The following is a 144,179-nucleotide window of genomic DNA, read 5'->3' on the forward strand; positions in this document are numbered from 1 at the left end:
TTTTTGTGCAAAATGGAATATAACAATCGCTAGTTTGCTAGTGATCTTTTGTAGTCTGATAAAATGATGTTGCTGTTACACGGTGTGTAATTCCTTATTGTAAAATTCACAAATTATTTTGAAGGCTCTGATGACCTTTCTGCCAAACTGTGGGACGTACGCACCGGGCAGTGCATCTACGGCATTCAGACGCACACCTGTGCCACGGTGAAGTTTGATGAGCAGAAGCTGGTGACTGGTTCCTTTGACAACACCATCGCCTGTTGGGAGTGGAGCACGGGGGCCAAGATCCAGCAGTTCCGTGGGCACACGGGTGCAGGTCAGGGGACCCCTGGGTCGTCTCGAACCTTCCCATTTGCTGACTTGAGGTGTTTTGCAGATCATGCGTACTGTCCAATTCCTGACATGAAGGGATGTTCCACAATAGTGGCGTAATGAACAAGCTTTGGGTTTTTACAAAATGTGTCCATATGAACCAACTTGTGAAGAAATATTTAATTCTGAAGTTTTCTGATAAAAGTTATGTTTTGTGGGCGTTGTAGTATTGCAGTCTTTCTCCCTCACTCTTATATTGTGCCTGGTGGTTCCTAGAGACAGCTGACGTCTGCTGATCTGTGGGGTTTTGATTGACAGGCAAATATAAACTGATTTTATGCATGAGCTGCCACTCCAAGTAGCCTCTGTTGCAGAGAAATTGTCAGTCTATTTTCAGTATTCTAGTATCAAATGTCTCTTCACATATCAATCCTTATATTTCTTATGTTACATGGAGAAAATAACTTCTAAGTGTACGAATTATGTGTTGCATAGCCCTTTGGATTGGTGTAGTAACGCCAGGTCTCTCCTTGGCTCGTTCAGTGTTTAGTGTGGACTACAATGATGATCTGGACACACTGGTGAGCGGCTCGGCCGACTTCTCTGTGAAGGTGTGGGCGCTGTCGGCAGGCGCTTGCCTCAACACCCTGACGGGACACACCGAGTGGGTCACCAAGGTAAACCCTACCAATATGTCCCTGAATTACATTCAGGATCGCTACTCAGCTGCAGATGGTTTTGAATCAGAAAATTATATCTGCATGTTTGTGGGGGATCCGTTGAGGTCCTGGGGCAGAATAGTGCAGAATTGCAAATCTTGATCACATAATAAGTAGCAATTTTTGGATGCAAGGTGATTTGTTGATCACTGATTGGGAACGTTGTGCGTAATCCTGATTGCAATCTCAAACATGCACATTGTCTTGTGCAAATATCTGCAAAATGGATGAAAGGACAAGTTTTCACAGTGTTTCATTCCTGAGCAAAGCCCTGTCTAGCACACACTGCTTTTTCTGCTGGTAAATTGTCTAAAAACGGCAAGCTGCCCAGTGTTCAATAGGAATACTAGATGAAGGATCCATACTAAGCTGCCCAGTGTTCAATAGAAATACTAGATGAAGGATCCATACTAAGCTGCCCAGTGTTCAATAGAAATACTAGATGAAGGATCCATACTAAGCTGCCCAGTGTTCAATAGAAATACTAGATGAAGGATCCATACTAAGCTGCCCAGTGTTCAATAGGAATACTAGATGAAGGATCCATACTAAGCTGCCCAGTGTTCAATAGAAATACTAGATGAAGGATCCATACTAAGCTGCCCAGTGTTCAATAGAAATACTAGATGAAGGATCCATACTAAGCTGCCCAGTGTTCAATAGGAATACTAGATGAAGGATCCATACTAAGCTGCCCAGTGTTCAATAGAAATACTAGATGAAGGATCCATACTAAGCTGCCCAGTGTTCAATAGGAATACTAGATGAAGGATCCATACTAAGCTGCCCAGTGTTCAATAGAAATACTAGATGAAGGATCCATACTAAGCTGCCCAGTGTTCAATAGGAATACTAGATGAAGGATCCATACTAAGCTGCCCAGTGTTCAATAGGAATACTAGATGAAGGATCCATACTAAGCTGCCCAGTGTTCAATAGAAATACTAGATGAAGGATCCATACTAAGCTGCCCAGTGTTCAATAGGAATACTAGATGAAGGATCCATACTAAGCTGCCCAGTGTTCAATAGAAATACTAGATGAAGGATCCATACTAAGCTGCCCAGTGTTCAATAGAAATACTAGATGAAGGATCCATACTAAGCTGCCCAGTGTTCAATAGAAATACTAGATGAAGGATCCATACTAAGCTGCCCAGTGTTCAATAGAAATACTAAACACAGCAACAACAAAAACTTCCTCTCACTGTCAACTGTTTATTTTCAGTGAACTTGTGTAAATATTTCTATGAACATAAGATTCAACAACTGATTAAGTACTGCAGTGCATTTCCTCCTCATGGACTGCACCAGATTTGCCAGGTCTTGCTGTGAGATGTTACCCCACTCTTCCACCAAGGCACCTGCAAGTTCCCTGACATTTCTGGGGGGAATGGCCCTAGCCCTCATCCTCCGATCCTACAGGTCCCAGACGTGCTCAATGGGATTGAGATCTGGGCTCTCGCTGGCCATGGCAGAACACTAACATTCCTGTCTTGCAGGAAATCACGCACAGAACGAGCAGTATGGCAGGTGGCATTGTCATGCTGGAGGGTCATGTCAGGATGAGCATCACATGAGGGAGGAGGATGTCTTCCCTGTAAAGCACAGCGTTGATTGAGATTGTCTGCAATGACAACAAGCTCAGTACGATGATGCTGTGACACACCACCCCAGACCATGATGTACCCTCCACCTCCAAATCGATCCCGCTCCAGAGTACAGGCCTCAGTGTAACGCTCATTCCTTCAACGATCACCACGAATCCGACTATCACCCCTGGTGAGACAAAACCGCGACTCATCAGTGAAGATCACTTTGACAGTCCTGTCTGGTCCAGCGACGGTGGGTTTGTGCCCATAGGCGACGTTGTTGCCGGTGATGTCTGGTGAGGACCTGCCTTACAACAGGCCTACAAGCCCTCAGTCCAGCCTCTCTCAGCCTATTGTGGACAGTCTGAGCACTGATGGAGGGATTGTGCGTTCCTGGTGTAACTCGGGCAGTTGTTGTTGCATCCTGTACCTGTCCCGCAGGTGTGATGTTCAGATGTACCAATCCTTTGCAGGTGTTATTACACGTGGTCTGCTACTGTGAGGACGATCAGCTGTCCATCCTGTCTCCCTGTAGCGCTATCTTAGGCGTCTCACAGTACGGACATTGCGATTTATTGCCATGGCCACATCTGCAGTCCCCATGCCTCCTTGTAGCATACCTAAGGCACGTTCACGCAGATGAGCAGGGACCCTGGGCATCTTTCTTTTGGTGTTTTTCAAAGTCAGTAGAAAGCGGGGACATTTCTTTTTTTTTGTTGCTTAGTTTAGATGAAAGAGCCCAACTTGAGTCTTAAGACTCAAACCTTTTCCCCTGTGTAGGTGATTCTCCAGAAGAGTGAAGTAGAGTCCATGGTCCACTGTCCTGGCGACTACATCCTGTTGAGTGCTGATAAATTTGAAATAAAGGTAATGTGGTTCAATCATTTCTGCTTCTTTGTATCCAACGCCTCGTCAACTTTCACGCAACAATTGACGCTGTGCTCTGTCTTGTCACTGTAATACTTAAGATGCCCACACAGTGTCCCCCCTCAGCTCCATTTGACCACAGCACTGCGTTATGTCTGCAGACTTGTGTGTGTATATATTTATTCATTTCTATGTATTTCACAGGTTTGGCCTATAGGCAGGGAAATCAACTGCAAGTGTTTGAAGACCCTGTCCGTGTCAGAGGACCGCGGTGTGTGTCTGCAGCCTCGCCTGCAGTTTGATGGCCGCTACATTGTCTGTAGCTCGGATCTGGGGGTCTACCAGTGGGACTTTGCCAGCTTCGATATCCTCAGGTAAAAACTGTCCGGGGCCTTGTTTCCTGATAAACAGAACTTAGCGCTTCATCTTCTATGCTCAGACAGGCCAGGTATGATCGGAAACGCTTACGTGGTCGGCTATTTTTACTGTCTCAAATAGCCAATTAATCAGCCAGTTACCAACCCTTAGTAAACTTATGGAAAAAATTGTGTTTGACCAGATACAAGGCTATTTTACAGTAAATAAATTGATGACAGACTATGAGCACGCTTATAGGCAAGGACATTAAACAAGCACAGTACTTAAACAAATGATTGGCTGAAAGAAATTGATGATAAAAAGATTGGGGTGGGGGGGCTGTTTTGTTAAACTTCAGTGTGGCTTTTGACATTGTTGATCATAGTCTGCTGCTGGCTTTACACCCCCTGCTATATTGTGGATAAAGAGTTACCTGTCTAACAGAACACAGAGGGTGTTCTTTAATGGAAGCCTCTCCAACATAATCCAGGTAGAATCAGGAATTCCCCAGGACAGCAGTCTAGGCCCCTTACTTTTTTCAATCTACTAACAACATGCCACTGGCTCTGAGTAAAGCCTGTGTCTATGTATGCAGATGACTCAACACTATACACGTCAGCTACTACAGCGACTGAAATGACCAACACTTAAAGAGATGCAGTTTCAGAATGGGTGGCAAGGAATACATTGGTCCTAAATATTTCCAAAACTTAAAGCATTGTATTTGGAACAAATCATACACTAAACCTTAACTAAATCTTTTAATAAATCATGTGGAAATTGTGCAAGTTGATGTTGCTAAAACTGCTTGGTGTAACCCTGGATTGTAAACTGTCATGGTCCAAAAAACATATTGATAAAGCGCTGCTCTACCTTAACTATCAACAAGGCAGGTCCTACAGGCCCTAGTTTGTCGCACCTGGACTACTGTTTTCGTACTGTGGTCAGGTGTCACAATTGGCTCAGAACCGGGCAGCACGGCTGGCCCTGAAATGTACATGGAGGGCTAACATTAATGACATGCATGTCAATCCCTCATGGCTCAAAGTGGAAGAGATTAACGTTATCACTACTTGTTTTTGTCAGTGTTAACAAGCGGAATGCACCGAGCTCTGTTTTAAACTATTTACACACAGCTCAGACACCCATACATACCCCACAAGACATTCACAATCCCCAAGTCCAGAACAGATCATGGGAGGTGCAAAGTACCACATTGAGCCATGACTACATGGAACTCTATTCCACATCAAGCAACTGATGCAAGTAGTAAAATCATATATATTTTTAAAAGAGGTAAAAATACACCTTATGGAACAGCGGGGACTGTAAAGACACACAAAGGTACATGTGCACACAAGCGCTAGCACATGCACTCTACACACACACACACGCACGTATGGTGGTATTATACATTTTGTAGTGTGTGTAGTTATTCAAATGTAGCAATTATTCTGGTGGTAAAAAAGGCCTCTTAAGGGTTTGACATAATGATTTTGATTCCCTCTTGTTTAAATGCCATTCATGGAGCAGTAGATACATTTAAAATATGACCAATAGATGTCAATCTTTACATGATGAGAAGCTGACGGCCTCCGCAGGTCTGTGCAAGTCGCCACTAACCAGGAACAAGTTTTATTAAGGCAAAGAACTAGAGACCGCTGCAATCAGAATAAGTATATCAATGACAATATCCGTGGTTGCAAACAAAATTACTTATGTGGGTGTTCATACATAGAATGTAACGGAACTTTACCTGCCAACAATAGAATGTAACGGAACTTTACCTGCCAACAATCAGTTACTGAATCTCCTTGTGCTTCTTTCCAGGGTCATCAAAACGCAGGAACCTACCAACCTCTCCCTGCTCAGCTTTGGTGAGGTGTTCTCGCTCCTCTTTGACACCGACTTCCTGTATGTCATGGATCTGAGGACAGAAAAAATAACTGGCCGCTGGCCCCTGCCCGCCTACAGGAAGTCCAAACGAGGCTCCAGCTTCCTGCCGGGAGTCACCTCCTGGCTCAATGGGCTGGATGGGAGAAATGACTCTGGTCTCGTGTTCGCCACCAGCATGCCCGATCATAGCATTCACTTGGTTCTGTGGAAGGAAAACACCACTAGAGGTGAAACCTACGATGGCTAGGTTGTCAACTGCCATGTAAACGGGCTGCTCCGACTTGAAACCCATAGCCAAGTTAGATAATGCATGGACCAAAGTCTTAATGTTTTTTCTACCTTTTCTTTCTCGACACATGCTCTCATAATCAAACATCATGCCACGTGCTTTCAGAAAGACTATTGGAGGTGGTTTCACCAACTGAAACGCTGCTATGAATACAAGGGTGTGAAAGGCCCAGTTCAGAGGGCAAAGGCAGCGGTTGGTGTTAGTTCCAACCCTGCCATGGGTTCTCTCTTGAAGGAAATACGACGACGGGGAGGGTGGCTGAATGAAGACAGAACTCTCGAAAAACTGCGTGGTCATGTCAGGCTCTACAGCTGTAGATATTTCCCCTGTATTACTATGTATCTGGACCTTTACACTTCGGACAGGGTTCTTCAAGCAGCTCAGAGACGGGGAGTTGCCTTAACACAGTACTACTTTACAATGAAATGCATTATGACTGTGTCCTAGGTTTTTCATAGACTGTGACCAACTATCCCCATGAGAGTTCCATGTTGACATTTTCAAAGTGGTTTAGTGCATTTTGTACAATGTGAAGCATTTGTTGGATATTCAGTGTAACTCCATTGTTTGATAATGCTTTTCTTAGTGGTGCTTGTTTTAAAAGTCAACTTGAGAAATTTAGTCGTGCCTTTTTCGTTTGATTTAAATATCCATCTGTGTGATAAGAATTCCATTACCCAGGCACACTGCAATAACATGACTGCGTTGTACATTATCTTTCATACTATAACAAACTGCATACAATGTATTTCTAATACCACTATTTACCCTACATGATTCACTTGAATATATTTTGTGAATTACAGTATTGAAGTATAGACCAAGTTCAGTTCCAGGTTATTTTTCTAAAAGGCTTTGAGGTTGGAAGTTTTCACAATGTAGTTATTTGAAAGTGGACAATTCCACTTCGTTACAGCCTGAATTTTAAATGGATTCAATTGACATTTTGTCACCGGCCTACATAATTTCACTTTTACATTATGGGGTATTTTATGTTTACACCACGAAGACCAGGGACCTAGTGGTAGACGTGTTTAAAAAAACAAGACATTACATTTCTCTAAGAGCATGGTGTAGTTATTATTGACACTTTAGATGGTGTCTCAATACACCCAGTTACTACAAAAGATACAGGTGTCCTTCTTGACTCAGTTGTTGGAGAGGAAGGAAACCGCTCAGGGATTTCACCATGAGGCCAATGGTGACTTTTAAAACAGTTACACAGTTGATTGACTGTGATAGAACACTGAGGATGGATCACCATTGTAGTTACTACACCATACTAACCTAATTAACAGAAGGGAAAATAAGGAAGCCTGTACAGAATAAAAATACTCTAAAAACATGCAACATGTTTGCAACAAGGCACTAAATGAATTGGTAAGCAATTCACTTTTTCTCCCAAATACGAAGTTTTGTTTGGGACAAATCCAATACAACACATTACTGAGTAGCACCATCCATATTTTCAAGCATAGTGGTGGCTGCATCATGTTATGGGTATGCTTGAAATTGTTAAGGACTGGGGAGTTTCTCAGGATAAAAAATTAACTGAATAGAGCTAAGCACAGGCAAAATCCTAAGGGAAAACTTATTCAGTCTGCTTTCCACCAGATACTGGGAGATTAATTCACCTTTCAGCAACACAATAACCTAAAACACAAGGCCAAATATACACTTGAGTTGCTTACCAAGAAGACAGTGAATGTTCCTGAGTAGCCGAGATACAGTTTTGACAAATCTACTTGGAATTCTATGGGAAGACAAGAAAATATTTGTTTAGCAATGATCAACAACCAATTTGACAGAGCTTGAATAATTTTGAATAGAATAATGGGTAAATGTTGCATATTCCAGGTGTGGAAAGCTCTTAGAGACTTACCCAGAAAGACTTACAGCTGTATTCACTGCCAAAGGTGCTTCTACAAAGTATTGACTCAGGGGTGTGAATACTTATTTAAATGAGATTTCAGGATATCATTTTCAATAAATTTGCAAACAATTCAAAAAACATGTTCATGTTTTCACATTATAGGGTACTGTGTGTAGATATATATTTAATCAATTTAGAATTCTGGCTGTAACAGGAAAATAGGGAATAAGTGAAGGGGTATGAATACTTTCTGAAAGCACTGCATTTCTTATTGTGACATTAGGTTCAGCAGTGTACTTGGAGGAACTGAGTCACACATTTCAGAGTTAATCCCAATCCATGCAGTTTTTAAATACAAAAAAAGAAACGTCCTCTCACTGTGAACTGCATTTATTTTAGCAAAGTTAACGTGTAAATATTTGTATGAACATAAGATTCAAAAACGGAGACATAAAATGAACAAGTTCCACAGAAATGTGACTAACAGAAATGGAATAATGTCTCCCTGAACAAAGGGGGGTCAAAATCAAAAGTATCAGTCAGTATCTGGTGTGGCCACCAGCTGCATTAAGTACTGCAGTGGATCTCCTTTTCATGGACTGCACCAGATTTGCCAGTTTTTGCTGTGAGATGTTACCCCACTCTTCCACCAAGGCACCTGCAGACATTTCTGGGGGGAATGGCCCAAGCCCTCACCCTCCGATCCAACAGGTCCCAGACATGCTCAATGAGATTGAGATCCGGGCTCTTCGCTGGCCATGGCAGAACACTGACATTCCTGTCTTGCAGGAAATCACACACAGAACGAGCAGTATGGCTGGTGGCATTGTCATGCTGGAGGGTCATGTCAGGATGAGCCTGCAGGAAGGGTACCACATGAGGGAGGAGGATGTCCTCCCTGTAAGGCACAGCATTGAGATTGCCTGCAATGACAAGCTCAGTCTGATGATGCTGTGATACACCGCCCCAGACCATGATGGAACCTCCACCTCTAAATCGATCCCGCTCCAGAGCACAGGCCTCGGTGTAACGCTCATTCCTTCAACAATAAACACGAATCCGACCATCACCACTGGTGAGACAAAACCGCGACTCATCAGTGAAGAGCACTTTTTGCCAGTCCTGTGGTCCAGCGACGGTGGGTTTGTGCCCATCGGCGACGTTGTTGCCGGTGATGTCTGGTGAGGACCTGCCTTACAACAGGCCTACAAGCCCTCAGTCCAGCCTCTTTCAGCCTATTGTGGACAGTCTGAGCACTGATGGAGGGATTGTGCGTTCTTGGTGTAACTCGGGCAGTTTGTTGCCATCCTGTACCTGTCCCGCAGGTGTGATGTTCAGATGTACCGTCTGTAAGCTGTTAGTGTCTTAATGAACATGCACCTGTGGAACGGTCGTTAATTGTTTATGTTTCATTGAACAAGCATGGGAAACAGTGTTTAAACCCTTTACAATGAAGATCTGTGAAGTTATTTGGATTTTTACTAATTATCTTTGAAAGACAGGGTCCTGAAAAAGGGACGTTTTTTTTTGTTGCTGAGTTTATTTACATATGTGATTTTCTCTAAAGATCACATTTGTTGCTCTGAGTTGAATTTTGCCCAAAGATTGTGTTTCCATACTCTGAAAGAGACTTAAGTATCAGGACAGTCTTCCCAGTTTCCATGATGTGACAGGACAGCAGCTCATGAGAGGAAAGATGGCATAGATTTTTCACCATGGCTGTTTCTGCCATTTCATGCTTCCTCTGACCTTGTTTTCTCATTTTCTTGCCCTCCCTCAAATCTCAGAGAGGGACCTAGGATCTTCTCCTGCAATACACTTTGAGAGGTAGGGCAAAGAGTGGAGGAAACAAGGACAGAGGGAGCAAGTATTGAAAGCTAGTAACATTTTCAGACATGGCTTATCCTTCCCTTCTCCCAAGGATTCCCACACTGAAATTCTGTACCAACGGGTAGGTCTCCTGCCATTCTGTTGATACCTTACTAAGGAGATGGTAAATTGTCTTGTAAAACTAGACATTTTTGTGGATAAATCTGTTTCTGAAATAATATATTTCATTGAGTTTGGTTCAAACAATCGTAAGCACTGTACATGCATCGCCTCACTAAACTGTAGTCACACATCCATCCACAATCATGTTCCTTCACAAGCATACATCAATCAGCTTAATTCAGGTCTGTTGGTTGTATAACACTATTGCAGTCTTTAAAATAAATGAAAGTAGCTAACCTTAATGATAGTTACTCTTTTCTTCCCTAAGTGTTTAATGGATAGTTCAGCAAAGTTATATATTTGTTTCCTTACCTTGAAAGTAGTCTATGGACAAGGAGAGACTGCAATCCACAGTTCTTAAATTCCCTAATGGATTGTGTTGCATCTATCCCCAAATATTGGTTAGCTGTCAGCTTGGCTAATCGTGCACTGTTGTCTGGTTAAACGGACTAAGATTTGACATGTTGAATATTGGAAACTGAATAAGCTAACATGAGACGTTCTAAAACGAGACCGTTCAGATCAAGCAAACTAAGGGCTCTATTCAATCCGTAGCGCCGAAAAGCCGCTTTATAGCGCGATTGACCATTAAAGGCCACGTTTCCCGCGGCCTCGGAGACTGCGTTCATGGTAAACGCTGCATACTGCATGTCGGCTCAATCTGAAATTACCTTTAGATTTTAAACACGGAAGATCTGAGATACGGATTGAAACCAGCACTTAGTTCTAAAACTCGATAAAACTGTCTCGTCTTTTCTCAGCTGTTAGATCTGCTTATAAAAGTTTACCTCTTAGATATTTTTGAAAAACTGAAAGTGCAGATTCTGTCATATGTAAAGCACGCTAAAGCCTCATTTATACCTGGGGCTAACATGCATCCTTTGTCCTGATCTTATCCACATTCTGATTGTAGCCGTTGCATTTACACATGGTAGTAAAATGTCTCTATCCCTCCACTGTGTCCGCATTATGACAAAATATCCTGGTCCCTCCCTGTATGTACATTTTTTATTTAACTAGGCAAGTCAGTTAAGAAACAAATTCTTATTTATAATGACGGCCTACCCCCAAAATTATTTGACATATTTTATTTTAAGACACATATTGATGCCGTAAGTCAATGGTGTCACCGGTCAACGGTTTTAGAGGGCAGGATAATGACGGTTTAAATGGTTTCACTGTCCAGATCTGTCACTTGTAACATATCCAGCCACAATCAGGAAGATTTGATCATGATCAGATCATGTGTCTTTTAATCATCTACAGCTGTCTAGAAATGTGGCACAATCAGAATGTGGACAAGATCAGGACAAAGACACATGTTAGTATAAACAGGGCTTAATAAGAGAAGATTCCATAGAACTTCATAAGTTCTTTCTGACATGAGGGTAAGGCGCTAGGAAATGGGGGTAGGTTTAACCAATTACTGTAGCATTTCTAGTGTAGTCAACGTGATTTGTTTCTTGTACTTAAAAACAACTGCATTGGATCTTTATCTCAATATCAAATCATTTCTGGCTAACAATTAAGTACTTTAATGTGATTGTTTTAAATTAAAATGGTAAAAAATTATCAAATAGCTTCTTAGCAAAGATGCATTTTTCAAGCAAGAATTTTACTTGGACTGTTTGAATGGGGAGGGGAAAACTGAAAACTTGCTGTTATTGGCAGAGGTTTGGAACTCTTTCTTATTTGTCTAACTAATTTACTGGTGATATCACCAGGCAGGCCTAAACTCCATCCAACCAAAACAGGCTGAAATTTTGGGAAAATACAGTGTACAAAACATTAGGAATACTACCTCTTTCAATGACAGACTGACCAGGTAAAAGCTATGATCCCTTGATGTCACCTGTTAAATCCACTTCAATCGGTGTAGATGAAGGGGAGGAGACAGGTTAAAGGATGAGTTTTAAGCCTTGAGACAATTGAGACATGGATTGTATACAGTGCATTCAGTATTCATACCACTTCCCTTTTTCCACATTAAGTTACAGCCTTATTCTAAAATGGATAAAATTATTTTTTCCACCTCATCATTCTACACACAATACCCCATAATGACAAAGCGAAAAACATGTTTATTTTTTTGTGTGCAAATTTATTAAAAATAAAAACAAATACGTTATTTACTTAAGTATTCAGACCCTTTGATATGAGACTCGAAATTGAGCTCAGGTGCATCCTGTTTCCATTGATCATCATTGAGATGTTTCTACAACTTGATTGCTTTGCTTTGCTTTATCTTGGACAGGTCGCAGTTGTATATGAGAACTTGTTCTCAACTAGCCTACCTGATTAAATAAAGGTGAAATTGAAGTTCACCTGTGGTAAATTCAATTGATTGGACATGATTTGTAAAGGCACACATCTGTCTATATAAGGTCCCACAGTTGACAGTGCATGTCAGAGCAAAAACCAAGCCATGAGGTCGAAGGAATTGTCCGTAGAGCTCAGAGACAGGATTGTGTCGAGGCACAGATCTGGGGAAGGGTACCAAAAAAATGTATGCAGCATTGAAGGTCCCCAAGAACACAGAGGCCTCCATCATTCTTAAATGGAACAAGGTTGGAACCACCAAGACTCTTCCTAGAGCTGGCCGCCCGGCCAAACTGAGCAATCAGGGGATAAGGGCCTTTGTTAGGATGGTGACCAAGAACCGGATGATCACTTTGACAGAGCTCCAGAGTTCCTCTGTGGAGATGGGAGAACCTTCCAGAAGGACAACCATCTCTGCAGCACTCCACCAGCTCTGCAGCACTCCACCAATCAGTGGTAGTGATCAGACAGAAGCCAAAACGCACCTAAAGGACTCTCAGAACATCAAACCCGATTCTCAGTTTGGATGAAACCAAGATTGAACTCTTTGGCTTGAATGCTAAGTGTCACGTCTGGAGGAAACCTGGCACCATCCCTAAGTCGAAGCATGGTGGTGGCAGCATCATGCTGTGTGGATGGTTTTCAGCAGCAGGGACTGGGAGACTAGTCAGGATTGAGGGAAAGATGAATGGAGCAAAGTACAGAGATCCTTGATGAAAACCTGCTCCAGATTGCTCTGAACCTCAGACTGGGGCGAAGGTTCACCTTCCAACAGCACAACAACCTTAAGCATGTCTCTGAATGTCCTTGAGTGTCCCAGCCAGAGCCCGAACTTGAACCCAATCAAACATCTCTGGAGAAACCTGAAAATAGCTGTGCAGCAATGCTCCCCAGCCAACCTGACAGAGCTTGAGGATCTGCAGAGCAGAATGGGTGCCAAGCTTGTAGCGTCATACCCAAGAAGACTCAAGGGTGTAATTGCTGCCAAAGGTTCTTCAACAAAGTACTGAGTAAAGGGTCTGAATACTTACGTAAATGTAATCCGTTTTATTTTTTAATACATTTACAAAAATGTGTTTTTGCGTTATCATTATGGGGTATTGTGTGTAGATTGAGGAGGGGGAAAAAACTTGAATCAATTTTAGAATAAGGCTGTAACGTAACAAAACTTTTTCCACATTAAGGGGTCTGAATACTTTCCGAATGCACTGTATGTGCCATTCAGAGGCTGAATGGGCAAGACAAACGATTTAAGTGCCTTTGAACAGGGTATGGTAGTAGGTGCCAGGCGCACACCGGGTATGAGTGTTTCAAGAACTGCAACGCTACTAGGTATTTCACGCTCATATGTTGTACACTCAATATAAGGCACTGGGCCTTTGTCACCTAGAAATATTAGATAAAAACAGCTGCATTGGACCTTTAATCAAATTTCTAATCAATGAACATTCTAAATGACAAACTTACTGAAAGCTTTTTATAGGTGAAAAAACATGAATGGTGCCCTACCACTTGCTAACATAGTGGAGTAGGCACTGGATTAGGGACCAGGTCACAGGTTAAAATCTTGATGATGCCGTTTCTCAATAAGAAGTATAGCCCTGGTTACACCTTGCATTAACCTGTGGTTTTGTTTTCTAATTCTTAAATCATTAGCCTACTACACAATCACTCAGGGTGGTTTAAAGGTATCGCCAGTTATAGGCTGTCAACTTGGTCTTGAGATCTGCCAGCGGAACTGTTAGTTAGCTGTTGCGTGCTAATCGCTGTGGCTTGGTCAGAGAAACAATAGCCATTTAATGAGAGGGATAACACACACAGGCAGCTCGTGACAGAGAGAGGCTTCCCAAGGGACAGGGAGCTCAATGGCCAGCTTATACACCATCTTGACAGGCTAGCAAAAGCTACCAGTAATTATCTGTATTAAAGAGTAGGACAAAGCAATTTTTTGACTAAGTGTGGGGAGGGTTACAACTGTTGTCGGACTGTTTGGCAATGTGTTTACACCACAGCACAGTTCAGGCAGGCTGCACAAGTGGAGCTATCGTGCTTGATAAGCTGGTAAATATTCCCATTTTCCTAGAGAAATTGGCAAATTTTATTGCCTGTAAATAGTTGTTCACAAGTAGCCTATATGAAAGCAAATAAGATTAAGAATGTGTGTGTAATTGATTGCTTGAATGGTGGGTGTATTGTACCTAGTAATAGTTTGGAATGTGCTGCTGGTATGTCTTCAAAGTACATTTATCTATTAAGCAATTAAGTATATATTAAGTATCCATTTAGCATAAACTGGGTGGTTCGAGCCCTGAATGCTGATTGGCTGATACCTGTGGTATATGGTTTGATATACCGCGGCTATGACAAAACATTTTCTACTGCACTAATCACATTGGTAACCAGTTTATAATAGTAATAAGCACCTCTGGGGTTTGTGGTATGTGGCCAATTTACCACGGCTATAGGCTGTATCCAGGCACTCTACGTTGCAGCCGTGGTATATTGGCCATATACCACACCCCCTCGTGCCTTATTGCTTAAATAATCCACAAATGTTTTGGGATTGTAAATGTACAGTATTCAACAAGATGGCTTCAACGCGTGTCTTGATAACTGACCACTAGATGGTGGTAGAGAGGTGGATTTTCATCAGCTGTACTTCTGCTGTTCAATGACAAATGAACTGAGGACGGCATTCAATCAGTTCTAGATAGTGGATTTCCAAATAGTGATTGCATTTGACTTGCACAGCAGCATCTCCTGAAAGGAGGGAGTTAGACACTTAGTACAGAAATGTTCAGTCTGGCTGCATGCACTGGATTATTTATCAGACAGGTTTTCAAACTGAACAGGTCTCACCCTGGGACTTCTAGTTTCTAACTCCCTCTATTCCAGGAGATATGCTGCTTTGCATATCAAGCCTTTCTGCAAGTGCTACCTTGTTTAAAAACAACCTATAACGGATGAATCCCAGTCAGACCAACTAGCAAATCAATTTCATGCTAGTTATAGGTGGAGAAAGAACCAGAACAAACTTCAGTCCAAGAGACATGAAAAAAAAAAACACCCAGGTACTCTAATAATGATTGATTCATTTCATTTATTTATTGCAATAGATGTACAAAGTATTGGTAACCTTAAATGTTAAAATGTTAGAAAAAAACCCACGTCTGTGACAGTTAACAGTACAGTATATCAAACATTACTGTTTCAACCAGCTAGGTAGATCTCATCTACCCAGATGGAAGAGCAGGAGAAAACATCTTTAAACTGCTTTGTCAACACAACTTTTCATTAAAAGGCATATAAAAGATAGAAATGTCCAGACTGAAAAAGAGAAACTGATTTTTTGTTGTTGTTGATCAAAACGCAAAAATGAACATGCAAATTAATTTAAAACAAGAAAAAAAAAAAAAACTTGGAGAATTCTAAACTAAAATAAATATATATCTTTCTCCATATTAACTTGCCATTAATATTCTACTCCCTTAATTTACCTAGTTAGACTACTTTATTTACATGTTAGTTTTTCTTCGAGTTACAGTGTGAACTAAGGGTTCTGAGTCATGAGAATTTTTTACCAATGCTTTTCTTCATCCATTGTCATGGATCACAACAACTCAAGACAGATGGGAGGGAGTGAGGAAGAAGAGGGAGGGGGGGGGCTTTGGCTACAAATACAAAGAGGATGAAGACGTCTCAACATGGTGTGGATACCAGTTGCAGGCGACATGTTTTGGTCTCTTGGATAGAGCACAGTAGTGTCAAGTTTCTGCTAAATAATGACATTGAGAGGATGTTACAGTATTACACTCCTCACACATTCTACATTAAGTATACATCAATAAAAAGAAAAGAACGCACCTTATTTGGTTGTGACATATCGATAGCAAGTTTTTTTGTATTTTTACGTGACGTCAACGACAAAGAGCCCCGCCTGGTTGGATTGATACATCTTTTCTTATTCATATATTTAAATATAAAATGTAGAGTAACCCGTGTTTTTGTTTGTAACATTGTCACTTTGTAACAGTAACTGAGGGTTGAGTGCTTTACACACCAGTACACAGAACAGATCTTGGTTAGTAAGATTGTTTCATCTGGTTTCTAAAAAGATTTTACAATCCCCCACCCATTAAAAAAAAAGAATGACATGCTTTGCACATTTGAGAGATATTTTTATACAGTAGTGTATGATTGTATGTAATATATATATATATATATATATATATATATATATATATATATATATATATATATATATATATATATATATATATATATATATTATACACACACACACATATACGAGAGAGATTATATATATATATATATTCATTCATAATCACATGGCGTAGTCATGGTCTAGATAAAGAACACAGAATGGGGAGATGCAGTCGTGTGGGTGGTAATAGTACAATGAACCTGAAATGCAAAGCACACTGCATGTGGATTTCCATGTGGGACTGAAATCTAAAAAACCTATAGCTTGTAGCAAAAACTCAACATGGCAGTAGTTGAAAATAAAAGCAAGAGACCATCCCTTCATCAACTCCCACTTTAGTGTTAATCAGATTTACATTCAACTGACCCAAGCCTCCTGCCCCAAATTATTTTTTTTTAAATTGCATAAAAGGATGAGATCTAGGTAAGAGCGGGGCATATGACCACAATTTGTACTCTCCCGGAACAATGGCAAAGTGGGCTGACAATAGGTTTAAGGACCAGCCTAAATGGTCCAAAAATGAACTGAGGGACAGTGGAACCTTTCAAATAAACCACATATGGGCTTTAAAACAAGTAATGATTACAGCTCACCTGCATAGAGGCATGTATCAGTTCCCTCTTGAAACATGCTAATCCATAGCTTCTACCTACAATTTCCCCCTCTTTTCAACATGGAACTAACTCAAACTCTGAACAAAGACACTCAGCAAAGTTAAGGCAAAGTCTTAATTCGGTTGTAAGGGCTAGACTGGTTCCTTTGTAGTCACTCCAATGTGGGGGACCTGAGGGGCAGTGTCCTAACTTGAGATATGAATGACCAACTCAGACTTTCAAGACTCCTTTAGACAGCAATACACAAATTCCGCAAAAAGTTTGAGTAAAATTGGAGCGTCTCAAATTAGGATTCAGCCCATAGATTCCACTATGAGGGGAACCTCAATGAGGGGAACCTACTCAAATCCAACGGGGACGTGGACGTGGACTAAGAACTCAGCCGAGGGTTTTGCTGCTTTTGGTTGAAACACTTGTTCGCGTTAGCAGCTTTTGAGAGACAACTGGCATGACGAGGCTAATCCGAAGCTAAACCCACTTCTAGTAATTTCTGACAGAGTGGTAGTAAGACCGCTGGACCTTCCAAGTGTAGACCTGCAGATATCTTCCTGGTAAGAGACCATTCTTAGGCACCAACCAAATCAATTTTCAGAGTTGAAGTTGATTGCATCTACTATAAAGTAAGTAGAGGGTACTGCACTAAGAACAGTGTTTAATTTCCACAGCTTAAAGGAAGACAAATACAAAATGTGGAGCAAAATGAAATCAGAGGTCAGAAAACAATAGGAAACCGTTTAGCGAGGAGAAATAAACACCAGAAAGCTTTTTGTTCCATCAAGTGGAGACTCTTTGCTAACCTCCTACAATCCACTCGCATAAAAACATTCCTCAAAAAAACATTTAAAACCCAATAACAAAATAACTTATCCATCCATATTGTTCATACCATTCAATCTGGGTAGAGCGATTCATAATTTAATTCCTTTGATTTCAACCGGAAGGCACATCCATAAGGCTGTAAAAGGAGTAGCAAAGCATTCGGTATGGTTCTCTCCCAACACAAGAAAAGGAAAAATTAGAGGGTGATTATTGCTGCTTTGAGAAAAGCAAAAATGATCCAACTTAAAAACGTGACATCAAGAAGAATCTGAATAATAACAATAATGATAATAATGTTGTGTGAATCGCATGAACAGATGCTTTCAAGCCAGAGAGGAAATCAACTTTGAGTAAATTAAAATTGTTCACTTCTTTCATGTGCTGTGTACAATTTCAAAAGAGTAGTGTGGACTTCCCCCCCTTTCACATAAGAGGCTGGACCTCCGGAGCAACACCATATCCTTTATTATCATCATCATTATCATCATCATCAATGGCTACGGTTTCTACCTTCATTGGAGTGTGTATGTGTCTCTTAGGGCTGGCACTGGGATAGGAGGTGTGGGCGGTCCCAGAGGCAGTGTGTAAGTGTGTGTGTGTGTGTGATTTTAAGAGTAGAAGGTGAGGACGCTCTGGTGGTTGCCTCGTACCAGGAGGAGGGGAGGCAGGTCCTTGGACAGAGTCTCCAGCCAGGACATGTAGAGAGCACTGGATACTGCTCCCTTTCTGGCCAGGGGCATGCTCCTGGAAGAGAGATATTAAGAAGTCATACAGTGTCCTTGGCAAAAGGCAAAAGAGAAAGTATAACCTATTGAGAAAAATACCCGGGGGGGGGGATTTGGGATTGGGTGTATGTCCACGAAAGCGTAGTTCAAATTCACCCTAGGAGTGATGGACCATCACACTACTGTTACCTCACAGATATGGTCCCACTCCCTGGGCAGTTACATAGAGACATCTTCACATAGGCTGACTGTCAATCATGTGACCAGCCGCACCATCCAGTCCCACTTGGATTTTATTGCATTAGTCTGGGTTTCTCTTCAGATCGCACTATCCATTTCAGACCCTTTCAAAATCTCAACCTCGTGCCCCATCCGTGTATCAGCACAAACTCAATCCCACACGCCTACTTCAATAAAGTGCATTATGACTAACAGACAGCATTGACACATCCTATTCCAAACATCCATTAATGAGACACAAAATGGAGGTCCAGTGACACTGAGGACAATGGGCTCCTTCATTATAGTGGTATCGGTACAGTATCAGTGGTGCTGTGAATAGGATAGCAGGGACTAGAGCAAAACCTAGACAGTTGTGGAGAGAGAATGCAAAGGCAATTAACCCACAGCCCTACTGAAAGAGTGTGCGGACTATCGTCTGTGCGCGCGCGCCAGCGGACTATCGTCTGTGCGCGCGCGCCAGCGGACTATCGTCTGTGCGCGCGCGCCAGCGGACTATCGTCTGTGCGCGCGCGCCAGCGGACTATCGTCTGTGCGCGCGCGCCAGCGGACTATCGTCTGTGCGCGCGCGCGTGCGCCAGCGGACTATCGTCTGTGCGCGTGCGCCAGCGGACTATCGTCTGTGCGCGTGCGCCAGCGGACTATCGTCTGTGCGCGCGCGCGTGCGCCAGCGGACTATCGTCTGTGCGCGCGCGCGTGCGCCAGCGGACTATCGTCTGTGCGCGCGCGCGTGCGCCAGCGGACTATCGTCTGTGCGCGCGCGCGTGCGCCAGCGGACTATCGTCTGTGCGTGCGCGCGGACTATCGTCTGTGCGTGCGCGCGCGCCGACTATCGTCTGTGCGCGCGCCGACTATCGTCTGTGCGCGCGCCGACTATCGTCTGTGCGCGCGCCGACTATCGTCTGTGCGCGCGGGTGCGCCGACTGTGCGTGCGCCGTCTGTGCGTGCGCGTGCGCCGACTATCGTCTGTGCGTGGACTATCATCTGTGTGCGTGCGTGTGTGTACTCTCGTCTGTGTATGTGTGGACTTATTGTCTGTGCGTGTGGCGTGCGGACTATCGTCTGTGTGTGGACTATCATCTGTGTGTGTGCGTGTGTGTACTATCGTCTGTGTATGTGTGGACTTATTGTCTGTGTGTCCATAGGAGAGGGAAGGATTAGTGAGGAAGCAGTGGGAGAATGAAATGAGAGGAAAATGGAGAGGGTAAATATAGCAGAGAGAGAAGAGGATGAAGAGTGGATTGAGAAAGAGAGGAGTGTGAGCAACAGGTGGAAGTTAAGTGGCAGAGAAGTGGGAAAAATGGAGGTAAGGAGAGAAGGTAAGACCTGGGGGTGAATGACAGGGGAGAATGTTTATGGGAGGGCTGCTGGCGTCTCAGTTTACAGGACAGCCAGCTGATTCATTTAGCGCCCATTATTGACAGACACGAGGCCTCCTCCACATCTTCACACAGTGGTGGTTGCCAGAGGTCAAAGCCATAATGCCCGCACACAGGCAAGTTGCAACACACATTAATAAATGCGCTTACATGACAATGAGGTTGGCTGTGCTCGAGTGCTCCTTCAGCAGTTCATTCAGTCTGATCTGACGATTAGTCTGAGAAGAATCAAAACAAAAATACAGGTTAAGTTGCATACACAGGCATTGGGTTACGAGATTACCATCTAAGACTGCAGCCACACTTGGCTGTAAGATAGGCAGATACAGGAGCACATTCCTCCCCATATAACTCGTAAAATACATTGGGCACAATACAAAACTCATCATCGGCTTGGTTCCATTTCATCTCCTAGCATCCTACAGTTAGCCCCTACCACTCCATGTTCACAGATCTGAAAGGACTGGATAGGAATAAGTGATATGGTGATGGCTAGTGGTTAGACTCACCTTGGCCCTGTAGAGCTCCAGCTCGTTGTCTGTGATCCTCCAGGGCTCGCTGGCCTTCAGTGCCTCTGCTGTATCCTGCTCCATGTCGTCCTCCTTCAGCCGGTACGGCTCGATCATCTCCTCAAAGGCAGTCACACTTCAACACCACAGGGGATCAAAGGTTGTTAAACCATTGCACAACACACACAGTCAAAAGTTTAGACACCTACTCCTTCAAGGATTTTTCTTTATTTTGACTATTTTCTCCATTGCAGAGTAATATTAAAGACATCAAAACTATGAAATAACACATGGAATTAAAAAAGTGTAATCAAAATATATTTTATATTTGAGATTCTTCAAAGTAGCCGCCCCTTGCCTTGATGAAAGCTTTGCGGACACTTGTCATTCTCTCAACCAGCTTCACCTGGAATGCTTTTCTAACAGTCTTGGAGGAGTTCCCACATATGCTGAGCACTTGTTTTCCTTCCTTCTGCGGTCCAAATCATCCCAAACTATCTCAATTGGGTTGAGATCAGGTGATTGTGGAGGCCAGGTCATCTGATGCAGCTCCATCACTTTCCTTCTTGGTCAAATAGCCCTTACACAGCCTGAAGGTGTGTTGGGTCATTGTCCTGTTGAAAAATACATGATAGTCCCACTAAGAGCAAACCAGATGGGATGGTGTATCACTGCAGAATGCTGTGGTAGCCATGCTGGTTAAGTGTGCCTTGAATTCTGAATAAATCACAGACAGTGTCACCAGCAAAGCACCCTCACACCATCAGACCTCCTCCTCCATGCTTCATATTTGGAACCACACATGCGAATATCATACGTTCACTTACTCTGAGTCTCACAGACACGGCGGTTGGAACCCAAAATCATAAATTTGGACTCATCAGACCAAAGAACAGATTTCCACCGGTCTAATATCCATTGCTCGTGTTTCTTGGTCCAAGCAAGCCTCTCCTTCTTGTCCTCTAGTAGTGATTTCTTTGCAGCAATTCGACCATGAAGGCCTGATTCACTCAGTCTCCTCTGAACAGTTGATGTTGAGATGTGTCTGTTACTTGAACTCTGTGAAGCATTTATTTGGGCTGCAATTTCTGAGGCAGGTAACTCGAACTTATCCTCTGCAGCAGAGGTAACTCTGGGTCTTCCTTTCTTGTGGCGGTCCTCATGAGAGCCAGTTCATCATAGCTCGATGGTTTTTGGGACTGCACATTTTCTGGATTGACTGACCTTCATATCTTAAAGTAATAATGGACTGTCATTTCTCTTTGCTTATTTGAGCCGTTCCTGCCATAATATGGACTTGGTCTTTCACCAAATAGGGTTATCTTCTGTATACCATCCTTACCCTTGGCTCAAACGCATTAAGAAGGAAAGAAATTCCACAAATGAACTTTTAACAAGGCACACCTGTTAATTGAAATGCATTCCAAAGTTGTCATCAAGGCAAAGGCAGGCTACTTTGAAGAATATAAAATATATTTTGATATGTTTAACACTTTTTTGGTCACTACATGATTACATGTGTTATTTCATAGTTTTGATGTCTTCACTATTATTCTACAATGTAGAAAATAGTAAAAATAAAGAAAAACCCTTGAATGAGTAGGTGTGTCAACTTTTGACTGGTACTGTATGCACACACCACAGTAATAAGTTTCATTCAAAATATGTTTCAATTCAAATTACCACTACTGTATGTTACTATGCACAATAATCTGTTTTCAACTCGTGGAAAACATTGCGGCTTGCAGTTTACATTTGCAATACGCCACTTGAGTGTCCAAAAGGGAATTATCCTATTATTCATATTTGTGAATGTCAATAAAAGGTTTCCTGTAAGTATTTAAGTGCTTGTAGACTTGTTGACTCCCAGCTCAAAGAACACAGTCTGCTTAGTTACTTCACTTTCTTTTTACATACATTTTACAATGACATTTTCAATTAAGAACAAATTTGTGAAATTAAAATGGTCGCCAACCCCCACCCACCCGACAATCTGAGATCTGTCAAAAGGGAGAGTCAATCATGAGAGAAAAACAACATACTTCTCTTTTTTGGGCTTGGTGTTGATGTCTCCCAGTACATTAATGTCGGAGAAGTCGATCCTGAACTTGCTGAGCAGTGTGGCCATCCTGACGAGGAACAACAACTGTCTGATCAAACACTGAAAAGCCACTTACATCCACAAGCTTTAGAGAGACTGCAAACACAAGCCACTGAGGGCACGAAGAAGCCATTTTGAAGCATCACAGCAAACAGGTGCAAGCTGTAGTTTATATTTTGTAGGGGGAAAAGCCGTTATGGCTGTTGAAAGGCTCTCTCTTTATGACAGTCATTTCCCTAGGCTTTTTTCTTCAAAAGACTGGGCTAACGTCTCCTCAAAACATCTTCAGCGTCGGCACACGGCTACTACAAACATGGAATGTCTGCGTGAGAACTGCAACTTTTCTTTTTTTTCTTTGTCAAAGGACTTTCATATCAAAGGATACCGGAATCCTCAATGACATGCGGAGAGTTTGGATGGGATATTATTGCAATAAAGAGGTCCAAGTATTGAACAAATGAAGTTCAAGAAAGATGGCTAGCCAGTAGTGAAACTCTGTTCAAATCAGCAAGGAAATGTCTGGTCCTGGTTTTATCAAATGTCTCGTCCTGGTTTTCAAGTAATAAACACACAAAATAAATGAGTTGTGGCACACGCACACTCTCACACGCTAAGATAAAAGGCTTGGGTTGCCAGGAAGGTCGTAATTTTTGCCAACAAAAGGGAGGCAGCTGTGGGGAGACAATAACAGTGAGGGACAGGACATTTTGGACAATAATACTACTGCCATGTGGATTTGTAATATGCAGAACACAGACAGAGAGACAAGGAGAAAAAGAGACAGAGACCCTAACCTGCTTATGTGAAGCGAATGACACAGACGACGATAAAGCGTTTATATAAAAAAGACATGCAGATTTAATGTGGTGATGCAACAACGTGGGTTTAATCGCATAGGGCTGTGCCCATGCCAGTCAGTGTTTTTGGAAGGCACCGTTAACACACTGATATTATTCAGCAGTTTTAGAGTGAGTTCGACAGACAGACTTAAATCTAGGCCATAAGAGAATAGAAAAATGAATAACAAAACTTCTCCCATTATGCATGTAGCATTAGGTGTGTTTTTAATTATAATTTTTTAAAACTTTTATTTAACTAGTTTTCCTCAGAATTTAATCTAAAGGTTCTTTGTGTGTTTTGTTGTCATTGCATTTCCGCATTAGCCTATGTCAGCAATCTAGCCATGAAGTTAAATGCGTCATTCAGTTATTTCAAGTACTTTTAACTTTCAACACATTGGCATAGGTAGAATAGATCTACAGCAACTGGGACTATCCACTCACGCTCTGCGGTCGTGGTCGATCCTGTTGATCTTGCCTCCGATGAAGACGCGGATCTTGCAGTCATTCCACTTCTTCTTGTTGGTGAGCAGATAGGGGATGAGCAGGGTGAGGCCTGGCAGAGTCACGAGAAAGACAGTCACTCACCATCTGTTTGTGGGGCCATGCTGTGGTTTGTTGTTGCTGATGTGCAGAGTTGGGATATCTCTAGAGAGTCTAAGGCCTAGGTTTCTAGTGTCCTCAAAGCTGCAATGCCCATTTCTGTCCCCATTTCTCAGCCACAGATTGTTGACAACATGTAAACTATATTTAGTCTCCAATTTTTATTGAAAACATATACATTTGTACAGAGAGCATTTGTTGTCTCTAAAATAGATTGTTACAGTTGTTGGTTAGCTAGCACATTTTTGCCATAATAGCATTGACATGAAATCAGTCAAAACAGCACAAAACAAGACATGATTTAAAGAACAAGATGAAACGATCCACCTAGGTTTCCCCACATGGCAGTTTCTTGTCATTGTTGCTAGCTATCTGGCCATCCAGAATCATAACACACGGGCTTTTGCCCCATTTAAGCGTGGACATTGTTTTCGTGATGTTGTCAGCTAACCCATCTATAGCCTTAAGTGTTTCCCTGCATCCCAGTTATCTACTCTTTCTCCTGAAGTGTGCCTTTGTAACAGTGTAGGTTCCGTCCCTCTCTTCGCCCCAACCCGGGCTCGAACCAGGGACCCTTGCACACATCAACAACTGACACCCACGAAGCATCGTTATCCATCGCGCCACAAAAGCCGCGGCTCTTGCAACGCAAGGGAAAACCCTACTTCAAGTCTCAGAGCGAGTGACGTCACTGATTGAAACGCTATTAGCGCGCACCACCGCTAACTAACTAGCCATTTCACATCGGTTACACTTTCTTCCCAACACATTCAAAAGCATTGGGTTAGTGTGAGCATGGGCTAGACCAGTGTTTCTCAATCCGGGTCCTGGGGACCCAAAGGGGTGCACATTTTAGTTATTGCCTTATCATTTTTGATGATTTCAAATCAGGTGTGTAATGCTGAGTTGATCATTTGAATCAGCTGTGTAGTGCTAGGGCAAAATTTAAAATGTGGACCCTTTGGGTCCCCAGGACCAGGATTGAGAAACACTTGGTTAGACGGTTTCCACCATACTTCTATACAAATCATTATCTTTTAAAAGAGAGGGCAGGGAGTGTTTGTCAACTTAAAACTGGGGTATCGAAGCTGCTCTGTAACAGAAACACTAGGCAGTAAGTAATCATATAGCACCCCCTGGTGTTCTGGAGGACCAGACTGAACTCACCACCGTCGTCAAAGAGCCACCACACGTCCACGGTGCCTTTGCCTTGTTTCCTCTTGAACAGCTGACTGGCGTCCAGTAGCCTCTGGTCGGCCACGTTCAACATCTGGGGGCTTTTCTCTGTGGGGCCCAAAAACTGCTTTGTCAGACACTAAGATCAAGACAGGACAGGAAGCTGTATGCTCACTTAGGGAGATGACTTAGGTAGGAATTCCTCTCTGTGTGTGTGACTCAGACTGGGCCCACAATCATAAAGTTTCTAGGATCAGTTTTGTCTTTCAGATCATAATGAACCAGAATATACAGACAAGAGGGGCCTGATCCTAGATCAGCACTGTCTCCTAGTTTATACTTTTTTTTGCCCTGGTCCCAGATATGTTGTTTCTGTGATCTTGCCAACATCTAAAGGTCATTAGCAAGACCTGGGATCAGGCTGTGTGTGATATAAATCAAAGGAAGTGGGATCTTATGTGTATTTTATCTAACAGTCACAGTACAATGGAAATCTTCTCTGAAGTGGGCTTAGTGGAATGTAAACGGTGTGCAGTCAGTGAATGTCTATTGGAACATTCCTTTCTCTGCTCTCTGTCTGTGTCTGTCTGTCTGGGACTTGGATAAGTAGACAGTGATAAAACATCTGTACCTGAAAAGCACATGACAAATACACACAGAGAATAGAGAGAGGGTAGAGAGAGAACAGAGAGAGGGGTAGAACAGAGAGAGGGGTAGAACAGAGAGAGGGGTAGAACAGAGAGAGGGGTAGAACAGAGAGAGGGGTAGAACAGAGAGAGGGGTAGAACAGAGAGAGGGGTAGAACAGAGAGAGGGGTAGAACAGAGAGAGGGGTAGAACAGAGAGAGGGGTAGAACAGAGAGAGGGGTAGAACAGAGAGAGGGGTAGAACAGAGAGCGGGGTAGATCAGAGAGAGGGGTAGAGAGAGAATATAGAGAGAATATAGAGAGAATATAGAGAGGGGTAGAGAGGGGTAGAGAGGGAATAGAGGGATGAGGTAGAAAAAGGGGGAGAGAAAAGCAGACAAACCCCAACAGCAACAGACATGCCTGCCAGAAAGGAAGGGAGAGAGAGTGACAAAGTACTGAAGACAGTGTCATCTCCGCAGAAAGAGAAGAAACAGGCACTAAAGACCGACAGGAAGTCCAGCAAAGAAAGGATTTAGAGAAAATACAACGTCAGAGCAGACACACACAATGGCACTTCAGGGACTGCGCTAGAGCTACAGGAAGCCGGAGTGAGTTAGGAGCGGAAAGACAGGAGAAAATAAACATACAGGTTATTCCTAGAGCAGCTACCCGTAACCCAGAGCCAGGCCGCTAGCCCTAACCCAGAGCCAGGCCGCTAGCCCTAACCCAGAGCCAGGCCGCTAGCCCTAACCCAGAGCCAGGCCGCTAGCCCTAACCCAGAGCCAGGCCGCTAGCCCTAACCCAGACAGCTAGCCCTAACCCAGACAGCTAGCCAGGCAGGAAAGACTTACTCTAGATGACAGAGGAAGACGGTAAAAAAGGGTGACAGAGTTTGCGCATGAGTGTGAGAGCAATAGAAACAGAAAGGAAAACCAAACTCAACCAGGTTCCACGGTTCGAAAGCACATGACTGAGAGTGAGAGTAAGAAAAAGATAATTACAATAAGGCAACATGATAGAAAGACAATGTGTGAGGGAAGGGAAAGGGGGATACAATCAGTTGTACAACTAAATGCATCTTCCACATTTAACACAACCCCTCTGAATCAGAGTGGGTACGTGTGATGCAAGTATGTGCGAGTGTGAGTGGGTGCGTGTGATGCGAGTATGTGCGAGTGTGAGTGGGTGCGTGTGAGTGGGTGCGTGTGAGTGGGTGCGTGTGAGTGGGTGCGTGTGAGTGGGTGCGTGTGAGTGGGTGCGTGTGAGTGGGTGCGTGTGAAAGCAATAGAAAGCGAGAAAAGGAAAGGTAAAGAAACTCAATAATGTGGACTGCCTGCCTTTTCTCAACAGCGGCTTCGTTGCGGCTTTGCGTTCATCATCGTCACCTGGATCATGTAAAAACAAAAAAAGATGGAGGGAGAGAGAAAATGAAGAAGAAAAAAATACAGGGAGAAATATGGAAGGGTTAATGTTTTTGTTGCTGTCGCCATGATGGGAAACCCATGGGTCAACAGCCCCACTACAATGAGGGGATTTTTCTGGGGGGGGAGTGGGTGTGTTGGGTGGGGCGCTACGTCAGTTAATCCCTGCGGCAAACAAAATGGAATGGGCCCCAATGGAAAAGGCATCAGTGGTAACAAACTGTTGGTCTCTCAGGGAAGGAACTTCCAACCCCAGCAATGGTTAGAAATCCTGGAGTCAGAAAACTCCACTACTGGCTTAGCACTTTTCAGAGTTTTAAGACATTGGTTTAGATGTTTGACTCCTTTAACAGCTACTGGAATAGTCTAAAGACAGATTTGTGTAATCAGTGTTTCTATCCAGGACCCACTCTTTAGTCTAAATCATTAGGTCTAAATCATTTCATTCTGAAGAATTTTGGAGAGGTTCTCTGGTTGTGTCAAAAGTGTGAAAGTAATGTACGCAAGTAATCTGAGAAAAAGAATGAAGGTTCCGGCATTAGAATTGCTTACTGCTAAGCCGATTATAGATGTGACATTAATCTTCAACTAGCTGTTTTCGTCACTTGGCACTAAAAGTTCACCATGTAGTACAAACATGTACCTTAGTTGAAGTAGTCACCCGGCATGCACACAAACACCCTCTCTCTCCATCAAACAAGTGCACACTGAAGTATTCACACACACACACACACACACACACACGTCAGGGTAACATTATAAAACACACACACACACACACACACACGTCAGGGTAACATTATAAAACACACACACACGTCAGGGTAACATTATAAAACACACACACACACACACACGTCAGGGTAACATTATAAAACACACACACACACACACGTCAGGGTAACATTATAAAACACACACACACACACGTCAGGGTAACATTATAAAACACACACACACACGTCAGGGTAACATTATAAAACACACACACACACACGTCAGGGTAACATTATAAAACACACACACACACACACGTCAGGGTAACATAATAAAACACACACACACACACACGTCAGGGTAACATAATAAAACACACACACACACACGTCAGGGTAACATAATAAAACACACACACACGTCAGGGTAACATAATAAAACACACACACACGTCAGGGTAACATAATAAAACACACACACACGTCAGGGTAACATAATAAAACACACACACACGTCAGGGTAACATAATAAAACACACACACACGTCAGGGTAACATAATAAAACACACACACACACGTCAGGGTAACATAATAAAACACACACACACACGTCAGGGTAACATAATAAAACACACACACACACACGTCAGGGTAACATAATAAAACACACACACACACACGTCAGGGTAACATAATAAAACACACACACACGTCAGGGTAACATAATAAACACACACACACACGTCAGGGTAACATAATAAAACACACACACACACACACACGTCAGGGTAACATAAAACACACACACACGTCAGGGTAACATAATAAAACACACACACACGTCAGGGTAACATAATAAAACACACACACACACACACACACGTCAGGGTAACATAAAACACACACACACGTCAGGGTAACATTATAAAACACACAAACACACAGCTTCAGATGCTCTTCATTATTGACTGTGGGGGGGAATTGAGTGAATCGTGAGAAATGTCACTTCCTCTGTCACTGCACAGGACCAGGGACATGATATTCCCTATGGGAGGAAATAGAATTAAAGTGAAGTTCCCAGCCTGTCCATGCTGTACTGTGGGAACAGTTTCCCTGTTTGTTTGGTCATAGTTTCAGGAGGAAAACACACACATTTTAGTGAAGCAATGTGTGTGTGTGTGTATTTGGGTTTGTGTGTGTGCATATGCGTCTAAGTGCATGAGATGTTTGTGTGCGTACACGTACGTGTGTGTAAACAAACAAGGACAGACACACACACACTGTAGTGAAGCCATCTGTGGGCTGTGGACTAACAAACTGGGCCCAGTGGGAAGGCTGGGGGTCACGGGGTCAGAGGCCACTTCCTCTCTGAGTAGGGCGACTTACAGGGCCGCCCACTCAGTGTATCCTAGTGACTGGCTGGCGAGATATAAGGGAGGCCTTTGAGAGATCTAGAGGGGATAGGGAGTGTGGCGATAAGAATTCTGAAAGCAGTTTACATCCTGACCTCTTTCTCAAGCACGTTCACATTGTGATTTCACAAGAAACCTAGTTCACTTTGGCACAGTATCAGACCATCGAATGTCATCACAAACGCCAGAGTTTCCATACACGCTGACGTGAAGATATGGACAATTAGGTTGAGTAAGAGGGGTGAACCAACCTTACTGCTCCTGAAGAGCTAGTGTTTTCTTCCTGTCCAGCTCTCAGGACCTCCATTAGCTGAAGCAGGTATGTGCGCAAAACCACTGGTGTAGAATCTAAGTAAAAAGGCACTTGACACGTGTTCCTGTTTATGTGGGATACTTTAGAATGATGCCTGTAATGGGAAATATGATGAATTACTTTCCTGTATTTGAGCCTATAATTATCTGCTGAGACTAACTACCTTTGACCTGCTTAACTGCCAGTATCAAATGTCTGCCAGTGTTGAGCCGAGGACACAGTGACAATATATCTGTGACACTGTGATTCTGTAGCAGCTGATGTTGTGACTTCTGTCGGTGCTGTGTGATTAATATCAGAGAAGACTCGTTAGACATTCTCTCTGCTTCTGATCTGGAGGCATCTCCATGTTGCAACTTGTAATAAACCGGATCGATTTTTGATTGACATTATCAACGACTGCGCTCCTTTTGGTTCACCTGGAAATTCCCATTACAACTCCTGACCTTTCTGGATGGCTGGGCTGTTCTGGACGCTGGTGGCTTTGGACGAGGGCTTGGATGAGTCTCCGTCAGAGTCCTTCATGTCGATGGACACCACCACATCCTTCATCCCCGACGTCTTCTCCTGCGACGACAGCAGGTCATCTGCAAAACAACAAAGCTAAACTATTAGCCAACTAAAACTGACATTACTAGATCATCCTGCAAACATGGTGAACAAATTACCTGCGATGCTAAACTATTAGCATAACGCGAACAGAACATCCTGTTAACATTAAAAATAAATGACCTGCAAAGTAGCACGGGCTGAGGGGAAAACAACTTGAGCAAGACTCCATTTTGTGTCCACTAAACACAGAAGTGGCCAGTAACTTAAAATGTAGGTAATTATCTTGATGATGGGGTTATTTGATGGGTGAAAGGCAAACAGTGTGTTTGAAAATGACCGGCGAGCCATTTGGGCCAATTAAGGTGAATTTTGGCTGCGTAACAAGCCAAGTCAAGTGACTGGACTGAGGAAGATTAACTCAACTGAAAAGTACACAGTTAGGAACTGCTTGGTAATGAGATACAGCCACTTCCCACAAACAAGCGACTTGGGCCTAACTTTTTCCTTTAATGCAATTATCTACATGTATTGACTAAGGTTTATTGGTCAAGGAATGGTGTGCGAGTAACACGCCTACTCTTCAACCAAGGCATCATCTTCACAATATGTAGAAAAAAATGGGTTTCAAATACAGGGGAAAGAAAAAGGTCAACCTTCAGGTGAAGATGAATAAGAAGGTTAACAGGGAGTGACCGCGTGGGCCCCAGATGATCTTCTACAATCTGCAGTTGGACTGTGTTTGGAAAGCCAATGTAATAAAACATCCCTTTGAGTTACTTGTTTAATTAAATCTCTCTCTCTCCAACTGGCGAGAGCCACATTGAGTTAAAGAATCACACATCATTATTGGTTGCTCTCGATTCCCTGTGTAGTCGCAGAACATAGACATGACGCAGCAAAGCACTGGTGCTAAATTCATTTTCTCAATAATAAAATAACGTTTTATGAGGAAACCAATATGAGACAAGCTGATGAGATTATTCGTTTGGCAAGGGAGTGTTTTAGCATGTGTGTGTGGGTGGGTAAGAGTATCATGTCATTTGGTACAAAAGTGTTACTGTGTGTGTGTGTGTGTGTGTGTGTGTGTGTGTGTGTGTGTGTGTGTGTGTGTGTGTGTGTGTGTGTACACCTTGTTCTGAGATGTGGGACACGTCCAGACCCTCCTTCAGTCTGAGGACCACGGCACCGTACTGATAGTCAAAAGCATCACTGAAAAACAAACAGAAACACGCGCTGTTGGCATTTCACAGGAAGCCGCTTGACACAGAACTGGGCCTGGCTCTGTGTTTACTTGTATAACACACTACATTAAAACCTGTACTTTTCCACTTGGACAAAACACACTAACGCAAACAAACAAGCTAAGGACTCAGGCCACAATGAATGGTTTCAAAGGACAAAGCGAAATGCCTTACTGGTAGAGGTGGGAACTTCATGATGTGAAAACTGGCAGCCAGACTTCACCCAATTAATAATACTTTGATGTCTATAGGTGAATCTAGCATAAATTGAAAACTAAAGAGCACATTTCTATAAGTATTAGCGTAGCTTTTAATATACTGTGGCTGAACCATCTCTAACTTTCCAATCTAATACAAAAATTCCCCCACTTTACACCAGGAACTGATTCAACCTAAATCCATTGGTTTTAATACCTACGTGACTCTGATTAAGTTGTTAAAGGTTTTCAGAAGTCCAAGCTGTGTGTGTGTGTGTGTGTGTGTGTGTGTGTGTGTGTGTGTGTGTATGTATGTATGTATGTATGTATGTATGTATATATATATATATAATCTACTATATATAAGCTACTTTGGTTGCGTGTCAAAGCTTGTTATCTTCACAACCCATCACATGTTCATGTGCTTTAAAACAGCGAGGCCCCCACTGACTCACTGGATCATCTGGATGTAGGTCTCAACGTTCATCATGTCTCCGTCCTTCCAGTCGTTCTTGAAGCCAATCACCAGAGTGTTGGGCCTCAGACGACCTAGCCCAGCCGCCTTGAGAAAACACAGGTCAGAACAACCTAAAGAAACCACTAAATAAATCACGGTCAGGAATTTACCCCCCCCCCCCAAGTGACACAGCTGTCAAAGGGGCTAGAGGCGTCACTACAGAGCCTGGTTCGTTCCCAGGCTGTGTCACAACCGGCTGTGATCGGGAGTACCATTGGGCGGCGCGCAATTCACCCAGCGTCGTCCGGGTTGGGGGGGGGGGGCATAGGCCGTCATTGTAACTAAGAATTTGTTCTTAACTGACTTGCCTAGTCAAATAAAATATACATTTCACACAGTGCTGCATCTACCAAAAACCAGGTCACGCAATCGCTTTCAAGCATAAAAAGTCTGGTTGGCAGGCAATCCTATCAAAGAGCACCATCGGCGTCAGGGTCAATTCAATCTCGATCCATGGCTATCATTAATTCTAGTTTTCAGTGTCAATTGACAATTCCATGGAGTTGAACTGGAGTTAACTCCAATGCTCACTACCGTGGGTTTCAATATATTTTAATTACTCCAATGCTCACTACTGTGGGTTTCAATATATTTTAATTACTCCAATGCTCACTACCGTGGGTTTCAATATATTTTAATTACTCCAATGCTCACTACTGTGGGTTTCAATATATTTTAATTACTCGAATGCTCACTACCGTGGGTTTCAATATATTTTCATGCACTTTGACTGAATGTAATTGAACTTTAGGATAAATAATGACAACTTTGTACAAGGTCAAAGGCTTGTTTTTCAAGGGAAACTAGAGTAGGGTGGCAGGTGGCCTAGTGGTTAGAGCGCTGGGCCAGTAACTGAAAGGTTGCCCGTTTGAATCCCCAAACCGACAAGGTGAAAAATCTGTCATTCTGCCCTTGAGCAAGGCCGTTAACCACCCACACCTGTTTCGGTTGGACCTCGTGTCAAATTGATGATAAAAATATGTTTAATTCAAATACAACTAAAATAACTTCACAATTTATGTACTTGAAATTACAGCCCACTTAACTTCTATGGCTTGGTCCACTGCCAATAACTGTAACGTTTGTCTGTTCTCACCTGTAGCAGATACTGGGTGCCCTCCCTAATGTCCTCAGCGAACACGGGTGTGTAGAATGCCTTGGTCTCGTTCTTCATCAGCCAGCGCTGGTAACGTGTCTGGTCATTGGACAGCTCTTTGAAGTTGGGCCTTCTGGAGCCCTGCGAACACAACACAAAGAAAATAGAGTCACGCTAAAGGCTAAGTGTAGTATTTAGTAACTCTAACAAAACAGAACCAGTTCCACCTTGCAGTCAAATCACAGGTGGATATATTTAGGCTACCAATTATCGTTAGAAAAAGTTCAAGTTGTCCTGAAAAAAGCACTAATTCAAACAACCTCTCTTAAAACGCCTATCCATGGAGTCTTGCTTATATCTAAAGAGGGGCTTCAGCGTAAGAAGCAGCCCTAAGCCAGAAAAGGTAAAGCCATTATGAGTGAATGTTTTCACTGTTGGCTGGTGTCGTTGTACTTGCACTTTTTTTGCAATAGAGAGAGTGAGTGTGTGTGTGTGAGAGAGAGAGAGTAAGCAAGCAAGACAAAGAGAGGGCACTATATTCCGCAGTACGCCCAGTGGACTTGGAGGGATATCCCGCTTATGGAGTGGCACGCCACGTTCTTTCCAACCGCTAAGCTAAAAACCGCTCCTCGCTCAAAAAAATAAAAAAATAAATGCCCCTCAAATTCACTCCATTCATTAAAATCACCATTTAATCAACACCCATCTATTTTTGTGACTACCTGGACCTACCATTTGGTTTTGAAGTATTGAAACCAAACCACATGATTTGAATGAAAAGTATTTTAATAAACATGAAAAGGTGAATGTCATATTAAACAGCATATAAACACTGTAAATAGGTCAGGAGCCAGACAGGGAGCATAAGGAATGAAAATTAATTATTTAGGCTATATTATTTCAAGGCTATAGCCTACAAAGAAATACATTGTGAAGCATTTTCAAGTGCGACACTAGGCTGGTAGGGAGGGACATAAAGCACTCAGCATTTAAACAACATTTCGTTGTATTAAATCATTAGTCTATAAATTGCACATATAGGCTGTGACTTACTTAGAATGAAATACAAATGAATCTAAAAATGCCTTATTAGGCTTGGTCTGAATATATTTTTAGAAACACCAGTTTGGCCAGAGTCTGTGGCTTCAGGCTCGTGCCTGGAGAGCAGGCCGGTAGCAGAGAATATCCTCTGCCCTGCTTGCAGAGCTACTGGGAATGCTGAACAACCTTTGGGCCACTCTTGCCAGGCTGGGCAGAGATGCAGAGTTGTTTTACTTATTTTTTCTCTCTATAGGTAGGCCTAAAAAGTTCTAAACGTAAAGCTGCTTGAAACTGGGAATATGCCGGCCCTATTGAACCAACATCAATTATGGCCTACTGTATAGATAATATAACAAAAATGAACACAACTTAAGAGAGCAGATTTTTTGTTTATAAGTACTTTGCTACAATGACACACTTAGCTAGCTACCCACCTCGTTCCTCTCTGTTAGCATGTGCACCATCATGCTTTCAGGATACGGGTCTTTTCAGATTCTACAATGATTCTTTAGTTGTGGACACTACATCACCACACTCCCTCTCTTGCCCTTGGTCCTCCTCATCTTTGTAAGACACCTTGATTTTTGCACCTGTGTGTTTTATCAGTTTCTTTATGAAAGTATTTAGCAAACTCCATGACAGTAGCTAAAGTAGCTATAGCAACACAAGTAAACTACAAATGCATGCTGGGCCAGGCATGCTCTGAGCTCGTGAAGTGGGCGCTACTGGAGAGAAGTTGGAGTGGCCAATAAGCCCGACGCTCCAGCCTCTGGGAATCTCGCTCCAGTCAAATTTGGCACGCTCCACTGACACTCTGGTGGAGGCAAATTGATTAAGGCCAGAGACTTTTCGCTGCTATTGACAGTAGAGCGTCAGTAAAATGCCTTTTCACATTGTGGGCACAGCGCAGGGACGATTACATCAGCCCAGTCGTCACACTGTCTTACTGGACCGGTCATTTTATTGCCCCCAGGTGAGGGATTTAGATTTAAAAAGTAGTTAAAAGTCGTAAATACAAAAAAACTAAATGGGAGCAATGACTCACTCAACAGGAAATGTGGATTTTAAAAGTAAACAGGGGACAAATAAGAGCAACACAGGAGTCCAGAACAACACAGGAGCCACTGTGTTCGGTTTCCTGTAAATCGGTTCTAATGGTCTTCATGGGAGTTAATACAGCACTTAGTTACCTGCAGTCAACAAGAAGTAATTATGACATTGCATTGAGATTGAGCCATAGATGAACAATGGACCCCATGAGACAAGTGAAAAACTATGAAATGGAGCCATGGTACAGTTCTGGGATGGAGCCAAAATGGCCTCCGGTTGGGCGACGTCTCTGGTTACTCACCGTGCGAACATGGCCGCAGATCATCAGGCCCACATTCTTGGTGAAAGCATGGACCAGGTGGAGCAGAGCCGGACGCGAGTTGGGGTAGCCCGTCATCACCAAGCACTGAGGTCTGTTATAAAACAAGATAAAAACGGAGTTAGCATGGATGTTAGCTAAATGCTAACAGTAAGTGGCGCACAAATTAACACAAAAGACCTAACCCGGGAGTGGTCTTCCGGAGAGCAACTGGCTTTTGGTTCCAAGCCTTTGCTCCAACACTGATTCTACAAGTTTTGAGGAGCAGCGGATCAGGCGTGCTAGAGCAGCGCTGAGACAAAAGCGTGCTCCCAGTAGCTCTCTAGGTGGGTTGACCAACAGCCACCGCTGGCTTAACCCTTTTGACTTTTTTTTTGCTAGGTCACATGCACACAGTACTTAATGCTTCATCTCACACCGTGTCTTCTCATGACCTTGAGAGAAGACGTCGTCATATCCTCGATGAGGAATGAAAACAGACCGAGAGCTCCAGAGTAGCGCACATCAAAGCAAATATGTTAAGCACATGGGATTAGGGGAGCCAGGAAGGGGGGGAGAAAAGGCCAGGAGTAACATGTTTGAATTCTGATGACAATGTCAGACACTCCCCAATCCCTCGCCAGCCGGCTAATTGCCATTGGAACGCTTCCAGGGCAAACGGCGCAGTCCGAATAGCATCTGTAGCGCCTCGTACAGTCCATGTGAGAGCGATTGAACAATAAAGCGCAAGATTGTGTTGTGGCTCGGACAACGAACGATTCATCTGGTTTAGCTCTACTGAAGCACTTTTCCTATATCAGTTTCTGAACGAGACCCACTGGGTATACTTGATTAAACTCCAGGTAAGTTTAATCAAGCATCACTAGAATGATAGTACTAAAGCATCACATATCTAGTTAGCTAGATAAAAAGGCTCAATAAACGTGGAATCATTCTAACAGAGGCCACTGCACAGTAGACCATAGTTGAGAAACGCAGTTCTATACCGATACCCTAATCCCCATGCTCTCTACCGTGGCTAGATAATGACCGATGCTAGGTTTCAGAGAATAGATGGTTTAGTCTAGCTCCTTTGTACTGAAAATAGATGGTTTAGTTTAGCTCCTTTGTCCTGAGGCGAGGGAGTGTGAAGGATGCCAATCATATGCCATTGTTGTCCCAGGTGTGCAGTTACACAACCCTCTCCAGGGGGGTGTGTCGTCCCGAGACCAAGAGAGGGCTCTGGCTGCAGCCTGACTCGACAAATAGCAGTTTCCTCCCCCGCTACCCCGTCTGCAGCCTGAGCCTACTGCAGCCTGAGCTTACTGCAGCCTGAGCTTATCTATAAGACACAGTGAGCATACGTTAGGGACGACTCGCTGAGCAGCATTGAACGGTAATTAAGTGAAGGATTCGTCATTAATCAAATTTGCCAATCAGATACTTTTAGAACTAACAGGGCAACAGCCTTTATGACAATTTGAATGATAGAGATTTCCTGAATACGATACATTTTACCCAGTAAATATTTAACAAGTAACATAATGAAACTTAAACACCGGGACGGGCGCTGGTGGTGAAAATTAGGTGGTTTAGTGACTAAAGAATCTAGCCTTTCGGGCTCACGAGTGAAGCAGCGGTCTAAGGCACTGCATCTCAGTACAACAGGTGTCACTGCAGTCCCTGGTTCGAATCCAGGCTGTATCACATCAGGGCGTGATTGGGAGTCCCAAATGGCGGCGCACAATTGGCCCAGCGTTGTCCATGTTTGGCCGGGTTAGGCCATCATTGTAAATAAGAATTTGTTCTTAACTGACTTGCCTAGTTAAATAAAGGTTAAATAAATACGGCGAGCGCATTTTGAAGACGAGACATACCTTTCCTTTGGTCTAAGAAGTGAAAGTGTGTGTATATGGGAGTGGGTTCTGTACAGTACCGGAAGTTCTTGATGTGGTCCTCAACACTGCTGAGATGCAGACTGTGGGTCAGGGCCTGGTGGTATGTCAGAGCCTGAGTGGAAGAGCCCCAGTTCACATCTGGAAGACAGGACAAACAGTCACATTCTGGAGTCAGGACCCTGTATGGGTGGCCATTAAGACGGTCAGGCCACTGGGGCAACTTCCATGCAGTGTGGGACTCAGTAGGGATGCTGTGTACGTGTGTGTGTGTGTGTGTGTGTGTGTGTGTGTGTGTGTGTGTGTGTGTGTGCGCGTGTGTGTGTGCGCGTGTGTGTGTGTGTGTGTATAGAGCTGTGTGAAGCTGTGACTCACCGTGTGTGTAAATCTGTGATGGAGAGCATTTGTGTATTAGAGATGCGTGTGAAACAGTGTGTGAAGCCATGTGTATATTTGTGGGTTCATACAAAGCCTCTCTGTAGATGTCTATATTGGTGTCTGGTGCTCTGCTGGGGTTTCTAGCGCAGGTCAGGTGTGTTTACCCAGAGGTCCCATATGGGGCCTTCCTATCATCTGGGGACCCAGATAGCCATCTGAGCCCTGTGGGGACCTCCACAGCCAGGCCAGAGAGGCTGAGCACCAACACAGACGAGGGCATGTAACAGCATGTAGCTGGTCCCCCACCTGCTGCACCCTCCCAGCTCTAGACATTTCAAAAAGGCCCCCGTTTAATGTCACAGTGCCTTGCGTGGGCGGTAAGCTTAACAGAACGAGCCAGCCCTTTGGCAAATCACCATAGAAACACCGGAGGGAAAGTCTCTTCATGTACTAGATAACGTCATAGAAGGAACAAAAAGTTGTTCAGAAATCCATATGCTAATTAACAGAAAATCAAAGTTTCCCACAAAAACATTTTCTAACCTGCAAATATAGCCACAAGCCACTCTTAATGCAATATCATATTGTGAATAGCCAGCTCATTTCGGTTGGATTCAGACAGTTTCCACAACCCTGCGTTTTGCTATAAATACATTTAAACCGTGTTGGCCTGGGCTGCACTGCAGCAGAGGGTGCATAACAAACACCTCATTGTGATGCAAATACTTACCACTTCACCAAAATACATATGTGCATCAGCAATAAAATAACTTGAAATATCAATACTGGGACCTGATTCACATTGTGTTCAAAGCATCTTTGGGCATCAAGGGACTGACTTCCAGTGCACTGTGCTAATGTGGCTTCATCATAGAGGTTGACATTTCAGCGGAATCAAAATAACTAGGCAATTATTTACTTTAACTGGTGAAAGCGTAATTTACATCGATTGACCTTCAATAGGACCTCTTTCGGGAAATATTTTTTGTAGGCTAATTCATGAAAGATTCTGCTATAATTGGTAAAGTAAAATAACCGATAATCCACATCAACGATAATCCACATCAAGTTTCACAATGAGCACCTATCTTGGCAAAATAACACTAGTCGCCGTTGAGGCAATCCAAGATGGCCGACTTAGCCTGTTGACAAGTCACTCACCGGGCTTCTTGTAGCTCACATAGATGTAGAGGCCCAGAACAATGACGTCGGTCATCAAGGCTGCCCACCAGTTGATGACGAACATGACCACGCAGCACAGCACGGCTCCGGCCAGGGACACCCACATGTTGTAGTACTTGAAGCTGGGGCGCCATCCTAGGGTTCAGCGAAACGTTAGGTGGACTCCCGTAGAAGGACCCTCATAAAATGCACTTGGGGGGGGTCAGCCATACCAAGGGGTGACAGCATATGACATTTGTCCTTCTTGTAAAAGACAGAGGGGCTGGAATGGGTTATATAACCAAATTTAAGGAAGAAAATGTGAACTTGAACAGAGGTAGAAACCAAAAGGTTAGATCAAATCTGCCCCTCATGTCTATGAAGAACCAGTGACTCTATGCCGAGCCGCTTACCATAGCTGAAAGCTCTTGTTCATTTACGACTTGCATTACGTCTTCACATACATGGTTTTAGTGAAATTACTGAATCATTAAAAAAAACAATGGGAGGCGGCTTAATATGGCAATGTCACTGAATGAATAAAAGCATGGATATGCACTTGGATTAAAAATGGAGTTAAAAATCAGAGTTAGCAACCAGTTAGAATATTGTAAGAGAATGTTACATCCACGGCTACTGGATACCCGTTTATTGGGTACTAAAGACACTAGACCAGTGGGAGTTTAGTAAACTGGAACAATGGGGCACAGTTTGACTGTGTGCACAGTTACACAATGACAAGAACTACAACAAAAACACAGGACCTAAAGGGTACATTGTTTGTGACGTCATTCTTTGCCACATGACTGTTTTTACATGCAGCCATGGGAGAGCGACAACGGGCTAGAGCCAGAAAAGAAGGCATTAGACATTGCCAGTTTGAGAGTTTCCAGAGGTGAGAAGCCAAGTGTCTATTGCCTTGCCTTTGGTGAGTCATGTACCCTTTAAGTCTGTGTAATTGAATGGTCTGTGCGGACAATGTCAGAATTAGATATCAACTCTACCTTCTGTTCTCCTAGGGTTTTTTGGTATTAAGGGAAAAACAAACGACACTTTATACAACGACTGCTGAACGATACAACAGGTTAAAAATATCACATTGAAAATGGTTAATCTGTTTCTTCCATCATGACGAAAGCATAAGTGATTTCGACTAGGCATTTCTTGACACGGTTAGACTGACAGTTGAAACTGAGTGGACAGCGTCCATCTTTGACCAACCGAGTGATAATTAATGACACTGTCCCATTATGCCCAAGCTAGCTTCAGTACTAAAAACCCCATCCTCTGGAGGTTTGACCTCCACACAAATCAGCTAGCTTCAGTACTAAACCCCATCCTCTGGAGGTTTGACCTCCACACAAATCAATCAGACAAGGGTGAAATCCAAAATACAGAATGTGTTACATTGAATAATAAAGAGCAGCACGTCGCTTTTCAACAGTATTGTTTTTAGCCAAGTACAGTATCAATTGCATAATATTACGTGTGTATTATGAGTCATTGAGACATTCCCATTTATTCCAAACTACTTTCCTAAGATAAAGATCGTAGTAGCCATTATTTAATAAAACAACTCGCCGGATATGAAAATGTTCAGATAGCTTAAGTAATGACATGCCTGAGTTATTTGGGAATGGCAAAGATAGATAAGACTCTATGCAACACATACCACTGGTGCCATGCATATTAAACAAGTCCTATTCACTGAGAATCAGAGTTAGGACTACCCCACCTCCCTCCACAATGTCAAAAGAGTCTGCCTCCAAGATGATTTGTCAGTTCCTATACAGGCCGTCATAGAATGGCTGTGCCTAGCTTCTAGGAAGACCGTCCATGGAGTGCTGTGTAAGTGTAAACAAATGTTATTTGTAATTATATAGTTGACATCAGTTTAAAAGGTATTCCTGGATGAGCCATTACATGTGAACCTACATTTAATAAAAAATAAATAAATACATTTAAAAAAAACTCCACTGGGTATGATGTCTTCTCCATGTGGCTAGCCTCTATAGTAAATGGACCGACAACTTGTGAGCCACCATTGCATAACTGCATTGAAGTGGTTTAAAGGGATGACTATTGTATGCCTTGTACTGGAAGTAATTAGTGTGGAAGTCCTATCATTTCCTATTAAATCAAGTATTTAAGCCAAAAGGACTTGTGACCAATGACTTAAGTTAAGACTCATGACTTTACTCTTAAAGAGGAAATCAGCAGTTGAAACATTTAAAGCGTTCTTCCCACCCGTTTCGGTAAAAAGCTGCCCCCCCCCTCAAAAAAAGGATTTAACAACTGAAGATTGCCCCTTTAACTAGCAAATCTAGGAGGTTTCTTCAGCAAAGTACCATATTTGTATTTGTGGCTATAGTCAGGACCTTTGTGGCAGTTTTTTTTGTCGTATTAAACTTCCGGTCTTCCTGCATATATAACTTCTCCACAGGAAATGAGGCCTTACCTGGCGAGTTGGCCAGAGAGGCCTTACCTGGCGAGTTGGCCAGAGAGGCCTTACCTGGCGAGTTGGCCAGAGAGGCCTTACCTGGCGAGTTGGCCAGAGAGGCCTTACCTGGCGAGTTGGCCAGAGAGGCCTTACCTGGCGAGTTGGCCAGAGAGGCGTGGAACACAGAGAAGTTGATGAGAGCATAGGAGGCCAGGAAGAAGTTGGAGATGATGGGAGCGATAACGTTCAACTGGGCTAAAATGAAACAAAAACATGGCTGTTTAGATTAGCATTTTGTATATGTTCATTGGCAACTGTCCATAGACCTTCAATAGTGCTCTTTAGGTAATTGGCATTCCCAAACAGGACAGAACTATACTACTGAATGTCACACTACAGACACATTCCTGACACACTACAGAATTTTGTATTGTGAATAAGTGTTGTCATTCGATGCAGAAACCTGGATAGCGTACTACGTACCAATAAGGATGAAGGCTAGAGCGATGCAAAACGTGAGGATGTAGCCGCGGAGGGGCTCGTTGTTCTTGCCGTAGCCCTTGGCAAACATCTCCAGGCCAGGGTAGATGTTGTCTTTGCATAAAGCCTGGAGGAGAAGGAACAAAATCATTGGAATTGGACACTGCTATACTAATCAGCGGATAGGACACTAGATGACGAAGGAACATTGGGATACGAGATCACAATCTTGCCCTTTATCTGCGTCTATGGGACAGTAACTAGCATAACAATGTTAGTATTTCATACAGTATGGATAGTATAAGCATAAACTGACTAGCAGGGATAGAGGAGGGAAGTGGTATCTGGGGAGGGTAGTCTAAGGACTTACCTGGAATACTTTGGGGGCGCTGACCAGAGAGGCCAGGGCAGAGGACAGAGTGGCGGAGAAGATCCCGGCGGTGATGATGGGTCCGAAACCAGACACGATGCTCATGACCTGAGGAAAAAGCATGTGAAAGGTTAAATGGCAGAGTTCATACGTTTCTTCAACAGCTTATGTCCCACCCGGGATGAAGAGGACCAAGTACGTTTTTTCAAGTTCCCCTCACTACTGTTGGATTCTGGGATAAACTTGGAACATTGCTATCCTAGAGACATGATACATCAGAAGTAAAACTATAGTATCTGAGGGGTGATAGAGACTGGTTTTTACATCAGAAGTTAATGGTTATCTGTAAGAGCCAGATGGCTTTGGAATGTGCTGAGTAGATGGGAGGAAGTCACAGGATTGCTATAGGGGATACGGGTGGAGGTCTTTGGATTAGGCATCAAGGGGGTTGAGGTCAGGTCAGATCCCCTTAAGGGAGAAGGAATGGTTTATTACCCCATCACTTTGTCTTCCAGTCGAACCATGAAAGATATAAGGATTGGAGAGAAGGAGGAGTGCCTAAATTGGAGTAATATATATATATATATATATATATATATATATATATATATATATACACTTGTTGTGGTGGAAACATGTTTTGTCTGAATGCAGCTGTATTGACCCTTTGGGAATAATTAAACTTGGTTAAGCTTCCATAGTGTCCTTAGAGTTTTTTTTACTCTGAGAATGAGAACCTAACACTACTCAAATGTTGATATTGCTACAAAATGGCTGCTGTTCTAGGTGGGAAACAGCATACAATCAGACATACCTGGAAGTCGTTCTGGAGTCCATATCTGCAGTTGTACAGGCCGTTGTCACTCTTGCAGGAGGAGAAGTCGTAGCCGAACTTGCAGGCGGCGTCGGTGCAGTTGGCCATGATCTGGGCGCTGTGAGTGTCGTTGTCGTTTCCTGTTGCGTCTCTCACGATGCATGAGCCTTTAATGAAACATACAAAATGTCAAACTTTGTCTCTGCAATATTTATTTGGTCTTGTTAGGGGCGAATACCACATACCAGTAGAAATTGCAACACCCAGGTAGACAATACCGGTGATAAGAATGGCCAAGAGTGTTCCTCTTGGAATGGCCAGTTGTGGGTCCTGTGAATATAAATAAATGCTTAGTCTCCAACATTGATTTCATATCAAGTCCCACCACACACACACACACACACACAGTAGGCTTTTAAATCAAGACAATATAGGAGTTCCATTGATTGTATATGAATTGAGGTTAGTCTTTTGCTTGTTTGTGATTTTGTTTAAACAATGACCTGGGGTTCTTACAGAAAGGTCTCCTGAGATGTTGGCACCGGCCAGAATGCCAGTGGCTGCAGGGAAGAATATGGCAAAGACTGAGAAAAATGATTCTGTGCCCCGGAAGTCCGGACCCATGTTCTCCATCATAATCCCACCTTAGAACAAGAGGGGGGGGGTTAAGCAAAACAGAGAATGCTGACAAAGCAAGCAGTGCGTATGTTAGGACAGTCAGACTCGATCTCAGAGCTGGGAATCAGGCCGCAAAGTCAATTTCAAATAATCCAATTGGTTTGGTTTTGTGATTTCAGAAAAAACATCTCTGGCACAATTTTAGCCAGTGCTCATACAGAGCTCATGACTTCAGAGAAAAATACATTCATTCAGAATTATTATAGGTCCACAATCCAACCGCCGCTAATGTGTCAATCTAATTGTCTTTGACAGTCTTCAATTTTGTTTGACAGTCATGTCAGTTTGTGTTATGTAAAGGGAGAACCAAAGGCGTCGTACTGTCGTAGCCGAAGAAGCCCTGCGACTCCTTGGACTGGAGGGGGATGAAGGAGCCAATGAAGTAGTTAAAGATGGCTGTGATCAGAACGACCAGCAGGAAAATCTGAGCCTGTGGACAGAATGAACATATGGACAGGTTAGCTCGACTTTCACCACACCTCCCAACTAAAACTAGCACTAGTCACATGCATTAAATCTAGCCAACTGCACATCAAAGTCTGCATTCACTCAGTCTGGAAGGAATTCTGCCTACTTGAGGCTCGACATCAGAGACAAGTTGCAGTTCAATATCACCTTAAGTTCTAGATAGTCGTAGTTTGAGAGCTTTATTCAATCAAACATAGTTGTATGTCATCTTACCTTGGCCTCCCATTCCATTCCTGCCACGGAGATACCCAGGAGAAGGATGACTGTGATGGTTCCGACGATTCGGATGTCATTGATTTCATCAGTCATGATGCAATCCACGCTCTGTGAGAAATTACAGGAGAATATGAACTTCACTGTCAGGCCAAGAGGTAGGACAAATCCTCTCAAATTCATCCCTGGCTTTCCGCTGTTCAGATACTTTGCGATAATGGCCATTTGAAAAAGCATTGCAAATATTTTGCAAAAGTTATTTTCAACAGGTTTACAATTTAATACTTAACTCATAAAATAGAATGTACAATGCAACATACAGTAATGCCAAGAGTGTGCAAAGCTGTCATCAATGCAAAGGGTGGGTACTTTGAAGAATCTCAAATATATTTTGATTTGTTTTACACTTTTTTGGTTACTACATGATTCCATGTGTGTTACTTCATAGTTTTGATGTCTTCACTATTATTCCACAACGTAGAAAATAGTAAAAATAAAGAAAAACTCTTGAATAAGTAAGTAGGTGTGTCCAAACTGACTGGTACTGTACATTAAGCAACCACTTTTAGAAAGGCCCAAAACATCGGACCTCATTTTATTACAGAGCACCCCTAAAACACAAAACAAATTGAATTCTGATGAACAGAGAACATTAACCTCGAATACATTTCATGCCGCTTAGAACTGACGCCAATGGCATGCTTCAATCAGCAAAGCGCAAAACAACTACCCTTGTCTGTGACTAAGGAGTGACCAAATAGGCCATGATTGTACCGCGCCAATCCTTGGTTAAACTACTTGAAAGACCTCGGAAGGAGAAGAGTCATTATTATGAATTTTGCATGAGCCAAATCTTAAAAATAGCATGGGTTTTCAGTCCTCCTTGCAAACAACATTGAACAACATCATGAGAACCAAAGCCCAATTAGATTAGGCTTATTGCAGATGTTGAAACACTGTTCCAAATGGTAGACTCGGTCAACATGGACTAAATTAATCAGCAAAACCTTCTGAGTAAAAACCAAAGATGTCCCCAGAAAAAGCAATTAAAAAATGCCTAAAAGAAAGTATTGAAAGAGTGAAAGAAACGTAACCGTCGATGACGACATGGGGAAATATTCAGTGACTTACCACAAGGAGCTCCACGACGGTTTCGGCAAAGCCCACCACGTACATGGCGACGGCCACAGCGTTGGCAAAGGCGAAGATCAAACCGATGGAGCCGCCAAACTCTGGGCCCAAACTTCTTGAGATCAAATAGTACGCCCCTCCTGACAGACAGACAGACAGAGACAGATGGACATAGCATTTAAAACTGGGTTTCATTTAATGTCTCTCATAAAAAAAGGTTAAACACAAATCGTTTAATCAAATAACTGTCATATGTAGGCTAGCCTATTGCATTTTCCTACATTAGTCAAACCTTCGCTGCAGTGCAGCACACTCCTCTCAACGACACGCTTAAACCAACATATCAGCTCAAATGAGAGTGGAGATGGTAGAGTAGCTCCAAGATAGGAGACAAAATTAATTGACACATTTAGCTGCCCGATGAGTTCGTAGTGCGACAGGCTGAGCAGTGTCCCTCGTTGAGCTCTCTTTATGCCATGTCTCTGCTGACAGCTTTGGAGAGCACTTCAGGTGCTCCTACATACACGAGTGAGGGACAAGACAAAGGCAGGAACCAAAACGACTCATCTCTGAGGGCATGAGTAGGTAGAGAAATTCATGTGGGATCATGCTTGATTTTTTTGCTGGTTCTTTTCGTTCCACTTAAATCAAGTACACTCAAGCATCAAAGTCAAACTACAAAACCATTTTCCAGAGAGCACATTTTGATTTGCCCTTTTGAAAGGGGCATTTTTATATTGAGAGACCATTTGGAGGGAGATGTGGGAATAACTGGAATACTTGGAAAGATTAGTTTGGATGGGATTAGAAACCTACACAGTGCTGTGATTAGGAGTATTACAGTAAACCCTACGAAAGGCATGTGATTTCAATCTACTCTTGACACTCAGTTCACTGCATCATAGTGCACCAACTTCACCCTGCTAAAGCAGGTGCAGTAGCAGCAGGGGGGACGTTCATGTTTGAACACGTTACAGATATTACCAAGGGGAAAAAAAGGTTTTAGCATTCCACCCAAGGGTAATGGATTAGCCTACTTTGAAAGAAATCAATTCAGAGGAGGAGCTGATGGTTACTGTGCTGTTCTAAACAAAAACAGCCACTATGTGGAGCCTCCCTTGCTGCCTGACGCCAAAGACAATCGGGCAGTGGTAGACGTGAAACCTTATGAGAATGAATCGAATATGCGGTCTCCAGGAGGAATACCCCGCTGAAAACACCAATATCCTTTACTATGATATAGTTTCATCTTTTCCTCACTAGGATATTTTAAACAAAATGGAATCCTTGGTTTTCCCTTGCCCTCACAGAGACAGCATCCTAATATCCATTTCAGACCTCCCTGCCAGCTCTCAGTGACTTGAGGGTGAACCACTGATTTAGAAACAGACGATTGAATTTCCCCTCATGCTGCGAAAACTGGGAGCAATGTGTGGCCAGTGTTTTCCCCCCCATCCTTTCATTCCACTCCAAATGAACCAGGGCACATCTCGTTGAGGTCCTCAGAGAATACATCTTTAGTTCCGTGGATGAGGGAAGTAAACGATAGCCAGGTCCAGCTGGTAAAAACCACACCTGTAGAGGACACCTAATTCCATATCCAAACACAGGAGACTAAGCAAATGTCATGTGAGCCGGCCACTGCTCTGCAGGTTGCATATTTCAATTGATTCCAGAGAGAAGTTCAATGTTAAGTAAGTTTATGGGTAGCGTGGGAACCCTCAGCCCAATTAATCCAAACATGCCAAGAAAAGGGAACAAAACAGTACTGTAAATCAGCATAACGCCACCTTAAGCAACTCATCAGTCAATTATTATGAGAGACGAGGGTAGAATTAGGATTGCAAACCTGAGCACTGAGCAGATTGTTGGCGAGCCCTCTCTTGAATGAATATAAATTGAGCTGCAGTATTAATCTGTTGGCGAGAGTCATTTCTATGCACCGGTGGCTAGTGTAGTGTTCTCAAAAGAGCAGAGGTCAGACGGAGCTGGTAAAAACAGTAAACAAACTGGCTGGACTGTAATAGCAACAATGACAGTCTTGTAGTCTTGGTTTCTAACAACATGCCCTTGAGCTTTTTGATTAAGAGTTTCTGTTTTTTGTTATGGGTCCATAACATTATTATGTCTAAGGGCTCTCTGTTCAAGACAGAACCAACAACAGCTATCAAATGTTTGCTTTGAAGATTAAAAGGCAACACACCTGCAGCCATCGACACCTGAAGAGCTACTGCGTCACCGGAGACGATCAAAGAAAGACTTGTGACCATTACCACCAGACATTAATTAGGTCTACGCTGATGAACATTGGCCAGGTGGGGTGCCCTTCCCATGACCTCCCAATCAACCCACTGATGAATGTTTGGTGATCTGACCTGATGCCATCTCCGATTACACTAGGCAACACCGGGGCAGAACGTTCCATACTCCCAATTAAAGCCACTCCACGTTTTCTTTATCCTCTGTTAATGGTTTCTCAAAGTGAGGAGGAATTAACATGGAGTGGGCTTGGAAAAGAAAAACAACTGTTTCTCTACTTATTTACATTTGATGCATGCTCTGACACACCCCTGTAGATTTGCATAACTTGACTGAAGGACTATGATATGATTGGACGAGAGAAGTGATTTGCATCAGAATTCTAGCGAAAGAGAAATCAGCAAGTGATCAGGCAAGTCATTATTAAATCTGGCAAAGGCACTCTCAGTCAGGCTCCTGTTGTTTGCAATATCCTGACCTTCCTCAAGGTAAAGAGATTAGAGAGTGGAGGCGATGGCATATCTAGGGCCCGGGGAAGGAGGGAGTTAATTAAAACCCAATGGTTTTGGATGTTAAGAAAAATGTACAGTGAAATTGTCCTTGACTTCCGAGGGGGAGAAATTTGAGCTGATAATTAAAGAGAAAATCAGCTTCCTCACAGAAGGAAAAAAATTACTCCGATAAGGGATGTAACAAATTGAAGGAAAACAACTAACTTCTGGACTTCCATTCACAACTATTACCAGCTATGAAAATTGACCAATACTAACCCAATCACCCATCTGTTGTCTTGACTAAAGCATGTGCTAATGGTGCAGTGGCACACTCGCACGCCACTATTCATAGTTGTTCGGCTCTTTATTTTATTTATTTAACCCTTCTTTTACCAGGTAAGTTGACTGAGAACACATTCTCATTTACAGCAACAACCTGGAGAATAGTTACAGGGGAGAGGGGAGATGATTGAGCCAATTGTAAGCTGGGGATGATTAGGTGACCATGATGGTATGAGGGACAGATTGGGAATTTTGCCAGGACACCAGGGTTAACACCCCTACCCTTACGATAAGTGCCATGGGATCTTTAGTGAGCACAGAGAGTCAGGACACCTGTTTAACTTCCCATCCGAAAGACTGCACCCTACACAGGGCAATGTCCCAATCCCTGCCCTGGGGCATTGGGATATTTTTTTAGACCAGAGGAAAGAGTGCCTCCTACACCACTTCCAGCAGCATCTGGTCTCCCATCTAGGGAGCAACCAGGACCAACCCTGCCTAGCTTCAGAAGCAAGCCAGTAGTGGGATGCAGGGTGGTATGCTGCTGGCTAAACCTCACAGCTGTTTCAGGTGGATATTTAGCTGAGGTAAGATGAATAGCCCAGCTCAACTCACCCCAGGGCACCCCGGACTATACCTGGATGAAACCCTGACTGACTGCATCCTGAAGCCAGATTGAGTTATACTTGCCTGCACTGCAATGACTATACCTGGAGAGTCAGATTTATTACACCATCAGAGAACGAGCCTTCCGTTACACAGGTACTATAGACAACACTACTTTTCATGATACATTAGCAATTCATGTTGATTTACTCATGCGTTTTATGGTTTCATAGAGGGATGAACATGGCAACTAACTAGTCTTATAGTAGAGACTAGGCTTGGAAGAATTGGGAGTCCTTGGGGGTTCTTTGGAAGCGCCTTTTAAAGATGCAAGTGTTCATACCTCCTCGTACAAAGCCGTTGGTCGCAATCGCTGAGGTCGAAAGGCCGGTGATGGTGGTCACAACTGTTGCCATGAGAACGATCACACAGGAGAGAACTGTGAAAGAAAATGGAGGTCATGATTGATTCAAAAAAATACAAATATTTAAAAAAAAGTAAATCAGCATTAACATTTATAGAAACTTCTAAGAGGCAAATAACTGCAATAATGAGCAGCCAATTATCTGCTTGTTGAGGCTCTCCCCTCTTTCGCTCGCTCTGCCTCTCCTGGCATTCACACATTCTGAGAAGGCCTGTGAATAGTAGCGGCGCCGCTAGAAAAACAAGCTAGTGTGTGACAGTTGACTGCATATGTCGCCATGTGGCAACATTTCGCATCTGGACAGTGAATGGTCGAGAGGTGAGCGGAGGAGGGATAGTCGGGAAGGTGGGGGTTTGGTGGTGAGGTCGTGTGTGAGTGAAATTATATATTACTGCTCAAAACAATAAAGGGAACACTTAAACAACACATCCTAGATCTGAATGAAAGAAATAATCTTATTAAATACTTTTTTCTTTACATAGTTGAATGTGCTGACAACAAAATCACACAAAAATAAATCAATGGAAATCCAATTTATCAACCCATGGAGGTCTGGATTTGGAGTCACACTCAAAATTAAAATGGAAAACCACACTACAAGCTGATCCAACTTTGATGTAATGTCCTTAAAACAAGTCAAAATGAGGCTCAGTAGTGTGTGTGGCCTCCACGTGCCTGTATGACCTCCCTAAAACGCCTGGGCATGCTCCTGATGAGGTGGCGGATGGTCTCCTGAGGGATCTCCTCCCAGACCTGGACTAAAGCATCCGCCAACTCCTGGACAGTCTGTGGTGCAACGTGGCGTTGGTGGATGGAGTGAGACATGATGTCCCAGATGTGCTCAATTGGATTCAGGTCTGGGGAACGGGCGGGCCAGTCCATAGCATCAATGCCTTCCTCTTGCAGGAACTGCTGACACACTCCAGCCACATGAGGTCTAGCATTGTCTTGCATTAGGAGGAACCCAGGGCCAACCGCACCAGCATATGGTCTCACAAGGGGTCTGAGGATCTCATGTCGGTACCTAATGGCAGTCAGGCTACCTCTGGCGAGCACATGGAGGGCTGTGCGGCCCCCCAAAGAAATGCCACCCCACACCATGACTGACCCACCGCCAAACCGGTCATGCTGGAGGATGTTTCAGGCAGCAGAACGTTTCCCACGGCGTCTCCAGACTCTGTCACGTCTGTCACGTGCTCAGTGTGAACCTGCTTTTATCTGTGAAGAGCACAGGGTGCCAGTGGCGAATTTGCCAATCTTGGTGTTCTCTGGCAAATGCCAAACGTCCTGCACGGTGTTGGGCTGTAAGCACAACCCCCACCTGTGGACGTCGGGCCCTCATACCACCCTCATGGAGTCTGTTTCTGACCGTTTGAGCAGACACATGCACATTCGTAGCCTGCTGGAGGTCATTTTGCAGGGCTCTGGCAGTGCTTCTCCTGCTCCTCCTTGCACAAAGGCGGAGGTAGCGGTCCTGCTGCTGGGTTGTTGCCCTCCTACGGCCTCCTCCACATCTCCTGATGTACTGGCCTGTGTCCTGGTAGTGCCTCCATGCTCTGGACACTACGCTGACAGACACAGCAAACCTTCTTGCCACAGCTCGCATTGATGTGCCATCCTGGATGAGCTGCACTACCTGAGCCACTTGTGTGGGTTGTAGACTCCGTCTCATGCTACCACTAGAGTGAAAGCACCGCCAGCATTCAAAAATGACCAAAACATCAGCCAGGAAGCATAGGAACTGAGAAGTGGTCTGTGGTCCCCACCTGCAGAACCACTCCTTTATTGGCGGTGTCTTGCTAATTGCCTATAATTTCAACCTGTTGTCTATTCCATTTGCACAACAGCATGTGAAATGTATTGTCAATCAGTGTTGCTTCCTAAGTGGACAGTTTGATTTCACAGAAGTGTGATTGACTTGGAGTTACATTGTGTTGTTTAAGTGTTCCCTTTATTTTTTTGAGCAGTGTATATAAAAAGAGAAATTCACAGACTCCCAAGCTCAACTCCAGGGTGTCGTCTTACCAATTCCCGCCTGGCCCACGATCCATGACATGCGGATGAAGAGCATCACGCCCCAAATGTTCAACATGCAGCGCACCTGCACAGAGGAAGGGGTGGCAGTTAGGACGCATGTCAGGTAACGTGAACACTTCACTCAGCAGAGAGCCTTCCAATAACCTGGTCTTGGAACATTGTCAGTGGGAATCCACTGATTAGATATCCAAGACCTGGGCCCTGCTTTTCAAAAGTTATCGGATAGAATTAAATGCATAGAAATACAATGAAAAGAACGGGAGTACCATTCAAGTCAATGATTTCTACGCATTTAATCCTATCCGATAGGCAAAATACAGATAGATAGGCGTAACTTTTGAAAAACTGGGCACTGATGAGGATTCAATCAAAATTTGAACCGAATGTTAAAGGGCAAAATTCCAAACCTAGTGAAAGTAGCAGTTTCGCCTTGGCATCGACTTGTCTATTCAAAATTGCTACAAGCACCAAGATTGCAACTTAAGGTCAGAAAAACGGTTCAAACAGGGATTAAAGTCCTGATATAAATTGGAAAACTTTGGACAACAATGAAATACATGATATTAAAATGTTGATATCCGTGTATGACATGCTAAAATAAATGTTGGCTGCCCGACTAAGCCTGGCCAAGGCTGATGTAAGTAAAAAATAAAATAATAATAACTAGCCTATTCAAATCACTGTCAACCTCTAAGAACATTGATTAATATCTACCACAGTTTTATCCATTTCAAGTGCATAAAAATCATTGACCACGTTTCCATCCACAGTAAAGACCCAATAAAAAAATGACAGCAGTGATGGAAACAGGAAGTTGTGTACTTTTATAAATGTCGAACAATTTGTTTGTTCGACATTGTGGGATCTTTTTGTGTATGTAAAATTAATTATGCGGGAAATGGCAGTGGAAAAGTCATTTATGTGCAAATATTGATATAACTGTTATTTCGAAGTACACTTGGAGTCATGCAGTGACATGGTGTGTGGTCCTCCCACCACTACTCGGGAAAGCATGCAGTTCATTAGCCTACAGATTAAATACATTATGACAAATGTCACAGGGTGGTGAAAGTGCATGGTGATGAGCTTGATGCTGCTTTCCAATAAATAATCGAGGGTCTAACTCCGGCGACATGATGATCGATGCTTGACAAATAAAAATATCATATCCATAACAAACTCATCATGTAGACTAGCCACCCCAACAGCCTAGCCGCACTGTCTGCAAGCTGTTGGCTAGAGCGCAGGTGCCAAGACCAGAGTAGACACATTTGCTATTTAACTCAACAGTCTGTGACAAAACTATCAGTAGAGTTGAAAATTGAGGATGCAGTTAAAAGTACTGTACATTTTGAAAACTATGCACTGTGTGATAAGTAGCTAAAACAATCTTTCCCCAAACTCGGTCCTGGGGACCCCAGAAGTGCACGTTTAGTTTTTTCCCCCCTAACACTACAAAGCTAATTCAAATAATCAACTAATCATCAAGGTTTAATTCTTTGAATCAGCTGAGCAAGGGCAAAACAAACAAAAAAACAAAATGTCCACCCTTGGGGTTCCGAGGACCAAGTTTGGGAAACACTGTGCTACAACCATGGCAGATGCTCACACAAGAGCAGGGCTGTCAAACTAATTCCATGGAGGGCCTAGTGTTTTCTGGGTTTTCTTTTTTCCATTTCAATTAAACACTAGACAACCATGGTGAGGAGAATTCCTTACTAATTAGTGACTTTAATTCATCAAATCAAGTACAAGGGAGGAGCGAAAAACTGCAAACACTCGACCCTCCTTGGAATGGGTTTGACACATGTGCACTAGAGTCTCAGAAACATGCTATGGCCTGGACAGACCTAGAAGGATTAATCAGCAAAAGCAATTCTTGCTAGAATCCTGTAGAGTGTGATCGACACACACCTCAATTTGTTTGGTGACATGCTCATGTAATCTACCACTTTAGTTTTTTTTCTATGCTAAAAATATATATATATATATATATAAAAATAAAAGGGCAGCCACGGGACTTAGTCCAATGATAATGCGTGCATATTGATATTTGAATTCCAAATAAAGTTTAAGTAACCATCTGGGACCTTTATACTACAGAGCCTAATTGTGGGAGTCTGAAGGAATTTTCTGTACTTTGAATGAGGGGGCTTCTTGCGGTCAATTTGCAGTCTAGAAATGATTAGCATTTATGTTCCGCCCCCACCCCCCGCAACCATTCGCTCAACAAAAACATTGTCCCACGGCTGAATCTAGATGATCCCTGGTCTATGCCATTGAACACTGTGTTCAAGAATAACTTGAGGACACTGCATTCCCTACAATGTCAGGACTAAAAAGAGAAGTGCTTATGCAGTACCAATTGTAGAGGCAGAAATTTCACATTGGTCCTCTGTAGCGCAATTGCTATAGCATGGCTCTTGCAACGCCAGGATAGTGGGTACAATTCCAGGGACCACCCAGGCGTAAAACATTTATGCAAGCATTACTGTAAGTCACTTTGAATGAAAATGTCTGCTAAATGAGAGAAACACACACAGATAGTGTCACATAACAATAAGGTAACCAGGAGGCCAACGCTCTCAAGATGTCAAAAATGTCCGACCAGCGTGTCGGTTGAATACTCACCAGCACCCCTTTGATCCATCCGAACTTGACTGCTCCCTTGGGCTCGGACGCCTCCTTGGCTGCGGCCTCCTCGGCCGGGGTGAGCTCATCCCCGTTGGCGAAGCCATCCTCAAACGGCTCCTGCAAACAGAACAAGACAGACAGGCTATGGTCAGCACACAATGGAAAAAGACCCTTATTAAAGTAATGTGCAGTTGACACAATCTACAAGATCTTATTTTGATCTTTATCCGATAGAGAAAACTCCCTAGCTTCCACACAGACACCTATTCATCTGTGGTTGTATTGGCTGGAGAAGGTCAAACACAGGAAGCATCCCTGCTGTGCAGAGACAATGCCGTGAAGTGGGTGGCTACCCCACTGGGTTGGTCTCTCAGTGCCCACCGCCCCATGCTGTTCCATCTATGTTGCGCAGGACGCCCCCAGTCTGCAGTCCCACCCAGCCCACCCTCACCAGGGACAGCACAGGAGAGGAAGCCACGCATTCCTGTACGCTCTCGTTGGTTGGCCCTCGCTTCATACTCGTTGGCCCTCGCTTCCAAACCCACTGGCTACAGGTTATCTACAAGTCTCTGCTAGGTAAAGCCCCACCTTATCTCAGCTCATTGGTCACCATAGCAGCACCCACTCGTAGCACGCGCTCCAGCAGGTATATCTCACTATCTCAATTCCTTCCAGTTCTCTGCTGCCAATGACTGGAACGAACTGCAAAAATCACTGAAGCTTGAGACTCATATCTCCCTCACTAGCTTTAAGCACCAGCTGTCAGAGCAGCTCACAGATCACTGCACATAGCCTATCTGTAAACAGCCCATCTACCTCATTTCCCATACTGTATTTATTTATTTATTTATCTTGCTCCTTTGCACTCCAGTATCTATACTTGCACATTCATCTTCTGCACATCCACCATTCCAGTGTTTAATTGCTATATTGTAATTACTTCACCACCATGGCCTATTTATTGCCTTAACTCCCTTATCTTACCTCATTTGCACTAACTGTATATAGACTTTTTCCCCCTACTGTATTATTGACTGTATGTTTTGTTTATTCCATGTGTAACTCTGTTGCTGTATGTGTCAAATTGCTTTGCTTTATTTTGGCCAGGTTGCAGTTGCAAATGAGAACTTGTTCTCAACTAGCCTACCTGGTTAAATAAAAGGTGAAAAAAATATTACAAAATATTTCAATTCAAAGGCCTTCACAACATACCGTTCCTGGTACTCCCCACCGATTAAGGCAGAAATAAGGCCCAGAAAAAGAGGAAGCTTGAAGACAGGATCTTAAAATTAGCCTAGACTTCCTGCTTTACGGCCACTGAACCAAAGGCTGACCCCAAACGACATTTTACACATGTATAGTGATTAACCCAATCGCCACTGGCAGTGTGGAAAAATAAGTAACCATCGACTGCATGCAAACGTCCACCCAGCTGCGCGCTCGAAAGGGTATTGATGTTCTGCCAGCGTTCAATACACCACTCAGGCCCAGAGAGGGCCAGATACGGGTCCGCAGTCTTCATTTCAGGAAGATTGACACAGGAACCGGAGATAAGGTCTGGCCAACGTGACAATACAGGGCTTGTTCTCGTCCACGGTCCTTCATTTACCTAGGATTGGCATTCCAAGGCCCACGACGCCACAAAGTCAGTTGACGTACTGTGCCCTCAGGCACATTAGAGGGTGATGAGAGACGACGTGGAGAGTGTTCATTGAATGTATGGATGACCTTGGGTTTATTGATAGCCCCAGTCCATAGGGTGACCGTGTTACATTACAAAACAGATACAGGCTGGCTGATACAGCAGGGGCATTGCCCTCAGTGTTCAGTGATAAGGACAGTGATGTTCACCCCGCTCCAGGCACTAGGAGACGGACTCATCATGCTAGCTATCGGATGGGCAAATTTATTGGCCAGCGTTATCGAGTTGCAGAATAAAGCGCCACCATTCCACGATCATTTATTTAATTTGTTTCAACTTTCATTCTGCCCATCATGTACATAGTGACTCACTTAACTGTTTTGGAAGGTACGCTACTGTAGCTACTGATCAACCAGTGCCGAATGACTCTGCACTATTTTCTACCTGTAAAGATCAATAGATCATGAGAGAGTCATAAAAATGAGTTGATGCTAGATGTGGTCTCTACATGAGTCACTCTCAGCTCTCAGGACAAGTGTCTCTAGAGAAAAAAAAAAGTGAAGAGTGGAGTTTCTCCTCCTCCTCACACCCTTCCCTTGGGGTTCTCTTGTCCTCTTCCTCAGCATTATGCGCACCTCCTTCAAGGACGACCCACCCCATCCCCTTTCACTCATCTTAGCAACCACCGGCTGATGCCTGAAGTAACACAGTGCTACACTCAGCCACTTAACAGAATAGCCTACCAAGTGTTTGTGTATTATCTGATGGTAAAGAGGATTCTGTTGGGAAGCTCTGACACCATCAAACAAAACGTAATCCTCGCTTTTGGTTTTGTGTATACAGGAGATTAAACGGGTTCATGGAAGGATGAAACCTATGGGGGGAAACGTCACCATCTACTCTAGCATGTCGGGTAGGTAAATTGATCGGAGGTGTGGTTCCATTACAATAGATGTATAAATAGGTGTGTAAATTATAAAAGAGCACGGCGCTTCTGGCATGTACCCCAGCATGTGACGGGGATGGGCTGTGTAGAGGGAAGGGTGCTCAGCTTTGCCTCGCCAAGGCCATCTGTCAACAAGAGCTCCCTGCCTGCGTCCCCTAACAATGACTCAGCAGCTTTGCTGGGGTCTGGTAGTGGCAGGTACACTGGGCTATTGAGGGAGGTGATGGGAGATTCTAGGAAATTAAAAAAGGGATGGTATTGTCGGTTAGGGTTGTCAACGCTCCTCAGTGGGGGACCTGTGAGTCGCTGCCAGGGGCCAGGTGAGAGGGGGGGGGGCATGTGGGGACAAGCATCGGGAGGGTGGGATGAACAGCAAACACATTGAGCTAGGAAATAGGTCTCTACTACTGCCTCAATAGGTCTGTCTAGTCAGACCACTAAGTAACCAACCTCTTCTCAAACAAACTAGCGCTTCTCAGCTATGATAGCAGCGAGACTGAAATTTGACAGTCCCAATTCCCAGCTCACAAGGAAGAAATCTTCATGAAAAGCAGACAAACTAAAATTCTTGTCATTTGCTCTCAACACAGGAGGAAGGGACGATCTGGAAAACAACCAATAGTATTAGGTCATGGATAGACCAACAATAGATTAGCTGCTAGTGAGGGGCAAGACCCAGAGCCTCAGGAAGTGAGTCATGCATCCCATCTAACTCTGTCTCTTTGTTAGTCAGCAGCCCTCAGGGCGTCTCGGAGAGTTGACTGGGACACAGGAATCCTCTGAAAGTCGTTGAGCAGGTAGGCATGACATCAGCCACTGTTGGAGAGGAGCCTTGATGCTAGCTAGGTCGGTCTGGAATATTTTAAGCGGATCAGCAGTTTAAAAGAATACCCATGTTGAGACATGTCAGGCTCATGTCAGCAAACTACTTACTCCGCCTTCTAGTGAGTCTAAAAAAAAGTCACTACAATCTACAGGGGGTTTTAAAAGCCGGGAAAAAATTCACACATCTAGAACACGTCCTCTAATCACTTTTGGCATGCTCATGTCCTGAGCCCGAGAGATTACTAGCACATTGACCAGGAGTACAGTCTTTAGAGCTAAAAATTACCTTGTCAGTCATAAGTATGTGTTGAATGTTAACTAGTCAATTACTCAGTGCTTTAAATTAATAGCCAATGATGATATCTTGGTAGAGCAGGTGGTCAGTGTTAGTTACAAAGATGCTCGCTTTTTCCCTGAGCACATTATAGGCTAATTCTGTCTAATTCTGAGCAGTAGCAAATACATTTTTAAAATCCTGGTGTACAAGACACCTGTCTGATTCTCACCTGTCTGAGTGGACTGATCCATTGTGGAGGCCGTGGGGATGGCACAGTCCATCACTCAAAGACATATGGTACTAAAAATGTATATGGTTATATTATGTAAGAACAATGGTGCAACACTAATAAAAATATTATTTCATAACAAACGCGCTTTGGATTGCGGTCGCTGTCCACTGTACTGAAACACATCAGTACACTGTTGAATTGCCGCCATTTCCTAGACCAGGTATTCCCAAACTGGATGCCGCGGGGGTACACCAAATAAAAATGTAATTCACATTTTTTTCCCCTTCACATTTTCAGACAGTCCATTTATATTTTCCAACTGGGCTATACATTTGGGTGAGTCCCTCCTCCCCTCACCTGAGTAGCCTTGTTTCACTGCCAAAAATAAAATGAAACCATCTAGTGTTCAGCAAAATAACAACCCAATGTCAAATACAGGTAGCCTAGTCAAATAATTAACATCCAATCACATTAACCGTTACTCTCTCGCGGGAAGACCACTAACGGTCCGTATGTAGCCAAACGTAGCTGCTGCTCATGTTGGCATCTGTACTGATGACGCTAAAGCCATGACAGGGAGACATAGTGGAGTGGTAACACGTGTGCAACAGTTGCTCCCGACGCCACTTGTGTACACTGCAGCATCAACCGCAAGGCTTTTTATGCCAAGAGAATGCCTGACGTTTTGGACACTACAGTGAAAATGGTTAACTTTGTTAAAGCAAGGCCCCTGAACTCTCGTGTACAGTTGAAGTCGGAAGTTTACATGCACTTAGGTTGGAGTCATTAAAACTCGTTTTTCAACCACTCCACAAATTTCTTGTTAACTATAGTTTTGGCAAGTCGGTTAGGACATCTACTTTGTGCATGACAAGTGATTTTTTCCTACAACTGTTTACAGACAGATTATTTCACATCATTCACTGTATCACAATTCCAGTGGGTCAGAAGTTTACATACACTAAGTTAACTGTGCCTTTAAACAGCTTGGACAATTCACGAAAATGTCATGACTTTAGAAGCTTCTGATAGGCCAATTGACGTCATTTGAGTCAATTGGCGGTGTACCTGAAGATTTATTTCATGGAAAATTAAAAAGAAATCAGCCAAGACCTCAGAAAAAAAATTGTAGACCTCCACAAGTCTAGTTCATCCTTGGGAGCAATTTCCAAAATGCCTGAAGGTACCACGTTCATCTGTACAAACAATAGTACACAAGTATAAACACCCATGGGACCACGCAGCCATCATACCGCTCAGGAAGGAGACGCATTCTGTCGCCTAGAGATTAAAGTACTTTGGTGCGAAAAGTGCAAATCAATCCCAGAATAACAGCAAAGGACCTTGTGAAGATGCTGGAGGAACCCGGTAAAAAAAAAAAAGTATCTATATCCACAGTAAAATGAGTCCTGTATCAACATAACCTGAAAGGCCGCTCAGCAAGTAAGAAGCCACTGCTCCAAAACCGCCATAAAAAAGCCAGACTACGGTTTGCAACTGCACATGGGGACAAAGATCGTACCTTTTGGATAAACAAACTGTTTGGCCATAATGAACATTGTTATGTTTTGAGGAAAAGGGGGGATGCTCGCAAGCCAGAGAACACCATCCCAACCATGAAGCAGGGGGTGGCAACATCATGTTGTGGGGTGCTTTGCTGCAGGAGGGACTGGTGCACTTCACAAAATAGATGGCATCATGAGGCAGGAAAATTATGTTGATATATTGAAGCAACATCAAGACATCAGTCAGGAAGTTAAAGCTTGGTCGCAAATGGGTCTTCCAAATGGACAATGACCCCAAGAATACTTCCAAAGTTGTGGAAAAATGGCTTAAGGACAACAAAGTCAAGGTATTGGAGTGGCCATCACAAAGCCCTGACCTCAATCCTATAGAACATTTGTGGGCAGAACTGAAAAAGTGTATGTGAGCAAGGAGTCCTACAAACCTGACTCAGTTACACCAGCTCTGTCAGGAGGAATGGGCAAAAATTCACCCAACTTGTGGGAAGCTTGTGGAAGGCTACCCGAAACGTTTGACCCAAGTTTAAACAACTTAAAGGCAATGCTACCAAATACTAATTGAGCGTATGTAAACTCCTGACCCACTGGGAATGTGAAGAAATAAATCACTATTATTCTGACATTGCACATTCTTAAAATAAAGTGGTGATCCTAACTAACCTAAGACAGGGAGTTTTTACTAGGATTAAATGTCAGGAATTGTGATGTTTTTTTCCACTCGCATGAATGATCTGAATCTAGGATTACAGAGACTCTTCGCAACTACAGTGAGGGGGAAAAAGTATTTGATCCCCTACTGATTTTGTACGTTTGCCCACTGACAAAGAAATTAGTCTATAATTTTAATGGTAGGTTTATTTGAACAGTGAGAGACAGAATAACAACAAAAGAATCCAGAAAAACGCATGTCAAATTTTATAAATTGATTTGCATTTTAAATGAGGGAAATAAGTATTTGACCCCTCTGCAAAACATGACTTTGTACTTGGTGGCAAAACCCTTGTTGGCAATCACAGAGGTCAGACGTTTCTTGTAGTTGGCCACCAGGTTTGCACACATCTCAGGAGGGATTTTGTCCCACTCCTCTTTGCAGATCTTCTCCAAGTCATTAAGGTTTCGAGGCTGACGTTTGGCAACTCGAACCTTCAGCTCCCTCCACAGATTTTCTATAGGATTAAGGTCTGGAGACTGGCTAGGCCACTCGAGGACCTTAATGTGCTTCTTCTTGAGCCACTCCTTTGTTGCCTTGGCCGTGTGTTTTGGGTCATTGTCATGGTGGAATACCCATCCACGACCCATTTTCAATGCCCTGGCTGAGGGAAGGAGGTTCTCACCCAAGATTTGACGGTACACGGACCCGTCCATCGTCCCTTCTGATGCGGTGAAGTTGTCCTGTCCCCTTAGCAGAAAAACACCCCCAAAGCATAATGTTTCCACCTCCATGTTTGACGGTGGGGATGGTGTTCTTGGGGTCATAGGCAGCATTCCTCCTCCTCCAAACACGGCGAGTTGAGTTGATGCCAAAGAGCTCCATTTTGGTCTCATCTGACCACAACACTTTCACCCAGTTGTCCTCTGAATCATTCAATGTTCATTGGCAAACTTCAGACGGGCATGGATATGTGCTTTCTTGAGCAGGGGGACCTTGCGGGCGCTGCAGGATTTCAGTCCTTCACGGCGTAGTGTGTCACCAATTGTTTTCTTGGTAACTATGGTCCCAGCTGCCTTGAGATCATTGACAAGATCCTCCCGTGTAGTTCTGGGCTGATTCCTCACCGTTCTCATGAGCATTGCAACTCCACGAGGTGAGATCTTGCATGGAGGAGCCCCAGGCCGAGGGAGATTGACAGTTCTTTTGTGTTTCTTCCATTTGCGAATAATCACACCAACTGTTGTCACTTTCTCACCAAGCTGCTTGGCGATGGCCTTGTAGCCCATTCCAGCCTTGTGTAGGTCTACAATGTTGTCCCTGACATCATCGGAGAGCTCTTTGGTCTTGGCCATGATGGAGAGTTTCGAATCTGAGTGATTGATTGCTTCTGTGGACAGGTGTCTTTTATACAGGTAACAAACTGAGATTAGGAGCACTCCCTTTAATAGTGTGCTCCTAATCTCAGCTCGTTACCTGTATAAAAGACACCTGGGAGCCAGAAATCTTTCTGATTGAGAGGGGGTCAAATACTTATTTCCCTCATTAAAATGCAAATTCATTTGTAACATTTTTGACATGCACTTTTCTGGATTTTTTGTTGTTGTTATTCCGTCTCTCACTGTTCAAATAAACCTACCATTAAAATTATAGACTGATCATTTCTTTGTCAGCGGGCAAACGTACAAAATCAGCAGGGGATCAAATACTTCCCCCCCCCCTCACTGTATATTCAATGTGCGGGACTAAATTGAGGCTATGATTAAGAAGTTGGAGCTCTTCTCTGTCTGCATTAACAAGGACAACACACAGGTCTTTCCATCAATGTGTGTGCAAATGAACAAGCTTATGGACAACGTCAAACAGCGAAGCACCCGAGTGAGCTGGGTGCACAATTACACAGGTACTTTCCCGAAATGGATGACAAACTGGATTCGTTATCCCTTTCATTCCCTGCCTCCAATCCACTTACCAATATCTGAACAAGAGAGCCTCATCGAAATTGCAAGCGGTTCTGTGAAAATGTCATTTAAAATCCAAAGCCACTGCCAGATTTCTGGATTGAGCTGTGCTCAGAGTATCCTGCCTTGGAAAATCACTCTGTTAAGACACTGATGTCCTTTGCAACCATGTACCTTATGTGAGAGTGGATTCTCAGCCATCACTAGCATGAAATCTAAATACAGGCACAGACTGTGTGTGGAAAAGGATTTAAGACAGACCCTCTCCAATACAACCCAATTTTGCAGAGTTATGAGCATCCTTTCAAGCACACCTTTCTCATTAACCTGTGGTGAGTTATTCACAATTTTCAATTAACAAATAAGGTTTTATACGTAAGATGGTTGAATAAAAGAGCACAATTATTGATTATAACATTTGTGCCCTGGTCCTATAACAGCTCTGTGTCACCTCCCACGAGTCTCACTCTCTCACTCATTCTCAAGTTTAATTTTTTGATTTAACCTTTATTTAACCAGGAAAAGCCCATTGACACCCTGAGTCTCTTTTTCAAGGGAGGCCTGGCCAAGAAGGCAGCAACAATCAATACATAACATCATTAAAACATACATGATCCAGCCTAAAAAAAACTCTCCCATTAATTTTAAATTAATTCAGTGGCACTAACATATCTAAATTCAGAAAAAAAATAAACGTCCCTTTTTCAGGACCCTGTCTTTCAAAGTAAATTCGTAAAAATCGGAATAACTTCACAGATCTTCATTTTAAAGGGTTTAAACACTTTCCCATGCTTGTTCAATGAACCATAAACAATTAATGAACATGCACCTGTGGAACGGTCGTTAAGACACTAACAGCTTACAGACGGTAGGCAATTAAGATCACAGTTATGAAAACTTAGGACACTAAAAAGAGGCCTTTCTTCTGACTCTGAAAAACACCAAAATAAAGATGCCCAGGTTCCCTACTCATCTGTGTGAACGTGCCTTAGGAATGCTGCAAGGAGGCATGAGGACTGTAGATGTGCCAGGGAAATAAATTGCAATGGCTGTAATGTGAGACGCCTAAGACAGCGCTACAGGGAGATTGGACGGACAGCTGATCGTCCTCACAGTGGCAGACCACGTGTAACAACACCTGCACAGGATCGGTTCATCACACCTGCGGGACAGGTACAGGATGGCAGCAACAATTGCCTGAGTTACACCAGGAAATCACAATCCCTCCATCAGTGCTTAGACTGTCCGCAATAGGCTGAGAGAGGCTGGACTGAGGGCTTGTAGCCTGTTGTAAGGCAGGTCCTCACCAGACATCACCGGCAACAACGTCGCCTATGGGCACAAACCCACCGTCGCAGGACCAGACAGGAAGGGCAAATAGTGCTCTTCACTGACGAGTCGCAGTTTTGTCTCACCAGGGGTGATGGTCGGAGTCGCGTTTATCGTCGAAGGAATGAGCGTTACACCGAGGCCTGTACTCTGGATCAAGATCGATTTGGAGGTGGAGGGTCCGTCATGGTCTGGGGCGGTGTGTCACAGCATCATCGGACTGAGCTTGTTGTCATTGCAGGCAATCTCAACGCTGTGCGTTACAGGGAAGACATCCTCCTCCCTCATGTGGTACCCTTCCTGCAGGGTCATCCTGACATGACCCTCCAGCATGACAATGCCACCAGACGAACTGCTCGTTCTGTGCGTGATTTACTGCAAGACAGGAATGTCAGTGTTCTGCCATGGCCAGCAAAGAGCCCAGATCTCAATCTCATTGAGTACGTCTGGGACCTGTTGGATCGGAGAGTGAGGGCTAGGGCCATTCCCCCAGAAATGTCCGGGAACTTGCAGGTGTCTTGGTGGAAGAGTGGGGTAACATCTTCCAGCAAGAACTGGCAAATCTAGTGCAGTCCACAAGGAGATGCACTGCAGTACTTAATGCAGCTGGTGGCCACACCAGATACTGACTGTTACTTTTGATTTTGACCCCCCCCCTCCCCTCCCTTTGTTCAGGGACACATTATTCCATTTATGTTAGTCACGTCTGTGGAACTTGTTCAGTTTATGTCTCAGTTGTTGAATCTTGTTATGTTCATACAAATATTTACACGTTACATTTGCTGAAAATAAACAGTTGACAGAGGGGAACGTTTCTTATTTTGTTTAAATCCTCCATCAATCCATCCACATATACAGTACCAGTCAAACACACCTACTCATTCAAGGGTTCTTCATTTTTACTATTTTCTACATTGTAGAATAGTTAAGTAACCCAAAAAATTTGTTAAATCAAAATACACTACCGTTCAAAAGTTTGGGGTGACTTAGAAATGTCCTTGTTTTCCATGAGAACCTACATGAAATGAGTTGCAAAGTGAATAGGAAACATAGTCAAGATGTTGACAAGGTTATAAAAAAGTATTTTTAATTGAAATAAGTGTCCTTCAAACTTAATTTTTGTCAAAGAATCCTCCATTTGCAGCCTTGCAGACCTTTGGCATTCTAGTTGTCAATTTGTTGAGGTAATCTGAAGAGATTTCACCCCATGCTTCCTGAAGCGCTTTCCACAAGTTGAATTGGCTTGAAGGGCACTTCTTACGCACCATACGGTCAAGCTGCTCCCACAACAGCTCAATAGGGTTGAGATCGGGTGACTATAATAGAGTGTCCAGCACAGACAGAACACCAGCTAACTGCTTCTTCCCTAAATACAGTGAGGGAAAAAAGTATTTGATCCCCAGCTGATTTTGTACGTTTGCCCACTGACAAAGAAATGATCAGTCTATAATTTTAATGGTAGGTTTATTTGAACAGTGAGAGACAGAATAACAACAAAAAAATGCATGTCAAAAATGTTAAATGAATTTGCATTTTAATGAGGGAAATAAGTATTTGACCCCCTCTCAATCAGCAAGATTTCTGGCTCCCAGGTGTCTTTTATACAGCTGAGATTAGGAGCACACTATTAAAGGGAGTGCTCCTAATCTCAGTTTGTTACCTGTATAAAAGACACCTGTCCACAGAAGCAATCAAATCAGATTCCAAACTCTCTACCATGGCCAAGACCAAAGAGCTCTCCAAGAATGTCAGGGACAAGATTGTAGACCTACACAAGGCTGGAATGGGCTACAAGACCATCGCCAAGCAGCTTGGTGAGAAGGTGACAACAGTTGGTGCGATTATTCGCAAATGGAAGAAACACAAAAGAACTGTCAATCTCCCTCGGCCTGGGGCTCCATGCAAGATCTCACCTCGTGGAGTTGCAATGATCATGAGAACGGTGAGGAATCAGCCCAGAACTACACGGGAGGATCTTGTCAATGATCTCAAGGCAGCTGGGACCATAGTCACCAAGAAAACAATTGGTAACACACTACGCCGTGAAGGACTGAAATCCTGCAGCGCCCGCAAGGTCCCCCTGCTCAAGAAAGCACATATCCATGCCCGTCTGAAGTTTGCCAATGAACATTGAATGATTCAGAGGACAACTGGGTGAAAGTGTTGTGGTCAGATGAGACCAAAATGGAGCTCTTTTCAGCAACTCAACTCGCCGTGTTTGGAGGAGAAGGAATGCTGCCTATGACCCCAAGAACACCATCCCCACCGTCAAACATGGAGGTGGAAACATTATGCTTTGGGGGTGTTTTTCTGCTAAGGGGACAGGACAACTTCACCGCATCAGAAGGGACGATGGACGGGGCCATGTACCGTCAAATCTTGGGTGAGAACCTCCTTCCCTCAGCCAGGGCATTGAAAATGGGTCACGGATTGGTATTCCACCATGATAATGACCCAAAACACACGGCCAAGGCAACAAAGGAGTGGCTCAAGAAGAAGCACATTAAGGTCCTCGAGTGGCCTAGCCAGTCTCCAGACCTTAATCCCATAGAAAATCTGTGGAGGGAGCTGAAGGTTCGAGTTGCCAAACGTCAGCCTCGAAACCTTAGTGACTTGGAGAAGATCTGCAAAGAGGAGGGGGATGAAATCCCTCCTGAGATGTGTGCAAACCTGGTGGCCAACTACAAGAAACGTCTGACCTCTGATTGCCAACAAGGGTTTTGCCACCAAGTACTAAGTCATGTTTTGCAGAGGGGGTCAAATACTTATTTCCACTCATTAAAATGCAAATCAATTTGTAACATTTTTGACATGCGTTTTTCTGGATTATTTTGTTGTTATTCTGTCTCTCACTGTTCAAATAAACCTACCATTAAAATTATAGACTGATCATTTCTTTGTCAGTGGGCAAACGTACAAAATCAGCAGGGGACCAAATACTTTTTTCCCCTCACTGTAGTTCTTGCATAGTTTAGAGCTGTGCTTTTGGTCATTGTCCTGTTGTAGGAGGAAATTTGGTTCCGATTAAGCTCCGTCCACAGGGTATGGCGTTGCAAAATGGAGTGATAGCCTTCCTTTTTCCAAGATCCCTTTCACCCTCCCACTTTACCACCACCAAAGCACCCCTAAACCATCATATTGCTTCCACCATGCTTGACAGATGGTGTCAAGCACTCCAGCATCTTTTCATTTTTTCTGCATCTCACAAATGTTCTTCTTTGTGATCCTAACACTTCAAACTTAGATCCGTCTGTCCTTAACACTTTTTCCCAATCTTCCTCTGTCCAGTGTCTGTGCTCTTTTGCCCATCTTAATCTTTTATTTTTATTGGCCAGTCTGAGATATGGCTTTTCCTTTGCAACTCTGCCCAGAAGGCCAGCATCCCGGAGTCGCCTCTTCACTGTTTTTGAGGTACTATTTAATGAAGCTGCCAGTTGCGGATTCTCAAACTAGACACTAATGTACCTGTCCTCTTGCTCAGTTGTGCACCGGGGCCTCCCACTTTTTCTATTCTGGTTAGAGCCAGTTTGCGCTGTTCTGTGAAGGGATCAGTACACAGCGTTGTGCGAGATCTTCAGTTTCTTGGCAATTTCTCGCATGAAATAGCCTTCATTTCTCAGAACAAGAATACACTGATGAGTTTCAGAAGAAAGTGCTTTGTTTCTGGCCATTTTGAGCCTGTAATCAAACCCACAAATGCTGATGCTCCAGATAGTCAACTAGTCTAAAAGAAGGCCAGTTTTATTGCTTTTTTAATGAGCACAACAGTTTTCAGCTATGCTAACATAATTGCAAAAGGGTTTTCTAATGATCAATTAGCCTTTTAAAATGATAAACTTGGATTAGCTAGCACAACGTGCCATTGGAACACAGGAGTGATGGTTGCTGACAATGGGCCTACGTAGATATATATTTCTTTTTTTAAATCTGCCGTTTCCAGCTACAATAGTCATTTACAACATTAACAATGTCTACACTGCATTTCTGATCAATTTGATGTTATTTTAAAAATGGAAGAAAAAAAAGTTTCAAAAACAAGGACATTTAAGTGACACCAAACTTTTGAACAGTAATGTATATTTTATATATTTGAGAATCTTCAACATAGCCACCCTTTGCTTTGATGACAGCGTTGCACACTCTTGGCATTCTCTCAATCAGCTTCATGAGGTAGTCACCTCGAATGCATTTAAATTTACAGGTGTGCGTTAATTTCATTTGTGGAATTTCTTTCCATCTTAATGCGTTTGAGCCAAAGGTAAGGGTGGTATACAGAAGAAAGCCCTATTTGGTAAAAGACCAAGTCCATATTATGGCAGGAACAGCTCAAATAAGCAAAGAAACAACAGTCAATCATTACTTTAAGACATGAAGGTCAGTCAACGCAGAAAATTTCAAGAACTTTTAAAGTTTCTTGAAGTGCAGTCGCAAAAACCATCAAGAGCTATGATGAAACTGGCTCTCATGAGGACCGCCACAGGAAAAGACCGAGTTACCTCTGCTGCAGAGGATAAGTTCATTAGTTACCAGCCTCAAACAGCAGCGCAAATAAATTCAAGTAAAAGACATCAACTTCAACTGCTCAGAGGAGACTCTGTGAATCGGTCCTTCATGGTCGAATTGCTGCAAAGAAACCACTACTATAGGACGCCAATAAGAAGAAGAGACTTGCTTGGGCTAAGAAACACAAGTAATGGACATTAGACCGGTGGAAATCTGTCCTTTGGTCTAATGAGTCCAAATTTGAGATTTTTGGTCCGAACCGGTGACCAGATGATCTCCGCACGTGTGGTTCCCACTGTGAAGCAAGGAGGTGTGATGGTGCTTCGCTGGTGACTGTGATTTACTTAGAATTCAAGGCACATTTAACCAGCATAGCTACCACAGCATTCTGCAGCGATACGCCATCCCATCTGGTTTGAGCTTAGTGGGACTATCATTTGTTTTTCAACAGAACAAATGACCCAAAACACCTCCAGGCTGTGTAACCAAGAAGGAGAGTGATGGAGTGCTGCATCAGATGACCTGGCCTCCGCAATCACCCGACCTCAAACCAATTGAGATGGTTTGGGATGAGTTGGCCCGCATTTGTAATGTAGAAAATAGTAAAAATAAAGAAAAACCCTGGAATGAGTAGGCCTGTCCCAACTTTTGACTGGTACTGTATATACACACACATACTTTTGTGTGTGGTCACCCCTTCAAATGAGTGGATTTGGCTATTTCAGCCACACCCGTTGCGGACAGGTGTAGAAAATCGAGTACACAACCATGCAATCTCCATAGACATACATTGACAGTAGAATGGCCTCACTGATGAGCTCAGTGACTTTCAATGTGGCACCGTCATAGGACGCCACTTTTCCAACAAGTCAGTTCGTCAAATTTCTGCACTGCTAGAGCTGCCCCAGTCAACTGTAAGTACTGTTACTGTAAAGTGGAAATGTCTAGGAGCAACAACAACTCAGCCGCGAAGTGGTAGTCCACAGCCGAGTGTAAAAATGTCTGTTCGGGTTTGGCGGACGCCAGGAGAACGCTACCTGCCCCAATGCATAGTGCCAACTGTAAAGTTTGTTGAAGAAGGACTAATGGTCTGGGGCTGGTTTTCATGGTTCGGGCAAGGCCTCTTAGTTCCAGTGAAGAGAAATCTTAACACTACAGAATACAACGGCATTCTAGACGATTCTGTGCTTCCAACATTGTGGCAGTTAGGGGAAGGCCCTTTCCTGTTTCAGCATGGCAATGCCCCATGCACAAAGCGAGGTCCATAAATAAATGGTCTGTCGAGATCAGCGTGGAAGAACTGACCTGCACAGAGCACTGACCTCAACCCCATCGAACACCTTTCGGATGAATTGGAACACAGACTGCGAGCCAGGCCTAATTGCCCAACATCAGTGCCCGACCTCACTAATGCTTGTGGCTGAATGGAAGCAAGTCCCAGCAGCAATGTTCCAACATCTAGTGGAAAGCCTTCCCAGAAGAGTGGAGGCCGTTATAGCAGCAAAGGGGGGACCAACACCATATTAAATGACCATGATTTTGGAATGAGAGGTTCGACGAGCAGGTGTCCCCATACTTTTGGTCATCAAATCAAATCCAATGTTTGTCACGTGCACCGAATACAACAGGTGTAGACCTTACAGTGAAATGCTTAGTTACAGGCTCTAACCAATAGTGCAAAAAAGGTATTAGGTGAACAATAGGTAAGTAAAGAAATAAAACAGTAAAAAGACAGGCTATATACAGTAGCGAGGCTATATGCAGACACCGGTTAGTCAGGCTGATTGAGGTAGTATGTACATGTAGATATGGTTAAAGTGATGATATACATATACATATGAACAGAGAGTAGCAGTAGTGTAAAATTGGGGTTGGCGGGTGGTGGGGACAACGCAGATAGCCCGGTTAGCCAGTGCGGGAGCACTGGTTGGTCGGCCCAATTGAGGTAGTATGTACATGAATGTGTAGTTAAAGTGACTATGCATATATGATAAATAGAGAGTAGCAGCAGCGTAAAAAGAGGGGTTGGGGGGGGGGGGGGGGGGCATAGTCCTGGTAGCCATTTGATTACCTGTTCAGGAGTCTTATGGCATGGGGGTAAAAACTGTTGAGAAGCCTTTTTGTCCTGGCACTCCGGTACTTGGCACTCCGGTACTGCTTGCCATGCGGTAGTAGAGAGTACAGTCCATCACTGGGGTGACTGGGGTCTTTGACAAGTTTTAGGGCCTTCCTCTGACACCGCCTGGTGTAGAGGTCCTGGATGGCAGGCAGCTTTGCCCCAGTGATGTACTGGGCCGTACGTACTACCCTCTGTAGTGCCTTGCGGTCAGAGGCCGAGCAATTGCCGTACCAGGCGGTGATGCAACCAGTCAGGATGCGCTCGATGTTGCAGCAGTAGAACCTTCTGAGGATCTCAGGACCCATGCCAGATCTTTTTAGTTTCCTGAGGGTGAATAGGCTTTGTCGTGCCCTCTTCACGACTGTCTTGGTGTGTGTGTTTGGACCATTCTAGTTTGTTGTTGATGTGGACACCAAGGAACTTGAAGCTCTCAACCTGCTCCACTACAGCCCGTAGATGAGAATGGGGGCGTGCTCGGTCCTTTTCCTGTAGTCCACAATCATCTCCTTAGTCTTGGTTACGTTGAGGGATAGGTTGTTATTCTGGCACCACCCTGCCAGATCTCTGACCTCCCTATAGGCTGTCTCGTCGTTGTCGGTGATCAGGCCTACCACTGTTGTGTCGTCTGCAAACTTAATGATGGTGTTAGAGTCGTGCCTGGCCATGCAGTTGTGGGTGAACAGGGAGTACAGGAGGGGACTGAGCACGCACCCCTGGGGAGCTCCAGTGTTGAGGATCAGCATGGCAGATGTGTTGCTACCTACCCTCACCACCTGGGGGTGGCCCATCAGAAAGTCCAGGATCCAGTTGCATAGGGAGGTGTTTAGTCCCAGGATCCTTAGCTTAGTGATGAGCTTTGAGGGTACTATGGTGTTGAACGCTGAGCTGAAGTCAATGAATAGCATTCTCACATAAGTGTTCCTTTTGTCCAGGTGGGAAAGGGCAGTGTTGAGTGCAATAGAGATTGCATCATCTGTGGATCTGTTTGGGTGGTATGCAAATTGGAGTGGGTCTAGGGTTTCTGGGATAATGGTGTTGATGTGAGCCATTACCAACCTTTCAAAGCACTTTATGGCTAAGGACGTGAGTGCTACGGGTCTGTAGTCATTTACGCAGGTTGCCTTTGTGTTCTTGGGCACAGGGACTATGCTGGTCTGCTTGAAACATGTTGGTATTACAGACTCAATCAGGGACATGCTGAAAATGTCAGTGAAGACAACTGCCAGTTGTTCAGCACATGCCTGGAGCACAAATCCTGGTAATCCATCTGGCCCCGCAGCCTTGTGTATGTTGATCTGTTTAAAGGTCTTACTCACGTCAGCTACGGAGAGCGTGATCACAGTCGTCCGGAACAGCTGATGCTCTCATGCATGCCTCAGTTTTGCTTGCCTCGAAGCGAGCATAGAAGTGATTTAGCTCATCTGGTAGGCTCGTGTCACTGGGCAGCTCGCAGCTGTGCTTCCCTTTGAAGTCTGTAATAGTATGCAAGCCCTGCCACATAAAACGAGCATCGGAGCCGGTGTAGTATGATTCAATATTAACCCTGTATTGACGCTTTGCCTGTTTGATGGTTCGTTGCAGGGCATAGCAGGATTTCTTGTAAGCTTCCGGGTTAGAGTCCCGCACCTTGAAAGCAGCAGCTCTACCCTTTAGCTCAGTGCGAATGTTGCCTGTCATCCATGGCTTCTGGTTGGGGTATGTTCGTACAGTCACTGTGGGGACGACATCCTCGATGCACTTTTTGATAAAGCCAGTGACTGATGTGGTGTACTCCTCAATGCCATCGGAAGAATCCCGGAACAGTCCTTTAGTTTAGCATATGCTTCATCTGACCCCTTTTTTATAGACGGAGTCACTGGTGCTTCCTGCTTTAACTTTTGCTTGTACGCAGGAATCCGGAGGATAGAGTTGTAGTCGGATTTACCAAATGGAGGGCGAGGGAGAGATTTGTACGCATCTCTGTGTGTGGAGTACTGGTGATCTAGAATTGTTTTCCCTCTGGTTGCACATTTAACATGTTGATAGAAATTTGGTAGAACTGATTTAAGTTTCCCTGCATTAAAGTCCCCGGCCACTAGGAGCGCCACCTCTGGGCAAGTGGTTTCCTGTTTTCTTATTTCCTTATACAGCTGACTGAGTGCGGTCTTAGTGCCAGCATCTGTCTGTGGTGGTAAATAAACAGCCACTAAAAGTATAGCTAAAAACTCTAGGCAAGTAGTGTGGCCTGCAATTTATCAAAATATACTCTACTTCAGGCAAGCAAAATCTAGAGACTTCCTTAGATTTTGTGCACCAGATGTTGTTTACAATATGTACAGACCGCCCCCCTCGTCTTACCGGAGTATGCTGTTCTATCTTGCCGGTGCAGCATATATCCCGCTAGCTGAATATCCATGTCGTCATTCAGCCACGATTCCGTGAAACATAGGATATTACAGTTTTTGATGTTCCGTTGGTAGGATATTCGGGATTGTACCTCGTCTAGTTTATTGTCCAATGATTGCACGTTGGCGAGTAGTATTGGCAGTAACGGCAGCTTTCCCACTCGCCTTTTCCAGGTCCTGACCAGGCATCCGGCTCTTTGTCCTCTGTACCTGCATCGCTTCCTCTTGCAAATAACAGGATGTTGGCCCTGTCGGGTGTTTGGAGAATGTCCTGTGTCTTGCGTGTTGTAGAAAAAATCTTAGTCTAATCCGAGGTGAGTGATCGCTGTCCTGATAACCAGAAGCTAATTTTTTTTCGTAATATACGATTGTAGAAACATTATGTACAAAATAAGTTACAAATAACGCAAAAAAACCCCACATAATAGCACAATTGGTTGGGCGCCCGTAAAACTGCTACCAGTTCTTCCGGCGCCATTCATGTAGTGTGTATATACAGGAATAAGAAAAATCCTGCTTCTGTTGCCTGTTTGAGTGTTTGTTTAATAACCTATGAATTCCGTGAGCACCAAGCTTCACATAACCATGTCAGATAAACAATAACAAATTTGACAGTTTTTAAATATTTGCTATGCTGTAATAAAGGCTTGACAGAACACTGTTCCAAATTGTCAAAAAATATTTATAACCCTTTTTCTTTGATCATCATTAGTTATTTATTATAATGATATTATCATTAGTGAGCTTATATTACAGCCTTGTATAACCACCATCGAGCTGTAGGCCTAAGAGCACGTCCTGTTTAGTCTTCACACTAACTTACTGTACTTAGGCCTATATTATTTCAACATATAGGCTACTGTATCAATTATTCATTTGTTCATGTCATCACACGAGTCATTCATGATTTGAAATGCAAATAAGTATTTTAATTAAAAAAATACAAAATAAAGCAACCCTTGAATAATTAGCATAAACAATAAATAAACCTTTCAATTTCGGGAATTGCATTCACAAATGAATGGGTCTGTTTTTAGTCTTTGCTGTAATAAAGGCTTTAGGGGGGAAAAAAATGTTAGACTCTTATAATTTATTTAGTGTTGTTTACATTGTTCCAAACAGTCAGGAAAATATTGTAATCTAACAGCACCTGTTTGGCACACATAATATGCATGCAGCGCCTTACCTTTTTCTTGAGCTCCAGTATTTTCCAAAACTAGTCAAATTTATTCCACAAATCTGTCTTCCCCTTTACTTCCTGAGCAACCAGTAAACATTCCCGCGTTTCTAGTTCAGTTTATTTTGCACGTCCTCTGCATCCATTTTGCTGTCACGTGTTAGTGTTTGGAGTTTCTTATCAATAAATTGGTTATGCGATATAATGATATGCTATAGGTCAGGCTCTATTGGTCACATGCATGCGATGCATACATGTCACGTAAAGAGAGCAAGAGTTGAGGGAATGTTTTTCTTAAATTTCGGTAACAGAACTTTTCAGTCAGAAATGGCTGTAATTATGTTGCAGGTTTAGCAACACGGACATTCTGTGGTGGTCGCTGCAGCAGGGAGAGCGAGCGAGACAACGGGTGGTAGTCATAGTCACTGGCAGTCTATTATTATTTCATTTTTTAACACAGAGCAGCAAGTCTGAGCCCGGCCCTACACAATCAAATTAATTGCGGTCGTACTCCCTCTAGTCATGTGTGTGCAATGTTCCCTCTAAGCTGCACACTAGCATGCCAAGACTGCCGCGCAGCTCCCCCTGGGACACGCAGAAGAAATATCAGCCCACGAGATTGAATTTACCTCTAGAAAGTTGAGTGTTCACGGTTAGTTGACAATCAACGTTTCCATTTACAGTGGCAATTGGGATCGAATCAACGCAGTACTTTCCTTTGCTAGTTAGTGAGTTATTAGCCCAGTTATAGATCATTTGTAGTCAGTAATAGGGGAGTGATTGCATCTTACAAGAGCACAAAGAGTGTACATTTCTAGACATCTTTGAAAAGCAAGTCAGGTAAAGAGCTTCTTTTTTTCTTCTTAAAGGGGCAGTGTTGCATTTTGAGACATGTTTGAATAAGCTAAGTAGTCAGTAGGCAGAATGTAGCATAATTTGTCTGATTCTTTGTAATAATGGTATGGATATAATAAGGCATTTTATTTTGTATAGCGGTTTCTTGCATCAAACATCATTTTCAGTCACCTCCTTGTCTGAAGGACAAGTGGATAAACAGGTTAATGTCAAGCCCTACATGTCTCCCCCCCCCCAAAAAAAAAAGTCTCATGGAATGTAGGCCTACATTGAATACCACAAATTGACTGCTACTGTAGGCTGAATGATAGAACAGCTCTTTCATGTTAAAATGCTATGGGAGGCATTTTCTTCATTCTTTTTGATGGTAGGCCTACATTATGATCAAATAGCCACAGTAGCCTTCTTGGCCACTTAAAACTAACTTAAAGCAGGTACAGCCTCAATGTTCACAGTAAACGCGTGCTGGAAGTTGCACAGAATTTTCACAACGTTCAAGTTTGCGCTCAGCAGACCTGAAATTTGCTCAGTGCCGAACAAAATGAGGGAACATTGACAAAATAATTAAGGCACACAAGCAAACAGTGCGCTTAAAGCATCCGACAAGCTCCGTGCATATAGTTGCTTTGACTGAAAACATACAGGATGTCTATATATGGAAAAATACAAACATTTTTACAAATCGATTAGTCGAACCAATCATTTATTTTTTGGGGTCGGGGACAGCCCTACATATTTAATTTATTCCTCTTACTGGTTTATCGCATAAAGCTGTTTAGGGTAAGGCTTCTTGTTTTACATTCCCCCAAGAGCATGTCAAAAACCACTGGCAAAGTGATAGCCTGGTCCCAGATCTGTTGACAACAGAAACAGATCTGGAACCAGGCTAGCAAAGTAATACTGTATCACTGGAATCACCCAGGGGTTTTGACTCCCTTGTAGAAACAAAGCTGGGTCAAAAGGAAGTCATCAGATAGCCTAATAGCAACAGAATACAACAGTGTGTCAACACTAGAGTTGTACCGTGAAAGCAACCGATATATGGTGAACGGATTGTAGTCTAGACTAGAGACAATTATATTTGTATAGATTGGCAGGGGTATGCCTATTTATAGAAACCAGATTGACAGTGAAAATTTACTGAATTAATCAGTGTTTGTGAATCTGAACTCTGACTCCTTAAACCTTCAATACATGTTTCATTCCCATGGCAGACTGGGTAAGCTTGTTCTGTGCTCTCATTCGCTTCCTCCCTCCCTATTTCCCCTTGAGTATTTATGGAGAAACAGAGGAAAATCTAATTCCTTCACACATGGCCGTTATTTATATATTTTTTTAAATGGGCAAGCTCTCCCTTGGGTGCTCTGATATAAACAGCATGTTTTTCCTGGTATTCTTACTACAGTGCGTGTTTGTGTATGCTGCGGACTTATTTTGGTAGCTAGCTAGCTAGTTACCAAGGGAAGAAAATATCAAGGGATTAAGGCGCATGATCACTGGGTCAAGGAGATTGAAGCTATAACAGCCTAAAAATCTCAAAAAAGGGAGGACCGTCAGGTCAAAGCAACCATTTCCCCACAATCAAGTGCTGCTCGATGATAGAGGTGTGAAAAGGTTGCAAATAGCAACATTAAAACTGAATGTTCTCATCTAAGGAAAAGCAGCAAGCACATTTAAAAGGATAGCTTTCTGGCCAGGCCAAAGACCTAGCCAAGGAGTGATATTTAAACAAACTTATATGCCTAAAGGATGGTGCATTACCATGTTGCTTGGAAACCAGAGGTAGCAGCATCCATTTGCATGTCACAGTGATGCCCATGCCTGCCCAGTAATGAAAGATAAACAGTAATCTGTTTTTTGGCATCAGTGGCATGAACAGCTGGGTGACGGACAGTGTTCATTAAAAAAAAAGGGGTTGTGTTATTGGGGCCATTAGGCAACATAGTAATCAAGATCTGCTGCTCTTGCGTAACTCCAGGGAGTGGCTCAGCTAGGCTACTTTTTGAAGGGTGAATTTGACAGTAACTTCATCCTGCCGAGAGAACAGAAAATACTAACCCCTGTCCCACCACAAATGAGCTAGTTGACCTCTCAGGTCTGGGGCACCACAGGAGGCCCTTTCTCACGTGACCATAGGGCCACACATACCTCCCTATGCAGAGCTCAACGCTGAAATGTTTTACAACAAGCATATGTGCTCCTAAATTGAAAAATGTAGGAGCAAAGTATTTTAGGAGCACAATGAAAAAAAAGAATTGGCAGCGATTACAAAATACAGGGTAAATGTACACCAGAAAAAAATATTTTTAAGATGTAGCCTACATTGGGCCTATATGAATCCTAGCTACTTTTGAAACACATCTCCTGAAGAAGCTCTCCTTTTCCTTTCCTTCTGTTCCACTAAATCTTATCATCTTGGTGATGATTCGTTTTTCTAGGGGGCACTGGTGCTTCCAAATTAAAATTCCAGGTAGCACAGCAAAATATTTAGGAGCATATGCGACCAAAATGGTAGCACTGTAGAGCCCTGCCATGACTCAACCACTGATAACCAAGTATTCAAGAGTACACCTCAGATGGGATGCTCTTCCATGGGACTGAAGGGGATAAATTATATTCTCTCCGAAAGCAAACCAACAATAGTAATGCCATCGAGACCATGAATCTTAACTCTAGACAAGCGGATTGAGCGTCAAACAAATACAATCTTGGTAGTAGTATGTTCATGGCGTAAACCCTCTTGGTCTTGGCAAATTCCCTGCCCGGATCTATTTTTAAGCCCAGTGGATTGAGATTTACAGGCACGCCTTACAAGCTGACCACACTGCCCATGTGTGCACGAGCGTTGCAAAATAAATGTATTACAAACATGTTAATAATTTTATCCAAACTGCTCACGAGCGTCTGTATAGCCAGGTGCTAAAATTGAACTTGGTTCTATCTTGGACGCTTAACATGCTACAAGTCCCGCCTCTCCCATCTCCTCATTGGTTGTTAGAAGCATATACCCACGTGGGTGATTGAAAGATGAACTGAGGTCCACACTCCAGTCGGTGGCAGTAATGCACCTTAAAAGTTGGTTGCCAACCACCATAAAGTCCACAGAAGAAGACTAGAGGAGTGATTACTAGAAACTAATTAGGTTTCCCCTTTTATCTGTGGATTAATTGTCAGAGTAGAGAACACACAATTGGTCAAAATTCTACAAAGATCCAGAAAAAAGACCTTGTGTATTTCAGGTAAAATAACTCCGTGTTTATATCCCAGAACAAATTAGCTAACAATGGCAAGTTTTGACCTGTCCCCAAATTAATATAGCTGCTTCCGAGTTCGTTTTGATATTTTAACCTGAGCGTCCTTAAATCACGTCTGGTGTGGAGAAATAAAAATCAAACATACGCGCGATGAGCGGATGCACTCGCATGCCCGGTCTAGTCAGCATGTTAGGCCAATTTCCTCATTCCACAGTGCAACATGTACGGTGCCTTCAGAAAGTATTCATACCCCTTGACTTAATCCACAATTTGTTGTGTTAGTTTAAATTCAAAATGGAATACAGAGTGACGTAGAGTATCTAGGTGACAACCACATCACAGTTGTAGCAAGTATAATTTCCATCAAAGTAGTTAACAGAAAATTCAGTGCTAGTAAGAAAAGACAAGTGCATTTATAATTTACATTTGCTCTTTCTACTATTTTACGAGGTCATTAATTTCAGTCATCCATGTACAGTAGTATTCAATCACTATTATGAGCCAACTGCTTTGATGAATGTCAAACACACGGCCTGTAGTGTGACACTATGGACACAGTGTTTTCGTGACTTGGAATTGTGACACAATAAAAGCTCAGAGTCCAAGCTTGGCCAAATCAGTTCCACTTCGACTGTTTTGGTAGGGAAGATTGAGGTCATCGGAGGCATAATTATTCCCCCCTCCAGTTGACAGATAAGGAGCTTGGATCTTGTAATAAGCCGCCCTTTGGTTTACTTCATTAGTTGTTTGTTTGATGTCCACTCAAAAAGGTTAATCTATACGGTCTGGAACAGTCACGCCAATGGCGGATTAAAAGGATAGTCAGTCACCAGGCCTCCCGAGTGCCACAGCGGTCTAAGGCATAGCAGTGTTGCGGCGTCACTACAGCCTGGGGTTTGATCCCATAGGGTGGCGCACAATTGGCCCAGCGTCATCCAGGTTAGGGGAGTTTGGCCGGGGGGGGGATGTACTTGGCTCATCATGCTCTAGCGACTCGTGGCTGGCCGGGCGCCTACAGGCTGACTCCGGTCGTCAGTTGAACGTTGTTGCTTCCTCCAACACATTGGTGCGGGTGATTCCGGGTTAAGCGGGCGGGTGTTAAGAAGTGTGTTTTGGCGGGGCATGTTTCAAAGGACGCATGACTTGACCTTCGCATCTCCCGAGCTGGTTGGGAAGTTGCAGCGATGAGACAAGATCGTAATCACAAAAAAATTGGGGAGAAAAAGGGGGTACATTTATTTTATAACAAATAAACGGAGTCACCCGCAGTCAGGTATCAAGGGAAGTATGAGGGTCCAAAAGGTAGGGCTGCACAATTAATGCAATTCACAATATTGACATGAGCAATATCCATATCGCGGCCATGCTGGAATATCTTGAAACACTCAGCCACGTGTAACAACCGTTATGGTTTGCTCCTTCTCCCCCCTCCCAAGCCCCACCCCCTGTCACTCAGTTCCTCCTCCTCTGTTAGATGGTTGTTCTGTTAGGTCAAACGCTTTCCACTTTGCTTCTTAATATAAAATCCTTCTATGATTCCAACAGTTCGTCTATAAATCGTTTTTTTGCCCATATCGTGTAGCCCTAACCAAAAGGCAATAAAAAGTGATCTAGGGACCCATGGCCCTAAAATTGTTTGTGGAAAACCATGCTTTCCATCTTTCAGTTAGCATTGTCTAGTTGTATGCTTACTTCCAAGTGAAACATTACCTACATAAAACATTAGGGATGAAGTTAACAATTGCATTTGACTACAAACGGTGTCTAGATATGTTTTTGTCTACCCATTTGTATTGCTCTGGCTTGAGAACAGAGATCTGATGTCAACAGTGAATTACACAAAGTAGCGGCAATTTGGACCAACTACAGAGACAAAACAAAAACGTGTGTGTAGATGGACTGAATAGGAATTTTTATTACACCACATTTTGCTCCCTGGCAGGGACACCAGACTCTGCTTCGAGCTAAAGAGCGAGACCAGGGTAGCTCATATACTGCCTGAGGAGAGGCTGAGAACTGATATTGTACTGCCGACAACCTCCTCAAAAAACATACATCAAAAGCGCTTTACTTCTTCCCCGGGGCTATGACTATCACCTTGTTACCGGTGGCATCTTGAAGACAGTAGCCCACTGGCAGCTTATGTGAGCGTCAGTCAGCTGACATGCTCGGACTTCTGTGTACCTGGTAGTACGACCTGATGGTGTACAGACGAGCTGTTCATGTCTACAGAGGAAATGCTGGGATGGAAGAGAACTGGGTACTAGGAGTTAAAACATGGACCAGCTTCTGTTCCCATGTCGCTTCAGTACCCCATCTGTTATTTATTCATTCAAAATCATATAAAGAGATTCAAATGTTCCCGTTAAACAAGCATTAAGTCTTGGCACATTTTGAGCGGTAATAAAATAAGTGGGCAAGGCAGTATTGAATTCTACAAAATCTGCTTGGTGTGCCAGCGAGAGCCAACGCTTCCGAAACTCACACCACTGGAGAGCAGACGGCACAGAACGAGTCAGAGAACATTATCTACATGGGTGAAGTAACACAAAGAGCAGAGATCCACAACAATGCCAAAGCATTAGCTGGGCAGAGGAAACTGTAGTTGGATCAGCCAAGGAGAAGATGGCCGCCAAAAAAATAAATTATGACGAGAGCGATCCGATTTCACACCAAGCAAAATTGACCTCAGGAAAAGGAAAGACTTGAATAACGATGAATGAAAATAAAATCAATAGAGAACAATTGTGTGTGCAAACAGCCAACACAATAGGATACTGGGCTAGGCCTCGTAGACATATCAATCCACAAACTAATCTGGCAATAGAACATGTTTTATAATAAACGCTGTTCTCTCCTGTGGGTTAGCATATTTCCAAGAATTGACGCAACACCTTTAATCAAAAAACAAATAACACTCCAATTAATATCAGTATTCTTGGAACGGCCCGTTCCCCCCGCTGCAATCCCAAATGGCATCACGGAACAAAATAGTGACTGCCTGCATCACAACCCAGGTTCCAATTTGGCTCTGCTAAACAGGCAGCTTTGTTGGGTTGCATTTTATAGGTGACCCTTATGCAAGGGTGAGCTCATTTCTAAACAGGAAATGAGCACCTTTCCTCTCATACCTGCCCAATAATGAAAATGAAACCTGTCCAAACCCCTGTAACTGGGCCACTCATAAGGTTTCACCTTGAGCTGGGGTTAAGATCACCCGCCATCTTTCCTCCCATTCATAATAAGACCTTTGTCTATAGAATGCAATTAGCAGTCGGCATACCACAGGTATATACGGCTGTTGACAAGTGCACTTTTTTTCAGAATTTAAAGATCTAGATCACTGACTTCTGAGCGTCTAGTTAATGTCGAGTTGTAACGGTGGCTGCTGCCTATATAGTCTCCCCACAGAGGGAGAAAGCCGGGATCATCAAAGCAGTATAATTGATGACCAGCAGGACACTGGAGCTCCTCAAGGGGCTCTGGGAGCATCCTGGATCCATTAGGATCGATGACGTCACCAAACTCAGGCCCCTCCATGTTGTGACCCAGTGACAGACAGCGTTGATTAAAATAGGCAGGCTTCCTGTTCATGTTTATTTGCACCCTTCCACATGAGTGTACACACACACGGGATCTGGCTTATTTGTGCCCAAGTACAGGATCAAATTGTACTAGACTACCCATATATGGTTGCACGGCCCAAATACATCCCAGCTGCATTGCCGAAAGAAACACTGATGAAATCAATGGAAACCATATGTAATATGTGCACCCACTTACAGCGACTGAATGACGCATGCAGACAAAAGTGTTGAGACAAACTGCAAGCAGCCATTGTAGACAATTCACACTAACTCTTCTATACAAGCTTTTATCCTTGTAAAAAATCTGAAGTTCCACCATCTTCCCATATAGTCACCATCATTTTAGAGGTCTGGGACCACTGATGGCTCCAGGGCAATTCCACCATCTTCCCATATAGTCACCATCATTTTAGAGGTCTTCATTTTAGAGGTCTGGGACCACTGATGGCTCCAGGGCAATTCCACCATCTTCCCATATAGTCACCATCATTTTAGAGGTCTGGGACCACTGATGGCTCCAGGGCAATTCCACCATCTTCCCATATAGTCACCATCATTTTAGAGGTCTGGGACCAGTGATGGCTCCAGGGCAATTCCACCATCTTCCCATATAGTCGCCATCATTTTAGAGGTCTGGGACCACTGATGGCTCCAGGGCAATTCCACCATCTTCCCATATAGTCGCCATCATTTTAGAGGTCTGGGACCAGTGATGGCTCCAGGGCAATTCCACCATCTTCCCATATAGTCGCCATCATTTTAGAGGTCTGGGACCAGTGATGGCTCCAGGGCAATTCCACCATCTTCCCATATAGTCGCCATCATTTTAGAGGTCTGGGACCACTGATGGCTCCAGGGCAATTCCACCATAACAGAATTACACTAAGATTCCGATTGATTTAAAAAAGTTTAACACACAAAATCTCCACACAATGACTACTTTTTATTTATTTACTGTGTATATTGTTCAAACATTTACTAGAAAAAATGCATATGCAAAGTTTGATATTGAATTTTATTGTTACAAAACTTTGTATCTGCAGTTCTTATGAAATTCTAAATTGTTAAGTAGTCCTTGTTCATAGAGTTCTATGGTTTGTTAAACTTAGAAATCAATGTTTTTTGTTTGCTATACATTTTAAAGTGAAAAATCTGAGTCGCAGTGTAATTCCGTTACAGTGGAATTGCCCTCCAATCACACCACGATGGGAGGAGGGTACTCATGACTGGCCAGTGGTTAACCCAAGAGGCAAGGACAAAGACCAGTTGACATGCAATGCAAAGGGGAGTGAAGGAGTGAAAGCCTGTAGCAGCACACAAACATATAGTTACTAAACTGGCCACAGTTGGTGAACCACACACTGAGGCAGCACTCCCACACACGGAGCTGCTAGTACAATCCAGCAGTGGTCTATGGGAGTGTGAATAAAAAAAAGGGACCAAACAGGGTTGGGATGGAAAGAAAAGGAGACCATATTTACTAGCAGTGGCAGGCTGCAGCTGATTGTCATGTGGACTCTGTCTGTCTGTCTGTCTGTCTGTCTGTCTGTCTGTCTGTCTGTCTGTCTGTCTATCAGCCAGCTGTGCATTTATGATAAGATCATTGTTGCTTTGCGGGGTCACATGCTGTTCATTTGAGTAGTGAGGGGAGGGGTGACATACAAATACACGTGGCAGGTACCATGGGCTTGGTTGAGGTTTGTAGCGTGTCAGAAAGTTAGTCTAAGAACAAACGGAGGTCAAAAGAAGATGTTCTTTCGTACCTGGCGAAAGGTTTGCTGGTTGTTTTGGAGGCTGTAACAGCCATAACAAAAATCAAGGTAAAAAAAAATTACAAAAATAAACTACAGGTTTAAGTTGTTTGCAATATCTGACCGATACCGTTATTCTTCAAAACAATATACACATATTTCATGAGATTAGCTTGTTTTTTTTTATTTAATCAAATCCGCCAAACGAGAACGCCTGAGCCAGTCTTTCATTTCCACTGATGGGACTACCTCGCTTAACAACAAAGCCCCTCATTGTTGTGGGGGACTCACTCGTCACCGGTTTCACTGTGGTGATCCAAGCGGTAATTCAACACAATTCAAAAGGCAACAGCAACACAAGGCAGGCCATTGCAGTTCCATTAGTACGACACACTAAGCGCCCTGGGTTCGACTCCCAGAGAGTTTGAACATGGGAGATGAATAATGAATGAAGTGGATGGGGGGGGGTACTCCATGGCATCTAAAATGGTTCTCAGAAACCCAGAGAAAGCGAGACAAAGGGCAAAAAAAGATATCCTTACTGTTAGCCTAATAGCTGAAGAAATGTTCCAACTTTAGAGTTCAACGTGCAAAAAGAATAAACCTGTTATGTTGGCCTAAGGACGGTCGGTCATGAGAGACAGACTTCTTGAAGATGCAGCATGAATGGAAAAAGTTGTGTACCATTCAAAAGTCATCAATACTGGTGATGATAGCATGTGGCCACGGCAAGCAGCGAATCAGTCAGTCATCGCTTCTGATGCTGTATGCAATAGCAGGCGACAGGAAATATGTTTACGTGAAGGTGTTTTGTCCCCAAGGAAATGTTCTGAGAAGCCATGTGATAAGAATGTGGTCATGTCATGGGCTACTATTCAGCAAATAAGAACTAGCCACAAGTCTTCTATTAAAGATAGCGCAAATATTTTACACTCACCAACCAGGTTTCCATCCAAACTTTTTATGCAAGTAAAGTACATGTCGATAAATGTCACGACAGGCCTGACAAACACCAAACTTGTGTGGAAATTTTCCAAATGTTGACAAAACAAAATACACTAGACGAGGTGGATCATTGTTGTGTCTGTCAAATGTATTATGAGAGAGTGGCAGCAGAAACGCCTTTATGAGCAAATATTTCTATATTCAAATCATCATATGGAAGTAAACTTGGAGTGACGTGATGATAGGTAGCATGGTCCTTCCACTACGACTTGGGAAAGCATGCAGTCTATTAGGCTACAGAGGAAATCAAGTTATGAACTTTACAAGGTGGTGAAAGTGCACAGTGATGAGCTTGATGCTCCTTTCCAATAAATACAGAGTCTTATTTTGGTGACATGAAGATCAATGCTTGGCTGCAGTTTGACAAATTAAAATGATCTTACTCTTTTGTACATAATATCCTGTATTAGCAAGCTGTTGGACAGAGCGCATGTTCCAAGACCAGAGTGGGCACAATTGCTATATAAACACAAAATGTTTTGACAAAACCATCAGTAGAGTTGAAAATGCAATGGAAACCCATTTAACTTTTTTTTTTAAACTTTTAATTATATACAAAAATATATGTGCACTACGTCATCACCCACAGCCTTTTATTCGCAAGTCAGTTCGATGGAAATATTGTCTATGCGGATTTTAGAATCCGAATTTCACATGAAAAGCTGTCGCCAATTGGATGAAAACCTAGCCATAGAAATACCAGTTGTCAGTATGGAAGTATTTAGTCCATAAAAGGAGTGAATACATTGCTCCATCTGTGACTGTAGCAGTGCCATGTTATGTCCTTCCCAGAGAGTAGGCCTACTCCAAGAAGGGATAGTAAAATAGTCATTTCTGACATTCACACTGACACTAACAGATATGACCGTGGGCAAGAGAGAAACCATACGCATACAAGAACATTCGCACAAGCACTTACAAGTGACTGACAAATGGTGTGTATACATTACACAAGCTGCAGGCCCACAACACAGTCTAGAAGTGAATAAAGGCCTCCCTCTCCATTCACAGGCCAGACCAGAAGCCTGCTCCTTCTCCTGCTTCTGACACTGCATACAATCTTCAGCAGAGGCAGAGAGAGAGAGGCAGAGAGAGAGAGAGAGAGAGAGGCAGAGAGAGAGAGAGAGAGAGAGGCAGAGAGAGAGAGAGAGAGAGAGGCAGAGAGAGAGAGAGAGAGAGAGGCAGAGAGAGAGAGAGAGAGAGAGGCAGAGAGAGAGAGAGAGAGAGGCAGAGAGAGAGAGAGAGAGAGGCAGAGAGAGAGAGAGAGAGAGAGAGAGAGAGGCAGAGAGGCAGAGAGAGAGAGAGAGAGAGGCAGAGAGAGAGAGAGAGAGAGGCAGAGAGAGAGAGGCAGAGAGAGAGAGGCAGAGAGAGAGAGGCAGAGAGAGAGAGGCAGAGAGAGAGAGGCAGAGAGGCAGAGAGGCAGAGAGGCAGAGAGGCAGAGAGGCAGAGAGGCAGAGAGGCAGAGAGGCAGAGAGGCAGAGAGGCAGAGAGGCAGAGAGGCAGAGAGGCAGAGAGGCAGAGAGGCAGAGAGGCAGAGAGGCAGAGAGGCAGAGAGGCAGAGAGGCAGAGAGGCAGAGAGGCAGAGAGGCAGAGAGACAGAGAGACAGAGAGACAGAGAGACAGAGAGACAGAGAGACAGAGAGACAGAGAGACAGAGAGACAGAGAGACAGAGAGACAGAGAGACAGAGAGACAGAGAGACAGAGAGACAGAGAGACAGAGAGACAGAGAGACAGAGAGACAGAGAGACAGAGAGACAGAGAGACAGAGAGACAGAGAGACAGAGAGACAGAGAGACAGACAGAGAGACAGAGAGACAGAGAGAGAGACAGAGAGAGAGAGAGAGAGAGAGAGAGAGAGAGAGAGAGAGAGAGAGAGAGAGAGAGAGAGAGAGAGAGAATAAACAAGTCCACGTGGAGTTGTCCCTAGCCAGGCCACTGCACAGAGCCTCCCTTGTGCAAGCTAGTTAAAAGGGGACGCTGTCATGAGGTTAACTGCGACAAACAATGCAACAAAGTCTTACCTCAGACCTTGTTTACTTGCAAAGAAACGAACTAGGCTACAGGTAGCCTGGCTACAAAACAACATTCAACTATTAATCCCGCTTGACACACCTGTAAAGGAAGGGTTGCTACAGTGGTTGGCGATACAAAGACTATCCATTTTGTTTTATCAACAAAAAAAATACATGCTTAGACTGGTCAGACCGGACTGTGTAATGAACTAATAACAATGGAATGTACCAGAACAAAAACGATGGGGGTTAATGGGGTGCAGTTTTAATATTTGGACAGGGACACGGGATCCAAATGTAACACAACATTGGACTTGTTATGGTTACAGTAGAAGTCAGACATAACTCAGGCCTATTCAATTTGAAGGGTGCACCCCCCCCCCCCCAATATTTGCAGTAAACCCGTGGTGACAGGTGGACTTTTCACACAAGTCACCACAAACACACCAGTGTGACAGACAGACAGACCTCTGCCATTGCAGGCGGAGGCTCCCAGCGTTGATGCTCAGTTGTGATAGAGCTCCAATCACATGGGACCAGAAGCTACAACTGATATCCGGTTATTAATAATGAAAAGACGTCAACAAAGAGGGTTTATCTGGATACATGTGATCTAGCCTAGATCTAAGAAAGAAGTGACATTGCACACAGGAAATGGCAACTGAGGTGAAATCTTCATCGGAACACAACTTCCGCTTTTGAACAACAGAATGGGCGTAAGTGTGAGAGATTGAAGGTGAATATTGAGGGCAAAGCCTAGCTGTGGATTGCATGCTGAGTACATTTTCACTTCCAGCTCAATCAGTTAATTAGACCTAGCCTGATCTCCAGGCCTCCTGCTCTGAAAAGGGCCACAAGAGACAACCTGTTGACAGCAAGCCCTGCCCACAGGACTGGCATCGCCATGGAGACCAAGGATATGAGTGCTAGGAGACGGGGGCTTTTGTGATGCCTGACCTGGTGGGAAACATCTGCCATGCAAAGCCCTTTAATTCAGCCCCAAATGACCAATTGTGTTTTCACTGCATCCAATAGAAAATGTCCCTAACAAGGAAGTAACGTTAGCTGGAGATCCTTCAAAGCAGTACAACAGAAGTGTAATAACAAGGGAACATGTTCCCCTTCTCAACATGAGTTCACTGGAGAAGCGCAACTAAACTAGTTTGTGCTATGGCGAGATACTGTAATTTCAGCAGACTGTTCATGTCAAAATGTAAGACTATCCAATCATTCAGTATAGGATTCATGTTTAAAGGCTACCTATCATACATTTAAATAAAAGAGTGGGGTGTCACATTTCCCCAGCACCAGGGCTTCCTATTTGAGTTGGTGGAAACATAACTAAAAAGGATTTGGTTGACTGGGCTAAGCCAGTGAAAAGCACAACAATGTCTATAGGGAGGAACACCGGTCTCTTAATAATTCTCTATTAATATGGCCTCTTGTTATTGAGAAGCCCTGCCTACCCAACACTCCACAGAGAAAGAGAGAGTGGGTCAAGACTTCACACTACGCTTGCTAGTCTGCCAGAGAGGAAGGGATTGGTCAGCGTGTAACGACACGAGCCAATAGGAACACAGTCAAATAATGCCACTAGGCATCACCATCCAAAGAATGTAGGAGAACAAAAGCAACATATGTTCGTCATTGTCCTGTAACAGATAGCAATGGCATAGGCAGCAAAACACTTTGTAGTGTACCCAACTTGAACTCCTTGGTTTTTGGTAACACACAACAAGTAGTAATGGGAGCAATAAGGGCATTGCATCAAAAGGCATTACACTTTGACAAAAGGTTAGCTAATAGGAAAGGCTTTACCGTGAGCTGTGCTCTCTTTCTTACTGGGTCTCACATGTTCAAATTGCATTCAAAATATAATGAGGCTTCACAGGCAGACATGTCTGCTCCCCATCAAAGGCCAAGAAGGCACACAGTACTACCAACTCATACTAGAGTTGGAAGTTAGCTGGCCTGTTCGTCAACTTTGTGCCCTAACTGTAGTGGCAGTGCGAAGACATCAATATTTCAGTACAATCTGCTTAGCTGCCCGGCGCAGAATAAATCTGTCCTGTCAGGGTTTCCCCTCTGGCTGGTCAATATAACGGGTCTCATGCGGCTTTTGCTGCTACTGCCGGGTAACGGGTTCAGGGCCCAATGAGAACACAGTAAAATGCTGCCCCTTTTTATTTTATTTGAATGGAATTCGCATCTGCTGTTGGTTTCGTAACAGAGTTTGTGTGTGGAACGGAGCCAGGGTGCCCAGCAATGGCCAGGTAACTTTAGCAGGCTATCACTCAAGTCCACTTTTATCAGCACTAACAATGGCTATTTGGTTGACTCATTGATTTAGGTGCAAGTCCACAGGCACAGGTCGATTAGCTACAATGGAATTTCCATTTGGCGTTTTCCATCGTTAGTTCGCTCTACTGATAAAAGGGGGAAAAAACAAATATGTAAAAAACTATGCCATGTTAGTAGAGATCTTGAAGCAACTAGAATGAACAGACTGCATTTGAAAGCTTCCTCTGTGGCATAGAGCAAAAAAACTATCTAAAGTTGAGGATGAAGGTTCATTGATTTGATTATTCTCTTTTAGTCCTCATTTGGACTAATCTTCCAGGACTCCTTAAAACCCAATCAGATATAACACGCTGTTACAGACAGACATAATACACTGACATTGACTGACTAGAACATATAGCATATGTGGGCAATTACCAACTACAGCAAATGTCCTCATGTTTTGAACCATGTGTATCAGTTAACGCCACGAGCACAAGTCAATTTAAGGTGATGAAATAACGTTTAATAGTGCCTGACTAGTCCTAAAATGCATTCAATAGGGCTGCTCTGCCAACTACATGACCTTGGACCAATAGGACGCTACTTTTCATTAAAACCTTGGATGTCTGGACAACGTGTCACCCTCTTGATCGCCATCGATAGCTAAGAGCCTAGGGTTTTGGATTTACTTTATGCTATTTTTCTACATGACAGTGGATGCTAAACTTCAGCATTCTGTGCATGCATGCAGAAAAAAAAAGTGACATCTATATTTATTGTCATAGCAAAACAAGATGCGTCACAGTCTATTTTACCAGTGTCCAGTTACGGACAGCTGCCGGTGTACAGCTGCTCGTGTACAAAGGCAAGCATGTGTCCAAAAATGGCACATGTTCAACTGATGCATCCAGGACAAAAATGGTGACATCTAAAACAAAATGTGCTGACTAAGGACCTGTTTGGAACAGGAAAAAAAACGCAGTCTTCCTTGCTTTCTTGAAGTAAACACAGATTAGGAAAGAGTTGGCTGGGCGAAAGCAGTACAGATCAATCCTTAATCTACTTTAAGGAAGGAAAGAAGAATCATAAAAATCACCATTTCACCAAATACATTTGCATGTACAGGAATTTGACTGAAACGTTGCTGCCACGATAAAACAGGACACAGAAAACCGGATAAGCGGACAAAATAAACAGTGTATTTCGGACCTCTTGACCTTTCCCAGATTTTGTTACGTTACAGCCTTATTCTAAAATGTATTACAATTCTTCCCCCCAATCTACACACAAACCCCCAAAATGACAAAGCAAAAAAAACTGGTTTAGAAATCTTTGCTAGTACTTTGCTGAAGCACCTTAGCAGCGATTACATCCTCGAGTCTTCTTGGGTATGACTCTACAAGCTTGGCACATGTGTATTTGGAGAATTTCTCCCATTCTTCTCTGCAGATCTTCTCAAGCGCTGTCAGGTTGGATGGGGAGCGTCGCTGCACAGCTATTTTCAGGTCTCTCCAGAGCTGTTCGAGTGGGTTCAAGTCCAGGCTCTGGCTGGGCAACAAGGACATTCAGACACTTGTCCCAAAGCCACACCTGCATTGTCTTGGCTGTGTGCTTAGGGTCGTTGTCCTGTTGGAAGGTGAACCATCGCCCCAGTCTGAGGTCCTGAGCGCTCTGGAGCAGGTTTTCATCAAGAATCTCTGTACTTTGCTCCTTTCATCTTACCCTCGATCCTGACTAGTCTCCCAGTCCCTGCCGCTGAAAAACATCCCCACAGCATGATGCTGCCACCAACAATGCGTCACCGTAGGGATGGTGCCAGGTTTCCTCCAGACGTGACGCTTGGCATTCAGGCCAAAGAGTTCAATCTTGGTTTCATTAGACCAGAGAATCTCCAAGCAGGCTGTCAAGTGCCTTTTACGGAGGAGTGGCTTCCAGCTGGCCACTAGCATAAAAGGCCTGATTGGTGGAGTGCTGCAGAGATGGTTGTCCCATCTACACAGACGAACTCTGGAGCTCTGTCAGAGTGACCATTGGGTTCTTGGTCACCTCCCAGACCAAGGCCCTTCTCCCCCGATTGCTCAGTTTGGCCGGGTAGCCAGCTCCCGGAAGAGTCTTGGTGGTTCCAAACTTCTATCTAAGAATGATTGAGGCCACTGTGTTCTTTGAGACCTTCAATGCTGTAGAAATGTTTTGGTACCCTTACCCAAAACTGTGCTTCGACACAATCCTGTCTCGGAATTCCACTGACAACTCCTTCAATCTCATGGCTTGGTTCTTGCTCTGACATGCATTTTCAACTGTGGGATCTTACAGTTGAAGTCAGAAGTTTACATAGACCTTAGCCAAATACATTTAAACTCAGTTTTTCACAATTCCTGACATTTAATCCTAGTAACAATTCCCTGTCTTAGGTCAGTTAGGATCACCACTTTATTTTAGGAATGGGAAATGTCAGAATAATTAGTAGAGAGAATGATTTATTTCAGCTTTTATTTCTTTCAGCACATTCCCAGTGGATCAGAAGTTTACATGCACTCAATTTGTATTTGGTAGCATTGCCTTTAATATTGGTGAACTTGGGTCAAACGTTTTGTGTAGCCTTCCACAAGCTTCCCACAATAAGTTGGGTGAATTTTGGCCCATTCCTCCTGACAGAGCTGGTGTAACTGAGTCAGGGTTGTAGGCCTCCTTGCTCGCACATGGTTTTTCAGTTCTGCCCACAAATTTTCTATAGGATTGAGGTCAGGGCTTTGGGACGGCCACTCCAATACCTTGCCTTTGTTGTCATTAAGCCATTTTGACACAACTTTATGAAGTCCGCTTGGGGTCATTGTCCATTTGGAAGACCCATTTGCGAGCAAGCTTTTACTTCCTGACTGATGTCTTGAGATGTTGCTTCAATATATCCACATCATTTTCCTGCCTCATGATGCCATCTATTTTGTGAAGTGCACCAGATCCTCCTGCAGCAAAGTACCCCCACAACATGATGCTGCCACCCCCGTGCTTCACGGTTGGGATGGTGTTCTTCGGCTTGCAAGCCTCTCCCCTTCCTCAAAACATAACAATGGTCATTATGGCCAAACAGCTCTGATTTTGTTTCATCAGACTAGAGGACATTTCACCAGAAAGTACGATCTTTGTCCCCATGTCCAGTTGCAAACTGTAGTCTGGCTTTTTTATGGCGGTTTTGGAGCAGTGGCTTCTTCCTTGCCGAGCGGCCTTTCAGGTTATGTCGATATAGGACTCGTTTTATTGTGTATATAGATACTTCTGTACCCGTTTCCTACAGCATCTTCACAAAGGTCCTTTGCTGTTGTTCTGGGATTGATTTGCACTTTTCGCACCAAAGTACGTTCGTTCATCTAGAACGCGTCTCCTTCCTGAGCGGTATGACGGCTGCGTGGTCCCATGGTGTTTATACTTGCGTACTATTGTTTTTACAGATGAACGTGGTACCTTCAGGCATTTTGGAAATTGCTCCCAAGGATGAACCAGACTTGTGGAGGTCTACAATTTGTTTTCTGAGGTCTTGGCTGATTTCTTTTGATTTTCCCATGATGTCAAGCAAAGAGGCACTGAGTTTGAAGGTAGGCCTTGAAATACATCCACAGGTACACCTCCAATTGACTCAAATTATGTCAATTAGCCTATCAGAGGCTTCTAAAGCCATGACATCCTTTTATGGAATTTTCCAAGCGGTTTAAAGGCACAGTCAACTTAGTGTATGTAAACTTCTGACCCATTGGAACTGTGATACAGTGAATTATAAGTGAAATAATCTGTCTGTAAACAATTGTTGTAAAAATTGTGTGTCGTGCACAAAGTAGATGTCCTAACCGACTTGCCAAAACTATAGTTTGTTAACAAGACATTTGTGGAGTGGTTGAAAAACAAGTTAATGACTCCAACCTAAATGTATGTAAACTTCCGACTTCAACTGTATATAGACGTGTGTGCTTTTCAAAATCATGTCCAATCAATTGAATTTACCACTGGTGGCCTCCAATCAAGTTGTAGAAACATCAAGGATGATCAATGGAAACAGGATGCACCTGACCTCAATTTCGTGTTTCATAGCAAAGGGTCTGAACACTTGTGTAAATAAGGTATCTGTTTAATTCATTTGCAAAAAAATCTAAACCCATTTTCACTTTGTCATTATGGGGTATTGTGTGTAGATTGATGAGGGGGAAAAAAATGTATTTAAATCAATTTTAGGATGAGGCTGTAACGTAACAAAATGTGGAAAAGGGGAAGAGGTCTGAATACTTTCCAAATGCACGTAGAATTTACACAATCCACATACAGTATGTACACAAGGATAAAAACTAGACTACACTATAAACATGAGCTACACTGTCCAAAAATATAAAATGCAACAATTAAAGATTTTACTGAGTTACAGTTCATAAGGAAATCAGTCAATTGAAATAAATGAGGCCCTAATCTATGGATTTCAAGACTGGGAATACAGATATGCATATGTTGGTCAAAGATACTTCAGGAAAAAGTAGGGGCGTGGATCAGAAAACCAGTCAGTATCTGGTGTGACCACCATTTGCCCCATGCAATGTGACGTCTCCTTCGCATAGAGTTGATCAGCCTGTTGATTGTGACCTGTGGAATGTTGTCCCACTCCTCAATGGCTGTGTGAAGTTTCTGGATATTGGCATAAACTGGAACACTGCCGTACACGTCGATCCAGAGCATCCCAAACATGCTCAATGGGTGAGATGTCTGGTCATGGAAGAAATGGAGCATTTTCAGCTTCCAGGAATTGTGTACAGATACATGCGACGTGCATTATGTCGAAACATGAGGTGATGGCGGTGGATGAATGGCACAACAATGGGCCTCAGGATCTCGTCACGCATCTCTGTGCATTCAAATTGCCATTGATAAAAGGCAGTTGTGCTTGCTGGCCGTAGCTTATGCTTCCCCATAACATAACCCCACCACGGGGCGCTCTGTTCACAACAAATCGATTGCCTACACAACAGCATACACTGTCTGCCATCTGCCCGTTACAGTTGAAACCGGGATTAATCTGTGAAAAGCACAATTCTCCAGCGTGCCAGTGGCCATCAAAAGTGAGCATTTGCCCCCAGAAGTCAGTGACGATGCCAAACTGCAGTCAGGTCAAGACAATGAGCACGCAGATGAGCTTCCCTGAGACGGTTTCTGACAGTTTGTGCAGAAATTATTTGGTTGTGCAAACCCAGTTTCATCAGCTGTCCGGGTGGCTGGTCTCAGACGATCCCGCAACTGAAGAAGCCGGATGTGGAGGTCCTGGGCTGGCGTGGTTACACGGGTCTGCAGTTGTGAGAACGGTTGGATGTACTGCCAAATTCTCTAAAATGATGTTGAGGTGGCTTATGGTAGAGAAATGAACATTACATTTTCTGGCAACAGCTCTGGTGGACATTCCTGCAGTCAGCATGCCAATTGCACACTCCCTCAAATCTGTGGCATTGTGTTGTGACAAAACTGCATACATGACACACCTGTCAAGGATGCATTATCTTTGCAAAGGAAAAATGCTCACTAGCAGGGATGTAAAGAAATTAGTGCAAAGAAATTGAGAAATAAGCTTTTTGTGCATATGGAAAATTTCTGGGAACTTTTATTTCCGCTCATGAAACATGGGACAAACACTTTACATGTTGTGTTATATTTTTGTTCAGTGTACATTATAACTAATGCATACCTTTAATATGTATTCAAACAGGGCCTGTCTGGATCTCAAAATGTCTATGGCAATGTGTTGTGCTGCTGAGATATATGCTGGGATAAGGAGACAACCGCAGATCTATAGTAGGAAACTGAAGCTGTGGTTGTAACAAGACTAGAAAATATTCTCAGTCTGAGTATGAATGAACCATTATTCCTTGTGTAGCCTATATTAGGCCACAAGAGCATGGCACACAAATGCCCTCAAGGACATACAGTATGTCAAAGTTAACATGTAGAGCACGTGTCACTCATTCCACAGATGGAAAAGTGTATGCAGGTTTTTCACACCTCTCTTGTACTTGATTGATGAATTAAGGTCACTAATTAGTAAGGAACTCTCCTCACCTGGTTGTCTAGATCTTAATTGAAAATAAAAAATAAAAACCAGCAGACACTAGGCCCTCCATGGAATTAGTTTGACAGCCCTGATGTAGAGGGTTGTCGCTTCATGAGTTCATCATGCCAAATATATTAGCCCACATGCCTTATCAATATCATAACCATGTTTTCTACATACAAGCTGTAAGGTGTGTGGTTATAAAAGCCATATGGGAACGGTCTCCATACTTACTGGCAGCTCGAATGACACCACATGAACACTACAAAAAAAAGACTCAAAATAAATGTAGGTATTGAGAAGACATGGGTGAAAAGCAGAAATTCATGTCTGGAAATACAGAGCCTAGACAAAGGCTAATGGATAAAGGGAGGGGTCATGCTGCCAGTTAACCTTGAGCGTCCTCCCATGTGTCAGTCAGGAAGGCCCCCGCCTGCTTACCAGTCTCCAAGACATAATGGCCCATGGAATGTCAACATGGCACACGGCCTTCAATTGTTTTTCTTTCATCCGCCAATAAGTTTTACAGAACGATATGAAGAGCACAGGACTGGCATGCCATCTCAATGCCAGGGACATGTGTCAATGCTTAGCAGTGTTGCTCTGGGATTGAGAACTACGTTTGGGTTATTATTGGGGGCAAGTTTTAAATAAAGCAGGATTTACATAGATTTGCTGACCAAATATAAGGGCTGAGATTGTGGACAATGGCCAGTGTGCTTGGGATAGATTTGTCATGGTCAAGTGTAAAAGATTACATCAGTACTTAGATAAACCCATAAGCTACTAGACAGTGAAATTGTATTACTTAGTTGTAACCAATATTATCAGGTAAGTTCATTTAAATTAGGACAGGATGAACTATTTGACTACTAGGTCAGAAAACTTCTCATATTACAAAGCAGGAAGTCCGGGTGTCTACAGACCCCATCAAAAGCCAAGTAAAATGTATCCAAGCAAATATACATACTTCAACAACCTATCCTGTGAATACAACTGCATAACAAACGCCAATAGAATACTTAAATAATAGCTCTACCAGAATGACTGATTATAAGTAGGCCTAGTTAGATACAGTGTAACCGATAGCTGAGCTGCGAGATAAATGTTGTTTTCATCCTAGTGGGGGTCTCACGTGGGCACAATTGTTGGACATATTCGGGAAATACTAGCTACTCTAATATATTACTCCGTTGGGAACTATCAAAATACACCGAAATATCGATGACTTGCCATAGCTCGGTAAACAAATGTGTTTTTTGCTAAGTAAAACATTTTGTCAATTCCTGATTCCAATTTCCTACTTTTTGACAATAGCTTTCATTCTTGTGAGCCGAAACCATGCATTCTATGCGCTACGTAAAACTGACAAATAATGTGTGACGACATCATTCAAGTACAATGACTACGTGGTGGACCCTATCCACATGCGTTTCTATTGAAGAAAGCGCACAGTTCCTCCGTTCCACACCGACATCCCAACAATGTTGCTAATGACAGGCATGTAGCTAGCCATCCTTTTTACCAAGTACAATAAACGAGCATGAGACTGTAAAATGAGCCACTGACCACAACATGGTCTAAATACACAAACTAAAGCTAACAAATGTACGCCCCACAAGCTTGGGACGTTGTTGCAGCAGTGTTGCCCCATGTGTGCTCTGTCCTAGCACGCGCTAGCATCCGCGTCAAAGCCATGAGTTTGCTTACTTTGTCTAGCTCGTCGTGCAGCTCCGAAAGGGTGGGTCTTATCAGCTTGTCCCCCAGAGGCGCAGCAGTTTGCCGGTAGAAATCGATGTTCGGCACGGCATCGATGGTGTTGTGACCAAAAGTCCTTAGGTAATAGGTGTTTGTATGGGTGTCGTAATGGTAGTGATGTTGGCCTCCTGTCGAAGAATGTAGGCTGCCCTCACTCATCACGGTGTCTCCATTCTGGAAACCTTCAGCGGGCACTGCTTCTGGTGGGCTTGCTCCACTCGGATCCACAAAGTTCACCACCCGGAACCGACCCTTTGCCTCCTCGCCACCCGCCGCTGGCTCCGAACCCTCGGGGGCGGGAGCGCCTTTATCGCCAGAGGCGAGCGTTTTATCAGCGGCACCGGCTGCTTCAGCCACCAGGTCAACCTGGAACCGACTCGAGCTGGGTGTCGGGCCGGCGGGCTTCAAACCTGTATCCACGGCCAGACCCTCATTTTCTGGCACGGGGTTCTCTCCCTGGGCGGGAGGCAAGGAGGATGGCGCCGACATTGCAAATATTACCGGTGAATGAAGAACCTTTAAGGGAAAAAAACCCTAGCTAAATGTCCGGCACAACTCGTGTGCAATAGCAAAACTACACTGCTTCTAAACCCCGGTTCTTTCCGACATAAGCAGTCAGCTCACACTCCTGGTACCGCCCAAGTGGTGGAAGACCGTCTGGATAGTTGCTCCCAGAGAAACGCGGTGCTTTCGAATTCAGAAAGAGCCGAATGCCACTTCTGCCTCTCTCAAAAAGGTAGCACAACCACAAAACATGCAGAGCTACAAATGGAGAAGGATGGCTTGCTAGCTGTCTCACTATACGCTCTCAGAGATGAAAAAAAAAAAAGGCATCAACTTTCAGCCCTAGCCAACGCTACTCATCAAGAGATTAAATCTCCGAGTAGCCTCTCGGTCCTCTAGCTTTCCGCACACTTGTACGAAAGCGAATAAAATCCGCGGTGTGATGTTTTTTTAAGAGTAGGATGCTCTATCGACCTTGCCGCAACTCTTCCGAGATTCCCAAAACAACCCTCGCCTCGCTCATATATACACACTGCAGTAAGGCAACGCTTTAGGGTGGGTTCCAAACGGGAGGTAGAGCTCGCGAGATTTCAGCGCAGTGTGTTTTTTGCACTGAGGTATGTTTTTTGTTTTTTTACGTAATACAAAGGATGTTCCAGAGTCTGTAGGTAGAGAAAAAAGTACAATCATTATAGTAACACCACCTATAGATATGCAAAAATGTGGGTAACTTTCGTGCAATTGCGTTTGCGTGTATGGTAAGTAGTGTATACATCATCCCAAACCACAGAGAAGGAATATGATAATGAAATTAAAGTTGCCTCACACACGTTCTAATCATAGAAAATATATTACACACACATTCAAATAATATAAAATATATTACACATTCTGATCATAAAAATTATATTACAATTTTGAAGTACTAAGTGTCAATTCATAGTGTCACTTGCAGGTCCAGACAAAACCAAGGATTTGGTTTGAGTTTATCGCAATTTAATTCAATCATTTTTGTAATTTCAAAGTTACAAGTGAGTTATGTGTCCAACATATAATGCTTTTTGGATTGGTCCACTAGCCCACACATTATGGTCATGTACGGTATGTTAAAACATTTTTTACGGTTTACACTATACCAAACAGTAATTGGTCTGTGTTTGGAGGTTGGCCGGGTCAAATGCACCGGCTGTTGTACTTTTTGTTTATCACATGCTCAATTAGGGCCACCCTAAACTTGTTGTAAATGTTGGTATTCATTGTTACTTTTGTCCAGCAGAAAACGATCCATTAGGGAGGGCCGAGTGTCTGCAGGGTTTTTGGTCATTCCTTTCGATTAAGACCTAAACAACTAGGTGAGGGGAGTTCCTTACTAATTAGTTACCTTAACTTATCAATCAAGTACAAGGGTGGACTGAAAACTCGCAAACACTCGGCCCTCCGTGGAATGAGTTTGACACATACATTAAAGGCATATCTAATCTATGTTGTTGTTTATAGTCTAGATTAGATACAGAAGAAACAAAGACATCGCATTGCATGGGTTTGTAGTATTTTTTTTGCAGGCTACCTTTCTGAGGCGTAATAAGGACCTTGGATGTCTGTCTGGAGAAGAGCTGTGTCCAGTGCACAATGCTGTGGGTTTGTTTACTGTTACATCCACATGCATACCGATAGATCATACTCATATCAATGGATTGTCAGCAATGTGACACCACACCAATAATTCCTGACCCTTCCCACCCAACAACCCTATCTACCCTCTCCAAGTCAACCAATATCCTTGTTATCAAAAAAGTTGGGGCTTAAAGTTGGGAATATGGGATATTAATATTGGAAATGTGGAATATGTTTCCACTGATTATTGGCAATAGAGGGGATTTTAAATGGCAATGTATAATAGAACATTACATCCGCACCACATGAAGACATCATCATGATTGATTATGAAATTTTAATGAATGACAAGTGCATTTAGAACAATTCATTATTAATCAGAGCCCTATGATTGTCTGGTGAATTTTTTCCATTAATCCCATTGCTTTCTTTCCTCACTGCATAATACACTACTGTCCACTGTCCATCATTTGGTTGCAACTTATAAGATTTCCACTTCAATGGTCTGTAGGTCTGCCTGTAGTGTGGAAGTTGGAGATCTTGCTGCTTCAGTGTGCACTGCAGCTCTTTGCTCTTGGCACCGCAACATCTTTGCCCAGCAGTGTTCTAAGGCCAGAGGTCAGACCCATCAGAAAGTTTCTTCTCCTCATTACCTAGCTCCTCTCTAATCCTGTTAATACAATTCTCTACAGCCCAGGAGCTCATTACAGTGAGCCAGTCAGCCAGGTCAGGCAATGACAGCCACCCACTCAGTCTGTCTGCTAGCTAGCTCACTAGCTCAGACACTCACGACACAGTCAAATAAGTGTGCTGGTCACATAATTTAATTATAAAAAAACGAGCTTTGGAAAGGTTGAGGGTAAGTAAATGTATAAGATCCTTGCCTGTCAAATGGTCCTTATGAAAAGCAGAGAGTTTAGGATGGGGCATAGTGGCCAGGGGATGAAATGTGGAAAGGCCAGACTGGTTCAGAAGAGGAGGAATGCTTCTTATGCATACGTACACTACCAGCATCAACACATGATTGTCCAGAGTGGCAAATGTGGAAGACTCCATTGCATGCACTGGTGGGCAATAGGCATCAGCCCATTGGTTGTGGTGAAATGATTTCATTATTTGCGCAGGTCTTTTCATTTGAAGGTTATCTGTTATTTGAAATGAAATGGTTGCAGTGTATTTGTGAAAGTAAAAGAGCAAAATGGCGGAAATAATGGATAGATGATGGCCTTTAAAACAAAAGTATACAACTGCCCATGACCTTGATCAGCTGAATTAGTCTGGTTATGGCCAGGCAACTCCCCAGGACCTTGATCAGCTGAATTAGTATTTTTATGGCCAGGCAACTCCCCAGGACCTTGATCAGCTGAATTAGTCTGGTTATGGCCAGGCAACTCCCCAGGACCTTGATCAGCTGAATTAGTCTGGTTATGGCCAGGCAACTCCCCAGGACCTTGATCAGCTGAATTAGTCTGGTTATGGCCAGGCAACTCCCCAGGACCTTGATCAGCTGAATTAGTCTGGTTATGGCCAGGCAACTCCCCAGGACCTTGATCAGCTGAATTAGTCTGGTTATGGCCAGGCAACTCCCCAGGACCTTGATCAGCTGAATTAGTCTGGTTATGGCCAGGCAACTCCCCAGGACCTTGATCAGCTGAATTAGTCTGGTTATGGCCAGGCAACTCCCCAGGACCTTGATCAGCTGAATTAGATGGCTCCCGAGTGGTGCAGTGGTCTAAGGCACTGCATCTTAGTGCTAGAGGTGTCACTACAGACCCTGGTTCAATCCTGGGCTGTATCACAACTGGCCGTGATTGGGAGTCCCATAGGGCGGCGCACAATTGGCCCAGCATCGTATGGGTTAGGGGAGGGTTTGGCCGGCCAGCTCTAGGAAGAGTCTTGGTGGTTACAAACTTCTTCCATTTAAGAATGATGGAGGCCACTGTGTTCTTGGGGACCTTCAATGCTGCAGACATTTTTTGGTACCCTTCCCCAGATCTGTGCCTCGACACAATCCTGTCTTGGAGCTCTACGGACAATTCCTTCGACCTCATGGCTTGGTTTTTGCTCTGACATGCACTGTCAACTGTGGGACCTTATACAGACTGGTGTGTGCCTTTTCAAATCACTTTCAATCAATTGAATTTACCATAGGTGGACTCCAATCAAGTTGTAGAAACATCTCAAGGATGATCAATGGAAACAGGATGAGCTGAGCTCAATTTCGTGTCTCATAGCAAAGGGTGTGAACACTTATGTAAATAAGGTATTTCTGTTTTTTATTTTGAATACATTTGCAAAGATAAAAAAAAAAACTGTTTTTGCTTTGTCATTATGGGGTATTGTGTGTAGATTGCTGAGTTTCTTTTTTATTTAATACATTTTAGAATAAGCCTGTAACGTAACAAACTGTGGAAAAAGTCAAGGGGTCTGAATACTTTCCGAAGGCACTGTAAGTGAATGTAGGAATTTTGTGTGAATGAATGAAAGAAGTGCTTTTTTTCATAAAAGTGAATAATTCAGGGCAATAATCTGATTGCTGGGAGGAGAAGTGGGAGGGTAGATGGAAAAGCATCCTTGATTGCCAAGCAACCTTGGATGTTTAAGTGGGGGGGGGGGGGTGACTTAGGGGTGGGGGTGAGAGAAATAACTACATATATTATTACTTTTTAACTCTGTAATATGATAAAAATTATCAATACTTTGTATTTATGTACCTTTTTTATGTTTATTTTAAATTTTTGATTGGCAGCCCACATATAAATGCGAAATCAACTGAATATGAAGTTATATGAATTTGTGTATTGTACCTGTAACCCCTGCAATGAAAGAAATTACAAAAAATGTAACAAAATTGGTCACACTAAAAAAAGTTCATTATTCATCAAATTTAAATGAGTCATTGAAAGAGAAAAATTCCACTCTGGCTTTTTGTCTCTGTCTCTCCCCTTTCTCCCAGTCTTCCCCTCTCTCCCCATCTCTCTCTTTTCTCTCTCTGTCTTCTGTTTTCCTTCCCTTTCTCTCTCTCTTCTGTTACCGTGACACCCCACACCTCCCTCTTTATCGTTCCTCTGTCACTTTTTCTGAAAATCATTTTCACCTCTTGGTCAGGAATCACAGCTTGTCTCTAAAACCACAGGAGACAAAGTTTCATCCCACTTGAATGTCTACACCTCTATCTAGTTTTGCAATCCATTTTGGAGTGTTCACACTTACCTTGGTGAAGACTGTTCGACTTTCCCTAGTAGGTGTAGCCACTTGCAATAACACACTCCATTTTCCAACAATAACATGATATTAAATGTTGGAAATAGTGATTACTACCATACCCTTTAGGTTATAGCAGTATACTCTGTTATTCTCATTGAACATTGAATTCTGAATGTGTACCGGGCCTACTAGTTAAACTCTTGTGAATTGTACATTTTGCTGTATGATATTGTATTAAGGCATGTCAGAAGTGTGTAGCCTAGTAGTTACACTCCTTTTGAGTGAATTATAGTAAGGGTTCTCTCACAGACAGCCAGTTGTTCGGAGCCTCCACACTAACAGGAAGGCTCCTTTGACAGAGTCACTAAAGAGGAGCGCAGGGGTGTCGTAACCGGTCCCATTTGGAAGATGGATAAGGGGATTGTTCACAAAGCCTCGCCGTTGGGACTTCACAGGTCATCGCTTGTCTCTTCCAGTCTTTTCCCACAATTACCCTCTTTCTTTCTGGAGCCACAGAGAATCACAGAGATTATCTCTCTGTGTCCTCCTGGCTGAAAAAAAATAAAAAATCCCACCTGGGCTGAGGGCTGAAGGCTTCTTGCAGCTGAAAGGGAGGGAATCCACCTGGCAACAAAGCAGGGGTGCCTGGGAGGTTTGGGGTTAGGTGAAACAGGTCTTGTGGAGATTCTAATGGTTTTATAAAGGGTCACTTACACTTTATCTTATGTTTTTAAAGTATAGTCAATACTAGTCCATTTGACGAAAAAAAATTTACCTAAATGTTATCAGGGTGAACAACTAGTGGTATGCCACATTATTATTATTTTTTAAATATTTTTTTCAAATCTGACCTAAAACTGTCAATGACTGAGATCTGTTTTACACCTCTGATTAGGTTGAAATAGACTTGCAGTTTTTGTATTTTGCTGAACACAGTCTCCCACGTGAGTTCTCACTGATACACTACTCAAATGTCAACCAATTCTGTTCATTATGTCATACGATTATGAACAGAATTGGTATTATGTAAGATGTATCCTTTTTAACTAGGAAATGTATTCTAAATGTACACCAGTCAGATTTCAGACTAGGTACCACCATCTCTGCTGCTTCTTTGGATTTAAATGATGTTCTTAACTGGTTGGATAAGAAGAAACACAGCCCTTTTTATTGACCTGCCTAAAGCAATGGTTCCCAAACTTTTTATAGTCCTTCAAACATTCAACCTCCAGCCTTTATTTAACTAGGCAAGTCAGTTAAGAACATATTCTTATTTACAATGAGGGCCTACACCGGCCAAACCCGGACGACGCTGGGCCAATTGTGCGCCGCCCTATGGGACTCCCAATCACGGCCGGTTGCGATACAGCCTGGATTCAGGCGGAAGTTAAAGGGCCTTTTTACTGAAGTGTTTTGCTTTCATTGTTTTCTGTTTTTATGTATTGTGTAATTGATGTGTATGTAGATATGTATAGTGTAGTTTTTGTGTTTATGACCGGCTCATCTGCAAAAGAGATCGTGGTCTCAGCGTGACTCCCTGCTTAAATAAAGGTTAAATAATAGTATGGCATTTATGAACGGTCGGTCACAAACTCCTTACCCACAGACTTCCATGTTTTATTGATGGTTATTCCAATTTCAATTATTTTCTCATGAAATTGTTTTTACAGAGCACTCAGTGATGTCACTGGTGTAAATAATCCTTACATATGCATGTTTCTCGTTCTTCAGTCATCTCTCCAACAGCCTTTTTTTTTTAACAAGCCATACTATGTTGATTACATTGTTAAGCCTAAATACAGAAACCATTTGTTTCACATGAGCGCACTTAAGTGCTCTTTAAAGACCAGTGTGATTGGTGAGAAACTTGTGTCATATGAACCATGACATTTAAACACCCAATTCATGACTCTTATATTTGTAGTAGTGATTTAAGGTTAGAGAATAACTTGACTCCACTAAGATCCAATAAACATCAATCAGTAATGATAATATGACACCTAATGATGCTTTTCTCAAAGGTCCTAATTGTATTTCATTCAAAACTACTGTATATAAGCTAAATAAACGTTTAGGTAAATACTGGTAGCTACTTGTCACAGTTAATTAAGTGTTCTCAGAAGATTAAAAAAAATGCATATTTGTATTCCTTGTATTGTGTTCCATTCATAGTGAACCTCCCTGAAAAAATGTGTGGGAAATTAGAATTGTGGGAAAACGATATAGTTAAACCGAAAGTACATACTTTGATAGAAGACTACTTCGATAGAAGGTAATAATGACATAAGATATACATTGGTAGTTACCCTGGTTTAACGCCTAATAGAAAATGTGACCAATGTTTGCCGCCCCTACTTCCTGTAACTCACCAAAACCTCTACTATGACATCTATTAGGACACTCACTGCAAAGTCAAGGGAATGTGTCATATCTGCAGGTCAGCTTCAGTGATGGTTTGATGCCCTTGGAGCCAATTGAGTGACCAAGCGGGCTTGCCTCGTACATGGAGGTGAATTTTGAGGAGAGCCGGGAGGACACAGGCAGTGTTGAATTTGTAAACGGAGGTGAGTTTTAGGGAGAGAGCCGAGAGGAGAGTTTTGGGTAGAGATCCTGGAGGACACAGGCAGTGTTGAATTTGTAAATGGAGGTGAGTTTTAGGGAGAGAGCTGAGAGGAGAGTTTTGGGTAGAGATCCAGGAGTACACGGGCAGTGTTGAATTTGTAAATGGAGGTGAGTTTTAGGGAGAGAGCCGAGAGGAGAGTTTTGGGTAGAGAGCCGAGAGGAGAGTTTTGGGTAGAGAGCCGAGAGGAGAGTTTTGGGAAGAGAGCCGAGAGGAGAGTTTTGGGTAGAGATCCGAGAGGAGAGTTTTGGGTAGAGATCCGAGAGGAGAGTTTTGGGTAGAGATCCGAGAGGAGAGTTTTGGGTAGAGAGCCGAGAGGAGAGTTTTGGGTAGAGAGCCGAGAGGAGAGTTTTGGGAAGAGAGCCGAGAGGAGAGTTTTGGGTAGAGAGCCGAGAGGAGAGTTTTGGGTAGAGAGCCGAGAGGAGAGTTTTGGGTAGAGATCCGAGAGGAGAGTTTTGGGTAGAGATCCGAGAGGAGAGTTTTGGGTAGAGAGCCGAGAGGATAGTTTTGGGTAGAGATCCGAGAGGAGAGTTTTGGGTAGAGAGCCCAGAGGAGAGTTTTGGGTAGAGATCCGAGAGTACACAGGCAGTGGTGGAATTCTAGGATGACAGAGGCCTCTGAGGTGTCAGGTGTCAGAACATGACACTAGATTGTTGTTAAAAAGTGTCAGCCAAGCTGTTCGTGATCTAACTGTTGTATGCATGTCCAATTGGTAGTTCTCAGTACTGACTGAACAAATATTGTGTCCATTCCTTTTCAAAGGATATGATCCAGATTTCTAAATGTAGTCTACTGCTCACACTGAAACCGACTTAGACTCATTAATCTCAAGATTATCAGTACCCAAAAAATAAACCACACAACCCATCTTAATAATTGCTTTTTCAAGATAAGTGTCTATGTGCAGCCCCATTAAATGTAACATTTAGCCATGCAGGCTGCTGGTAGCCTAAACCTGCAGCCAGTGAGCAAGACGGAGCCACTGCACACAAACAAAGGCTGCATGACGCAGGTCCCCTGAGAGTCCCCCGAGAGGGTGACGCAATGAGAGACGAGCATGCTCGATAACGAACAGCAGGCTCGATCGACTATGAACGTATGGCGTCATATGCTGCGTTCAAAACAACTGGGAACTGGGAATCTCCGACTTCCGACTTCAGTGCTTTCAAGACAACTGAGAACTGGAAAAATAGTTTTGAAAGGTTATCCAACTCGGAATTCCAAGTCGGAAACTCAGGTATCTTTCTAGAGCTCCGACTTTCCAACCTGAAGATCATTGAAGTCATGATTTGACCTTGTTTTTGTTGGAGTTCCCAGTCCTCTTGAAAGCACCAATAAGTGCACAACAGAGTCTGGAACCACCACAACACATCATTAACTGTGATTGGGTCACAGAACCAGCAGGATGTGTAGTCAAATGCAACAACTCAAATGCGTAGGCATGGCTTAGGCTTTTTCAATGATCAAATCAAATCAAATCACATTTTATTAGTCACATGTGCCGAATACAACAGGTATTCTTTATAGTGAAATGCTTACTTACGAGCCCCTAACCAACAATACAGTTTAAAAAACATACGGATGAGAATAGAACTACCCTCTGTAGTGCCTTGTGGTCGAAGGCCGAGCAGTTGCCATACCAGGCAGTGATGCAACCTGTCAGGATGCTCTCGATGGTGCAGCTGTAGAAACTTTTGAGGATCTGAGGACCCATGCCAAATCTTTTCAGTCTCCTGAGGGGGAATAGGTTTTGTCGTGCCCTCTTCACGACTGTCTTGGTCTGCTTGGACCATGTTAGTTTGTTGGTGATGTGGACACCAAGGAACTTGAAGCTCTCAACCTGCTCCAATGAAGCTCCCTCAATCAGAATGGGGCGTGCTCGGTCCTCTTTTTCCTGTAGTCCACAATCATCTCCTTTGTCTTGATCACGTTGAGGGAGAGGTTGATGTCCTGGCATCACACGGCCAAGTCTCGTCGTTGTCGGTGGTCAGGCCTACCACTGTTGTGTCATCGGCAATGATCTCATTAATTCAGTGCTAGGATCATTGACTTCCTTTATGTGTAGCCTATTATTAGAACTTCAATATTGCTTTCAAATTCTTTATAGCAGCTATATTACTCACATCCTGTTTCATAGCCAATAATATCAGGAGTTGAGATTTTTCCAGGAAAACTGGAAGCCAAATGGAGCCAGAAAAGTAATGTTTGTGGTCTGATATAATGATGTGAGAAATGAGAAAGTTTTTCCATTCTCTCTTCCAAATTGAAACCAGTTCAGTCATTGATCCGATTCCCGACATGGAAAACCCAGTGTAGGATGATTTTAGTTCCTCTCAGTAAAATAGAAATTGCTTACATAATTCTACAATGGTACCGATTGGTGGCTCTGCACAATGTACACACGACTGGTTTACAGATTGATTAGTTTAGGACACATCTGTCCTAGAAGTAAAGGTTGTTGAAAGGTCAACGTTGTAATACAGGATTAGCTGTATCAAATGGATGCCATGACGACCAACAATGTCATTTGAAACATAGTTATGCCTTGACATTTCAACCTTATACTGGGCGATACAGGAGGTGATTGATGTTCAGTTGTCAAATCGTTCCAAACATAATTTTGGCCCATTAAGATATAACTATTGTCTCCAATTAACCATCTGGACTATATTATGACTCAGTAGGGGGATGATGAGGATAAGTCCCATAAGTCAATCAAACTGATACTCCCTTAATGTACCAGTGCAATTGACACTTACAGTTGGCCATCTAACATTTCAATATAATATAACATAGCCACTTTGGAAGACATCCAATGTGCTGCTCCCAGCTCTTAGTTGCTAAACTTAATTTTTAAGCCCATGTTTTATCATAATTATTTATCAAAAGATCTGTATGCTGTATTTTGCAGATGGGGCTAGATGACTGAACCAGGCAAGGCATGTCAACACTTCTTACAAAAACAAGTAATGATGAAGTCAATCTCTCCTCCCCTTTGAGCCATGAGAGATGTACATGCCAGCAGCATACCACCAGCAGCATACCACCCTGCACCCCACTACCTGCTGGCTGCTTCTGAAGCTAAGCAAGGTTGGTCCTGGTCAGTCCCTGGACAGGAGACCAGATGCTGCTAGAAGTGGTGTTGGAGGGTGAGTAGGAGGCACCCTTTCCTCTGGTCTAAAATAAAATATCCCAATTCCCCAGGGCATTGCCCTGTGTAGGGTGCTGTCTTTCAGATGGGACGTTAAACGGGTGTCCTGACTCTCTGTGGTCACTAAAAGATCCCATGGCACTTATCCTAAGAGTAGGGGTGTGCTAGGGTCCTGGCTAAATTCCCAATCAGGCCCTCATACCATCATGGTCACCTAATCATCCCAAGTTTACAAATGGCTCAATCATCTCCCATGTAACTATTCCCCAAATCATTGCTGTGAATGTGTTCTCAGTCAATTTACCTGGTAAAATAAGGGTTAAATTAATAAAATAAACATGCATATTATTAACGTTAGCTCTCCGTGTACATCTAAGGGCCAGCTGTGCTGCCCTGTTCTGAGCCAATTGTAATTTTCCGAGGTCCCTCTTTGTAGCACTTTACCACAAAACTAGGGCCTGTAGGACTTGCCTTGTTGATAGTGTTGTTAAGAAGGTAGAGCAACGCTTTATTATGAACAGACTTCTCCCCATCTTATCTACTGTTGTATCAACATGGTTTGACCATGACAGTTTACAATCCAGGGGTACTCCAAGCTGTTTAGTCACATCAACTTGCTCAATTCCCACATGATTTATTACAAGATTCAGTTGAGGTTTAGGGTTTAGTGAATGATTTGTCCCAAATACAGTGCTCCAAGTTTTTTACATATTTAGGACACGTATTCCTTGCTACCCATTCTGAAACTAACTGCATCTCTTTGTTAGGTGTGGCAGTGATTTCACTTGCTGTAGTAGCTGACGTCTATAGTGTTGCGTCATCCGCATACATAGCCACACTGGCTTTACTTACTGAGGGCACACACTTTCTAGTAGGCTTTGATTGAAGATATGCCAAATAGGAGTGGCAATATCGTCCGCTATTATCCTCAGTAATTTTCCATCCAAGTTGTCAGACCCGGGTGGCTTGTCATTGTTGATGGACAACAATAATTTTTCACATCTTCCACACTCACTTTATGGAATTCTAAATTACAATGATTGTCTTTCATCATTTATTTATAAAAAGAGAAAAGATATGCTAGGCAGGAAGCTAGATACTCTAGTGCGTGTGTAGTACGTGGGGATGTGTGAAACTTCTACCTCCATGCGACGTGACTGATAAGACTTTTTGTGAGGGTGGTCACGTGTGCTAGCAAAGCAGAGGCCCTGGGTTCGAGCCTCAGTGTGAGCCGAACCAGGAGGAAGTGGTACTCGCTAAGCAAGCAGCGTGACGTCTACCACCAGGAGGAAGTGGTACCTAGTGGCTGGGATCTCAGCCAGGGCAGGCCTCAGCGGGCCAGGAAGTACGTTAGGGCGGGCCTAGACAATGTATCTGATGATGTTTGGACCAAAAGAGTATGGTATGACATTGTCTTTTTTGCCAGACCGCATCAGATACGTTGGGCTATATATTGTAATCTCTGTTGTAATGGGGCTCTATCCGATCGCTGTTCCAGTCAATCAGATGCTAACGTGCGAAGGTAACCTATGTTTGGAAGTGATTTGTTTTACAATCAGATGAAAACACCATGACTGGTTGTGTTCATGCCACATAATTTTTTTTATACATACAGTTGAAGTCAGAAGTTTACATACACTTAGGTTGGAGTGATTAAAACTCGTTTTTCAACCACTCCACAAATGTCTTGTTAACAAAATATAGTTTTGGCAAGTCGGTTAGGACATCTACTTTGTGCATGACACAAGTAATTTTTCCAACAACTGTGTACAGACAGATTATTTCACTTATAATTCACTGTATCACAATTCCAGTGGGTCAGAAGTTTACATACACTAAGTTGACTGTGCCTTTAAAAAGCTCGGAAAAATCCAGAAAATTATGTAATGGCTTTAGAAGCTTCTGATAGGCTAATTGACATCCTTTGAGTCAATTGGAGGTGTACCTGTGGATGTATTTCAAACTACCTTCAAACTCAGTGCCTCTTTGCTTGACATCATGGGAAAATCAAAAGAAATCAACAAAGTCCTCAGAAAAAGAATTGTAGACCTCCACAACTCTGGTTCATCCTTGGGAGCAATTTCCAAATGCCTGAAGGTACCACGTTCATCTGTACAAGCAATAGTAGGCAAGTATAAACACCATGGGACCACGCAGCCATCATACCGCTCAGGAAGGAGACGCATTCTGTCTCCTAGAGATGAACATACTTTGGTGCAAAACAGTGCAAATCAATCCCAGAACAACAGCAAAGGACCTTGTGAAGATGCTGTAGGAAACATGTACAAAAGTATCTATATCCACAGTAAATTCCTATATCAACATAACCTGAAAGGCCCTCAGCAAGGAAGAAGCCACTGCTCCAAAAACCGCCATAAAAAAGCCAGACTACGGTTTGCAACTGGACATGGGGACAAAGATCGTACATTTTGGAGAAATGTCCCCTGGTCTGATGAAACAAAAATAGAACTGTTTGGCCATAATGACCATTGTTATGTTTGGAGGAAAAAGTGGGAGGCTTGCAAGCCGAACACCATCTCAACCGTGAAGCATGGGGTGGCAGCATCATGTTGTGGGGGTGCTTTGCTGCAGGAGGAACTGGTGCACTTCACAAAATAGATGGCATCATGAGGCAGAAAAATTCTGTGATATATTGAAGCAACATCTCAAGACATCAGTCAGGACGTTAAAGCTTGGTCGCAAATGGGTCTTCTAAATGGACAATGACCCCAAGCATACTTACAAAGTTGTGGCAAAATGGCTTAAGGTCATCACAAAGCCCTGACCTCAATCCCATAGAAAATTTGCGCGCAGAACTGAAAAAGTGTGCGCGAGCAATGAGGCCTACAAACCTGACTCAGATACACCAGCTCTGTTAGGAGGAATGGGCCAAAATTCATCCAACTTATTGTGGGAAGCTTGTGGAAGGCTACCCGAACCGTTTGACCCAAGTTCAACAATTTAAAGGCAATTCTACCAAATACTAATTGAATGTATGTAAACTTCTGACCCGTTGGTAATGTGATGAAAGAAATAAAATCTGAAATAAATCATTCTCTCTATTATTCTATTACTCTATCATTCTATTACTCTATCATTCTCTCTATTTCACATTCTTAAAATAAAGTGGTGATCCTAACTGATCTAAGACAGGGAATTTTTACTCGGATTAATATCAGGAATTGTGAAAAACTGAGGTTTTAAATGTATTTGGCTGAGGTGTATGCAAACTTCCAACTTCAACTGTACAATATATCCACATAGGAGGTCCCGTGAAAAAAATGTGCCCCCCTATGGAAATCAAACGCCTGTCCAAAGGATTAGTTCTGTCGACGGCCCTGCGCTCAGCTCAATGCTGGAGCACAAGCATTTCGTTTCACCTGCAATAACATCTGTTAATCACGTGTATGTGACCAATAAAATGTGATTTGATTTGATTTGGAGTCGAAGTAGAGTAAGTTTGAGGGGTGAATGTAGCACATGGGAATGTGTGAAACTTACTCCTCAGCCTGAAGTGTCCCCACTTGCGCCATCAAACAGCTAGCTTTTCACGTGGCGCATACTGGTAAGACGTTTCAGTAGGACAGTCACATGTACCAGCAAGGCACAGGTCCTGACTTCGAGCCTGGGTATTAGTGGAATCAGGAGGAAGTGGTACTCGCTAAGCAAGAAGCGTGACATCCTTTACATGTGCTTATAATATAGCCAGTGGAGGAGAGAGAGCGTAGTGTGACACACACAGCGTTTGATTTGATTGTAGCTGCTGATGATGGGCAGAATTCGCAGGAAGTATGTTTATAAATACATTTGATCAAGCTATGTAGCATATTGATTCCTTCTTGATGAATAAATAAAACAAAAATATTTTGTTGTGCCTCTGTAACGCTAGCCACCTAGCAATTTTATTAATTTGGCTTTAGTTAGCCAGCTAAATAGGTTACCCATCTCCCAATCTCATAACTAGCTAGAGTAGCTTGTCTAAGTGTCTTAGCTGGCATGCCTACTGGCAAGGTTTCTAAACTAGAAAAGCAATCAATTACTAAATGTACTGAATAAGAATCAAATTATTTTCAATATTTTGAAAGGTGCAGAGAAGCTTAATTAGTTTCTTTAAAAAAAACACCAGTCAGGAGGATACAGACAGATCAAGAGGTACGCTTAGACATGCAGAAAAAAACTTGGTTAAAATGTAAATTGGCACCTTATGATAATATCATGATATTTATGTATTAAATTATGATGCCATGATATGTGCCTGTATTAATGATCAAATCAAATCAAATCGAATCAATGTATTTGTAAAGCCCTTCTTACATCAGCCGATGTCACAAAGTGTTGTACAGAAACCCAGCCTAAAACCCCATACAGCAAGCAATGCAGGTGTAGAAGCACGGTGGCTAGGAAAAACTCCCTAGAAAGGCCAGAACCTAGGAAGAAACCTAGAGAGGAACCAGACTATAAGGGGTGGCCAGTCCTCTTTTGGCTGTGCCGGGTGGAGATTATAACAGAACATGGCCAAGATGTTCAAATGTTCATAGATGACCAGCAGGATCAAATAATAATAATCACAGTGGTTGTTGAGGGTGTAACAGGTCAGTACCTCAGGAGGAAATGTCAGTTGGCTTTTCATAGCCGATCATTCAGAGTATCTCTACCGCTCCTGATGTCTCTAGAGAGTTGAAAACAGCAGGTCTGGGACAGGTAGCACGTCCGGTAGCACATCCGGTGAACAGGTCAGGGTTCCATAGCCGCAGGCAGAACAGTTGAAACTGGAGCAGCAGCACGGCCAGGTGGACTGGGGACAGCAAGGAGTCATCAGGCCAGGTAGTTCTGAGGCATGGTCCTAGGGCCCAGGTCCTCCGAGAGAGAGAAAGAAAGAAAGAAAGAGAGAAAGAGAGAAAGAGAGAGAGAAAAAGAGAAAGAGAGAGAGAATTAGAGAGCATACTTAAATTCACACAGGACACCGGATAAGACAGGAGAAATACTCCAGATATAACAGCCCCTCGACACATAAATTACTGCAGCATAAATACTGGAGGCTGAGACAGAAAGGGTCGGGAGACACTGTGGCCCCACCCGACGATACCCCCGGACAGGGCCAAACAGGCAGGATATAACCCCACCCACTTTGTCAAAGCACAGCCCCCACACCACTAGAGGGATATCTTCAACCACCAACTTACCATCCTGAGACAAGGCTGAGTATAGCTCCGCCACGGCACAACCCAAGGGAGGGCGTCAAACTGGACAGGAAGATCACGTCAGTGACTCAACCCACTCAAACGACGCACCCCTCCTAGGGACGGCATGGAAGAGCACCAGTAAGCCAGTGACTCAACCCCTGTAATAAGGTTAGAGGCAGAGAATCCCAGTGGAGAGAGGGGAACCGGCCAGGCAGAGACAGCAAGGGCGGTTCGTTGCTCCAGAGCCTTTCCATTCACCTTCACACTCCTGGGCCAGACTACACTCAATCATAGGACCTACTGAAGAGATGAGTCTTCAATAAAGACTTAAAGGTTGAGACCGAGTCTGTGTCTCTCACATGGGTAGGCAGACCATTCCATAAAAATTTTGCTTTATAGGTGAAACCCCTGCCTCCAGCTGTTTGCTCTGAAATTCTAGGGACAGTAAGGAGGCCTGCGTCTTGTGACCGTAGTGTACGTGTAGGTATATACGGCAAGACCTAATCGGAAATAGGTAGGAGCAAGCCCATGTAATGCTTTGTAGGTTAGCAGTAAAACCTTGAAATCAGCCCTTGTCTTAACAGGAAGCCAGTGTAGAGAGGCTAGCACTGGAGTAATATGATCACATTTTTTGGTTCTAGCCAAGATTCGAGCAGCTGTGTTTAGCACTAATTGAAGTTTATTTAGTGCTTTATCCAGGTAGCCGGAAAGTAGAACATTGCAGTAGTCCAACTTAGAAGTGACAAAAGCATGAATACATTTTTTTGCATCATTTTTGGACAGAAAGTTTCTGATTTTTGCAATGTTATGTAGATGGAAAAAAGCTGTCCTTGAAACAGTCTTGATATGTTCGTCAAAAGAGAGATCAGGGTCCAGAGTAACGCCGAGGTCCTTCACAGTTTTATTTGAGACGACTGTACAGCCATCAAGATTAATTGTCAGATTCAACAGAAAATCTCTTTGTTTCTTGGGACCTAGAACAAGCATCTCTGTTTTGTCCGAGTTTAAAAGTAGAACATTTGCAGCCATCCACTTCCTTATGTCTGAAACACAGGCTTCCAGGGTGGGCAATTTTGGGGCTTCACCATGTTTCATCGAAATGTACAGCTGTGTGTCATCCGCATAGCAGTGAAAGTTAACATTATGTTTCCGAATGACATCACCAAGAGGTAAAATATACTGCTCAAAAAAATAAAGGGAACACTTATTAAACAACACATCCTAGATCTGAATGAAAGAAATAATCTTATTAAATACTTTTTTCTTTACATAGTTGAATGTGCTGACAACAAAACCACACAAAAATAATCAATGGAAATCCAATTTATCAACCCATGGAGGTCTGGATTTGGAGTCACACTCAAAATTAAAGTGGAAAACCACACTACAGGCTGATCCAACCTTGATGTAATGTCCTTAAAACAAGTCAAAATGAAGCTCAGTAGTGTGTGTGGCCTCCACGTGCCTGTATGACCTCCCTACAACGCCTGGGCATGCTCCTGATGAGGTGGCGGATGGTCTCCTGAGGGATCTCCTCCCAGACCTGGACTAAAGCATCCGCCAACTCCTGGGCAGTCTGTGGTGCAACGTGACGTTGGTGGATGGAGCGAGACATGATGTCCCAGATGTGCTCAATTGGATTCAGGTCTGGGGAACGGGCGGGCCAGTCCATAGCATCAATGCCTTCCTCTTGCAGGAACTGCTGACACACTCCAGCCACATGAGGTCTAGCATTGTCTTGCATTAGGAGGAACCCAGGGCGAACCGCACCAGCATATGGTCTCACAAGGGGTCTGAGGATCTCATCTCGGTACCTAATGGCAGTCAGGCTACCTCTGGCTAGCACATGGAGGGCTGTGCGGCTCCCCAAAGAAATGCCACCCCACACCATGACTGACCCACCGCCAAACCGGTCATGCTGGAGGATGTTGCAGGCAGCAGAACATTCTCCACGGCGTCTCCAGACTCTGTCACGTCTGTCACATGTGGTCAGTGTGAACCTGCTTTCATCTGTGAAGAGCACAGGGCGCCAGTGGCAAATTTGCCAATCTTGGTGTTCTCTGGCAAATGCCAAACGTCCTGCACGGTGTTGGGCTGTAAGCACAACCCCCACCTGTGGACGTCGGGCCCTCATACCACCCTCATGGAGTCTGTTTCTGACCGTTTGAGCAGACACATGCACATTTGTGGCCTGCTGGAGGTCATTTTGCAGGGCTCTGGCAGTGCTTCTCCTGCTCCTCCTTGCACAAAGGCGGAGGTAGCGGTCCTGCTGCTGGGTTGTTGCCCTCCTACGGCCTCCTCCACGTCTCCTGATGTACTGGCCTGTCTCCTGGTAGCGCCTCCATGCTCTGGAGACTACGTTGACGGACACAGCAAACCTTCTTGCCACAGCTCGCATTGATGTGCCATCCTGGATGAGCAGCACTACCTGAGCCACTTGTGTGGGTTGTAGACTCCGTCTCATGCTACCACTAGAGTGAAAGCACTGCCAGCATTCAAAAGTGACCAAATCATCAGCCAGGAAGCATAGGAACTGAGAAGTGGTCTGTGGTCCCCACCTGCAGAACCACTCCTTTATTGGGGGTGTCTTGCTAATTGCCTATAATTTCCACCTGTTGTCTATTCCATTTGCACAACAGCATGTGAAATTTATTGTCAATCAGTGTTGCTTCCTAAATGGACAGTTTGATTTCACAGAAGTGTGATTGACTTGGAGTTACATTGGGTTGTTTAAGTGTTCCCTTTATTTTTTTGAGCAGTGTATATGAAAACAATAGTAGTCCTAAAACTAAACCTTGAGGAACACCAACATTTACAGTTGATTTGTCAGAGGAAAAACCATCCACAGAGACAAACTGATATCTTTCCGACAGATAAGATCTAAACCAGGCCAGAACTTGTCCGTGTAGACCAATTTGGGTTTCCAATCTCTCCAAAAGAATGTGGTGATTGATGATATCAAAAGCAGCACTAAGGTCTAGGAGCACAAGGACAGATGCAGAGCCTCGGTCTGACACCATTAAATGGTAATTTACCACCTTCACAAGTGCTGTCTCAGTGCTATGATGGGGTCTAAACCAGACTGAAGCATTTCGTATACATTGTTTGTCTTCAGGAAGGCGGTGAGTTGCTGCGCAACTGCTTTTTCAAACATTTTTGAGAGAAATGGGAGATTCGATATAGGCCGATAGTTTTTTATATTTTCTGGGTCAAGGTTGGCTTTTTCAAGAGAGGCTTTATTACTGCCACTTTTAGTGAGTTTGGTACACATCCGGTGGATAGAGAGCCGTTTACTATGTTCAACATAGGAGGGCCAAGCACAGGAAGCAGCTCTTTCAGTAGTTTAGTTGGAATAGGGTCCAGTATGCAGCTTGAAGGTTTAGAGGCCATGATTATTTTCATCAATGTGTCAAGAGATATAATACTAAAAAACTTGAGTGTCTCCCTTGATCATAGGCCCTGGCAGAGTTGTGCAGACTCAGGACAACTGAGCTTTGGAGGAATACGCAGATTTAAAGAGGAGTCCGTAATTTGCTTTCTAATGATCATGATCTTTTCCTTAAAGAAGTTCATGAATTTATCACTGCTGAAATGAAAGCCATCCTCTCTTGGGGAATGCTGCTTTTTAGTTAGCTTTGCTACAGTATCAAAAATACATTTTGGATTGTTCTTATTTTCCTCAATTAAGTTGGAAAAATAGGATGATCGAGCAGCATTGAGGGCTCTTCGATACTGCACGGTACTGTCTTGATGTGTGTTATGATCCCATGTACTGTGTTGTAATATGTATGTAATATCCTAGTCATGTTAGTGCAGTATATTGAGATGTGTGATTTACAACAGTTAACCTCATTAAAATTACAATTGAGCAGGTAAAGAGGTATGCTTAGACAAAAATATACATATTTTTTACATAGAATTGGGCATAAATTATTATGGCTCTAGATTGCAGGAAAAAAGCTGTTCCAGGTGTTTGAAAAATGCACAATTATCCATAATAATGGGTGCATGACGCCCCTGGGTACTATGAGCGCAAAACAACATTTTAAGGGAAATAGATAAATAAATCTATATTGACACGAGGTGTCAGTATGAAGTACAACCATCCTCAATCAAAGATTTAGGCCAAAGCAAAAAGTGGTGCACCTGTATCTGTGCTTTGAAAAGTGACACTGCATTAGGACTGCATTAGGCCTCATCCAGCATGCAGTAATACAATCCAAGCTTGTGCGGACAGGGGTACGTGTCCAGTTGAGATTATTTGTCAACACAGCCTGGTTTGTCGGGGCATATTTCTGGCCTTTCAGTCAAAAGGGATTCAAGACTTTGACGAGAGAATTTCGTCCTAAACCACGCTAAGGTCTGTGTTAATAACTGTCAGTGAGCATCATGGGAAGACTTTCAACAGTAGCAGGCAGAGATGTGGGATTGTAGAGTATTAGGACAGCTAGTTTCTGACCTCCTCTAAGGTACACTGAACCTAGGAGGCTACTGATTCTCACCCCCTTCCATAGACAGTAATTATTATTATTAATTTGTACTTTTACCTCTTTTTCTCCCCAATTGGTAGTTACAGTCTTTTCCCATCGCTGCAACTCCCCTACGGACCTGGGAGAGGCAAAGGTCGAGAGCCATTCGTCCTCCAAAACATGACCCTGCTAAGCCGCACTGCTTGCTTAACCTGGAAGCCAGCTGCACCAATGTGTCAGAGGAAACACCACCAAGTCAGCTTGCAGGCACCTGGCTCGCCACAAGGAGTCGCTACAGCGCGATGGTACAAGGAAATCCCGGCCGTTCATAAAATGAACGAATGAACTGCAGGCTAACCCTGCAGTTCATAAAATGTAGTGAGTAGTTGACTCAGAGAGAGAAAGACAATAGTTCAAAGTTTTGAACACATTTAATCATTTAAAAAGGAAGGAGAAACAAGATAGATAGAGTGAAATAAAGAGAGTGAGAGACAGAGAGAGTGAGAGACAGAGAGAGAGATATATTTAGTTGTATTTCTTTTCACTTTCACTTAGCTAGTGAAACTAGTTAGCTAGTTCAGCTTACTCAAATACCTGGCTCAAACAGAAAGGGATGCTATGGTAGCTAGCTGGCTATGGCTATCCAACACTGGAACTCTTCCAAGTCAAGGCTTTTGGTTTTATTAATTTATTGCCACCGGGGCCCGCGGGTGTAACTGCTAAACTGCTTGCTGACTGTATGCTGCACTGCATGACTGTAGCAGGTTTACTAACGCGTAAGTTGTAGTAGCTATGTTGACTATGACGTTAGCTAATATAGTTACAGCAATGTAGGCTGTGTGTAGAGGTTAGCAGTTATGATATGAAGGTTTGGCCTGGAAAGTTTTTTTTGCCTGGTCACAGACAGCTGATGTGTTGTGCACTGAAGTCCACAAGCAAAGGGAAAAGGTGAGAGGAGGAGAGCGTGTAGATGCGAGAAGGAACTATACAATGATCAAAATGTTCATGCTGTTTGTATGTGGCTGGTATAAAAGTTAACTGTGTTTTCGTGTGATCATGGGTATAATCATACCGCCGATTCTATTGAAAAAATGCTTCTTAAATGGAAGCAAACGTAACGAAACGGGCATAAACATACCTGAATTTGTCCAATAAAAACTCTTGTTTGCATCTGTTGGACTAATGATTACACCCCAGATTAGCTAGATGCAGGGAAGGGTGTGCAAGGCGGTATTGAATGTGTCACTGTCTGTCATCTTGATTACTCAAATTTTTTCCTCGACCTGTGCGCTGCAACCTTTCATTCCAAGGCTAGGTTGTAGCAACCTCATGATGGGTATAGGGAAATTAGAGTATCATGTATTAGCCTAAACCGATCGATGTTACATTGAGCTGAGAGAATGGAATATAAAATGGCAGTCATCCAATATGCTGTCATAGAAATAAGAATAGAAATGATCGTCCTCCCTCATCCTAAACGTCACCAACGGCCACTGGTACTGATGTTTCTACCTTTAACCAGTTTAACTGCCTGCATCAAATGTCTGCCAGTGTTGAATGGTTAAAGTTTGACGCCAGGCTGAACCGAGGACACACTGACAATGTAAAAATCAAATCACATTTTATTGGTCACATACACATGCTTAGCAGATGTTATTGCGGGTGTAGCGAAATGCTTGTGTTTCTGTGACACTGTGTGATTCTGTATCAGCTGATGTTGTGACTTCCTACAAGCCTCTCGGGCTGGTGTTTACAGAACCGTTGGTGCTGTATAGTTCATTTATAAGGGCCTTCTCAGAGAAGGCCTGTTAGACATTTTCTCTGCTTTTTATCTGGATTTGTCTCCCTGTTGCAACTTGTAACAAACAGAATAGATTTTTGACTGACATTATCAACGACTGCTCTCCTTTCTGTTTACTTGGAAATTCCCTTTACAATAAGAGAGAAGTTAAAGGGCATTAGATTAGTATTAGCTCTCTTCCAATGAGGAGAAAATATACTGTATTGCCAAACACAACACCGCAAGAGGGTTTCCATTACAGATAGGATGCAGGTGAAAATATTTATACTCAAGGAAGAGGCTCTGTGGATTTGCCAGCTAAAGAAATTGAACTTTAGTGTATGGATAGAACTTCAAAATTGGATGAATCCTACAATGACTAGTGTAAGTTCAAACTGCAACTAACAGTAATGTGATTCAAATCCATTGGGCGAGGAGACCGTTTGTGACCAACCCCAATACCAATGGGAAAAAATTGCTATTGTTCAACTGTTGTGCTTCAGTTCTGATTTCTGAATTACTGTGTTATGTGTGTGCCCTTACTCTCACAAAGTGATGAGCAGTGTGCGAATTACGGAGAGTTCCTCTGTCCAGTGTCTGTGTTCTTTTGCCCATCTTAATCTTTTCTTTTTATTGGCGGGTCTGAGATATGGCTTTTTCTTTGCAACTCTGCTTAGAATGCCAGCATCCCCGAGTTGCCTCTTCACTGTTGCCGTTGAGACTGGTGTTTTGCGGGTACTATTTAATGAAGCTGCCAGTTGAGGACTTGTGAGGCATCTGTTTCTCAAACTAGACACTCTAATGTACTTGTCCTCTTGCTCAATTGTGCACCGGGGCCTCCCACTCCTTTTTCTCTTCTGGTTAGAGCCAGTTTACGCTGTTCTGTGAAGGGAGTAGTACACGGCGTTGTACAAGATCTTCAGTTTCTTGGCAATTTCTCACATGGAATAGCCTTCATCTCTCAGAACAAGAATAGACTGATGAGTTTCAGCAGAAAGGTCTTTGTTTCTGGCCATTTTGAGCCTGTAATCGAACCCACAAATGTTGATCCTCCAGATACTCAACTAGTCTAAAGAAGGCCAGTTTTATTGTTTCTTTAATCAGCACAACAGTTTTCAGCTGTGCTAACATAATTAGAAAAGGGTTTTCTAATGATCAATTAGCTTTTTAAAATTATAAACTTGGATTAGCTAACAGAACGTGCCATTGGAACACAGGAGCGATGGTTGCTGATAATGGGCCTCTGTACGCCTATGTAGATATTCCATAAAAAAATCTGTCGTTTCCAGCTACAATAGCCATTTACAATATTAACAATGTCTACACTGTATTTCTAATCAATTTGATGTAATTTTAATGGAAAAAATGTGCTTTTCTTTCAAAAACAAGGACCTTTCTACGTGACCCCAAACTTTTGAATGGTAGTGTACAGTTGAAGTCGTAAGTTTACATACACTTAGGTTGGAGTCATTAAAACTTGTTTTTCAACCACTCCACAAATTTCTTGTTAACAAACTATAGTTTTGGCAAGTCGGTTGGGACATTTATTTGGTGCATGACACAAGTAATATTTCTAATAATTGTTTACAGATTATTGCACTTATAATTCACTGTATCACAATTCCAGTGGGTCAGAAGTTTACATACACTAAATTGACTGTGCCTTTAAACAGCTTGGAAAATTCCAGAAAATTATGTCATGGCTTTAGAAGCTTCTGATAGGCTAATTGACATCATTTTAGTCAATTGAAGGTGTACCTGTGGATGTATTTCAAGGCCTACCTTCAAACTCAGTGCCTCTTTGCTTGACATCATGGGAAAATCTAAATAAATCAGCCAAGACCTCCACAAGTCTGGTTCATCCTTGGGGACAGTTTCCAAACACCTGAAGGTACCATGTTCATTTGTACAAACAATAGTAGGCAAGTATAAACACCATGGGACCACGCAGCCGTCATACCTCTCAGGAAGGAGATGCATTATGTCTCCTAGAAATGAACGTACTTTGTTACAAAAAGAGCAAATCAATCCCAGAACAACAACAAAGGACCTTGTGAAGATGCTGGAGGAAACAGGTACAAAAGTATCTATATCCAAAGTAAAGTCCTATGTCGGCATAACCTGAAAGGCTGCTCAGCAAGGAAGAAGCCCCTGCTCCTAAACCGCCATAAAAAAAGCCAGACTATGGTTTGCACATGGGGACAAAGATCGTACTTTTTGGAGAAATGTCCTCTGGTCTGATGAACCAAAAATAGAACTGTTTGGCCATAATGACCATTGTTATGTTTGGAGGAAAAGGGGGAGGCTTGCAAGCCAAAGAACACCATCCCAACCGTGAAGCACGGGGGTGGTAGCATCATGTTGTGGGGGTGCTTTCCTGTAGGAGGGACTGGTGCACTTCACAAACTAGATGACATCATGAGGAAGAAAATATATATTGAAGCAACATCTCAAGACATCAGTCAGGAAGTTAAAGCATAGTCGCAAATGGGCCTTCCAAATGGACAATGACCCCAAGCATACTTCCAAAGTTGTGGCACAATGGCTTAAGGACAACAAAGTCAAGGTATTGGAGTGGCCATCACAAAGCCCTGACCTCAATACCATAGAACATTTGTGGGCAGAACTGAAAAAGCGTGTGCAAGCAAGGATGCCTACAAACCTGATTCATTTACACCAGCTCTGTCAGGAGGAATGGGCCAATATTCACCCAACTTATTGTGGGAAGGTTGTGGAGGTAGCCACCTGCAACGTTTGACCCAAGTTAAACAATTTAAAGGCAATGCTACCAAATACTAATTGAGTGTATGTAAACGTCTGGCCCACTGGGAATGTGATGAAAGAAATACAAGCTGAAATAAATCATTCTCTCTACTATTATTCTGACATTTCCCATTCTTAAAATAAAGTGGTGATCCTAACTGACCTAAGACAGGGAATTATTATTAGGATTAAATGTCAGGAATTGTGAAAATCTGAGTTTAATGTATTTAGCTAAGGTATATGTTATCTTCCGACTGTATATATAAAAATAGTTTTTTATTTACATTTTTAAAGCCCAGCTTATGAGGCCCCTTGATGATGTGAGGGCTGAGGCAATTGCCTATTCTATCTAATAGTGAGTCTGCCAGTGTAAGGGGTGCATACTGATGGCAGAGAAGTCAGGCGCAGGAGAGCAAAAACTGATTTACAACGAAGCAGATTAATAAATAAAACCACTGTTAACAGTACAATAAATCCATGGGTACAAAATCCGTCACACACCAGCATAACGTGCACAAGCACTACAATAAACAATTCCGGACAAGGACATGGGGAGAGAACAGAGAGTTAAATATACAACGTAATGATGGAATTGAAACCAGGTGTGTGGGAAGACAAGACAAAACAAATGGAAAATAAAAAGTAGATCGATGATGGCTAGAAGACCGGCGACGCCGACCGCCGAACGCCGCCCGAACAAGGAGAGGCATCGACTTTTGGCGGAAGTCGTGACAGTACCTCCCTCTTGACGCGCGGCTCCAGCAGCACGCCGACACCGGCCTCGGGGACGACCCGGAGGGCGAGGTGCAGGGCGACCCGGATGGAGACGGTGGAACTCCCGCAGCAGTGAAGGGTCCAACACGTCCTCCACCGGAACCCAGCATCTCTCCTCCGGACCACACCCCTCCCAGTCCACAAGGTACTGAAGGCCCCTCGCCCGACGCCTCGCATCCAGTATGGAACGAACGGAGTACGCCGGGGTCCCCTCGATGTCCAGAGGGGGCAGAGGAACCTCCTGCACCTCAGACTCCTGGAGCGGGCCAGACACCACCGGCCTGAGGAGAGACACATTGAACGAGGTGTTAATACGGTAATCGGGGGGAAGCTGTAACCTATAACCCACCTCGTTCAGTCTCCTCAGGACTTTAAATGGCCCCACAAACCGCGGACCCAGCTTCCGGCAGGGCAGGCGAAGGGGCAGGTTTCTGGTTGAGAGCCAGACCCAGTCCCCCGGTGCGAACACCGGGGCCTCACTGCAGTGATGGTCTGCGCCAACTTTCTGGCGCATTAGAAACATCAGCTGAACATCAGCTGAAGGTGAACATGGGTGGCGTCCCATGTTCCCTCCGCGCGCCGGAACCAGTCGTCCACCGCAGGAGCCTCGGTCTGACTTTGATGCCAAGGAGCCAGAACCGGCTGATACGCCAATACACACTGGAAGGAGGAGAGGTTAGTGGAGGAGTGGCGGAGCGTGTTCTGGAAAATCTCTGCCCAGGGCACGAACACTGCCCACTCCCCCGGCCGGTCCTGGCAATAGGATCTCAGGAACCTACCCACATCCTGGTTAACTCTCTCCACCTGCCCGTTACTCTCGGGGTGAAAACCCGAGGTAAAGCTGATCGAGACCCCCAGACGTTTCATGAACGCCCTCCAGACCCTCGAAGTGAACTGGGGACCCCGATCAGACACTATATCCTCAGGCACCCCATAGTGCCGGAAGACGTGCGTAAACAAGGCTTCTGCAGTCTGTAGGGCCGTTGGGAGACCGGGCAGAGGAAGGAGACGGCAGGACTTAGAGAAACGATCCACAACAACCAGGATCGTAGTGTTTCCCTGTGATGGGGGAAGATCGGTCAGGAAATCGATCGACAGGTGTGACCATGGCCGTTGTTGAATGGGTAAGGGGCGTAGCTTACCTCTGGGCAGGTGCCTAGGAGCCTTACACTGGGCGCACACCGAGCAGGAGGAAACATAAACCCTCACATCCTTAGGCAAAGTGGGCCACAAGTACCTCCCAGTCAGACAGCGCACCGTCCGACCGATGCCTGGATGACCAGAGGAGGGTGACATGTGGGCCCAATAGATCAACCGGTCACGAACAGCAGACGGGACATACAAACGCCCAGCGGGACACTGGACGGGAGTGGGCTCTGCACGTAACGTCTGCTCAATGTCCGCGTCCAGCTCCCACACTACCGGCGCCATCAGGCAGGAGGCGGGGAGTATGGGAGTGGGATCCATGGGCCGCTCCTCTGTGTCATACAGCCGGGACAATGCGTCTGCCTTCACGTTCTGGTAGCCTGGTCTGTAGGAAAGGGTGAACACAAAAAACGGGTGAAAAACATGGCCCACCTGGCCTGGCGAGGATTCAGTCTCCAGTTCAATACTCCAGATTGCGGTGGTCAGTCCAGATGAGAAAAGGGTGTTTAGCCCCCTCAAGCCAATGTCTCCACTCCTTCAAGGCCTTGACGACAGCCAACAGCTCCCGGTCCCCCACGTCATAGTTTCGCTCCGCTGGGCTGAGCTTCTTCGAGAAGAAGGCACAGGGGCGGAGCTTCGGTGGCGTACCCGAGCGCTGAGAGAGCACAGCTCCTATCCCAGCCTCGGATGCGTCCACCTCCACTATGAACGCCAAAGAGGGATCCAGATGGGCCAGCATGGGAGCCGAGGTAAACAGAGCCCTCAGGTGACCAAAAGCCCTGTCCGCCTCAGCCGACCACTGCAAACGTACCGGGCCCCCCTTCAGCAGTGAGGTACTGGGAGCCGCTACCTGACCAAAACCCCGGATAAACCTCCGGTAGTAGTTGGCAAACCCTAAGAACCGCTGCACCTCCTTTACCGTGGTGGGAGTCGGCCAATTACGCACGGCTGTAATGCGGTCACTCTCCATCTCCACCCCTGAGGTGGAAATGCGGTACCCTAGGAAGGAGATGGACTGCTGGAAGAACAGGCATTTCTCAGCCTTGACGTACAGGTCATGCTCCAACAGGCGACCAAGCACCCTGCGCACCAGGGACACATGCTCGGTGCGTGTAGCGGAGTATATCAGAATGTCATCAATATACACCTCTACACCCTGCCCGTGCAGGTCCCTGAAAATCTCATCTACAAAGGCTTGGAAGACTGATGGCGCATTCATCAACCCGTACGGCATGACGAGGTACTCATAGTGCCCTGAGGTGGTACTGAAAGCCGTCTTCCACTCGTCGACCTCCCGGATACGCACCAGGTTGTCAGCGCTCCTGAGATCTAGTTTGGTGAAGAAACGCGCCCCGTGCATTGACTAAATCGCTGTGGCTATGAGCGGTAAGCGGGTAACCATACCTCACAGTGATCTGGTTCAGACCTCGATAGTCAATACACGAGTGCAGCTCTCCCTCATTCTTCTTCACAAAAAAGAAACTCGAGGAGGCGGGTGAAGTGGAGGAGCGAATGTACCCCTGACGCAGGGATTCGGAGACATCTGTTTCCATAGTCTCCGTCTCCGCCTGTGAGAGGGGATACATGTCTCCTGGGAAGTGCAGCGTCTACCAGGAGATTTATCGCACAATTGCCCCGTCGATGGGGGGGTAATTGAGTCGCCTTCTTTTTGGAGAAGGCGAGAGCCAAATCGGCATATTCAGGGGGAATGCGCACGGTGGAGACCTGGTCTGGACTTTCCACCGTAGTAGCACCAACGGAAACCCCTAAACACCTCCCCGAGCACTCTCGCGACCACCCCGTGAGAGCCCTCTGTTGCCAAGAAACAGTGGGGTCATGACAAGCTATCCAGGGTAGGCCTAGCACCACAGGAAATGCAGGAGAGTCAATAAGGAAGAGGCTAATTCTCTCCTTGTAACCCCCCTGCGTCACCATGCCCAGAGGAGCGGTGGCCTCCCTAATCAACCCTGACCCTAATGGTTGACTAGCTAAGGCGTGAACGGGGAAGGGCACAGCCATGGGAACAATGGATGGACAGGTCCACCAGCTGGTCAAATGTGAGGGTGGTGTCTCTGCAGGCCAACTCCCGACGGACATCCTCGCGCAGACTGCAGCGATAATGGTCGATCAGGGCCCTGTCGTTCCATCCAGTGCCGGCAGCCAGGGCCCGAAACTCCAGGGCGAACTCCTGGGTGCTCCTCGTCCCCTGCCTCAGATGGAAGAGGCGCTCACCTGCCGCTCTACCCTCGGGCGGGTGGTCGAAGACTGCCCGGAAGCGGCGGGTGAACTCCTCAAACTGGTCCAACGCCACATCTCCCTCTCTCCACATGGCGTTGGCCCACTCCAGGGCTTTCCCGGTGTGGCACGAAACGAGGGCAGACACCCTCTCACGGCCCGAAGGAGCCGGGTGGACGGTTGCCAGGTATAGGTCTAGCTGTAACAGGAACCCCTGGCAGTTCGCAGCCGTCCCATTGTATTCCTGGGGAAGGGAGAGACGAATCCCACTGGGACCATGAGAAGGAGGGGCGCGTAATGGAGTCCCCGGTTGTGCTGGTGGAGGTGCTGGTAGAACTCCCTGTCTCTCCCAGCGGTCCATTGTCTGGACAACGCGGTCCATGGCATACTGTATGTGATCGTATCCCAATGTAATCAATGTTTGAAATGAATCTGTTTCGGATTCTTGTGGTCAATTTGCAGTGTATAAATTATTTATAACCAGGTTCGGGCCCCCAGACCATACCGCTCAAGGAAAAATTGGCTCACGGCTGAATGTAATTGGGGGCCCTGCAATACAAGGAATACAGTACATACGGAGTCTTCAGAAAGTATTCATATTCCTTGACTTATTCCACATTTTCTTGTGTTACAGCCTGAATTCAAAATGGATTAAATATTTTTTTCTCACCCATCTACACACAGTATCCCTTAATGACCCCTAACCTTGTTCTGAACACCTCCAAAACAAAGGTCATGTGGTTTGGTAAGAAGAATGCCCATCTTCCCACAGGTGTTATTACTACCTCTGAGGGTTTAGAGCTTAAGGTAGCCACCTCATACAAGTACTTGGGAGTATGGCTAGACAGTGCACTGTCCTTCTCTCAGCAGATATCAAAGCTGCAGGCTAAAGTTAAATCTAGACTTGGTTTCCTCTATCGTAATTGCTCCTCTTTCATCCCAGCTGCCAAACTATCCCTGATTCAGATGACCATCCTACCCATGCTAGTTTACGGAGACATCATTTATAGATCAGCGGGTAAGGGTGCTCTCGAGCGGCTAAATGTTCTTTACCATTCGGCCATCAGATTTGCCATCAATGCTCCTTATAGGACACATCACTGCACTCTATACACCTCTGTTAACTGGTCATCTCTGTATACCCATCACAAGACCCACTGGCTGATGCTTATTTATAAAACCCTCTTAGGCCTCACTCCCCCCTATCTGAGATATCTACTTCAGCCCTCATCCTCCACATACAACACCCGTTCTGCCAGTCACATTCTGTTAAAGGTCCCCAAAGTACACACATCCCTGGGTCGCTCCTCTTTTCAGTTCGCTGCAGCTAGCGACTAGAACGAGCTGCAACAAACACTCAGACTGGACAGTTTTATCTCAATCTCTTCATTCAAAGACTCAATCATGGACACTCTTACTGACAGTTGTGGCTACCTTGTGTGATATATTGTTGTCTCTACCTTCTTCCCTTTGGGCTGTTGTCTGTGCCCAATAATGTTTGTACCATGTTTTGTGCTGCTACCATGTTGTGTTGCTACCATGTTGTTGTTATGTTGTGTTGTCATGTGTAGCTGACTTGCTATGTTGTTGTCTTAATTCTCTCTTTATGTAGTGTTGTGTTGTCTCTCTTGTTGTGATGTGTGTTTGTCCTATATTTATATTGTGTTTCATTTTTATTTTTAATCCCAGGCCCCCGTCCCTGCAGGAGGCTTTTTGGGTTTTGGTAGGCCGTCATTGTAAATAGGAATTTGTTCTTAACTGACTTGCCTAGTTAAATAAAGGTTAAATAAAAAAATACAAATAAAATAATGACAATGTGAAAACAAGTTTGTGCAAAGCTTGTCGTCAAGGCAGAGGGTGGCAGAGGGTGGCAAATATAATGTCAAATATAAAATAACACTTTTTTGGTTACAACTGTCACACCCTGACCTTAGAGATCTTATTTATTCTCTATGTTTGGTTAGGTCAGGGTGTGACTCGGGTGGGAATATCTATGTTTTCTATTTCTTTGTTTTTGAGCCGAGTGTGGTTCCCAATCAGAGGCAGCTGTCTATTGTTGTCTCTGATTGGGAATCATACTTAGGTAGCCGGTTTTCCACCTGAGTTTTGTGGGAGGTTATTTTCTGTTTAGCGTATGTGCCTGACGGAACTGTGCGTTTTCGTTTTTCCCTTTTGTTATTTTGTTTGAGTGTTTCTTGAAAATAAATAATCATGGGCACTTACCACGCTGCGCTTTGGTCCACTTCTTCACCTTCAGACGACCGTTACAGAACCTCCCACCAAAAACGGACCAAGCAGCATGGCCAGGAGAGTTGGACATGGGAGGACATCCTGGACGGCAAGGGATCCTGGACGTGGGAGGAGAACCAGGCCGGATGGGATCGCCTCCCATGGGAACAGGTGGAAGCAGCGAGGGAGGAACGGCGACGAGATCGGGAGTCACGGCAACGACGGAAGCCCGAGAGGCAGCTCCAAAAATTATTTTGGGGGGGAGATTGGCGGAGTCAGGGTTGAGACCTGAGCCAACTCCCCGTGCTTCCCGTGGGGAGCGTGTGACCAGTCAGGCACCGTGTTATGCGGTGATGCGCACCGTATCTCCGGTGTGCATTCACAGCCCGGTGCGCTCGTTGCCGGCTCCCCGCATTTGCCGGGCTAAAGTGAGCATTCAGCCAGGACGGATTGTGCCAGCTCAGCACTCCTGGTCTCCGGTGCGTTTCTTCGGTCCAGGATATCCTGCGCCAGCTCTATGCACTGTGTCGCCAGTGTGCCTTCACAGCCCAGTTCGTCCTGTGTGAGTGCCCCGCACTTGCCGGGCTAAAGTGAGCATGCAGCCAGGACGGGTTGTGCCAGCCCTACGCTCCAGACCTCCAGTGCGCTTCCACGGCCCAGTATATCCTGCGCCAGCTCTACGCACTGTGTCGCCAGTGCGCCTTCACAGCCCAGTTCGTCCTGTGCCAGCGCCCCGCACTTGTCGGGCTAAAGTAAGCATCCAGCCAGGACGGGTTGTGCCAGCCCTACGCTCCAGACCTCCAGTGTGCCTCCAAGGCCCAGTATATCCTGTGTCAGCTCCACACACCCGGTCTCCAGTGTGTCTCCCCAGTCTGGTGAGACCTGTTCCGGCTCCACGTATGAAGCCTCCAGTGATGATCCATGGTCCGGAGCCTCCAGTGATGATCCATGGCCCGGAGCCTCCAGCGACGGTCCCCGGTCCGGCGCCTCCAGCGACGGTCCCGTGTCCGGAGCCTCCAGCGACGGTCCCCAGTCCGGAGCCTCCAGCGACGGTCGGCAGTCCGGAGCCTCCAGCGACGGTCGGCAGTCCGGAGCCTCCAGCGACGGTCGGCAGTTCGGAGCCTCCAGCGGGGGATCCCAGTCCGGAGCCTCCGGCGAGGATCTACGGTCCAGTTCCTCCGGCGACGATCCACGGTCCGGTTCCACGAAAGTGGGGGGAGCCCCAAGCGGAGGGGGGTCTGCGTCCCGCACCGAAGCCTCCACCAAGAGGAGATGCCCACCCGGACCCTCCCCTATAGGTTCTGGTTTGTGGCCGGAGTCCGCACCTTTGGGGGGGTACTGTCACGCCCTGACCTTAGAGATCTTATTTATTCTCTATGTTTGGTTAGGTCAGGGTGTGACTCGGGTGGGAATATCTATGTTTTCTATTTCTTTGTTTTTGAGCCGAGTGTGGTTCCCAATCAGAGGCAGCTGTCTATTGTTGTCTCTGATTGGGAATCATACTTAGGTAGCCGGTTTTCCACCTGAGTTTTGTGGGAGGTTATTTTCTGTTTAGCGTATGTGCCTGACGGAACTGTGCGTTTTCGTTTTTCCCTTTTGTTATTTTGTTTGAGCGTTTCTTGAAAATAAATAATCATGGGCACTTACCACGCTGCGCTTTGGTCCACTTCTTCACCTTCAGACGACCGTTACGACTACATGATTCCACGTGTTATTTCATAGTTTTGATCTCTTCACTATTATTCTACAATGTAGAAAATAGTAAAAATAAAGGAAAACCCCTTGAAGGAGTAGATGTTTCCAAACTTTTGACTAGTACTGTGTATATACTCCAGACTCCGACATTGCTCATCTTAATATTTCTTAATTCCATTCTTTTACTTTGAGATTTTTGTGTATTGTTGTGTATTGTTAGATATTACTGTTGGATCTAGGAACTCAAGCATTTTGCTATACCTGCAATATCATTAGCAAAACATGTGCATGCGACCGATTTGAATGATCAGGTGTTCTTAATTTTTTGTATACTCAGTGTACAAACCCAATACAAAGGCTTCACCCCAACTTGAGCGATTACATTTTTATCTTTAACTCTAAACTGTTGGAAAAGTACCCATAAGTATGCTTTTCAATGTTAGTCTACACCTGTTGTTTACGAAGCATGTGACAAATAACGTTTGATTTGATGTTGATTGATTTTGAACGGGACGTTCAATGGAAAGTTTTTGCCAATTCCCCTTTGGCCACCAGTGTTTGTTGTGACATGACACAAGGATCTAACCCCAGAATTTAGCTTTGGATATCAAGCCTGAAGCAATGAAGAGCTAGGTGCTTAAGTGGCTGAACTTTGAATTAAAGTAAACATTATGGGTATCAATATTGATGGTGCTCCTCAGGTAGGCATGTTTTTATGCTTAGGAAATGTCAAATAACAAAGGCCCTGAAGGCATATTCCACCTTGATCACAAACCCAATAACCCAACTACAGCCTTATTGAAATGAGTCAATGAATGAAAATGAGATTTATTCCATAGAACACCGGATGTCTCTTTACCATATTACTGGAATATTTTATATAAATCCTATCATTGAAAAGCAAAATAGTGTTTTTCACTAGAATTTAGTTTAGAGTATAAAAGACGTATAGAGTATAAAAGACCACCATTGTACCTGTAATGATTGTCGTCTCTAATGGAGGACCAAAACGCAGCAGGAATATGGATGCTCATCTTGTATTTTATTTTCAATAAAGTGAACACCAAAAACAACAAAAACGAGAAGAACGATCAACAAAACATTCTTGTCAGGCTCACACATGCAAAACAAGAAACAATCTCCCACAACACTACACCAAACAATTACCCATATATAGGACTCTCAATCAGAGGCAACGAGAAAGCACCTGCCTCCAATTGAGTCCAACCTCCCATTAACCTACACATAGAAATACACCAACCCAGAAAGAACATAGAAGTACAAAACATAGAACATAAACCAAAACCCTGAAATAATAAATCAAACGCCCTACTAAATAAACCACCACCCCGAACCACATAAAACAAATACCCTCTGCCACGTCCTGACCAAACTACAATAACAAATAACCCTTATACTGGTCAGGACGTGACAGTACCCCCCCTAAAGGTGCAGACCCCGGATGCACCTCATAAAAAAAAAAATTACCAAAAAAAATATACCCCTAAACTAAAGGGAGGGAAAGGAGGGTGGCTGCCGTCACCGACGGCACTTGTGCTACACCCCCCCTCCCCAACCCACCTATACAGGAGGTGGTTCTGGCTCTGGCCTACTGTCCTCCAGAATGCAGACAACAACTCATCCAGAACATCACTGTCACTGCCTCACTCGGCCATCCACTATCTCTCCACATCTCCAGACTCCCTTGGTTCCGGGTTGCAGGCAGTCTCCCTCGGTTCCGGACTAGACACTATTGCCGGATACTCTGGACTGCACACCGCTGCCGGATACTCTGGACTGCACACCGCTGCCGGATACTCTGGACTGCACACCGCTGCCGGATACTCTGGACTGCACACCGCTGCCGGATACTCTGGACTGCACACCGCTGCCGGATACTCTGGACTGCACACCGCTGCCGGATACTCTGGACTGCACACCGTTGCCGGATACTCTGGACTGCATACTATTGCCGGATACTCTGGACTGCACACTATTGCCGAACTCTCGAGGCTGGGCTGACGCACTGGAAGCCTGATGCGTGGTACTGGTACTGGATGTGCCAGTCTGGGGACACGCACCTCAGGGCTAGTGCGGGGGCGGGAACAGGCCGAGTCGGACTGGGTTGATGCACTGGAAGCCTGGTGCGTGGTGCTGGTACTGGACGTGCCAGACTGGGGTTTCGCACTTCCGGGTCTGCACGAGAGACAGGAACTGGAAACACCGGGCCATGGAGGCGCACAGGCGGTCTTGATCTCACCTCCTGCACAACCCGTCCTGGCTGGATGGAACTAGTAGCCCTGTACGAGCGGGCTGCTAGCACAGGGCGAACTGGGCTGTGCAGGGGCCTGCTGGTTGCCGTGCGTAGAGCGGGCGTAGGGTAGCCTGGTCCTAGGAGGCGCACCGGTGACCAGACGCGCTGCGCAGGCATCCTCCTACCAGGCTGGATGCCCACTCTAGCACGGCATCTGCGAGGGGCTGGAATAACTCGCACTGGACTGTGCGTGCGTATGGGCGAGATTGTGCGCACTTCAGCAAAACACAGCGCCCTCCACTCCATACGGTCCGCCATATAAACACGGGTAGCTGGCTTATGGCTCATCCTTGGCCCAGCCAAACTACCCGTGTGCCCCCCCAAAATTTTTTATTGGGGGTGCCTCTCGTACTTCTCCCTCAGCGCGAACAAGGCCTCGTACCTCCGCCTCTCCGCCTTGGCTGCCTGGATTTCCTCCCGTGGGCGACGGTATTCCCCAGCCTGGTGCCAAGGTCCAGCCCCGTCCAGAATTTCCTCCCAGGTCCATTTCTCCCGCCAGTCCATCTCGAAATCCCTTTGCTCCTTACTCTGCTGCTTGGTCCATTTGTGGTGGGAGATTCTGTAACGATTGTCGTCTCTAATGGAGGACCAAAACGCAGCAGGAATATGGATGCTCATCTTGGATTTTATTTTCAATAAAGTAAACACCAAAAACGAGAACAACCGATCAACAAAACAGTCTTGTCATGCTCACACACGCAAAACAAGAAACAATCTCCCACAACACTACACCAAACAATTACCCATATATATGACTCTCAATCAGAGGCAACGAGAAAGCACCTGCCTCCAATTGAGAGTCCAACCTCCCATTAACCGACACATAGAAATACACCAACCCAGAAAGAACATAGAAGTACATAGAACATAGAACATAAACCAAAACCCGGAAATAATAAATCAAACGCCCTACTAAATAAACCACCACCACGAACCACATAAAACAAATACCCTCTGCCACGTCCTGACCAAACTACAATAACAAATAACCCTTATACTGGTCAGGACGTGACAGTACCACTATTTCAATAGCAGGGGGCAACACCATGTCCCAAAGTAGATTTCCAGTCCAGTGATTAAATTTGGAAATGAGCTCAGCAGATCTGAGATTTTAAGATATGAATGATTGGAATAATGCTTCTAATCCCTGCACAATCCTTCCTCTGTCATTAGTTTTCATAAATTATTCACATTTCATGTGAATATGGCACTCACTGCCTAAAAAATGAAAGAGATGCAATGGAAGACGTTAAGAAATCCTGTGCTGCACAGTCACAACACACAGTCTAATTTAGACTACTCCATGTATTGGTTTTGAGGTGGACTGTCTATGTGTTTAGCTGCAAAAATACCTCAGGGCATTCCGACGAGGCACACACTGGTTGAATCAACGTTGTTTCCACAGCATTTCAATGAAATTACATTGAACCAGTGTGGATAGATGTTGAATTGACCTCTGTGCCCAGTGGGATGTGACTCAACCATTTCAGTCTGTGGATTGGTAAATAGCTAACTGTAAGCTTATTTAACCTATTACCATCCCCAATGGGACACCCACCTGGCAGTAGGCTATGGAACAGAACACGCAGCTAGCTAGCCAATATATTTCCCCAAGACAACCACAATAGATGCTAACAATAGCATTAGCATCTTTGACACCACATTCAGTGAATAGCCATATGAATTGCCTCGGAGGTTGCAACCGATACAATTACAAAAACATATCATCATTAGCGCCAATCGATTCTGTTTTAAAGGCCAGAAGCCAGGTCCGGTAATGCCACTTTTTCCCTAAATCAACAGAGATAAGCATCTGCTCTCTTGAATGGGGATATAGCCTGTGTCCAGAAAATGGTAGCTACCTGATAGGGGATCCTGTCAAAACCAGCAAAGTGGCACTGGAATAAATTGACCGTCTGTAACAATGACTTGAGATTTTGAAGTGATCACTTTCTCTCACCCAGGTACATCAAAACGAATTGTCAGCAAAGGTCATACATTTATTTTGATGCAGGGCAAGTCTGTTGGATTGGCTATTGGGGAAGTGGAAATACTCAAATCCTCTTGCCTCTCACTGCAAAACGATGCAGTGAAGTATATGACACATGGTATTTGCGCCTGATCGGCCATTGTCACTTTGAAAGCTATTCACCTAACACCACTGTGTGTGTCAAGACAATTGGGATCGAGAGAGAGACAAGAAGTAGCTTGCCAGTCAAAAGTATAGTTTGGAGAATTCTTTCCTGTGCCACTAGGGAGCCCTATTCATTCAAAACTGGTTTCCATGAGTTTACCAAAGTAAGCCAAAACATCACTAGTATTAAAACCTTTCCTAACCAGAAACCGTGGACTGATGGCAGCATACGCGCAAAACTGAAAGCGCGAACCATCGCTTTTAATCAGGGCAAGATGACTAGAAACATGACCGAATAAAAAGAGTGTAGCTATTCCCTCCGCAAGGCAATCAAACAAGCAAAGCGTCAGTATAGAGGCAAGGTAGAGTCGCAATTCAACGGCTCAAACACAAGACGTATGTGGCAGGGTCTACAGTCAATCACGGATTACAAAAAGAAAACCAGCCCCGTCGTGGACATCAACGACTTGCTCCCAGACAAATTAAACAACTTATTTGCTCGCTTTGAGGAGCCACTGACAGGGCCACTGACACGGCCCGCTACCAAAGCCTGTGGGCTCTCCTTCTCCGTGGCCAACGTGAGTAAAACATTTAAACGTGTTAACCCTCGCAAGGCTGCCGGTCCAGACTGCATCCATAGCAGCGTCCTCAGAGCATGCGCAGACCAGCTGGCTGGTGTGTTTACGGACATATTCAATCAATCCCTATCCCAGTCTGCTGTCCCCACATGCTTCAAGATGGCCACCATTGTTCCTGTTCCCAAGAAAGCTAAGGTAACTGAACTAAATGACTATCGCCCTGTAGCACTCACTTCCGTCATCATGAAGTGCTTTGAGAGACTAGTCAAGGATAATATCACCTCCACCCTACCTGATACCCTAGACCCACTCCAATTTGCTTACCGCTCCAACAGGTCCACTGATGATGCAATCGCCATCACACTGCACACTACCCTATCCCATCTGGACAAGAGGAATACCTATGTAAGAATGCTGTTCATTGACTACAGCTCAGCATTTAACACCATAGTACCCTCCAAACTCGTCATTAAGCTCGAGACCCTGGGTCTCGACGCCGCCCTGTGCAACTGAGTCCTGGACTTTCTGAACGCCCCCAGGTGGTGAAGGTAGGAAACAACATCTCCACCCCGCTGATCCTCAACACTGGGGCACCACAAGGGTGCGTTCTCATCCCTCTCCTGCTCTCCCTGTTCACCCATGACTGCGTTGCCATGCCTGCTTCCAACTCAATCATCAAGTTTGCAGACGACACAACAGTGGTAGGCTTGATTACCAACAACGACGAGACAGCCTACAGGGAGGAGGTGAGGGCCCTCGGAGTGTGGCGTCAGGAAAATAACCTCTCATTCAACGTGAACAAAACAAAGGAGATGATCATGGACTTCAGGAAACAGCAGAGGGAGCACACCCCCATCCACATCGATGGGTCAGTAGTGGAGGTGGAAAGCTTTAAGATCCTCGGTGTACACATCACGGACAAACGGGGAAGAAGGCGCAAAATGGTCCACCCATACAGACAGCATGGTGAAGAAGGCGCAACAGCGCCTCTTCAACCTCAGGAGGCTGAAGAAAGTTGGCTTGTCACCTAAAACACTCACAAACTTTTACAGATGCACAATCGAGAGCATCCTGTCGGGCTGTATCACCGCCTGGTACGGCAACTGCACCGCCCTCAACCGCAATGCTCTCCAGAGGGTAGTGCGGTCTGCACAAAGCATCACCGGGGGCAAACTACCTGCCCTCCTGGACACCTACACCACCTGATGTCACAGGAAGACCAAAAAGATAATCAAGGACAACAACCACCCGAGCCACTGCCTGTTCAACCCGCTATCATCCAGAAGGCGAGGTCAGTACAGGTGCATCTAAGCTGGAACAGAGAGACTGAAAAACAGCTTCTGTCTCAAGGCCATCAGACTTAAACTAACATAGAGAGGCTGCTGCCAACATACAGACTCAAATCTCTGGCCACTTCAATAAATGGACTTAATAAAGGTCACTTTAAAAAACGGCACTTTAATAATGTTTACATATTATATTACTCATCTCATATGTATGTACTGTATTCTAAACCATCTACTGCGTCTTGCCTATGCCGCATGGCCATCGCTCATCCATATATTTATATGTACATATTCTTATTCATCCCTTTACATTTGTGTGTATACGGTAGTTGTTGTGAATTTGTTAGATTACTTGTTAGATATTACTGCATTGTCGGAACTAGAAGCACAAGCATTTCGCTACACTCGCATTAACATCTGCTAACCATGTGTATGTGACCAATCAAATTTGATTTGATTTGATTTTATGTGATTTGACATCATTCCTCTCCCCACATTACAACGGTGTGTTTGACTCAATAACCATTGAGTTGTATTTGTTACACCCAAGTATAGTTTCATTGGATAAATTAATGCAAACACACTCTCACTCAGTAAGACAAAGGTTGTTCTGTCTTTCCTCGTAAGACTCGGACACCAGCTTAGATACACAGCAACATCTACTCCAGGGCTTCCATTCTTCTAAATAAACTTGTAAATTGATCTGACTCTATAATGACTTGAATATATTGCTATAATTACTTCAAAAACATTTTGATTTACAAGTTTATTTAGAATGGGAGCACCGGAGTAGTTGCTATATCTAAGCTGGTATCCAAGTCTTATGACCTTATTGGCTGTATGTTAATGTGGATAATGTTGCACAATATTACTTGCTTGATTAATGTGTGGCTTGTCCTTCAAATGGTTTCCTTTAGAAAAAGTGATGATGCCCTGATGTTCTCTACAAATGCTTGTCTGACATCTCATATCGCTCTCAAATGTAGCTACATTTTCTCTTTCCTTTCCCGTTCACCCCCTTCTTTGTTAATCCTTTCTTGTGGGAGTCAACAGATTTGATTGGAACAGTTGATGAAATTATCCAGTGTTTTTGCATATATTATACCATATAGATACAGTATTAAAGAATACAGTTTCTGTAGGGGAAAATAGCACTGCTTTATTTTGGCCCGGTTTACCAGACACAGATTAAACTAGACTAGGTTAATCTATGTCTAGGAAGCCAGCCTTTTAAGGTAGTAGTTTGGACTGATGAGTCATCTTTTCAGAATGTCTCCATAGAACAGTAGCACTACAATATTGTATTGCCTACATGATTTGGAAAGGACTTGTGGCAGCTAATGGATGGTTATGTACATTTACATTTGAGTAATTTAGTCTCATCCAGAGCGATTTAAAGTGCATTCATTTTAAGATAGCTAGGTGGAACAACCACATATCTCGGTCATAGTAAGTACATTTTCCCTCAATAAAGTAGCTATCAGCAAAGTCAGTGCTAGTAGGGGGAAAAAAGTTCATGAAAGGCAAGGGTGTAAATTTGTTCCCAATTTTTTACAAGAAGGGAAGTGCTTGGAAATTATGATGTCATACTATAACTTAATATCCACCAGAGCACTTTTGTCTTTCTGGAGGAATTTTGTCCTCTGGTTGTAATAAGATTGCATTAAATCGAAGTTCAAGCAAGCAGAAAATACATAGACTTAATTCAATCAAATGAAATATCACTATAACTACGTGGATAATGGTTATATGTGGAGAGATAGTGGATGGCCGAGTGAGGCAGTGACAGTGATGTTCTGGATGAGTTGTTGTTTATGCTCTGATAGAGCAGATTGAGTAATACTAACTGATGCATGTTGTAGAACAGGGGCAACCAGCCCGCAAGTTATTTTATAAAACTGGGTGATTTGAGCCCTGAATGCTGATTGGCTGACAGCCGTGGTATATTTAAGCAATAAGGCCCAAGGGGGTGTGGTATATGGCCCATATACCACGGCTAAGGGCTGTTCTTAAGCACGACGCAACGCGGAGTGCCTGGATACAACCCTTAGCCGTGGTATATTGGCCATATACCACAAACCCCCGAGGTGCCTTATTGCTTTTATAAACTTGTTACCAACGTAATTAGCACAGTAAAAATAAATGTTTTGTCATACACGTGGTATACGGTCTGAGATACCACGGCTCTCAGCCAATCAGCATTCAGGCCTCGAACCTCCCAGTTTATAATAGACCGTAAACCACGTGTATCACTCCAATTTTTTTTTACTGCTATAATTATGTTGGTAACCAGTTTATAATAGCAATAAGGCACCTCTGGGGTTTGTGATATAGGGCTGCATCCAGGCACGATGCAACGAACAGCCCTCAGCCATGGTATATTGGTCGTATACCACCCCCCCCCCCCCGTGCCTTATTGCTTAAATATATTTAAGAATTTCTGTTTTTGGTTAAAAAAAAAACTATAAAATCCCAAGCAAAAAATGTGTTGCCATGTATTTCCACAAATAAAAGAGAGACAAATTATATTTTGTCTCAATGTAATCGAGTCATTTTCAAATACATTCTCTTTTTGGCCTTAGTTGTGGTCAATTTGCAGTGTACAAATTATTATAATTATGTTCCCCCACCATCAGCTCAGAAACAATTGTGCGGCTGAATCTACAATAATTGCCTACCACTAGTATAGAAGCTTTGATTCAAGGGCACAGTCATTTAAATCAAGGTTGGTGTCTGCTGCCTCCTATTGACGAATAGGTGAATTACATTTTCTACTATTCATTCTAACGTTGCCAATCGGTATACAGTACATTGTGGAACCATGCTGCATTGTACAGGTAACTGCCAAAATAAAGTAAACACCAACATAAAGTGTCTTAATAGGGCATTGGGCCACAATGAGCTGCCAGAACAGCTTCAACGGACCTTAGCATAGATTCTACAAGTGTCTGGAACTCTATTGGAGGGATGCGACACCATTCTGCCAGAACAGCTTCAATGCACCTTGGCGTAGATTCTGGAACTCTATTGGAGGGATGTGAAACCATTCTGCCAGAACAGCTTCAATGCACCTTGGCATAGATTCTGGAACTCTATTGGAGGGATGCGACACCATTCTGCCAGAACAGCTTCAATGCACCTTGGCGTAGATTCTGGAACTCTATTGGAGGGATGTGAAACCATTCTGCCAGAACAGCTTCAATGCACCTTGGCATAGATTCTGGAACTCTATTGGAGGGATGCGACACCATTCTGCCAGAACAGCTTCAATGCACCTTGGTGTAGATTCTGGAACTCTATTGCAGGGATGTGAAACCATTCTGCCAGAACAGCTTCAATGCACCTTGGTGTAGATTCTGGAACTCTATTGCAGGGATGTGAAACCATTCTTCCACACGAAATTCAATTTTTGGTGTTTTGTTGATGGTCGGGGAAAACGCTGTCTCAGGTGCTGCCAGAACCAATTGGGTTGAGATATGGTGACTGAGACACACACACACACACACACACACACACACACACACACACACACACACACACACACACACACACACACACACACACACACACACACACACACACAGAAATCAGAACCATGGACAGCCACATCCTATTTAGCTGACGTTGATTTGATTAAATCGTTTTTGGTATCTTTTAGCATAGGTAATTTGATGATGTTGAAATGTTGAAGTTGAAATGGTGCTGGAATAGTGGAGGCAGCTCCTGTTTTCTTTGCAACTTGCAGTTACTCTCTGTGGTTATAAATCAACAGTTGTTTAGTGGTCCGGAAATGTCGAAAACATTAACTTGCTTGATCATGTTGTAGGTCATGTAACTGTTTGTTACATGCAATATGCTTTGTGGACTTCACCGGATAGAGGTTGCTCTCCGGTTTTGTGATGAAACAAAGTTGTGGTTGAATTTATTTTGACATTGAGATGCAGCCCATGATATCTCTATCTTAAACAGATGGATTTTGTTGGGGATTTTTTATTTATTTATTCATTACGCCTTGAACAGAGCATAAGGGGGCCTCAAGCGGAGAAATTATATATATATAAAAAATGTTTTTATTTGTTTATTTTAATGCCCAGCTCATGAGGCCCCTTGATGATGTGAGGCCTGAGGCAACTGCCTCTTCTGTCTAATGGTAAGTCCGCCAGTGAGCATGCTAACACCTAGTACCTGGCTGGTGGAGGCTTACCATGCCATTTTCAAACAATGCTAATTTCCCATAGCTAAGAGTAGGGCAAGGCATGGCGGTCCTCAACCAAATTGAGATGTTTTGGGATGAGTCAGACCGCAGAGTGAAGGAAAACAGCCAACAAGTACTCAGCATATGTGTGAACTCCTTCAAGACTTTTGGAAAATCATTCCAGGTGAAGCTGGTTGAGAGAATGCGTGTGTAAAGCTGTCATCAAGGCAAAGGTTAGATATTTGAAGAATCTCAAATATAAAATATATTTTGATTTGTTTAACACTTTTTTGGTGACTACATGATTCCATATGTGTTATTTCATAGTTTTGATGTCTTCACTATTATTCTACAATGTAGAAAATAGTAGAAATAAAGAAAAACCCTTGAATGAGTAGGTGTGTCCAAACTTTTGACTAGTGCTATATGTACTGTATTCTAGTCAAGGCCTATCCTACTGAACTATTGATGTACATATACTATTATATCCTACATATTCTTCAGATATACAGTGAGGGAAAAAAGTATTTGATCCCCTGCTGATTTTGTACGTTTGTCCACTGACAAAGAAATGATCAGTCTATAATGTTAATGGTAGGTTTATTTGAACAGTGAGAGACAGAATAACAACAAAAAAATTCAGAAAAATGCATGTCAAAAATGTTATAAAATGATTTGCATTTTAATGAGGGAAATAAGTATTTGACCCCTCTGCAAAACATGACTTAGTACTTGGTGGAAAAACCCTTCTTGGCAGTCACAGAGGTCAGACGTTTCTTGTAGTTGGCCACCAGGTTTGCACACATCTCAGGAGGGATTTTGTCCCACTCCTCTTTGCACATCTTCTCCAAGTCATTAATGTTTCGAGGCTGACGTTTGGCAACTCGAACCTTCAGCTCCCTCCACAGATTTTCTATGGGATTAAGGTCTGGAGACTGGCTAGGCCACTCGAGGACCTTAATGTGCTTCTTCTTGAGCCACTCCTTTGTTGCCTTGGCCGTGTGTTTTGGGTCATTGTCATGCTGGAATACCCATCCACGACCCATTTCAATGCCCTAGCTGAGGGAAGGAGGTTCTCACCCAAGATTTGACGGTACATGGCCCCGTCCATCATCCCTTTGATGCGGTGAAGTGGTCCTGTCCCCTTAGCAGAAAAACACCCCCAAAGCATAATGTTTCCACCTCCATGTTTGACGGTAGGGATGGTGTTCTTGGGGTCATAGGCAGCATTCCTCCTCCTCCAAACACGGCGAGTTGAGTTGATGCCAAAGAGCTCCATTTTGGTCTCATCTGACCACAACACTTTCACCCAGTTGTCCTCTGAATCATTCAGATGTTCATTGGCAAACTTCAGACGGGCATGTATATGTGCTTTCTTGAGCAGGGGAACCTTGCGGGCGCTGTAGGATTTCAGTCCTTCACGGCGTAGTGTGTTACCAATTGTTTTCTTCCCAGCTGCCATGAGATCATTGACAAGATCCTCCCGTGTAGTTCTGGGCTGATTCCTCACCGTTCTCATGATCATTGCAACTCCCCGAGGTGAGATCTTGCATGGAGCCCCAGGCCGAGGGAGATTGACAGTTCTTTTGTGTTTCTTCCATTTGCGAATAATCGCACCAACCTTCTCACCAAGCTGCTTGGCGATGGTCTTGTAGCCCATTCCAGCCTTGTGTAGGTCTACAATCTTGTCCCTGAGATCCTTGGACAGCTCTTTGGTCTTGGCCATGGTGGAGAGTTGGGAATCTGATTGATTAATTGCTTCTGTGGACAGGTGTCTTTTATACAGGTAACAAACTGAGATTAGGAGCACCCCCTTTAAGAGTGTGCTCCTAATCTCAGCTCGTTACCTGTATAAAATACACCTGGGAGCCAGAAATCTTTCTGATTGAGAGGGGGTCAAATACTTATTTCCCTCATTAAAATGCAAATGAATTTGTAACATTTTTGACATGCGTTTTTCTGAATTTTTTTGTTGTTATTCTGTCTTTCACTGTTCAAATGAACCTACCATTAAAATTATAGACTGATCATTTCTTTGTCAGTGGGCAAACGTACAAAATCAGCAGGGGATCAAATACTTTTTTCCCCTCATTGTATTACATATTCTATCCACATACTGTTCATAGTGTCTATACATCCCATCACATGTATATACTCCGAACTCCGACATTACTCGTTATAATATTTCTGTTAGGAATTGTTAGATATTACTGTACTGTTGGAGCTAGAAACACAAGCATTTTGCAATACCTGGAAAAAAATCTGCTAAACATGTTTATGTGACTAATACAATTAGATTTGAACTAGCAGATGTTCTTATTTTTCTGTATACTCAGTGTACAAACCCAATACACAGGTTTCACCCCACCTTGAGCGATTACATTTTTGCTATTTTTGTCTTTACTTTTGGAAAAGTACCCGTAAGTATGGTTTTCAATGTTAGTCTGCACTTGTTGTTTACAAAGTTTTTGCCAATTTCCCTTTGGCCACCAGCATTCGTTGTGACATGACACAAGGATCTAACCCCAGAATTTAGCTTTGGATATCAAGCGTGAAGCAATGAAGAGCTAGCTGCTCAAGTGGCTGAACTTTGAATTAAAGTAAACATTATGGGTATCAATATTGATGGTGCTCCTCAGGTAGGCATGTTTTTATGCTTAGGAAATGTCAAATAACAAAGGCCCTGAAGGCATATTCCACCTTAATCTCAAATCCAACAACCCAACTACAGCCTTCTTCAAATGAGTCAATGAATGAAAATTAGGTTTATAGGCCTCCTGGGTGGCGCAGTGGTCTAAGGCACTGCATAGCAGCTAGCTGTGCCACCAGAGATTCTGGGTTTGCGACCAGGAGGCCCATGGGCGACGCACAATTGGCCCAGCGTCGTCTGGGTTAGGGAGGGTTTGGCCGGCAGGGATATCCTTGTCTCATCGTGCACAGGAACTCCTGTGGCGGGCCGGGCGCAGTGCACGCTGACCAGGTCACCAGGTGTACGGTGTTTCCTCCCACAAATTGGTGCGGCTGGGTTGGATGTGCGTTGTGTCAAAAAGCAGTGCGGCTTGGTTGGGTTGTGTTTCGGAGGATGCATGGCTCTCAACCTTCGCCTCTCCCGAGTCTGTACGGGAGTTGCAGCGATGAGACAAGACTGTAACTACTACCAATTGGATACTATGAATTGGGGAGAAAAAGGGGTAAATTATTATGTTTTGCAGTACTATGTTAGGTTACACTATAAAATAAGCAAAGACAATATAGAGTATAAATCAAATCAAATCAGATCAAATGTTATTGGTTACATACACACGAAATGCTTGTGCTTCTAGTTCCGACAGTGCAGTAATATCTAACAAGTAGTCTAGCAATTTCCCAACAACTACCTAATACACACAAATCTAAAGGGGTGAATGAGAATATGTACATATACATATATGGATGAGCGATGGCCGAGCGGCATAGGCAAG

At 43.9% G+C, this 144,179-nt stretch overlaps 2 protein-coding genes across 13 annotated transcripts in view; one reads left to right on the forward strand and one right to left on the reverse strand.

Moving 5' to 3' along the window:
• Positions 1–6,655, forward strand: part of LOC106571134 (F-box/WD repeat-containing protein 2) — a 19,957-nt gene extending 13,302 nt beyond the window's left edge. For all 11 annotated transcript variants that reach the window (XM_082956551.1, XM_045693471.1, XM_082956550.1 and 8 more), the window contains 5 exons: positions 125–319; positions 859–992; positions 3,406–3,492; positions 3,697–3,866; positions 5,680–6,655. In XM_082956551.1, coding sequence (XP_082812677.1) covers positions 125–319; positions 859–992; positions 3,406–3,492; positions 3,697–3,866; positions 5,680–5,992 — 899 coding nt within the window. In that variant the 3' untranslated portion in view covers positions 5,993–6,655. The remainder of the gene's footprint in view (positions 1–124; positions 320–858; positions 993–3,405; positions 3,493–3,696; positions 3,867–5,679) is intronic.
• Positions 6,656–15,298: 8,643 nt separating this feature from the next.
• On the reverse strand, positions 15,299–97,880 carry slc12a2 (solute carrier family 12 member 2). 2 transcript variants are annotated; one of them, NM_001123683.1, is given in 27 exon segments: positions 18,380–18,620; positions 20,371–20,438; positions 20,730–20,865; positions 22,772–22,858; positions 24,114–24,225; positions 25,440–25,556; positions 27,414–27,461; positions 30,386–30,526; positions 31,621–31,700; positions 32,385–32,491; positions 33,543–33,683; positions 35,935–36,046; positions 37,868–37,967; positions 39,366–39,521; positions 41,959–42,060; positions 42,289–42,412; positions 42,656–42,763; positions 43,470–43,636; positions 43,715–43,799; positions 43,986–44,113; positions 44,469–44,577; positions 44,829–44,939; positions 45,960–46,099; positions 49,944–50,039; positions 52,050–52,125; positions 54,693–54,812; positions 96,794–97,823. In NM_001123683.1, coding segments are annotated over 27 exon segments (3,444 nt in total). In that variant the 5' UTR covers positions 97,331–97,823; the 3' UTR covers positions 18,380–18,484.
• Positions 97,881–144,179: the final 46,299 nt, after the last annotated feature.

The sequence above is a fragment of the Salmo salar genome, chromosome 01 (assembly GCF_965601325.2).
Source record: "Salmo salar chromosome 01, fSalSal1, whole genome shotgun sequence".
In the NCBI taxonomy this organism is placed as follows: Eukaryota; Metazoa; Chordata; class Actinopteri; order Salmoniformes; family Salmonidae; genus Salmo; species Salmo salar.

What these genes read in the sequence shown, in the direction of transcription:
- slc12a2 (XM_014143165.3), bottom strand. Translation starts at nt 97,330, where the DNA reads ATGTCGGCGCCATCCTCCTTGCCTCCCGCCCAGGGAGAGAACCCCGTG. An exon ending in CGTGGGCCAGGCGGGAATTG is followed by an intron (nt 50,040 to 52,049) that starts GTAAGACGACAC and finishes TTTCTTTCACAG; the next exon opens with TTCTCTCCTGTGTGATCGTT. An exon ending in GCGCCCCCAAAGTATTCCAG is followed by an intron (nt 42,413 to 42,655) that starts GTAAGTCCTTAG and finishes CTTCTCCTCCAG; the next exon opens with GCTTTATGCAAAGACAACAT.